The sequence below is a fragment of the Astatotilapia calliptera genome, chromosome 7, assembly GCF_964374335.1.
Source record: "Astatotilapia calliptera chromosome 7, fAstCal68.1, whole genome shotgun sequence".
Classification (NCBI taxonomy): domain Eukaryota; kingdom Metazoa; phylum Chordata; class Actinopteri; order Cichliformes; family Cichlidae; genus Astatotilapia; species Astatotilapia calliptera.
In genome coordinates, this window is record NC_137428.1 from 26,839,528 (window position 1) to 26,983,706 (window position 144,179).

At 40.1% G+C, this 144,179-nt stretch overlaps 6 protein-coding genes across 10 annotated transcripts; 3 read left to right on the top strand and 3 right to left on the bottom strand.

Annotated features, from left to right (window-relative positions):
• Positions 1-25,296: 25,296 nt before the first annotated feature.
• nnt (nicotinamide nucleotide transhydrogenase) lies at positions 25,297-61,837 on the bottom strand. The gene is made up of 22 exons (XM_026174011.2): positions 61,698-61,837; positions 59,542-59,761; positions 56,746-56,975; positions 55,634-55,851; positions 55,309-55,396; positions 55,069-55,157; positions 53,375-53,562; positions 52,873-53,006; positions 52,564-52,755; positions 51,401-51,554; positions 50,359-50,520; positions 46,328-46,438; positions 42,473-42,618; positions 42,003-42,198; positions 40,017-40,250; positions 37,892-38,052; positions 35,506-35,685; positions 35,111-35,270; positions 31,605-31,686; positions 29,865-29,983; positions 29,024-29,139; positions 25,297-27,637 (listed from the first exon to the last, which is right to left on the bottom strand). Exons 2-22 carry the CDS (start codon positions 59,693-59,695, stop codon positions 27,494-27,496), a joined length of 3,258 nt encoding a protein of 1,085 aa, XP_026029796.2. The 5' UTR covers positions 59,696-59,761; positions 61,698-61,837; the 3' UTR covers positions 25,297-27,493.
• A 3,307-nt stretch (positions 61,838-65,144) lies between these two features.
• ccdc80l2 (coiled-coil domain containing 80 like 2) lies at positions 65,145-75,324 on the top strand. 2 transcript variants are annotated; one of them, XM_026174012.2, is made up of 12 exons: positions 65,145-65,917; positions 65,989-66,077; positions 66,214-66,387; positions 66,543-66,694; positions 68,330-68,635; positions 68,820-69,060; positions 69,183-69,339; positions 71,983-72,119; positions 72,585-72,736; positions 73,186-73,289; positions 73,677-73,757; positions 74,785-75,324. In XM_026174012.2, exons 1-12 carry the CDS (start codon positions 65,638-65,640, stop codon positions 75,117-75,119), a joined length of 2,208 nt encoding a protein of 735 aa, XP_026029797.1. In that variant the 5' UTR covers positions 65,145-65,637; the 3' UTR covers positions 75,120-75,324. The 2 variants fall into 2 exon arrangements, with proteins under 2 accessions (XP_026029797.1, XP_080160454.1); XM_080304328.1 differs by lacking the exon at positions 65,145-65,917 and having other exon boundaries at positions 66,014-66,077; positions 66,218-66,387.
• A 3,063-nt stretch (positions 75,325-78,387) lies between these two features.
• Positions 78,388-96,258, top strand: fyb1b (FYN binding protein 1 b). 3 transcript variants are annotated; one of them, XM_026174013.2, is made up of 19 exons: positions 78,388-78,878; positions 83,092-84,091; positions 88,002-88,104; positions 88,240-88,313; positions 89,124-89,146; positions 89,512-89,573; positions 90,290-90,422; positions 90,535-90,694; positions 90,920-91,040; positions 92,653-92,672; positions 92,781-92,856; positions 92,974-93,057; positions 93,550-93,590; positions 94,017-94,098; positions 94,222-94,321; positions 94,434-94,596; positions 94,718-94,751; positions 94,840-94,871; positions 95,557-96,258. In XM_026174013.2, exons 1-19 carry the CDS (start codon positions 78,654-78,656, stop codon positions 95,577-95,579), a joined length of 2,556 nt encoding a protein of 851 aa, XP_026029798.2. In that variant the 5' UTR covers positions 78,388-78,653; the 3' UTR covers positions 95,580-96,258. The 3 variants fall into 3 exon arrangements, 2 of the variants coding, with proteins under 2 accessions (XP_026029798.2, XP_026029799.2); XM_026174014.2 differs by lacking the exon at positions 92,974-93,057; XR_013910416.1 differs by lacking the exons at positions 94,222-94,321; positions 94,434-94,596; positions 94,718-94,751; positions 94,840-94,871; positions 95,557-96,258 and having other exon boundaries at positions 92,974-93,074.
• A 3,590-nt stretch (positions 96,259-99,848) lies between these two features.
• Positions 99,849-111,291, bottom strand: pde6b (phosphodiesterase 6B, cGMP-specific, rod, beta). The gene is made up of 24 exons (XM_026174015.2): positions 111,107-111,291; positions 110,756-111,018; positions 110,369-110,680; positions 109,128-109,280; positions 108,646-108,735; positions 108,382-108,522; positions 108,223-108,297; positions 108,053-108,117; positions 107,898-107,964; positions 107,754-107,801; positions 106,999-107,148; positions 106,664-106,807; positions 106,310-106,375; positions 106,039-106,188; positions 105,824-105,931; positions 105,618-105,727; positions 104,650-104,737; positions 104,456-104,556; positions 104,212-104,319; positions 104,072-104,135; positions 103,890-103,964; positions 103,014-103,097; positions 102,612-102,765; positions 99,849-101,768 (listed from the first exon to the last, which is right to left on the bottom strand). The coding sequence occupies exons 2-24, from the start codon at positions 110,912-110,914 to the stop codon at positions 101,713-101,715; spliced, it is 2,568 nt and encodes an 855-aa protein (XP_026029800.2). The 5' UTR covers positions 110,915-111,018; positions 111,107-111,291; the 3' UTR covers positions 99,849-101,712.
• A 5,389-nt stretch (positions 111,292-116,680) lies between these two features.
• rbp4l (retinol binding protein 4, like) lies at positions 116,681-118,697 on the top strand. 2 transcript variants are annotated; one of them, XM_080304329.1, is made up of 5 exons: positions 116,681-116,823; positions 117,253-117,380; positions 117,473-117,609; positions 118,030-118,142; positions 118,225-118,697. In XM_080304329.1, exons 2-5 carry the CDS (start codon positions 117,264-117,266, stop codon positions 118,446-118,448), a joined length of 591 nt encoding a protein of 196 aa, XP_080160455.1. In that variant the 5' UTR covers positions 116,681-116,823; positions 117,253-117,263; the 3' UTR covers positions 118,449-118,697. The 2 variants fall into 2 exon arrangements, with proteins under 2 accessions (XP_080160455.1, XP_026032719.1); XM_026176934.2 differs by having other exon boundaries at positions 116,691-116,823; positions 117,263-117,380.
• A 9,261-nt stretch (positions 118,698-127,958) lies between these two features.
• Positions 127,959-137,176, bottom strand: LOC113027320 (keratin, type I cytoskeletal 18). The gene is made up of 10 exons (XM_026176935.2): positions 137,085-137,176; positions 134,333-134,605; positions 134,082-134,207; positions 133,562-133,644; positions 132,721-132,877; positions 131,367-131,531; positions 131,146-131,271; positions 129,878-130,095; positions 129,059-129,087; positions 127,959-128,548 (listed from the first exon to the last, which is right to left on the bottom strand). The coding sequence occupies exons 2-10, from the start codon at positions 134,594-134,596 to the stop codon at positions 128,433-128,435; spliced, it is 1,284 nt and encodes a 427-aa protein (XP_026032720.1). The 5' UTR covers positions 134,597-134,605; positions 137,085-137,176; the 3' UTR covers positions 127,959-128,432.
• Between the last annotated feature and the right edge of the window lie 7,003 nt (positions 137,177-144,179).

The window sequence follows — 144,179 nt, forward strand, 5'->3', positions numbered from 1 at the left end:
CTTGTTACACAAGTTCAAAACTGCTGTCTCAAAAATGTTTTCAACACAGTCATGCCTATCTCATTTCTAGTGCTTGGACAGGTTCGCTCATTTTCGCATATCTCGAAAGAATTGTCCAAAATTTAGCAATAACACATGCTGATTATGTCTATCCTCTTTATGCCTTCATAACAGTCTGCTTGAGCCAGCACCAGAACTTTTGAGATTTGATACTGAAAAAATTAGAATCGCCGTGCATCCATGTTCGGCCTTACAATGGCTGTGTTGCATCTGACCGAGTTTGCATGCACTGACTTCACTCCATTGCTGTGCATTGTTGGAGGTTTGGAAGAATACCGCATCTAAAGCAGGCTTGACGGTTTAATTCCTCTGACTCTAAAAGTGTTATTAAAAGACAAGTGTAACAATGTTGGTCAAGAATTATCTTAAGGCCAACAAGAATCGATTGTGGTCTTTGGGTTCAGCCTGTCACCAGAACACTGGAGACAAATCCGTCTCGATGCATATTTTATCAGGCAGCAAGACAAACCACACTCAAAATCAAAATCAAATGGACCACTTTCTGCTAGAACAATATTTCTCTTCTTGGGAAAGACTCCAAAGGCAGGAAAAAAAATATAAAGGTTTTCAGGCTTCTTAGCCTTGTAAGGTGCAGAGTTTAACTCGGTTCTATCAGGATATCTCAAAAAACAAATTAGACCTGCTGCAAGTAACACATCAAAGCTGGAACACCAGGGCTGCTGGTTAGGCTTGTATCTCTTTGTCTCTATCAGTGTCTATTTTTTGGACTCATTGTTTTTAACTGCTCAGACTGTTCCTCACCAGAGAAACAAACAGCTGAAGTGTGACATTAAAACACTCTGTGTGTATACATGATTCCCCCCCCCCCCCCCAACCTGCATTGATCAATTAAACAAGCTAAAGTCTGTTTGAGCTGATAGACAAGCTGTCAATCAGCGCTTTTAGGTGGAAAATGCTCCTTATTTGAGAATTTTAAAACTTCAATTTATACATGTGTGTGCCACAAAATATGTGTATGTTTATATCTTTATATGCACACATACTAAGTGAAAACATACAGATTAAGGGGCCTCGAGAGTAAACAGTAATGGGACACATATCAATAACAATAACCAGAGGACAGCAGGGAACAAACAGTTACAGATATCAAAGCAAGTAGGAGACTAATGGGATGGAGAGGCCAGAGAGTTAGGTTTTGAGCCTGGACTTAAAAGCAGAGATGGAGGGTGCTCTTTTTATGTGAAGCTATAACCGATTCCACAAACATGAAGCAACAACTGTCACCTTTCTGTTTGAGATGTGACCTTTTGAGAGTTTTGCCAGTAGGTCTAACAGCACAGGGAGCTGAATGTGAACAAATGGGATATGCTGGGACATACGTACTAAGAGCCTTGAAAAAAACTGACTAAAATCTTAAAGTGATACATATATTTTTAAAGAAAATGGAAAAAGGAGATTTTTGGTGCACCACCGTACACCTCTTTGGAACCAGTGACTGCCAACAACTACTCGCCAAATGCTTGGAGAATTAACATTTTTCCCTCTGGTTGCCACTGGATTACTGATCCCTCTTTAGGCCTCCATGACTCCATGGCTTTAACATCTGATTTCACCAAGCAACCACTTACCAGCCAGTAAAGCAATACACCGTTTCCTTAGCAAACAGTTGTTGTCTCTAGGCCTGTGTGCTTCACATTGTGTGCACTGTCGACAATCATTTTACCCAAAATGAGAGTTCTAACTACAGTCATTTTTTTTTTTTTTTTTTACCTGCTGGACTGAAATATAACTGATTAAACAGAAAACTGACCAAAAGAGAAAACTCAGCTGAACAGAACATAGTTGGGACCATAAGTAGGAAACAACTAAAGGATAAGTGTAATTAGGCATAGTAAAATAAACAAGCTCTATTCTTCTGTTCATTTGTACAGTTTAGCGCTGCTCTGCTGTTTCTCATGCACCCTGCAACAGCTGAGGAACATCTCATTCAGATGCTGTAACATTCACACACGCACACAAAATCCTAAGACACGCAAATGCATTTACACAAATACAATCCGGCACACACTTTCAAACATGCTCACATGCACGGACACACACAGTCAGGTCACGGCCTCTTATTAATATTTCCTATTCTGGAGTGTTTTTTTGGCAGACTGAGCTGCACTGCTGCAGTGTGTGGCCTGGCTGCACAAACACATCAGAGTTTCACAAAAAAAAGCTCACTAGATTAAGTTTTATTGCCATCCTGGGAGTTGACTCATTGCACTGTCACACTAATGAGGGGTTCCCCTACTTCAATACCATTTTTCTCCCTTTCTGTTTATTTATGCATGCCGGTGTGTCTGTTTTTGAGCCTTCCTTTACCCTAGTCATCATTATCATCATCAACATCTTCTTTGCCACACAGCGCAATGTGATAATTTGTTTCAAAAGCATGGTGCAACTGCAACAACAGCAGTTGCTAGGAAATACAACAACGTCAAAACAGCTGCAAAAGTTGGGGAGGTAGCTCAGCATGCAAAATTTCTGACTTCCTAGGAGACTTCAGACTCCCTGTCTGTTACATTTAGATTAATTTATGTGCAGACACATTCAACCAAACAGGCATAAAACTACAATTGCAAGTGCTGTAGACTACAAATGAGTATAAAAATGACAGAATATGACTAATATGTACATTAGTTCTTCACAGCTTCACGGGACGGCTAAATATAAATTGATAGGCATTGCTAATTTTACAGTAAAACCTCTATTTTTACTATCAGTAAAGGTACAGTGTTCACAAGGAGGGGCTAGCCGTGAGTTTTTAGGTATTCTAACATCACAGAAAAGACAGCGGTGTTGGCCTGTTAATCCACTACCTTAAAACTGAATTATCTCAAGATGAGACCAGATCCATTGATGACAGCTCTCTATGGAGCAAGGGATGAGCTAAATCCTCTTCTGACATGGTTCAGATTTACTGAAACATCTGCTGGTCTGAGAGAAATTGGCATCAGTGCATCCGTTCTCTACATGTACGCACAAATAATAAAAGCGGAGAGGATGAACGAAACGGCCCAACAGTGCTGGATCCTATGAACATTTTGGAAACATTTAACAGAGCACAGCATCTTTTTGTTTTGTTGTCTGGCACCATGTAACCGCTGCACTTTTTACTCGCAGTCTGTCATATATTACTCGTGTCTGCTTCGCTGACAGGGTGTTGATTGCTTTGTATTAATGCTGTCTGTTTGCAGTCAGTCTACACTGTCAAAGAAAACGTATGACCCACCGAGCAAATATCCTCTCTCTGTTGCCACCATGCAGAGCGAGAATTAATGTCACATCAAATGAAGGCTCATCTCTTCTCCCAATCAGCAGTCAAATGCAGAGCTGTTACATTATTGTTTCCAGTAGAAGGTATAATAAAATTGTTTTTTTAATACAATACAAATGGCTGTTAATCAAAACTTTGCAGGGAGAGTTCACCTACTAAACAACCTTCCTGCCAAAATAAAATCTCTTTAGTTTTTCTGGCATTGGGCTCATGGAGGCAATATTTGCTGTCAGCACTTTCTAAAATTCTCACTTCACGCGATTAATCCCAGATGATAATTATGTTTCAAATATGTGAAGGCATTTGTAGAATGGAAACAACTGAGACTTCTATAAACTGAGGCACTTGCTAATGCGCTAACCAGTGTTTTATTAAAACAATTACCTTCTGCATGTGATTACTTTACCAAAACAATAAAATCAGTAAAAATACACAGACAGGGGACAAAGGAGAGTGCAAGTGGTGTGTGCGTGTGCGTGTTAGAGAGTGCTAGTAATATTTTTTCTCAATTTTTTCCTAATTTCACTTAGAGAAACCTTTTAGTTGATAAAAAAAGCCTATTAAAGCAGATTTTACTAGTTTAAATAAAAATTTAACGTGCTGATAGTTACGTAGTACTTTTCTACTCCAAGTGTAACCCACATAAAAATAAAAAGAACTGAATCTATAACTAAATCGGAATCTTTTTTTTTGCCATCAGAATTGTTGTCTAAAGGCAAAGAAAGATGCCCAACGGATTTACTTTACCAAACTGACCATCCCAGCCTTGCCGTAATGGTCCATTTGATTCACCTTTTATTGTTTATGTTAATCCTCCAACGTTGCACTTCACTGTGGAAAAACAGAATCAATTTCCAGATTCATCTGACGGTGGGAGCCTAGGACCACTGATTTTGGATCCTTCAGTTGAAGTGGAAGTGCAAGGAGAACCAGCCTCTGTGTCTAGTGTTCTTCCTCCAGCAGTGGAGTCTGGTGGTGGGCAATCTGACTCTGATGTGGGAGACATCCTACTTGAACTTGTTGAAAGTCACCCTGAAAACAGAGATAGTTTACCTGAAAACTTACCTGGAAATGGAGACATACTTGTCAACATTCCTGTCGTTGCTGTTGAAGATTCTCCTGAAGAGTCTAGTGTTATTGAGCAGGACACTGACATAGGTGACGGGCTAAGACGTTCACAACGGCAAAGAGCACCACCTGATCGACTTCACTATTTCACTCGTGGTAATCCTCTGATTTCCGTTGTCCAAACGATGTTGCATAGTCTTTCCGATGCATTGGGCCATAATGCTAGCCGTCCTTCGTCTGTTCACGTTGTTTAGCATTTGACATGCGACGGGACGTGCATGGTTAAGGCGGGAAGGATGTAACCCACATAAAAATAAAAAGAACTGAATCTATAACTAAATCGGAATCTTAAATTCCAACCGGAGTGTGTCCATGAAGGCATCGCGACGCGTCATGACGCACGCCACGCCGCGAGGCTGCACGTGCCTGTTGTGACCAATCCTATTTGCGAGGCACTATTATATGCCTTCCGGGTTGTCGCCTCGAAAAGGACGCGGGGGAGAGGCGTTAGCGGATGGAAGCAACAGTACTTTGATACCGCCGTGGGTAGATGCGTGGGGGCTCGTATGTGACATCGCACGTAGTGAATGTGCAGGCTCGTGGTGCCCTGGAGAGACCACAGCGACACCACTACTTTGGATGGCTAGCTAGGCCCAACGAGCCAGAACCCCAGCTACAACTTCCTGCGGTCTGGTAGGAGGCTGCTGCGGCCTACACTCTCCCCTCTTGGTTTTCAGTCCCCTAAATCTCACCTCCGAGATTTCAGTCTTGGAATCTTAGTGCTGATCATCATACTTCCAATTTCAACCTGTCTAGACTGTCATACGCGTTGGACTTATATCAATCATGAAATAAACTTTATGGACATTGTTTGCCAGAGGTTGGACGAGGTTGCTGCACCGCTGTGCAGCGGATATTTTACAAGCTTGAATTATGTTTTATCTTTTCCTGTCTGCAGATTTTGTAAATGTTGGTATTTGGTAATTGCACTTTATTTTCACTATAAATAATAACTGTAATCACAATATCTGTGGTTGTATGTTTATTGTACTTCACTCACCTCCTAGAGCCGAATCTGATATCTTCTGAATTAGCCCAACTACTCATAACCAACTTAAATTATTTTAGCTTATGTACTTGCTACATAAGACAAATTAGTGGCGAGCCAGCCAGGAGGTTGTGTCAAGTATAATATTGTTGTGTACATTCAGTCTCACTATCTCACCATATTACTATGAACATGGACTTGTTGGAGTCATTAGGTGTTAAAATACCAAACGCGGTATTGGTCAGTGGCGTCCCCGCATATGAGGTTGAGGAGGTTGAAGATTTTCTTCTCCAGTATGGTGCTATTGAACGCTCCGTGCCAATAAACTCACCCGGTTCCGAGTTTAATCATATGCTCGTCGTTGAGTTTAAAACGGGGTCTGCTTTTGATTTATTGGGTCCGATTCTGCCGTATACATTTAAGCCCTTAAATAATGAATATCATATACAAAGCTTGTCTAAAATCTATGCGGCTACTGTCGGGTGCACAAAGACTAAGACTTATTTAGCTGACTTAAAACAAGTAGCAAAACTGTCTGGTCAGGATTTTGCTGAAGTTCTCCAAGAACTAATGACCCAAATAAATGGAGCTGTTTCAGAACTGCGCCCAGGAAAATCAGAACGGCTCAAGCAGGAATGCACTGCCGCATCTGAACACAAAACGGCTGCCACTCTGGATCAACAAACCCACAACATGGCTATTCCTGTCACTTCTTCAGCTGCCCTACATCCTACAACAACAGAAGGACATTCTATCAGTATGTCTGCAGCTGAGTTGAATCCACCTGAAGTACAGAGGTATGTTGTGGAGCATATAGTAAAGAGCGAAGATGTAAACACACGTTCATCCCATAGGCTGCGCATGTTTTCTGGGAGACTGCCACACCCACAGCATGAGATGGACTATGATACATGGCGCTCTGGAGTGGATCTCATCTTAAAGGATCCAGCCATTTCAGAACTGCGAAGATCCAGACACATCCTTGATAGTCTTTTACCACCTGCAGCGGACATAATCAAGCACCTTAACCCCGACCTACCAGCAGAGACTTATATTCAACATCTTGATTCTGCTTATGGAATTGTACAGGACGGGGAAGAACTTTATGCGAAGTTCATGGACACACTGCAAGACTCGGGTGAGAAACCATCCGGCTACCTACAGCGACTTCAGGTGGCCCTGAGTTTAGCTGTCAAGCGGGGAGGAGTCAAGCAGGGTGAAGTGAACAGGCACCTGCTCAGCCAATTCTGTAGGGGGTGTTGGGATAGTAACCTTATCTCTGAGCTCCAGCTGAAGCAGAGAAAATCCAACCCACCTTCTTTTGCAGAACTGTTACTCCTATTAAGAACTGAAGAAGACAGAGAAGCTAGCAAAACTCTGGGAACACCAAGACACAGAGTTGCAGCTCAAGCTCAGTTCGCAGTAGAAGAAGAAAAGGGGGTCTGTGCTGCGTTGTCCACTCTCACCCAGCAGATGGCGGAGATACAAAAGCAACTTGCCGCCTTAACTGCTTCCCAGTCTCATCAGTCCTGTACTCCTGTTCCAAAGCAGCACCAGAAGCAAAGAGCGGATACACAGGGAACTATATCACCTAACCCCAAGCCTGGTTTCTGTTTCAGGTGTGGGGAAGATGGACACATTAGACCACAGTGTGAGAACAGACCCAATTCTGCATTGGTCAATGCAAAACGCAAACAGTTCAGTGAAAGGAAACCAAAATGGCAGAAGCGGAATTCATCAACTGGACATTTAAACTAGATACAGTTCCCGTAATGGGACGTACAGGAACTGTGCAGGACCCACATTGTCCCGCAAAGGAGGAAAGGAACAAGGAGGAAATTGTTCACTGTGTAGACCTACACACTTGTCCGAAGGCAACAACAATGTTACCTCATGGGTTAGTTGGGTCAAGATGCACAACAGAGGTGACCCTAGCAGGCCATCCACAGAAATGCCTGCTTGATACAGGATCACAGGTTACTACAATACCTGTATCCTTTTACAACAATCATCTTCATGAACAACAAATTCAACCACTCCATGATCTTCTCCAGGTGGAAGGTGCTGCGGGTCAAACCATTCCATATCTTGGATACATTGAGATTTCCGTCAAGTTCCCCAGAGATTTTGTTGGTGAAGAATATGAAGTAACAACATTGGCTCTAGTTGTTCCGGACGTACACCCTGACGTCCCCGCCACTGTGCTAATTGGGATGAACACCCTGGAACCCCTGTATGAACAGCATCTTAACCAGCATCCGAGCTATCAGCCTAGCACTCATGGGTACAGAGCGGTGTTGAAAACACTACAGCTGTCACACAAGCAGAAGGAGAATGGCAGCATTGGGAATGTGAGGCTACTAAGCAAAGCTCCAGTGCGTGTTCCGGCCGGCCGCACTATTGTCATCCAGGGCTCTGCCAAAGTTTCCACCCCATTGTTTAGCCAGAGTGTTCTCCTACAGCATCCTGCTTCCACCTTACCTGGGGGTTTGTGCGTCAGCATTTGTCTCATCAACTTCCCAGTTCTTTCTCCATACAAGGTTCCTGTGGTTATTACGAATGAGTCGGAGCAAGATACCTTCATTCCACCTCACAGTGTCATTGCGGATTTGGAAACCTACCACTGCATCTTGTCTGAACATCGCGTGACCCATCTTCCAGTCAGGAACACTATCACCAGCCTGAATTTTGATTTTGGTGATTCCCCACTGTCACCTGAATGGAGGACGCGAGTCATAGGCAAGCTGAATGACATCTCGGAGGTCTTTTCGCATCATGACTTGGATTTTGGATGTACATCAGCTGTCAAACATCATATTCCACTCCATGACAATACACCGTTCAAGCAACGTGCCCGGCCAATCCATCCACAAGATTTCGAAGCTGTCTGCCGTCACCTGCGTGAGCTTCTGGAAGCCGGCATTATAAGGGAATCATCGTCTCCTTTTGCTTCGCCTATCGTGGTGGTCAGGAAGAAGAACGGTGAGGTCCGGCTGTGGATAGACTACCGGAAACTAAACCTTCAAACCATCAAGGATGCATACCCCTTACCTAATTTGGAGGAATCCTTTTCAGCACTCACTGGTTCTAAGTGGTTTTCAGTACTCGACCTGAAGTCCGGTTACTACCAGATCCAGATGGAGGAGGAAGACAAGGCAAAGACTGCTTTTGTGACTCCTCTTGGGTTCTGGGAGTTTAACCAAATGCCTCAAGGTGTTACCAACGCCCCAAGCACCTTTCAGCGCTTGATGGAGCGATGCATGGGGGACCTTCACCTAAAGGAAGTGCTCGTTTTCCTGGATGACTTAATCATCTATTCGGACACTCTTGAGGAACACGAACGAAGGCTGCTGAGAGTCCTGAACCGGTTGAAGGAATATGGGCTGAAACTGGCACCGGAGAAATGTCGATTCTTCCAAAAGTCTGTAAAGTACTTGGGTCATATTGTCTCTGAGGAAGGAGTTCAAACAGACCCCGAGAAGATAGAGACCATCAAGACATGGCCGGTTCCACAGACTTTGAAACAATTGAGGTCTTTTCTGGGTTTCGCTGGTTATTACCGCCGGTTTATAAAAGACTATTCCGTCATTGCCAAACCCCTCAATGACCTGACTCGTGGATATTCTCCAGTTCAAAGATCAAAGACCCTGAAAGCTCGCAAGATACCCACCTACAGGCCAAACCAACTCTTCGGGGAGAGGTGGGATACCAACTGTCAAGTTGCATTTGAAACCCTGATTGAGAAGCTTACAACTGCCCCGGTTCTTGGGTTTGCAGACCCGTCTCGTTCATACATTCTGCACACCGATGCGAGTGTGACCGGACTTGGAGCTGTGTTGTATCAAGAGCAAGAGGAGAAACTCCGGGTCATAGCTTATGCTAGCCGCGGATTGTCGCAGAGTGAGAGCCGTTATGCAGCCCACAAGTTGGAATTCCTCGCCCTTAAGTGGAGTGTGACAGAGAAATTCCAAGATTACCTGTACGGGGCAGATTTTACAGTGGTGACGGACAGTAATCCACTGACCTACGTTTTGACAACAGCTAAACTGGACGCTACTGGACACCGTTGGTTGGCTGCATTGTCAACGTACTCCTTTAAACTTCTGTACAGAGCTGGCAAACAGAATTGTGACGCTGATGCGCTCTCGCGACGACCTTACTCCTGCTCCAATGATGAAGTTTCTAATGACCATGAACTCATTCGTCAGTTCATTTCTCAACACACAGCTGATTCTGATGTCCTCCCAGAAGAGACTGTGAGAGCAATCTGCCAAAGTCATTTGGTCAGAGCCACACGGCCGGGTGACTGCGGTGAGGTTGGCTTCACACTTGTCGAGTCTTTGTCAGTTCAAATGGATACCATCCCTGACAGTTACTGTTCTGAGGACTGTCATCAGCTGCCTGTCGTTTCTACTCTTAACATCAAAGAGAAACAACACTCAGATCCCTGCATTCGAGAGCTTATTCACCAGCTTGAGACGGGGGAGAGGGTTCCACCAACAGCTAGAGTTGAGCTCCCTGAACTTCCGTTCCTGCTCAGAGAATGGTCCAGGTTGGAGCTGGTGGATGGAGTCCTGTACAGGAGGAGACGGGACAATGGAGACCTTTCATACCAGCTTGTCCTTCCAGAGGAGTTGCGACCATCAGTCCTGAAAAGCCTCCATGAGGATATGGGCCATATGGGGATTGAACGTACACTTGACCTTGTCCGTACGAGATTCTACTGGCCCAAAATGGCAAAGGATGTTGAGCAGAAGATCAAGACTTGTGGCCGCTGTGTGCGCCGAAAAGCCTTGCCAGAAAAAGCTGCTCCACTTGTCAGCATAAAAACATCGCGACCACTTGAGCTCTTGTGCATGGATTTTCTTGCTCTTGAGCCTGACACTAGTGGCACTCGTGATATCTTAGTCCTGACTGACCATTTCACTAAATTCGCTGTTGCCATTCCAACACCCAATCAAAAGGCAAGAACTGTGGCGAAGTGTCTATGGGAGAATTATATCATTTATTATGGCATTCCTGAGCGAATCCATACCGACCAAGGGCAAGATTTTGAGTCAAGACTACTAAAAGAATTGTGTGAGTTTGCAGGCATTCAGAAGAGCCGTACAACCCCTTACCATCCGAGGGGAAATCCAGTGGAGCGATTCAACAGGACGTTGCTGGCAATGTTGGGGACCTTGGAGACAAAACAAAAAACAAGGTGGAAAGAGCATGTGAAATCGCTGGTTCACGCCTATAATTGTACCAGGAACGAGGTTACAGGGTTTACTCCTTACGAACTCATGTTCGGTAGAACACCTCGTCTACCTGTGGACCTGGCGTTCAATCTGCCACTGCGGGAATCCAAGCAAAAGAGTCACTCACAGTACATTAAGTCACTCAAATCGAGATTGGAGGAAAGTTTCAGTATTGCCTCCAGTAACGCTACAAAGGCTGCCGACCGAAATAAGAAACGCTTTGATAACCGTGTGATACCATCAGCATTGGAACCAGGTGATCGTGTGCTTGTGAGGAATGTCCGCCTTCGAGGGAAGCATAAACTTTCAGATAAATGGGAGGAAGAAGTTTATGTGGTTGTCCATCGGGCTGGGGACCTCCCGGTCTATAAGGTAAAACCTGAGAACAGCGATGGACCTATGCGGACCCTTCACCGCGACCTCCTCCTTCCATGCGGCTTCCTCACGGACAGTGAGGTTAACTTGGAATCACCAGAGCAATCACTTCCTCACAGACCAAGAACTCGGCAGCAGAACCCAGATTTAAATTCACTCACAGAACCTCTGGTTGAGGATGAGGACACAGGAAGCTTGGTTTCATTGTATGTTAATCCTCCAACGTTGCACTTCACTGTGGAAAAACAGAATCAATTTCCAGATTCATCAGACGGTGGGAGCCTAGGACCACTGATTTTGGATCCTTCAGTTGAAGTGGAAGTGCAAGGAGAACCAGCCTCTGTGTCTAGTGTTCTTCCTCCAGCAGTGGAGTCTGGTGGTGGGCAATCTGACTCTGATGTGGGAGACATCCTACTTGAACTTGTTGAAAGTCACCCTGAAAACAGAGATAGTTTACCTGAAAACTTACCTGGAAATGGAGACATACTTGTCAACATTCCTGTCGTTGCTGTTGAAGATTCTCCTGAAGAGTCTAGTGTTATTGAGCAGGACACTGACATAGGTGACGGGCTAAGACGTTCACAATGGCAAAGAGCACCACCTGATCGACTTCACTATTTCACTCGTGGTAATCCTCTGATTTCCGTTGTCCAAACGATGTTGCATAGTCTTTCCGATGCATTGGGCCATAATGCTAGCCGTCCTTCGTCTGTTCACGTTGTTTAGCATTTGACATGCGACGGGACGTGCATGGTTAAGGCGGGGAGGATGTAACCCACATAAAAATAAAAAGAACTGAATCTATAACTAAATCGGAATCTTAAATTCCAACCGGAGTGTGTCCGTGAAGGCATCGCGACGCGTCATGACGCACGCCACGCTGCACGTGCCTGTTGTGACCAATCCTATTCGCGAGGCACTATTATATGCCTTCCGGGTTGTCGCCTCGAAAAGGACGCGGGGGAGAGGCGTTAGCGGATGGAAGCAACAGTACTTTGATACCGCCGTGGGTAGATGCGTGGGGGCTCGTATGTGACATCGCACGTAGTGAATGTGCAGGCTCGTGGTGCCCTGGAGAGACCACAGCGACACCACTACTTTGGATGGCTAGCTAGGCCCAACGAGCCAGAACCCCAGCTACAACTTCCTGCGGTCTGGTAGGAGGCTGCTGCGGCCTACACTCTCCCCTCTTGGTTTTCAGTCCCCTAAATCTCACCTCCGAGATTTCAGTCTTGGAATCTTAGTGCTGATCATCATACTTCCAATTTCAACCTGTCTAGACTGTCATACGCGTTGGACTTATATCAATCATGAAATAAACTTTATGGACATTGTTTGCCAGAGGTTGGACGAGGTTGCTGCACCGCTGTGCAGCGGATATTTTACAAGCTTGAATTATGTTTTATCTTTTCCTGTCTGCAGATTTTGTAAATGTTGGTATTTGGTAATTGCACTTTATTTTCACTATAAATAATAACTGTAATCACAATATCTGTGGTTGTATGTTTATTGTACTTCACTCACCTCCTAGAGCCGAATCTGATATCTTCTGAATTAGCCCAACTACTCATAACCAACTTAAATTATTTTAGCTTATGTACTTGCTACACAAGCACTCAAAGGATGTTTTACTACTAGTATTAAGAGGCAAGCAACAGTTGATTATATATAATTTAAGTTATCTTACATTCACTAATTACAGTAGGCTAAATCATTCATGTCAACCCTGTGCTTAGTAACCTATGGATATGAAAAGCCCACAAGCACCACGAGTAACCTTTTAACCTTTAAACAACCTTCTCAGAAGAGTGGAAGCTGTTATAGCAGCAAAGGGTGTGCCGACATCATATTAAACCCTTTGCATGCATATGAACTCGAGTTCATATGTGCATGAGGGCAGATGAGCAAATACTTTTGGCAATATCGTGCATTTTAAAAGTTTAGTTGCTGGTTTCAGTACTTCCTATATTGTTCCCCTAGAGGCAGGCTGCTCATATGCTGCAATATCATTCAGCTGCCCAGCTTTCTTGTTTGATGGTCTTACCAACTCGATAATATAGAAATTGACCTCAAAAGGTGAGGTAACTGAACTGAAATGCAGTTCCGATGTCCACCATCTTTTGTCAGCAGTTCTGCCCTCAAGTGATAATACTGCAGTTTTCACCAGAAGTGCAGGAAAATCAGTGTCAATATGAAGCAATAATAGCTCAAAACTAGTCAGAATAAGGTTTTTGGCAGTTTCCCAAGCCACATACTCAACTCTGCTACTCAACCTACAAATGCATTTTCATTACAAATGTGGCAGCATGCAAGTGTAAAATTAGAAGGCTTATAGTATAAGAGTTTAAGATTACCAGGATTGCCAAGAAGCATTGCTCCAACAAAACAATAATCAGCCAAATACATATTGTCTTGCTTTTTGTGCTGAACATTTAACAGAAGTTTTATCTTAAGATGATTTGGTCAGATAAAAAGAGGATGTTGTTGCATTTTAGTTGCCATTATTTGAAATTATGTGTAACACCAATATGAGCTAAAAATACCAGCAAGCCAACACACGGGGTCTCTTCCTTGCTAACATAGAGGTTTCATCAGATATCCACTCAGACTGGGATGATCAAACATTTCATGTGAGCCACTGATCACTGAATAGACCACCATACAGCTGGAGAGCATTCAAAGAGAGTCTGGAAGGTAGGCAAGTAAAGTATGCTGGCTGCTTCTGTTTCTCTCTCACCCAACTAACTGAGCAGACATGCAAATAAACCACATAGGGGACTCAGGTGTTTTTGGCTTTGTAGTCTTAAAAAGGAGACAGAAAGTGACTGCGAAAAAAACGAGACGGGGAGGGAAAAGATACAATGTTTTCCTTTTTCTGCCTCGGCTGTGAAACCCCATCTAGCTTTCGTTCCCTCTTCCATTGTGTCAGCCTCTCTTGTGTGCATTGCTGATGAGGCCCTTTGACACTGAAGAGGTTACCCGACTCCCATTGAAGAGGTTTTTCCTCTCAAACATGTGCACACTTACATGCACACATCCACAGTGTTCTTTTCTTTAGTCTTCCTCCACACAAGCCTTTGTCTCAACTTATTCCTTTATTCTTTGTTCCAAGTCTTTTAGTCACCTCTTTGCACTCACCAACAAAGCTAAGCTGAAGCCGATACCAAGAAGAAGTGTCAGAAGACACATCACTGTCAAGAGGGGGTAAAGGTGAGGAAGTAGAGGGGGTGTACAGAGGAAGATATCCTCTTTTTAGGTCCCAGTTATCTGTTCTTTTTCTCCAGTCTTACTTGTTGTATCTATCTCTCTAACAAACCACCAATGAAAGCTTGAGACCTCCCAAACACTCAACTTATTTTTTTCTTTCATTTCTTGGAACATCTCATAATGAAAACTCTAAAATTCCCCTTCTGGTGAAAGCCATCTTAGATGACAGACACCTTTTTGGAAAAAAAACATTAGTGACATGTTAAATCAATAACCACAATATACAACAAGACATTTAAGTGCACATAAGAATAAGAATGATCATGATAGTAATTCATGCATACATGGAATTCCTTACAACAAAATGATAAAAATCTTGCTTCAATTATGCCAGAAAGTGGAAAACATGAAAACCATGTTTTATATTATGAGATGGGACGGGATTGTTCAGAAACAGGCTTAAGGGCCTCATTATGACAGGAATTTCTGGAACAAGTATCTACAGAGGCTTTTAAGCCAATTACAGCTCAAACCTTGATTTGTATATTGTCTTTCTCCTGATGATTACACATCTGCCACTCTGATTTTTCTGCAGCTACAGCTACAACTGATTTTATTACCACTGTCTTATGACTCAGATCGCAGACAAACTGCTATACATCAAAGATGCATTAACAAAAGTGTTAGTAATAGAGCCAGTTTTAATAGTAGTACTACTAATTGTGGTAATAACCATTAACTTTCTGGAAGAACGATTCAAACAGTAACAATGGTTCAGACATTAATGATTGATTTTGTTTTAACAATTAAGCAATGCTTTATAATCAAGTTCTATGTTTGTTTCCAGAAAAGGTCTCAATTTTCATTGAAAATTGAGAAAGAGAGACTTAAAACCCCTTGAAAACTGAACTTCTGGGAACTATTTTACTTCAGGGTGCACTGTTCTGGATTGGTGAGGCAAATTTAAAAGATTTCTATTGCCAAATCCATGTACATTTGTATTATTGTAGTAAATAAAATTGAATAGATTAATAAAGCTGAAGATTTGAATTAATCAACAGGCAGCTAAAAGCCCCAAAATGACCTTGAAGCAGACATGAAGTAAACTGTCTTCTTCTTTGCCACACAGCGCAATGTGATAATGATGTCAAGTGTCAAAGAAAACATCTACAAGACACTTATATGTGAATAGTTTCTGTACACCTTCCTGTGCAGCTGGGGTGGGGAACTCTTGGCCTCGAGGGCCGGTGTCCTGCAGGTTTTAGATCTCACCCTGGGTCAACACACTTGAATCAAATGATTAGTTCATTAGCAGCCTCTGGAGAACTTCAAGACATGTTGAGGAGGTAATTTAGCCATTAAAATCAGCTGTGTTGGATCAAGGACACATCTAAAACCTGCAGGACACCGGCCCTCGAGGCCAAGAGTTCCCCACCCCAGCTGCACAGAAAGGTGTACAGAAACTATTCACATATAAGTGTCTTGTAGATGTCTTCTTTGACACTTTAAGAAGACAGTTTACTTCATGTCTGCTTCAAGGTCATTTTGGGGCTTTTTGCTGCCTGTAGATTAATCTGTAGATTACCCCTGCTGTACAGTCTGTTGCAAGATCAGAGGTGTATTGCAACTGATGGCTGGAACTCTAGTGTAAAGAAAATATTTTTATAAACAGGTATAAATCCTAGATCTGAGTGGTTGTGCTTTGCTTTGGTGTCAGATCAGTAAAAACTCAAAGACAGATGAGATGGGCTGTTTCAAAAATGAATAAAACAGAGAAGACTGACTAAAGCAGCATTCACTAAATCTCTCACACACAAGCCTCCACATACCTTCGCAGAGGCAGATCACCTCATTGCAATGCGATGTTTCCCCAGGACATCTTGGGTCCTAGCCTTGTTGTGGGCATCATCTTGACATGAACCACCCATGTGAATATTGCCACCAAGCAAGAGCAAGAGAGAGTTTGTGCTGGGTTGAGTCTTGTGTATGCAGAGTTGAAAAGAAAATTAAAAGTACCCCTATATTTTACGCTGTTGTGAAAACCTTCACATCACTCAAGCTTATTGTATTGAGTTAGCTAGCTAGCTAACCATGCAGTAAAGCCTGTGCAAAATTGTTGACTTGTTCTTCAACCCAAAATGTCAAATGACTGTGAGGCAGGATAGTTAAGTACAATAAATGCATAAGTAGATTTTAAAAATTGAAGAAAAGGAGGAATGTGCTAAATAAAATGTCGCTCAGCTAGGGCCTGTACTAGGATGCGTTTAGCATAAACATAACTTACTATTTTGCTCACGGTTTTTGCCAATCTAGCTTTGATCATATTTACATAAGTGGACATGGCAGCAGAGTGGTTGTCAGTATTTGTAGGACAAAAGGACCCAATTGAGGGGACACCAAAGCAGGCAAAATAACTCACAAGCTTGTTGGTAAAAAAAAAAAAAAAGGTTGAGTCCATGGGACACAACAACAAAGAAACGCCAACAATGACAAACGAGAGACAAAGGCAACCTGGGGCTCTATATACATACATGATGTAATCAAGGAAAATGGAAACATCAGTTTAACAAGATGCAGCTGAAACTAATTTAGACTAAAACAAAGGAAGTTGAACCAACAGCAAGACTCAAGAGACAAATTACAAACAAAATAAACAGGAAGTAACTAAATGGAGAATCAGTTAAAAAAGAATGGGGATGCAAGAATAAGCTGAAAATAATTAGTCAAATATTAAACCCCAACAACCGAATATAAAATCACAACTATATTTATTAGTACACTTTTTAGTAACAGTCTTATTATTCAGACAATGAAAAATATGACTTCAATCAATTATAAGTGCATTTTATTAACTTAGTGTGTTTCAGAGAGTCTATCATAATCCAGATGTTTTAGTCAAGCAAGAACTGTCACAACTGATAGCAACAAGTCATATTTGTTCCTGATGGGTGTTACACTCTGCCAGGGCTGCTCTTTGTCCCCAATTCTATTCATAATGTTTATGGACAGACTTTCTAGGTTCAGTCAAAACAATTAGTGTGTCAGTGATCTTAAGATTGTGTATCTGCTTTTTGTAGTTTATGTGGCTTCATTTAACGATGACCTCCGGGTTACACTGGGACAGTTTGTAGCCAAGTGTGAAGTAGCTGGAATGAGAATTAGCACCTCGAAGTCTGAGGCCATGGCTCTCTGCTGGAAAAGGGTGGAGTGACCACTCTGGGTTGGGAATGTGTTGTTGTTCCAAGGGGAAAAGTTCAAGTATCTCAGGGTCTTGTTCACAAGCGAGGGGAGAAGAGAACACATGATTGGCACATAGAGTACTCCTGTCGATTTAGCGGCTGATCTTTCCACCCTGACTTATGCTCTGGGTAATGACCAAAAGAATGAGATCGCAGACACAAACGCCAGAAAAAAGTTTTCTTTGAAGAGTGCCTGGGCTCTCCTTTAAAGATAGGTGAGGAGCTTGTAGCTTGGAGGGAATCAGAGTAGAGCCAGTACTTTTCCACATGAAAAGCAGACAATTGAGGTGGTTCAGAGATGTGATCAGGATGCCTTCTGGGTGAGGTGTTTCAGGCATGCTTAGAGAACAGGCCCCAAGGTAGACCCAGGACACATTGAAGAGATTATGTCTCTTGGTTGGTCTGCGAGCAGTTTAGTGTCCCCCCCGGAAGAACTGGAGTAGGTGGCAGAAGAGAGAAAAGTCTGCAGTAAAAAAAATGGATAGTTGGATAAATATCGTGGTGAAAAATACCAAAGTTGCATAGCAGACATACTTTCAAGGATTTCCAACTCAGTGAGGCTACCTCAGCAAAGCTTTTTTTTTCAGTAAATTCCTGCTTAATTTGCAAAGGTTGGGTTTCCTTCACCATTCACTGTAAATACAATTTGTTTCTTTTTGAATTTCTTTTTTGCTCCTGCAACTCTCCACTAGCCACAAGACCATAACAAACTGAAGCTAAGCGGTCTGGGAAGATGTTTCAATAAACAATTTGTTTCTCTGAACTCTGTGATGCTTTAATGGCTCATATGCACACACATACAGATGCACAGACCAGAGGTGGGACCAAGTCATTGTTTTGCAAGTCTCAAGTAAGTCTCAAGTCTTTATCCTCAAGTCTCAAGTCAAGTCTCAAGTAATGTCAGGCAAGTCAGAGTCGAGTCTCAAGTCACTGGTGTAAAAGTCCGAGTCAAGTCACAAGTCTGAAATTTTGAATTTCAAGTCCTTTCGAGTCTTTAAAAAAAAAAAACGAAAAAAGAATGTTGCAGTTATGCTAAATGTAAATATTAGACCATGTAATTTTAAAATCTGTGTTTTTCTCAACACATGACAAAATAGTGAACTTAGAAAATATACACAAATTGTGAAATTGCACCTCTTTAAAATGCAGCTCAATTAAACTTAGCTCCAAGAATAATTTTCACCGACAGTTCTGAGATAAGCTGCATGTTATTCTTGGATGCGGTTGTAGGACTGGCTTTAAAATCGCATGACAAAAATATCATATACATTAAAAAAAACTGCATCACCAACGTAGCCTGGAAAACATTTGCTAGTTAGATGAAGTCAGCTATCTCATCTTAGCATATTTATATGCATATTTATAATCATACGGTTCTTGGAGTGAGTGCATACACTCATGAAGTTTAGTAACTTCAGGTCACTGCAACAAGCCCAGGTACAGTTTACCGACGGATGGGTACAGGACCTTGAAATGCACCGTGTAGAACGAAAGACCATCGTACGTATCATAAGTTTACCAGTCTCACAAATTGTCGTCATAAATACACATTCATTAACCGTTTATTAATAGGACCTTTGAGCTCAACGGTAATTAATTAGTAGTGGAAATAATTTCTGGTAGCGTTACAGAAATGTAGCAGTGACAACAATATTGTATGCTGTAATCGTACTGGGCAATTAGTGATACAAAAAACCTGTTTTATCCTGTGAATAAAAGTATATGTTTTTGTCAATGTACCATAATAACAGAAGCGAAACGCAATATTGTGTCAGGACAATTTACTATTTATGCACAATAAACAAAGGAGCATAGCGCGACAATTTCTGTTCAGCGTCAGACTTGCTTGTAACCTATATCACCAATTACGTTAAGAAAATGACGCATTAACTACTAAAAAACACTGACCTTCGTGTAAATGCTTGGAGCAGACTAACCTGTGAGCTGGAGTGTTCTGGGACGTTATATTTGATCTTTGAATGGCTGCAATCCAGACCATCCGTCGCGTCTTTGTTACTTCGGAAACATGGCTTGAACAATTTCTCTTCAACGACGTAATCCGATAACAACCGATCTCTTTACCCGTCGGCTTCCCGTGGCTGTCATGCGACCGGCTATTGCAGTTAATAATACAACAGCTTCTTGACTTGACATTTTTGTGTTTCTTTTTATCGCTGTGTGACTGATTTTAATTGAAAGCCTGCGTGCGCTACTACCGCTTGCCACGAGTTCCCAGAATCCTTTGCGGTTCTACCCGTGAATGACGTCACATTTTCAATCTCTATATAATATGCATGTTAAATTTTATATTTTGGGTAAAATATCAAGTCTTTTCAAGTAAACCGGTTCAAGTCCAATTCAAGTCCCAAGTCATTGGTGTAAAAGTCCAAGTCAAGTCACAAGTCTTAGAACATTTTTTCAAGTCAAGTCTAAAGTCATAAAATTAATGACTCGAGTCTGACTCGAGTCCAAGTCATGTGACTCGAGTCCACACCTCTGGCACAGACACACACAAAGAGACACACACACACACCAATCTAAATGAATACTGTCGTACTTATGAGAAAATCCCCTCTTTCTTTGCCACTACAGTAACCAGTTCGAACCTCTTTTCACTCCCACCTTATTTTCCTCTTCTCTCATCCCTCCATCCCAACCTCTCAACAATTTACATCCAGAAGTTGAGAAGCAGCTGGACAATAAAAGCAGCTTAAAAGGACACACTCCCACAGTGTTTATGTTAACCAGCCCTGAACAGCAATCAAACTGAAGAGTAAAGAGGCCAGTTGTTTTGGTCGCTAGCCAGATTTGTGCGTGTAGATCCATCTCTGGCTGCCACAGTCAAAGCGACTTTAGGACATTCTGGGGCAGACACGGCGTATGTTTGTGTAAGTTCATGAGGCGATGTATCCAAGAGGCCTGGGTTTGGGGGCTTTTAAAACACAGCTCAATAGCGCAGTTTCTCCAAACAAGCTGTTAGGACGATCAGATTAGACATTAGAAGAGGGAACATGCCCAAGATCAAGGATGAAAGAGCTTCCTCTGGTACATCTTACCAGCAACTGATGACACGTTATCATTTCTATCTGTAAATATAAGAAGACTGGTGCTGCATAGTGTAGCATTGTGCACCTCCTTTTTGATTTAGCTTACAGCCTGTACTGGACAGATAGTGGCTTATCTCATTTGAAAATAAAAATAAAAGCTTCTGAAGAATATATTTTATGAAACCTTTTTTTAATTCTACAAGGACACCTTAGCGAGAGAGGGCCACTTAAAGTGTAAGGCGTGCTAAGATGGTAGATAACTTTGTCTTTCATCTACTATATCTACTGTTTTTGTTTTGTTTTGTCTGTTTGAATTTACAAGCAACCATTCACTTCACAATGCCTTGTTTTTGCTCTAACACACACACACACACACACACACACACACACACACACACACACACACACACACACACACACACACACACACACACACACACACACACACACACACGCTTTCTTTGGCTGCAAACTCTTCTTAGACCATCAAGACGTGGCCAACCAAATGTGTCACACAGGTACATCTTAGGCCCCTGAAGGTTCTTATCTAAATCAGACATTATGGGGTCAGCATGCCTAGCAACCACCTAGCAACGTGCTAAAATAACCTGATTTTAGCCTTTATGCACCTAAAACATGACAGCATCCTATTGTTTTAATTTAATGAAAAAGAACATCACATTTACAGACACAAACATTTGAAATTACATAATCTAAAAGGACTTGAGCATGGACATGTATGAGTAGCTTTAATTTAATGTTGGATTTTTCCCATTGACATTTTTAATTAGTTTGCTCTATTTTTGGAGTTTCTTTTTCGGTACATTTATTGCGGTGCTGTTGGAGTTTATTCATCTATAGGATAACAGTGGTAGAAACTACCACTTGAAGTGTTAATAAAAGCTTTAACACAATTAGCTTTGTGTCAAAGCTTTCAAAGGTAGTTGTATGTGAGCTCATTTTTTTCTCCTGTAGCAAAGCTGTAATATTAACGAGCCAGTTAGAACATATTGCTCTGATTTGGGATTCCAGTTAAAAATGTTTAATAATTCTGTCTGTGGTGAGCTTAGGGTGTGGACAAGTGACACATTTGTCCTTATTTGCACATCAGTAGATTACCACATTGCGAGACATGTCAAACACACTTTCTGGAAAGGTTTCATGACACAGCCCAACTTTATGCTGGAGGACCCATCCACATAACCCTTCAGTCACACAGTTACATTTACATGCCTTTCAACAAGATTGCCTCATTTACTCAAGAGAATATCTGTCTATTGCACAGAGGAAAGTAAACACACAGACACACACGCCAACTCAGATCTGTGTGCAGCATAAGCTTCCTTTTCACTGCGAGAACTTTTGTCGGGCATGAGGCAGTCTGCCTTTCGTTTCCATTGTGCAGTAAGATCAGCCAGATTCACCACGTGATATAATCAATTCACTTTGAATGTGATGCCAGAAGATTGTAAGTTATGTGACTATCGATATACCCCATGATTTAAAGAAGTTTTTGAAATAAAAACTAGACTTTATAAAAATGAGAACTAACTGAAACCATATTTTCCAGCTAGTTCAAATAAAGATAAACACGGGAGATGTTGTTAGTCGTAGTTTTTGTCACTTGGGTCAAACAACCTGCCTCAAGAGACATGGATATACTTATTTACAAGCATGTATACACAATCAGTCTAATCTATATGCATTCATAATTATATACAGACAATTCAGTACTTACACTACATTTGGCTCATGGAGCATCTTGTTTTCTTGAGACTCAGGATGTTTGACTGTGAGTCAGCCGCTTTCAAAAGTGCTATGTGATTGTGGTATCCATCTGAAATCATGCCTCTGATAAATATTCTTCATATTATAGCAATGAAAAAGGCTTAAACTGAAACTAATAAACATTAAACTGAAATACAAACAAAAGTACAAAGCTATAATTTTATTCATAAAATTGGGGGCAGAGGGGGCTGTGGCTCAGGAAGTAATCTCCAGTCTGCATGTTGAAGTATCCTTGGGCAACCCTGAGTTGCCCCTGATGTATCCATCAGAGTGTTAGATAAGGTGGAAACATGCGCTCGTATGAATACATATGTAATGAATGAGCGTTGGACTAAAAAAAACAAGATAAAACAATGAGTGTTGAGGGACAAGCTTTATGATGACTGCTTTTATCTAATTTTATTTTCATCTCAGCTGCATGCCATATTTTAAATGTTTTTGAGATTCACATTGTGATACTTCTACTTATCTGCGATTTCTCTCAGATAAAAGATTAAAAAGTATTCTCTCATCAAAACACACTCCTGTCATAAATAATTAAATACCTTCCACATCAAATCGCATGCAAGGCCAAGAAAAACAAATTAAGCAAATTGTCTGTGTGTGTGAGTGTTTTTTTCCAAGGAGAGCAGACTATCCCTGCTGGGAGGAAGGATGGAGGTTTATTGTGTCTGGAACATGCTGCGCTCTGAGTAAATACTGGCAGCGTGTCCCTACTTCAGCTGATGAGACTGTCACCTCTGCAGTGATCTTCCCTCTCTCACACACTCTCACACACGCACACCTTTACAATGACCTGAAGTCCTTCTGATGCGTGTTGCAGACATATGAAAAATACTTTCTATTTGCATTCAAGAAGAAAACAAACAAACAAACATAAACATGCAGGAATTCCCTGACAGTGATTTCCAAACCTGTTCTTTTATAATTATCACAGCAGTTAGCCTGTGCTCTGGGAGTGACAGCTCTCCTTAGATCTCCTCAAGCATGCAACCAGATAACAGCCTGTCTGAGTGGCACTTGTTACAGGATGAAACCACCCTCATCATGCACACATGCAATCCCCATGTCCATCTATCTACAGTTTAATCAACTCAATCTATGTGGGTACCACTCCCCTTCTAAGTGCCTCTAGTTTACTCTTTGCTGATGAATAGCAATCAAGTGCCGCTTGTAGGTGAAAATATCACACAGCCTGATATTTACATTTCAGTCATTGTAAAAACCCTCATCACAGACTCATGCAATCCCATTCTGCAAAAGAGGGACACCTTGAAGTTAGAGTTAAAGTGGCTTTCCTACCCATTGTGCTCATCTTCTACCCGCTGCCATTCAGAGAACCAGGACTGTTCTTTGTTTATACCTTAATTTTTAAAGGAAAACAACAATTTGAATCATGTTTGTGGCCGGAGTTACGTCACTTCCCAGCTGTATTTCAGTGTCTTATTTTTATGGCTGTCTTCCTTTTAGTATCATCACGAAATGTATCATATCTTATCGTGAACTCTACCATCTTATCATCTGAAGCGATCAGTGCGCTGCCTTAAGCATGTATTTGTCTTTATAGTTTCCTTTCATGCTTTAAAAATCAAAGCAAAAATGCTGCTAAATTTTTCATGCTGTTTTTATTATCTATAACACAAAAATGTTAGTCATGTTTTTCAGCAATACTTTATAAATAAATGAATAAATACAAAGGAAACCCTTTCACTGCTTTGAGCTGTTTGCTAATGTGCAGCATTCAGATGTGTGTTAACACAATGCTAAGTTGGAAAGATATCTTCAGTGATCTTAGAGAAGAAAATGCTGCTGCCCATCAATCTGGGAAGGTTTATAAGGCCAATCCCAAACAATTTGACAGCCATCAGTCTACGATGAGAAATATTATCCACAAACATTCAAGACAGCTGCTGATCTTCCCAGAAGACATCCGAACAGGATAAGACTTCTAAGTAAATGTCCAAACAAATTTGGACGGATGAGACCGAACTGAATACATTTGGTGAAAAACGAAGCATATCAGCACAAACATCTCATACAATCTGTGAAGCACAGGGGTGACGATTTGGGGACCCTGACACTTTGCTATCAATTGGGCAATTTGCAATTTGTTCACGCAGTCCTGCCACAGGATTCTAGAGTCAGATGTGAGGCCATCTGTCCAACAACCAAATCTTGGTCACACAGGGTCACACTACAGATTCCAAGCACAGCAGCAAATCTACAACAGAAAGGCTGAAAAACAAAAAAACAAGGTGTTACAAAAACCCAGTGAAGGTTGAAATGCTCTGATGGGGCCTTAAGAGAGTTGCACATTATTTAATGTTAATGCAAGAGTGATAAAAATCTCTCACATTGTTGATTACTTCAATTTTTATTCTAAAGGTGGTTCTAACAGCTACCGAATCATCACATGTACTTAGTTCTGCACAGGACTTTTATCTAGTCAAGAGAAAACAGATTAAAAAACAAAAAACAAGAGCATGCATTGAATAATATGTCACCCAACAGAAGTTTGAACTTTTCCAAGATGACATATTTGTTTACTCTAATTACACTCTGAGCTTCAAAATGCAGCGTTTCCTTGTTTTGTTCACAAATGGAATATCAAAGGCGATGTAATCTCATGAACATGTGCTGTAAGTGTAAAAGTGATAACAGCATGGTGAGCTGGAGTAACAGAATCTAAAACTAAATCTAAAACAATGGCTGTGTGTGGATAAAACTCCTTCCTCCAGCTTGTGATCCTTCATTTAGTTAATTGCTGCAAGTATTTTAGTTTTCAACTCTGCCATAGAAGATTGGGCTGGTACCATTAGCCTCACAGCTGTGGCGGACCTCAGGGAAATCCTTGCAGATCAGCATGTTTACTTTAAGGGAATTCAACTGCACCTTTCACCTTTAAGTGTACGTCAGGGAAGAAATTACGCTTTCAGGAAACTTGTGTAAATACAGATTTATTAGGGATGAAAATGTTCCATGACAAACAAAAGAGGGGAAAAAACAAGTTCACAGTACATTTCATCAGTTCGTCTCCATAACATGGTGCACTGAAACGTTGTACAACTTTAAAAGCTCATTGTTGCCCTGCCTCTTTACAAAAATACTTTCCTTAAAAAGAAGAAGAAACACAACAGGCATAAGGGGGGAGGGATACTAGCAGAATTATCAAGATTTTCCATCACTTTTAATTTGCTCGATATCAGACAAAGAATGCATTTCCTTGTGGAAGCTAAGACGTGAGAATGATAGGCCCTCATGAGCACTAGTGACATGTGCAGCTCTACACTTGCACAATGAAGCAAACATGCTGGCAGCAAACTGAGGTCAGGTGGTTAAAAAAAATGCAACATAAACACAAAACAGAAGGCTATTGGTCCTGTGTTTGGTTGGAATTTGTCTGTCCTGATCCTGTGCTTGATTATGTAATAGGTGACTGGTCAGGTGAAGGTCCCGTGGAAAGGTATTGGCCATTTCATGGAGAGGTAGGACAGTTGTCAACATATCAGGTCCCAGGATGATACTATAACAACTAATGCATACAGTACTTGTAGATTACAAAGTGATGAAGACTGCTCACATATTAGTTCAAATTACGCCACAATATACATTCTTGCCAATTGATCTGCTGCAGCAGTGCAACCGCAGCAGAAAATAAATGGAGCACATTCAAACGTGACTCAGTTGTGACACAATAGGTAGAAAGTGGAAGCTGCCATCTTTTTTCGGTCTGTGATCTACTCAAGTGTTTTTTCATAACGCAAATCTTTCCGAATTCGAGGGGCCATTTGGCACTTTTTTTGTGTTTTGGACTTTAATAAAAGAAAGGAAGAAATAAAGATTTTAGAAGTACTTCATGATAACGGACACCTCATATCTGCTGGATCGTGGCAACAATTTTAATTAAATAACTGCTTAGTTGCTTAGGCTCGACGCAACAAGGCCGACTGACATATGGCCCTACTTTACAAACCTTCATTTCACCGCAGAGCAATAATGAGGGCACGCATTGGAGTGGATGAGCCACATTCACTTAAAAGGAGAAAAACTAAACCTTCTTTACCATTAAGGCCAGCAGGATAGCATTTAGTGTACTGTAATATCTGAACCACACAGAAAGAAGAAACACATCTGGCTCAAACACATCATAAAAATCCAGTCGGCTATCAGAGTGTTTGTAAGAGTGAGACGGGCTTCACTAGCGTTCTGCACAGCTGTGGTGGCACACATAACGTTCAGATCCTTTTGGTTTATTGCATTGCTCATCTGACGGAAGAAGTCTGAATGGATTTTTTCTCAGCTGTTTTCTTGATGGAAGGTCACGAGATACACTCAAGTGAAAAGAGAAAAAGCAAAACAGCACTAAATACAGACATTTTCTAAAATAATTATTAGACCAAATACAAAAAAAATCTCCCAATACAGTATAAAACTGGAACTGAAATGTTGCACTATTCTGCCTTTTTCCCTTTTACTTGTACAGGGGAGAAAAAGAGCAGATCTATCAAAGGGAACACATGACTAAAACAAAACCAAATTGGGGGGAAAAAGGGGCGAGGAATCTTTACAGGGTGGTAAAATGTTAGCGCTTAAGTCTGTCATACCTCCTCTTGTGATTCACCATCATATTTTTTAAATTCCAATCAAAGTCTAATATTTCTTTTAGCTATTGGCTATTTTCTAAAACACCTTAACAGTGAAATGCATCATCTCTAACATCTTATCTACATTTGTGGCTGTTTTACATTAATATACGTCTCTGTAATGAAGATGACTCGCTGTCAGCTGCTCCCCTTATTAAACAGAAGACATGCAGAAAGTTGACAAACCCTTTCTTCAAGATCTAGAAATAAAAGAGTTGTGCATTACCTCATTAGGAAATGATAAATCTACATCATCTGCATTATTCAGCTCTGATTGCAAAAGCAAATTTGCTTTTATTTATAGATCACAGAAAGGGTTTGCAGAAAAGCTTTTACCCTATTAATCATCTTTGTTCACTTGGCTGCGTTACAAATTGGACAAAGATGAACTGAATGCTGGAATACTTTTGGAAAAACTAAGCCTTATTGTTGTCGTCCTTTCTCTCTCCATGTGTGTGCTCTCAGCGGAGGTGCCTGGTTGAGGCAGGGGGCACATTACTGGGACTCGCGGACCTTGGCTTGTAGGGCATCGCAAGTCTTCTTAGCATCGCCTAACAACATTGCAGTGTTGGGTTTGTAGAAGATGGGGTTGTCAACAGCTGCGTAACCCACACCCAGGGAGCGTTTCATCACAATCACCTATGGAAGGAGACAAATTCACACAGGCTGGTAAGCTTCTGATTGGACAACAAACAGATGACAAAACAGAAGAAAAAGTTTATAAGGACCATCTGCAAAAAGTGTTTTCCTCATCTTCTCCATTCAATCCCTCCATTAACAATGGTTGAGGCACTGCCGCACGACTTATAGCGCATAAATCTGCACCATGCCACGTGCATGGATCAAAATGGTAAAGGTTCAACTTGAATTTCTTGGAACGTCACAGTGAATCAAATCTGGCAACTAGGGAAGGAGGATCAAAAAACTTCTCATCTAACCATTAGAGATTAAAGTTGCTTTCTGTGTGATGCAATCTTTTTCAGGGTAAATCTACGGCACTATGGCTCTGGACTCAAAGGATTGTAGCTCCAATTAACACAGAATTATGGATGCTTGAATCTCTGAAATATTTGAATCCCCAATCTCTGACAGCAGATTTGGACGTCTGCAGAAAGCAAACTTTTGCAGGCAGGGGGATGATATTTTATTTACAGCCTCTCATATACAAGGAACATAATATCGTTTAAAACAGTCCAAATTAGGAGAATGGTTTGACAGATATTCAAGCTTATGGAAACAAAACAACAAACAAAACACATTTTCATTCAACTTCACTCTCATATTTCTCAGGTGTCAAATCCAAAATAATCTAAGGAAACTGAAATTTCTGTTGATACTGATATTTAAAAGTGGTGATGGTGTTCTCTCGTATTTTCCGACCACTATGGATTTTATGACAAAGAAAAAAATTGGAGGACTAAGCTGAAGTAGTTGTCTAGACAATGAAATTTCAAAATGGTCCATTAAACGAAATGTTCGTTGAAAAACGCTAAAAACACTCCAACTTTTACCCTTAGTTTCTTAGTAGGCAATTCCTAGTAAGAATGAGTCTCTGAGTCAAAGCCAAAGATTATTTAAATTATAAAAGTGGTGTGTGATGAAAGTGTAATTGAGCACTTAAAAAATAGTGATTTAAAATCTGTATGTGTGTCGCTGCATGTGCGGTTAGGTAGAATGTCCTGTTTTATTTCCTGTGTGGAAACTAGTGGGAGCACTGTATAAATCACAGATCTCTGATCAGTGCCAGTGGGATGCTCCAAATGTTGATATTCCACACGGACACAGTCTCAGTAATGAGATCAGGATGGGACTGCACCTGGAACTGCAACAGTCTGTAAGAGCCTGGGTTTATATGTCTATACATGTGTGTTTTTGTCTTCTTTAGGTTTGTGTGCGTCTTTAAATGAAGCAGGTCTGCAGGTGCAGACAGTCGAACTGTTGTAAACACTTCCATTTGTTCCTCTTCGTGTTTTTGTGCTTCAGGATAAATCTTATTATCACTCATGCATGCGCCAGATTTCTCACCTGCTTCGCCTTCCAGACTTCCAGCACGGGCATACCAGCGATGATGGAGTTGGGGTCTTCTTGGGCCGCTGAGTTAACTGTGTCATTGGCGCCAATCACCAGGACCAGGTCAGTTTCTGATAGGATGTACGAACACATCTCCATTATTTCACATCAATTTATTTATTTTTAGGTAAAATACCAAACACTTTACCCACTCATTTTTGTTTGTTCATTTAATACTGAAACATGGGACTATTATGCTCTGGGGATGCTTTAATGTGCCTGGAACTGTGAATCTCATCAGTGTGGAAGGAATCTGTGGGATAAACTGGAGGTCAAGACCCATTCCTGAAGATCATCACGTTTAAAGGCGTTTGAGAGAGTCACTAAATAAAAATGGGCTGGAATTGCTCAGAAGACATTTGTGAGACTTGTTAAAAATGAAAACAAGCGATTGCAGGCTGTTACCAGCCAAAAAGGACACACAGCTGACCAACAGCTAATAATACTTTTAGCCCTGGTAGTTTTTATGAAATAACTTTGTTTCTGTGTTCAAACTAAAACTAATGTAAGCATCCAAAATAAAACTGGGATGCTTAGAAAGCTGTGTTAAAAATTCCTTGCTCTGTTGTAACAGCACGTGGGCAATACTTTTGGTTTTCATGAGAGGGCCAATAATTCTGTTCTCACCTATGTAAGGCCTTTGAAGGTTTTCCAATAGAAGTCAAACTATCCTTTTAACCCTACATTCGTAAATATAAATGGGTCTGATTGTAAACTCTGTAAAAAGGCAGCAGCATTTATGGATGAATTAATGACAATGTACAGATTTTAAATGACAGAAATAACTAGTTCTCACCAGGGAAATCCTCATTGATCTCCTCCATTTCCAGGACAATGTCATACGGGACACCAGCTTCAGCCAACAGCACATTTAGCTGACCAGGCATGCGGCCAGCAACCGGGTGAATACCAAACCTGAGGGTGAAAAAAAATGCATTAAAATGAATACTTCAAATCAGTCCCACCTACTACAAACTTAGTTCGTAGTTCTTCTTGACTGCCATCAACTTCCTTAAATCAAAGAGAATTGGACAAATGGAGTTGATGAGTGTGATTACAGTCTGGTTCCACACAAACACACCTACTGCACTCCCCCACCAGTGTTATTTGTTGAGTGTGTTTCTGGGCATACACAGCTCTCAAACTCAATTAGCCATGTAATGTAATCATGGTAGGAAATTAGCACCAGCCACTGAATACTGGTGGCTGGTTCTCCTTTTCTGAAACCTTCCAATCACTTTGGCCACTATTTGGAGGTTTGATCTTTTATTTTTGTTTGATGAGCTTCGGCGGATACAGACAGCAGATGGCCCGCTGATTCTGGGGTGAATTAGCAAGTCAGTTTATGCCTTTTGTGTATTTCGATACGGTCTGCATGCACAGGACGACAGTGGGGAACACAGTAGTTTTGGTCTGGATGAGCAGAAGTTGTGGCCAAGTGTTATATTGCTAGTACCCTGTAAAAAGGAGGAGGCTGGATGAAAAAGACAAGCGGAAGAGGTGACAAAAGCAGGTACAAAGAGTAAGAAAATAAGTGACAAAAAAAGAGTTTTAATAATACAGAACAAAGTTTAAAAAAATGAAAGAAAGAGATCAGAGTGAAGGAGGTTTTTTCTGTTTTTCTCTGACCACCCACTTTCCTCTAATCAAGTACAAATGCTCTAAGCAATAGCAGCTGCAAGAGCCACGATCAAACGACAGAGGCAGGACAATTACACATGCTTCCACTGTACCTTGTCCTTCGCATCCTCTCTTTCGCATTTCCTTTTTTACCACACACACATGCCCACTACGTCTTGTTGCCCTTGTCAGTCTCCGCTTGTTGGTCATGTCCTTCGTAGTATAACTTTTACATTATGTATCGATATACCCAAACAGCTTCCAGTGCAGCTACCATTTTTAGATGGCTCATTTGAAGTCCAAATCTGACCACTTACACTCACCACCACACACGCACGCACTGCCCGTTATGTGATATCACCACAGACCTTAAACTTGTGCACAGCGAACATCGGCTTTAGCTCGAAACGGACCCAAATTTCCCGTAGAGGATCATCACTGGGACTGAGCCTCCAGCAGCTTTCGGTTAAAAAGTTCTTCGTTTCCAATGCCAAAGGCAGCACATCAGGTGAGGAGTTAGACCAGGTGGTGTCTGAAGAAACTGGACTGTGGTGTGTGTCATCATGTGGTGGCACAGAGTGCACTCAAAACAAAGGAGGGTTTTGCTACAAATATAATTTTCGCTCATTTGATTTGCCTCAATGGAACTTCCAAAAATGGAAATCACTTAGAAGGATGGGACATTTTGATTTTGATGCACTAAAGGAGGTTCGGTGCCTCTCACTGAGGCACAAGTGAAAAGTAGATCTAAAAGTAGCAGCCATGTTGAAAATGACCTAGAGATGCTCAAGATTTACAACCCATAAAAATCCTGTTCATAAACAAAATTGATGGTATATTTTGTTGTCGTTTGGCAGCAGTTTATTTTGACAAATTAAATCTACTTTTAAAAAAGTCAACTTTATCATTCCTTTACCTGACACTCTTGCCCGCCTCTTTGAGCATCTTCACCAAGTCCGCAATGGGGTACTGGGCCTTTGCAGCACAGAGACCGTAACCTGAAATAGATTTCAAAGCAGTAACAGACAACAAAAATTAGATGATTATATATACCCAGCACAAACAAACCCTTTACATTTAGCCAAAACATATTTGTGGTTACAGCTATATAGCTTACAGAAAGCACATGCAGGAAAGGAGCGTAGCTAGAGTGAGGCAGCCAACACAGCGCCTGAATGTTTATTTGTAAAATCCCTTTCATCTCACTCAGTCTCTGTGACTGAAACAATCTTCTAATCTTCAAATCTAATTTCTGCAGTCTAATTACGCTGCTTTAATGACTCACCAATAATATAAATATTTTGAAAATGAACTGAATGACCAAAGAGTAAAAACAGAGTATTTTTTAACCCACTTTATTTCCTTGTAATATCCTGCTTTTGTCATTTTAAGATTTCTTACATAAATTCATGTTGACATTTAATGTCAATGTAGCATAAAACTCAATACACAGAGTACTTCTGCCTCCCAGCCTTGGATTTATCTCATGTTTGATAATAATTCTGGAGTATGCTACTTGATTTTTTCTTTTCTTTTTCTTTTTTTAAACTCACGCTGTTGCTCACACACACAAACACATGTCAAACGGTCCGGTGATGTTTACTAACCTTGTCACAACAACCAGTCAAAAACTTTCATGTTACAGCACACCAATCAAAATGACAGTTCTACTGAAGACAAACAGAGACCCCACCCCCCAAAAAATCTCCAGAAAATTGGTTGACCCACTGCCACCCAGCTCAAAAATGAAAAATGTAGCGCTTTTCACTTCTCTGCCTCCCTCTGTCAAAATTACTGTATCCCTCTGCGCTTCCAAAATTCTCAGTGGAGCTTCTCGTATAAGAACAACAAGTGGACCCAGGCCATGAAGACACGAGCCGGATGAATGCCAAGAATGCACCGTGTTTATCGGGGCAGTGTCTTAATCATTTCCACAGATGTCAGGCAAACTGACTGTGACAGCTTCAATTTAGAGGGAATTGGTGAAATGAAAACAAGGGCACTGACTGAAAGAGAAACAACACCAAACTACTGCTGCCTCACACAGCTCAACAAACCATGCATTTGGCTGATGTGAGTTATGCAGGCATAGCCATAAAAAATATTACTTCTATACTCTGGCTATTGTCATGTTTTAGCAATTAAATTTCCGATTGTTCTGCACATTTTAATGTACTGGGTTCTGTACAGCGACATATGAAGCGTTGTCTCCAGTGGAAACAGTCTGGCTGTATAAGTTTTACATTTACCTGTCATCACAGGTGACAAATGGCACATGTGCAGTGAAAAGGCCTTAAAACTGTAAAACTACAGAGTTGAAAACAAATCTAAGATTAAGAATGTTTGAATGTTTAACACTAAGTGGAATTTTAGAAGCTTGCTGACATCCAGACTTTGCAACAAAGTCTGGATAGCTGATTGATGTTGTTTAAAACGGCCAATTATTCAACAGATTGTTTTATAATTTGTTTTAATGGATTTCAGTTCCCAGGACTGGGATCTTATTCACAAGTGATAGGAACATGGAGCACATGGAGTTGGACCGGCAGATCGGCGACAGTTTTAGCAGTAATTTCGGAGATGTAACAGAGTGTCACAGTGAAGAGAGAGTCAAGCCAAAAGGCAAAGCTTTCATTTAACAATCGATCTACGTCCCAACCCTCACCCATGATCATGAGATCTTTGTAATGACCAGAACACAAGCAGCCGAAATGCATTTCCCCCACTGGGTGGTTAGAATCAGCCTTAAAGAGAGAGTAAGGAGCCAAGACATCTGGATGTCACAGTGCCTCCAATTGGAGATTTTCTGGGCATGACAAACTTGAAGAAGATCCCAAAGTAGTACCAGAATTCACTGGTGAGATTATATTATCATATGGCCTGAGTAGAGTTTGAGATGGAGAACTGTGAGAGGGAGAAGAACATCTGGAATACCCTTGACTCACCTCGCCTGCTTTCAAGGTGAGTCAACTTCAGATAAGCGAACGATAATGATTTTAATCATCGTATTTGCGCTGGAATCTTTTCAAGTAGACTGATTCCTAATTATTCCTGATTGCTACTTATTAAAAGCTCATATTGTCCAGCATGTGTCTCTACTAGCTGGAAGCTGCCCAAAATGCCTGGTTTCAGCCAGTTTTTTCTACTCTTGAGTCTGTATGATGTCAAAGAGAGGAGATATCCTCCATATGATAATTTCAAGCACACATCTCTGGCCATTAACACAGAAGCCCCACCCACCTGTTGTTCAAACCTTCTGTTTCTGAGGGGAAGCCAATCAGAAGAAAGCTGGTTTAAACAAGACAGCAATGAATGACCCGAGAAGCTGGTCCAAGTACAAGATAAATGATTATTACTCTGAAATGTAAATCATTCAAAACCTTTCAAAATATGGAGCAGGAAATAAGTAATAACAGACCAACTGAAGACATGTCTGGTATTTTATTATTCATCCTGTCTTGGTGTTGATTTGTTTGTGAAACATTTTTGAGAAAAGGCTAAGAAAATATATCTGTTTTTGGGGGGCTGGTTTTGGTTTTAGCTGTCAGGCGTGTTCCTGTTCATCTGCCATTATTCCCAGAAAAGAAGCGGGGGTGGGATGGTTTAACCTAAATTGGATGCCACTCTCTCCATGGATCACCTCTTTTTCACTTGACCACGTGACCACTTTAATTTGCAATTCTTGTAAATTGCAGCGGTTTCCTCTGAAGACTTCATTTTTGTATACAGGCACTCAGCGCTGTGACTGGAATCACCAGTTTGCAGATTAGATGCCTTTGGTCTGTGTTTACATGTACCCACGTGAGCGAAACAACCCTTTGGAACTGCGAATGGTTAACAACAGTCTAGACGAGGGGACCGAAATGTCAGTGGGCCACACAATAATGAGTTTAGAGCAGCAGCTCCAAGGACAATCGTTATAGTCCAGGTGGGAGGTTCAGGCACATATCTAGACAAATATTGAAAACACGTGAAACAAAGAAAATCATATAGCTGGAACAAAGACTGGAACCCACTCTTTAACCCTGAAAAAGGAACTAGAAGCCAATTTGGAGTGTGGTATTTGAATTGTCAACAAAAAAACCAACATAGCCTCATTCCATCTAATTTCCCCCTTTGACCTTGCATACATAAGCTGCACTGCAGAATGTCTATTTACGAGCACTGACGACCACACAGAAACCTAACAGCGGGTTTACGTGTGTGTGCATGTGCTTTTGTGTGTGTTCGTGCACGTGCGCTCCACCAGCACTTGTCAATTAACCCAGCAAAATGATGTAACACGGGTTAACAAAAGGTTAAATAAACAGAACACACTGTGCTAATGATGGCAAAAAAGAGACTGGCAAAGTCAAAGTACTGTATTTTTCCACTCACATAAAATCCTCAGTGTGAGTATAGGGTTGTGTGTGTATGTCTTACCTGGAGTGATGATTATGTTTTGGGCCTCTTTAATCATCTCGACAGTCTGATCCACATTGACTTCTGTGTGTGTCCCTGTGATCTCCATGGGCTTTCCTGTGCCGGTGGAAGATGTGCCGTAGCCTCCCAAGATCACATTAGCCAGTGAGCGATTCATGGCCTAGAGGAGGGGGGGAAATTAAGATACTTTCTTTCATATTTACTTTACACTAAACGCTGTTGTCTAAAACAAAACATGGCAATGAATTTCACACATTTGTGACCGGAATATTTAGAAAAGCCACTCCACAGTCTTGCTATAATGGAAAAGTTAAGAGTCCCTCCTGGTGGACAGATAAGGAAAAACCACATTAAACTATCTGCTACATGAGATGCTGAGTCTGTGCTCCACTCACCACACACATAATATATGACAAAATGGCTCCAGATGACCCGATGAGAGCTCCGACGATGGTCAGCAGGTTGTTGTTGAGAAGGAAGCCCTCGGCACACAGGGCCCAGCCTGAGTAACTGTTGAGTACGGTGATTACCACCGGCATGTCAGCACCTCCAATAGCTGCTGTCAGTGTTACACCCTGGAAGAAAGGAGTAGGAAATGTGTGGTTAAACCCACTCCTGTGATCATCTTAAGTATTCGTTAGAGCAGCAAAATTGAGAGCAGCTATGAGCTCAACTGACAGACACGTTTGCTGACGTTGTCGAATGATATTGGCCGCGATTTTTGCATATATGTTGTCCAGTATGTGCCAATATTAGAACTTTGTGCTGCGAACATACAGCAGCGCAGCAGCGGAGTTCTTAAATCATCACTGCAAATTCCTCCAACACAATCAGGAGTTGAGTAGCTAAAACTGGCACAAAGGCCCCTGACGTTTCTTGTCTATATCAGATATTATGAAGCCAGTGCAGCAGCTCCATAATGTAGTGGTTTACACATTTACCTAACAAACAAAACATCTCGGGTTTGACTCTGGGAGGAGACACAAATCCCTTTGGGACTGCATTAAGAAGAGCATCTGGTATAAAAAACCAAAAAAAACCCAGAACAGATATGGACCCACCCACCGAGGTGACAAAGTAGCAGCTGAAAGTAGCTTTAATGCGTTGCTCAGCAACCACATACCAACAGGCTACAATGACCCATTTGTGGTGTGTATACACCTGTAACACCTTGAAAAAAAGCATTGTGTCATTTTAATTCCAGGGCAATGATATCTAATTTCTAACCACAAAACTTTCATTATGCATGACATATTATGACATCATAAGCCGCCACCGAACAACAGACCAAACAATCCTGTAGCGTGTGTGAGTGCCAAAACTTGGGCTCTGTCGTGTCAACTCTACACTTAGTCCTCACTCTGAGTGTATAGAGCCGAGCCCTGCACATTCCTGCTCCGTGATACTGCACATGAACTTGGTGCTTTATTGAAACAGAGCAGAGCAGGATCCAGTGTGACTTTTACAGTTTATACAGAGATTGGTACACAATGAAAACATCTCTGTCCTTCCTCAGCAGTGTGCACACAGAGCAAGACTAATGTTTCTTTCTTTTACTTCCCTTGGTAGGTGCTAATCCATAAAATCCGACTGTCAAAATACAACTAATAATTTGTTAGGTTAATGTCTGAATGTTACAATGTTAGGATTAAGGTTAAGTAATGTAATATATGCAATAGTCGCACTCTAGTGTTGAGACACTCACATTCAAACAAAACCTTACAAACTTTTAAATATACTAGAATGAAACTCCTGTCCACTTAGTGTTTTGTAATAATTAAATAAACAACATTTTATTTTCAAAGGATAAAAACATCATCCTAGTTTTAGACATATTTTTCACAATCAAATTTTTCTTGTCCTCCATTCCCGCTATCATCTGAACAGCTTTCGTTTAATAAGAGCCAACTGTAGTTACGAAAGCCTCAGCAGGATCCAGAAGTGTTAAGAAACGCACACATGTACAGTAGATGATGCATTATACTGTATTTGAACGACTGATTAGAGGACAGAAATATAAAACAGACTGTGAAATGATATCCATCAACCTTCTCCAGGGACATGCTAATGTTTTTAGGGGGATTGGCACGTGTAAAAACTGAAACTCCAACACGCGGCTGTGCATAAAATTTCTTCCGTTTTTAACATGTACTGCCTGGCTTCACTTAATGTATAAAGTACTCAGCATCAGTAAATGAAACTTTGAAGGCCTAAAGACTCTCTAAAGAGAACAATTATCACTTTCCTTTATTATTTACACTGTAAAACGCTTCTCTATAGATCCTAAGTCTAACTTCATAGAATATAACTATTGCTAATTGTAAATCTAAAGACTGTCAGTAAAAAATAGATTTAAAAGTAGGTGGGGTTGTTGTTTATTGTTATTGTTCACTGTCACATGCTTAACATTTGACACTGCTATGGAGAAATGCCTGCATTGAAGATGTCTGTCTCTGATTTCTACAGAATTTCAAACGTTAAGCTTAACGACAGTGGAGAATATTAACCCAGCAGTTTGGCCACTGCCAACTCTCTGCTCCATTCTGAATTTCTGGGCAGCTACTGTTTCCTGTGCAAAAAGCCTCCTGACATTTATGAGCAAATCCCTTCGTTTTGTCTCTTTTCTACACCTCTCTGGCATCATTTCTCTTGACTTCTTTATGCCCTTTCACCACTCGTGAAAATTTTTACCATCATGTCCAGTCTGTCGGTATGAAATAACTTCTCAATCTGTGATTTTTAAGAGCGAAAAAACAGACTTCATACATAAACACAGCATACCATGACAGCAGAGAGAGCAGACACTGATCCGAGACAGGTGATGCCTGTGGTGTAACTTGGATCCAGCATGTAGGGAATCATCCCACCGACACTTGCTGCCATAAGAGTGGCATTCAGGGCGTGACGACCGGGGAGCATCAGAGGAGCGCTGTTCAACATACCTGCATGTGGAGAAAAGTGGTGAGAACAAAAAAAAAAAATCTGTTAGGTGTACACTCAAACTCCTAGCAGTAGCTTTTTTTTGTATGTGTGACATTTATCATTTTAGATTTCTTCCTTCGCAACCACCACTTGAGACTTGTCATTAACTGAATGCCATGTAGATGCATAATTTGTCCTTATGAAACACTTTCAGTCAACATGGAAATTACAGTGTGATTACAAGGACTGGAGCCAGCACATGAACCTGATGAACTGGGCTTCTTTTTTAACGCTTCACAGCTAGCAGCGGTGACACGAAGCAGCAGACTTCCTTATGTGGATAAACACAGTATGATCAAGCTGGCAGCAAAGTGTGCATATGTGTGTCTGTGCATATAGTCGATGCAGGTTAGAGTTAAGTTTGTTAATCAATAAAGATAACATTTTTTTTCTTTGATCATTTTTCACCTCCAAATGTCAAAAAATAATTGCAGGTCAGTTAACTGGTCATGTTTAGGAAAAACAATCGCAAATAAAACTTTACCATACATATGAAATATAATAATAATAATAATAATAATAATAATAGATTGCATTTATATAGCACTTTTCGGGGCCCTCAAAGCGCTTTACAATTCCACTATTCATTCACTCTCACATTCACACACTGGTGGAGGCAGCTACAGTTGTAGCCACAGCTGCCCTGGGGCAGACTGACAGAAGCGAGGGAGGTAGGTGAAGTGTCTTGCCCAAGGACACAACGACCGAGACTGTCTGAGCCGGGGCTCAAACCGGCAACCTTCCGATTACAAGACGAACTGCCAACTCGATCGTGGCTCAATCATCTCAATTATAACAAAAACAAGAAGTGAGTTAAACGAATTGCAGTATTCAGACAGGAACTAGAAACTAAAGATGGATGGAGCTGCCGTGATGGCACCTGGTCTCAACAGTAACGCTTTGGACTTTTATAGTCAGAAGGTACCTGAAGAAAACAGTTCCAAGTTCTCTTATCTAGCAAGTATGGTTAGTAAGTTGCAATGCACACATGTCTGCTTATCTGAAACAACACAGCAATAACAAAATACAAGAATTCACTCACTGAAGCTAAAACACAAACTTCCTAGATGGTCTGTACCACACTGTAATCCACATCACTTGTTCCTACCAAACAGCAAAAGCATGGCTGAGAAGTCTAGTTCAGTAAATCTGAGTAGCAGGTGTGAAACCTAGCTTCAAGCTATCTGCATCTACACTCTGTGTTGGCACATCTGCCAAAGAAACCACATCCCTAACTTTTGGCCTTAACAGTATCTAAACGGATTCACTCAGTACAAAGTTGTTATGAAGCGGGAAACTATCCATAATGGACCAAACTGTTGTAAGCTGGGCATTTTAACATGGAAGTCTCTGGAGACTGAGGTGGTTTAGGAGCAGCCTCAAGTGGCCAGTAAGAGAACTGTACTTTTTGGCACTTCCATACCAGCTTCATTTTTCAGGCATTGAGGTTGCCACCCATAATTAAGACTTCTTATTAACTTAAACAAGGAGTTTACTTTTGCTTATATAGTGTTTATGCTAAGCAAACCTCAATGACTCCCAGCTCCAGTTGAAGAATTAATGCAGAGACTCGAGATTGGCAGTGATCTTCTAATCTGGCTCTTGGAAAGAAAGTAAAGAAAGAGCACATCTGAGCTTAAAAAATATTTTTCTAAAAAGAGCTTTGCAAAATTAACATTAACTGTAGCTTTACAGATCACAGCTGACCCAGATCCATGGTTTTCCTAATATGTATCGTGCACCTAAAAGTAGCATCTCATGATGGACTGTATCTGCCTCCTCTCTGGCAACCAGGATGATCAAAAGTGTAATAAATATGCTTTATAATAACATGTCAGCATTATTCCAAAGTGTGCCTGTACATCAGCAAGTGTAAATGTTTCTTTTCCATTCAATATTTAGTATATGCAACTGCAGCTCTCACCTTGCAGTTTGCCATATGCTACCAAAGAGCCGCTAAAAGTGACTCCACCGATGTAGGCTCCAAGATACGCAACTATCTTGGTGAGGTTGGCTGCAGGGTCTGTGGCGAAGTGTGGGTACTCAATCATGTATTCAGCCACACAGGTGAGCACAGCAGCCAAGCCAACCAAACTGTGGAAAGCAGCCACCAGCTGGGGCAAGTCACTGATCTGGATCTTCTTAGCAATGGCCAGGCCTAGAGAGAAGGAGAGATAAGAAGTAAATAAAGTTTAGTGGCCCTGAAAGACCCACACACAAATAACATGCAAATCACAAGCACATGCACATGCACTCAGGACTGCTGGGAAGTGGGCCCATCTAAAGAGCCAGGTGTTGCTGATGAGGCTTGCTTGGGGAAATTCCGTGTGTGTGAGTTGGTCTACACTTTCTGTACATGTGCGTGTGTGAAATACATTCCCGTATCTGGGGTTAAAAAGAAAAACAGCATTATTGTCTGTGTAGATAGTTTAGTCTGGGTTTCGGCTTTGTGGCTGGAACAATTAGCATTTAAATGATCAAACAATCCTCAAAGAGAGAGAAAGTGAGTAATGTGTGATGCTGACCATTCTGACAGATCTGCTTTGTCTGGCAGAGATTTAGTCATGATGTAAATATCACTGCTCTTAACACACCTGCTAACCTAATGTAGCCAAGGCCAGAATACATGCAAACAATGCAAAAGCCGCATTCAATATATTGGAGTCAAGAGACATTCCTACTTCTGTGTAGGGGAGAAGGACAAGTCGATCTTTTAAAATCTATGCACAGCTGCAAGAAGGGAGTTTGTGAATCATTTGGAGTTACGATGATTTCAATCAACTTGAATACAACCTGACTAAGCTAATTAACACACAAATAGTTGTGCTTTTCGTTGCTTAATTGAACACATTAAGTAGTTATGGTGGAAGCTGAAAAGAGTTAAACATTAACTCTTGAATTCAGTAACTTGTGGAACATCCTTTAACAATCGAGTATGTCCAGTAAGTGCTTTTGCAACATGCAGAATGCTGACGAGGAACAGTGGAGCCTTCCTTCATACAAAACTCCCGGGATGTCAAGATCAAAAAAATCCCTCTAAAGGTCATACCTCAGGATCTTAGCTGGATTAGAGTCAAACCTAATCAAAACCTGAATCTTGTTTCATTGTCTTCCAGCTCTTCTGGTGCTAATTAACTTGTGTGCTTGTTGCTTTGCATCAATACTGCTGCAACACCCAACCTCTCCCAATCTCAAGGTTATGGACTGCTGCCTTGACAAAGTTACTTCATACAATTTAGCTTCATTATTTCATTTAGATATATATCCATTATATTGTTGCAAGGTGTGTGTGTGTGTGTGTGTGTGTGTGTGTGTGTGTGTGTGTGTGTGTGTGTGTGTGTGTGTGTGTGTGTGTGTGTGTGTGTGTGTGTGTGTGTGAAGATGTCTGCAGGTGTTTTGCTGCTACCCTTGTGCTTACCTCTTTTTGCACTGAAACCTTGGGATGATCTTTGCAGTACGTCTAAAACAATTTGGCTCATTGTAGACTGATGAACATTCAGGTCCCTGTAGTTTTCTAGCCTTTCCCACTTCTTTTTACCTCAGTAATGCTTCTAAGATCTTGTGAAAGCTGTCGCAATCAAAGCATGTTAAATGCCAAGCAGGTTTTCCTTAAGAGGAGCAGACTTTGCATGCCTTTATTTACAGGAATGGCACCTCCTGCAGCCCACGCATCAAATCTCATGTCTTAAATCTGAACACCAGACATTAGTAGGTTTTAAGCTTGCAGTGTAATTTATTACTCACCATGTTAAATAAAGACAAATGTCTCTGTGTCATTGCTTTACTCAGACTGTTTTTATCTCCATTTGTGACTTAGATGAATATCAGACTGCATGTCATCAGTAATCAGTACTGAGATCCTGGTAATTTTAAAGTTTTTATTTGCAACTCTAAATGCAAACAGACTCACCAGCAGTGCCACCCACAGCCATGGCTGCACTCATTTGTGCCAGGAGCTCAGGACTTGGTTTGAGGGCACCCAGAGTGGCTGCAATCCCGCCTGCGACTCCCATCATACCTAAAGTGTTACCCAGACGGGCTGTGGTCTGGTTAGAAAGGCCAGCCAGGGCACCAACGCAGCACAAGCCTGAGCCTAAGTACATCATCTGGTCAGGGAAAGAGCGAGAATGGAAAAGAAGGGTGGACAAGGATTAAGGAACCACAGGATGAATAAGAAAAAAAAGAGAAAAGTCCAAGTGATTTTACTTAGAGTTCCTGCACAACATCTGTGGAATCAAAGAATACATTTTGGAGGTCTCAAGGACTTTTATATAGTCATGAGCTGTTTTGCATCAATGCACATGGATAAAGAAAATAGCTTCAGTGAGAAAACATGAAAACACTTTAACTAACGGACACAACTTAAATGTCCTCTTTCACCTGTTCAATGTTATATCCAGACTGCAGGGCAGCAGCGTAGCCTCCGACGAAGACACCACCAGGTAGCAAATAGAGGTAGTTGTACTCTGGGGGATCAGTGGGACGTTTGAACATGTCCAACATCTTCTTAGTCACCAGAAAACCACCTGATGAGGAAATGAAGACACTTATATTGACAACTGCTAAGTCAATTAAAATTAACAAAATAATCATTTATACAGAAAAACACAAAAAACTTTAACTAAAAACAAGAAGAAGAAGAAGAAAAAGAGTAAAAATAGTTGACGCACCTGAAAAACAGTTTCTACATTTTTAGACTAACAGGTGTTTTATAGGCCATAGCTAAAATTTGTTGCCAAGCCCAATAACCAATGTTAGGAATTTAATGAGTCTACTTTATGTCAGGGTAAATATTTCAAGTAGAAAACCTCAAAAGTGTCAAACCGGGAGCAGACAGTGTCTTACTGCTTTACAGGACAAGATCACATTACTGCATGTATGCCTCCCTTTTCCCCTCTGGCATGGCTGTAGCCACGTGCATGCACATGCACTAATACACAGAGGGGTGAATCGGAGGTTAGCATCTCTTTCTGTCCCGTACATGTAATTTTAGTCACATAATGTCCCATTTAAAACATGTACTAATAATCGACTATTATTCCAGACCAGACTGGGTCAATACAGTTACATATTTGGACAGAGACAACTTTCTTTTTTCTAATTTTGGGTTCTGTACGTTACCACAATGAATTTTAAATGAAACAACTCAGATGCAGTTTGAGTGTAGACTTTAAGCTTGAATTCAGTGGGTTGAACAAAAAGATTGCATAAAATGTGAGGAACTGAAGTATTTTTTAAGCCTAATCCCTTCATTTTAGGCGCTCAAATGCAATTGGACAAATTAAATAACTGAAAATAAAACGTTCGTTTCTAATACTTGGTTGAAAACCTTTTGCTGGCAATAACAGTCTGAAGTCTTGAACTCATGGACGTTTAGTCTTCAACAAGTGAAATGCACGCTCAACTGGGTTAAGATCACGTGACTGACTTGGTCAATCAAAAATATTCCACTTCTTGCTCAAATAAACTCTTGGATTGCTTTGGCTGTATGTTTTGGTCACTGTCCATCTGTATTATGGAACGCTGTTCAATCAATTTTAGTGCATTTAGCGGGATTTGAGCAGACAGTATGTCTCTGAACGCCTCAGAATTCATTCGGCTGCATCTGTCCTGTGTCACATCATCACTAAACACTAGTGTCCCAGTGCCACTGGCAGCCATGCACGCCCAAGCCATCACACTGCCTCTGCTGTGTTTTACAGACGATGTGGTTGCTTTGGATCATGAGCTGTTCCACGCCTTCTCCATACTTTCTTCTTGCCATTGTTCTGGTAGAGGTTGATCTTTGTTTCATCCTTCCAAAGAATGTTTTTCCAGAACTGCTGGGGATTTTTTTGTTTTGATTTTTTGCATCATCCAGTCAAACTTCTCTATTCTTGAGACTTGTGAGTGGCTTGCACCTTGCAGTGAACCCTCTGTATTTACTTTCATGCAGTCTTCTCTTTATTGTAGATTTAGATATCGATACGCCTACCTCCTGGAGAGTGTCGTTCATTTTTTGTCCTACACCTCTTGAACGTAGACACCCTCAAATGAAAACTGAGTGTACACATCATATCCATGTCCATTATATAACTATAATTGGAATATGTTTCAGTAAACAGGTTTTTAAAAAAAACAAAAACAAAAAACAACTTGTTTCAGTGCCCAAATATATATGGATCTAACTGTATATTAATATGGAGGAACGTCTGTGTATGGGCTGAGCCAGTATTGGTCTCTTTTTGGGGGTAATTCTTAACCAAAAATGGGGCTAGTGGCACTATATTTGGAAAGCTTGCAAGAAAAACAGCCTATAAACAAGATTAAGAGTTTACACTCATGCTGGAAGAGTTGTGCTTGAACTCATTCAGACAGCATAATATTGATTTACTGTGTCAGATTAAGCAATAACAGAGTTATGAAATTCTGATAAACACTGCTTATCTTACTTCATTTAGCACCTCACCATGATAACATCTGCTAAATACTGTGCTGGGAATGCTGCCGGTAACCAAAGAATGTACATACAACATTTTTAGCCTGTTATTTTCAGTAAAAGATGAGGTATTTCACAAGACCAGTAAAAACTTTGACCCGTTAATAAAGTTAAGAAAAAGGCAACTAGCTGTTAAAAAAGCTCATCGTGCTATCACGTGATAGCAAACAAATTAAATACTCAAAATGTTAAAACATCAATTATACAATCTTTAAAATGTCAAAATGCTTTTGCTTCGCTTACATGACTACATTTAATGGCCACTTTGTTAGGTACATCTTGCTAATACTTGGTTGGTCCTTAATTCCTTGGTCCACAGATTCAACAAGGTGCTGGAAAGATTCCTCAGAGATTCTAGTCCATGTTGACATGACATCATCACACAGTTGCTCACTATGGAGTACAGTGAACCAATTTTCTTGTTCAAGACACCAGTTTGAGCTTTTTTATACTCACTAGACCAGGCAACGTTTTTCCAATTGTCAGTTGTTCAATTTTGATTAGCCTGTGTTAAGTGTGGCCTCAGCTTCCTGTTTCTTAGCTGACAGGAGTGACACCTGGTATGATCTTCTGCAGCTAAAGCCCATATGTTTCAAGATATAACGTGCTGTTCATTCTTGATACTTTTCTGCGTACTTTGGTTGTAACAAGTAGTTATTTACTACTAATACTTACTTGCTACTTGCTTCTATTACTGTAATTTGCTTTTAGTGAGCAGTAAAACAGGTATACGTAATAAACTGGCCAATTAGTTGATATTAGCTTTAAAGAGGCATTTGAATATTTGACTTATCAGCAAGAAAGTGCCTGTTGAACATGCAGATATCAGAATCCCAGTTTTGCATGTTTTTGGTTTTATTTTTTCAGTTCAGTAGCTTAGAAAAACGTAGCTCTGGGTTTTTTACCCTTCTTGCAGTGCAACCACCACACTGGAGCTTTCAGGCATTTTTCAGATTTTTGCTAACAGATGGAATTGATAAGGCAGCATGTTCACATTTTACATAGACCTAATTGCGCTCTGTCTTTATTGTGTTTGTCCGTTTCCATGGCGTGTTAAGTTTGTTCCCATGGGGTTATGGTAATGTGGTATACTGCTATGAAATATGTCTGAGGAACCCAACTCAAAGGGAACATTAAAAAAATAACTGGTAGGTATGTCAATGAAGGCTGTGGTATTTCAGAAGAAAGAGCAAAGTTAAGTGAAAGCGCTAAAAAGTTGTTTGTACAGTGATGCATTTGGAAGCAATGATTGATCTGTGGTAAGATTCCACTTAATGCCCTCTGCATCTCTAACACTCAACTGACGCATCAGTATATTTTAACAAACAAACCAAATGTATCTGTTATGCAAATCAACTGTTTATTTGCTTGCATCAAAGTCTGTCCTGGTGTCTAGCAGTGAGCTAATAGGAGAAATTAAAACTAAATCATGGCTCAGCCCTGGAGGAACACTCTGTTTTTCCCAGGACTATTACAGAGCGATGAGTATTATAATGACTCCAGGAACAGTTTGTCATTATAATGGAAATTATTGAGGCTAATAGCAGGAATGGATGTGTGTGGTCCGAGCGAGAGCCACCGACTCTGGGCTGAGCAGGTGGGCAGAGAGGGCAGCTGCAAAACTTGGGTTTGAAATGATGTTATTGCACAATCAATATTAAACACCTCAATCTTCAGCCCAAGATGATATATTATTGGCTCTGGGTTGCTGTAACTGGCAGGGGTTACCGTGAGGTGTCTGTGTTAGGGTGACTCACCAGCAATGTTGACCGAAGAGATGAAGGCAGCGAGCACAGCCAGTGTCTCAGCAGTCGAAGTTGGGACGTAGCCCCCTCCCATCAGGGACAGACCACCCACAGCCGTCAGACCTGTAGACCACAGACATTTCAGTATTCATGAACCTACGCTTTCATAATACACATAATACAGTGGTGGGGGGGGGGGGGTTCAAAAATTTGGTGAAGATGTCACAAAAACAGCACAGAACTTCAAAACATGAATTCAGTTGTCGAAAAAATAAAAAGTTAATCTTGACACTTATTAGATTTGGTTTAATCAGACAGTTTCCTCGGAATACTGTTTGTTTTCCAGATAGGAAAAAGATACGGAGATAAAAAAATGGATGGAAAGGAAAAGAGTGTGTGCGTTTTTACCAAAAGAGACTCAGGAAACCTCGATAACATCAGTCCTGTAATGATTTACAGGCAGTAGGATGCAATGCACAACTACCATTGGAGCCTGCATTCACATGGGCTTGTGACTGTGTGCTATTTTGGTTGACTAACAGGTAGTGTGTGTGTTTGTGTGTTTGAAGTCAACAGTGTTAGATTGGACTTTCAAATGAGGAAAAAAGGAAGTCTGACCTCCTTTTTTCTCAGACAAAATGCAGCTTTATAAACACGCCTGTATGTCGGCTTCAACTTTTAAAGCTGCCAAACACTCTTTCGCCACTTGTATTTATGTAAATACAACCTCATTTTAAATTAGCTGTCGCAAATAGAAACCACTGTTGCAGGATAACCTGGAGCATTAATACTTTAAAGTTGGTTTTTAATCACCCCACAGAAACCAGCAAAAAATGAGTCAGGGTGCCACTAATCAATCTTCTTTTAATAATGATTAATGTTACACTCTCATGAACAAAGTGACCGTATGCACTCTGTATACATCTCACACAAACTGAATCCATGTTCTGTATTTACGTATGTAACCTAGTGATGATCCCTGTAACTGTCCACATTTTCCAACCACGCTGATCCAGTCAGTTTTCCATTAATTTGCTTACTACAGCATTCTGCAAACAGCCAGCCTCGACACTGGTCGTTGATAACAATCATCTGTCAAGTCAGCGGTCTTCTGCATGAATGTGGTTGCGTGTGCTGAACTAGACCGACAGATACTAATACAATGTAAGCAAGTCAAATTTGAATACTGAGGTTTTAACAAGCAACAGTTACATAATACATTGAAGTTGGTACTATTTAAATTTAACAACCAAATAGTTTTAAACTTTTTTATACCACATGCAAATTTCTTGAGATGCAAGTATATACGTCCAGTAGGTGTGTTACATTTTTCTTTGGCTTTCACCTCTTTTAACTAACAGCCTTTTTAAACTGTATTTTCTTTTTTTTAATATCTAAAAATGTCCTTAGAATTCCAACTTTGCTTTAAATTTGATAACAAACAAACTTTTAGCTTTTAAGTTGCAGCGTATTAAGCATGGCCTTGATTATTTCAAGCTTATTCTTCAAGTTTCCTTCCCTCTTTCTACTTTGTTTTTTAGGTCACATACTCATTTTAATGTTTATTGTCCTTTTGTTTGCCATATAGATGGGTATCTGTTATGGTTAAATGGTTAAATAAAATTACCAGGTGGGCCCACTTCCTAAACGTAATCTGAATGGGATTTTTTTTGCATTTTCTCAGGGGAGGTTTTTTGTGTGTGTTGTTTTTGTTTTACCTACAGCTAATGTCAACATATATATGTTGATGTTAGAAGCCTTGACGACTCAACAAAGAGTTACATTAGGGCACTACGGTCTTTACTTCTTTCTGCTCCTGATCAATGAATAATGTGTGCAAATGCAACCTGACTGAAAAAAACAAAACAAAAAAACAAACAAAAGCAATGTTGCCACTTGTCAACAGGAACTGAGCTGCACAATAAAAAAAAAAGTCCATGCTGTAATTAGTCATGGCAAGAATGTGCCCCTCCTTAAGACTCCAGTATACCCGCCATGTTGGTCGCCTTGTGTGCCACTGTTATGATAAAACCGACGTCTTTTTATGCTCGCCAATAACACACAAGCCGCTGCTGCAGTATTCACAGGAGAAACAAACAAGATGGGGTTAACAGCGAGGATAAAAGTGCCATTAGGCCTGTTTTGGTTGGAGATTTCCTATTAAAAGGGAGTTCTTCATTCCCACCATCTCCAAGGGCTTGTGCATGTGACTGCTGGGGTTTTCTCTCTAATATAGAAAGCACCTTGAGCTAATTGTTCTGAAATACTTCTAAATAAATAAAACTAAACTGGACCTACAGAATAAACTGATCAGTCACTAGGAGGACAGCAAATAACTAGTTAACTCCTTGCAACTAGTCACTAACAATGGAAAAAGGGGGGAAAATGAGAATTTGATTTTTTCTTTTTTAAAGAAAAGAAAACAGATGCAGTTACATCTTGTAGGTGGAGATCAAAGACATTCCTGTCCAACTTAATGAACGGATAAGCCCAAAAGCAAGCCAATAGGCATCAGTGGACACATGCAAACTGTAAGGTATCAACAGATGTCTGCACTGGGTGGCCTAACGCCCTGTGTGTGTGTCTATGTATCAAACATTAGGTTTCAGGCAGTAAATCAGGGCTCTCAAGTAGATTAAAGCCTTATTATAAGTCACCAGATATGAAGATACATTTCAATGAGCCACTGGATGTGAAACCAGTATCTGAAGAATCTAAGATGACCCACCAGTCGGAGTCACTACTGGCTGTAACACAATAATGTCCTGAAAAGAATAAAACTGTCCCTCATTGCAACCCTAAATTCCAACATGATTCCCTAATGTCTGTAAGTTATTGTGTGTGTGTGTGTCTTTATGATGCCTGGCACAACAACAACAATTCTGCAGGTTTCACTGTTTCCATAACCACAGTCAGTGACAGAGGTTTTTAAAAAAGCCAGTGAGTCCCTGCCAAATATGAGAGGAAAAAAATACCTGGACAAAGAGGAAGGTGAGAGGGGAAAGGAGGTGAAGGGAGCAGACAAGATGGAAAGAAAAACAAAAAAACGTGTCGGGAAATCTATCAAGTTCTACCAATATTAAGCGACGAACCCCATGTGCCTTTTCGAGCCATCTCATTTAAGACAGCACTGGACAAACTTCACAGAAGGGTAAATGATATATAGGTGTCGCTAATAAAATTTCAAAGAAAGTGAAAACTATCTCTTAGATATTACACTGCTTGGCTCTGCAGGCGAGCTCTGATGTCCGGCTGTGCACACGAGTAAACGAGCAAAAGACTTCCCTGACCCTCAGAGATCACCAACGGCGTGTTACTTCCTACCTCAGTGTGTAGCTGTGGAGTGATCAAAGCTGTGAGAACACACACGTACCATTTACCTCTCTAACCTCTTAACCCTTCTGTGTTAAGCAGCAGCCGCAATAAGAACTCGATCCTGAAAGTTTTAGAACGAAGGGCAAAAAGGCAACAGCAGGGTTACAGCAGCCAGCTGGGTGTGATCGATCAAAGATTAAGGTTAATGCTTTTATATATATATATATATATAATTTTTTTTTTTTTAATTAATGTATTGCTATTCTATATCTATATACCACGAGGTAGAGGATGTTGTGTTTCAGTAAATTCTACTCTGCTGGACAGTAAAGATGTACGGGTGTCAGTGGGGATTAATGACACTTGTGAGTACACATGATTAATAATTTTGGTTAAACAGCTTAAAGTCAAACTTTCAAAAAAGTTCTTTTTTTATTAGTTAAAACATCCAGCGTCCAGTCAAAAAGTGCATAAAATTACCGGTTCGTGTGATTCAGATTGAATAAGGAAACATCAATATTCATGTCTGTAATTACAATTATTCTTAGAAATGTAAACGTGATAAATGTGTATCACGCGGCTATAAATCAGGCACACTGTGGATCTGTGATTTGTGCTTACACAGATGGGGAGAAACGATGACTTCATTCATACTAGACAGAAAAATGACTTCCGTTATGGGAAGTTTAACTCACAAACTGTAATGAGACACATTGCAAATAACTGACCTGAGATGGCGTTGGTGACAGACATGAGAGGAGAGTGCAAAGCAGGAGTGACTCCCCACACTGTGTGGTATCCCACGATGCCAGCCAGACCAAAGGTGGTGACTATCTGAGTGAAGGCAGCGTTGGGAGCTGACAGGCCCAGACCAAGCAGGGTGGCGATGCCTGGCACAGAGAGAAGAGAAGTTAAGGAAATAAAAGAAGTAGAGTAGCTCTGACTGCACAGCTGAAGGACACATTAAGAGTGAAATGCAAAATGTATGCCTACTGAGAAGCTCCTATTTATTATTCACAGAATTAGGTGGAGAAAGTGTTTTAAATGTGCTGGCTCTTTTTCCTGGAATATTCTATAGAAGGAGCTGAAACTGTCAGGACTGGTTTATGTTGGAGCTGAAGTCTAAGAAAACAGTTCTGTCTTCATTTTAATCTCAAATATACGTAACTGGAAAAATAAAGGGCGCATATGTGGTGGGCACTTGACCACCCATGTTGTCCTAATTCCCTTCACTTTAGCAGACAAGTTTATTTTATTACTTTGGCGACTATTCTTTTACACACTGAATGCACATCCATGATGATCTAAATGGCTGCAGATAAATGGGTATTTACAGGCAGTCCACACTGATTAAGAGGAGCTAACATCAGTAGTTGTGTGTTGGTGTTAAGTAGGAAACTACTCAAGCACCTAAACAATGTGTGAACCGCATCCACTACATGTGCTGCACTGACACAGAGGCACCATAGGAACACCTCACCACAGCTCTACTTCAAACCAACACTCAGCGTGATGCTGTTTTTACAATGCACACTTCCTGACACTAACAGGGTGCCGGTGTGTGCATCTGTAACCTGCCTCTGTCACTTCTCGCCTCCTGTACACATTCCAACTGTTAACAAAAAGCTGAAAGACCTCGACCTCCCCTAAGACCCTTTGATGACAGTTAAAATATATGAGAGTAAACTGTGTTAAAGAACACTTTAGTTGAATTACTCCACCCTAAATCTAAATCTAATGGTACACCCACAGTTATCTGCAACAACCAACCTCCAGTGTAAACCCCAGCGCTGGTGAGTGTGGCCCTGAAAGGGGAAATCTGTGCAGCCTTCTCTGCCTCCAGTTCCTGGACGCTCTTCGTTTTAGGAGGCGCTGCGACGGGCACGTTGAGAGGCTGAGGAGCGGGGAACAGGTTCTTTCCTTTCTGGAGGTGACAAATAGAGAAACAAAAAGAGCAAACCATTTTTATGGCTCAGCTGGTGATGATCTTTGTCTGATTTAAAAAAAAAAAAAAAAACGGTGCAAAGTTATGAATTTAATATATGACACTTATCATGAAAGCAGTCCAAGCAAAGACCTCACTGATGGTGATAACAGGAGGCATCCCAGTAAGATGCCCAAGGCCAGCTTAACTGACTCCTTTCGATGTGGAGGGATAGCAGCTCTACCCTGACCCCCCTCACGAATGGTCAATCTTTACCCTTTTAACTGTTCAGATCAATGAGGCAAGCTAATGGGCAGGTACAATAAAAAATTGCTGTGTTTCAGCAGCATTTGTAAGACCATTACTATATGAGTTAATTCATCTCTGAAATCTGCTCTTTTGAAGAAGTGAATAAGATTACAGACTAATATAAGCAAAATAATCTCTTATCTCTCTTTTCCTGTGCTAAAAAACATGGATTGAAGAAATCTGCAGCAGCTGTAGTGTGGTTTGCATACGGACATCCATATTGTAGTCAATATTTCAGCTGATTATTGCATTAACTTTGCTTAACCTAAAATTCTTAGAAGAATTCCATAAACAGGAGGCGAAAAATAAACTTGATGGTAGCGTTGCTTGTAAATCATTAGACAAAGCAAAAATGAGAACCTCTGACTGCAATATTTAAATAACATAGAAATTAGAGTATATCATGTGGCATAAAGATTTAATTTGCCTTGGGGTTTGGTGTAATGAGAGGACACTGCTTCATTTGCAGCTCTATAGAGACTATGATGCAAGAAGAATGCATGCTAAGAGTGACATCTAGTGACTGAGACATGATCCTACAACATGTGCAGATGGATGGATGGATGGAAAGGACCAGTAAAGAACAGCTAGAAAATATTAGGTAAGGACAGCCAGAGAAAAGGCAGAAAATGTCCACCCAGCCAAAGATCACATTGGCGATACCAGCACGTTTGGCTTTGGACTGCACAAGACCTCATACCTCCATGACAACAGATCCTCTGACAACGTGATCCATGGTCCCATAGTCGAACTCGTCCTTGACATTAAAGTAAAAGTTCTCCTTGTCAGGGCTGATCGCCCGGATCAACTTGGTGATGTTGTTGGAATACAAAGTGCTGGACTGAGTTGGTAAACGGCTGGGTAGGTCTGTGTAGCCAACATGGGTCACGCCCTGTAACAAAAAAATTAATATTTAAAAAAATTAAACTAAGCCAATCAATTAAAGAAAACCAAACAAAAACTTCCTTTTGTTTAAGTGTGAGAACGTCTGAAGAGTGTATGCACTGACCTTGTATACAGACAGCTCTCCAGGTTCTGTGGTTTCAATGTTTCCACCTGCCTCGGCAGCCAGGTCCACCACCACCGAGCCATCTTTCATACTTTCTACCATTGGCTTGGTGATTAGGATGGGTGCCCGCCTACCTGCATTGTTAAAACAGAAAGACTAGGCTATTAATGCATCACTGGAAAGATGATTAAAATGTGCCCACATTTACAAAGTATCATATCACATCAGCCTCAATGGAACCTCAATCTCAAAGTATAACCCAGCAAGTAACTCATAGTCACTGCAGTTAAGCTTACTGTGCCCACACTACATTTAAAAATTGTTAAAACCAAAAGATTATTGGAGCTAATGGGCACTTTTCTAAGAGTTGAGACGAGAATACACATCTCAAATCCTATTTCAAATGGAGAGAAATCTCTTTATGCAACCTTGATGCTGAGGACAGGGCTCGTGGCCACAGCCAACATTCTTATTCTGCCTGACACTGCGCTTCTCTGCATACCAGGGATAAGAGCAGTGCTGATGACAATGTCCACGTCCTGACACTGCTTAGCAAACAGCTTCATCTCTGCCTCTATAAACTCCTTAGACATTTCCTTGGCGTAGCCTCCCTGGCCTTCTCCTGACTCCTTAATGTCCACCTCCAGTGGTTCTGCACCCAGAGATTTAAACTGCTCCAAAGCTGCAGCTCTAGGAGAGAGGAAAATGAGAGGTTACTAGTAATTTCGAAATCTCAGATGAGAGCACATTACACGTGTGATAAAAACTGCAAAGATTAATATATTATTTAATGGAAAACTATTTGGTAACCATTTACTGAAGGAAATACCATCCTTCCTGTGCTCTGTTAAAGGAAAAAGTCCCAAACATTTAGCAGTTCTGCCTTCTGAAATCAGAGAACTTTATTTTCCACTTTGTGCATGAAAATAAAGTAACTGTCACCCAAATCAAGATATCAAGTTGGGATATGAGAGATAACAAGCACTACATTCAATAAAGAAAAACAATAATCATGAAAATATCAGAAGAATAATCACTTCTAAAAATGATTATGTGGTACAATATGAGAAACACTGTATGTCCATAAAACTTGAAGAGAAACACACTGTGAATACTGTGTTACAGCAATAACATGTGTTAATGTCTCAGTCACACTAGAGTAAAAATAGGAAGCCAACCTTGTGACTAGGAAAAACAAAATTGGTGGTTGTCTAGTGATTGCACTGAATTTTGTGCAGTAGCTGTGGCGACAAGCTGGTCAACCAGACGTTAAGCATACAACACCCTTAATGAGCACAACTCAGCCATTCTCAGATGCAATCGTTGGCATGTTTTTGCAGTAGGGAACGTGACTCAGATGGTTACCAACTGCACCAACTACGTCCCCATTATTGATGAGGTTGTGACTGAATTTATCACAGCTAATCACTATATTATCACAAACAGAGTATGCCAGCTGGACCCCAATCAATCGCAGACAGATTGCAGACTGAATCTGGCTTAATAGTGGCTTTAATTTTGACTTTATCTGTTAGGTCTACAAAGTCTGCAAATAGTCAGAGATCTGTCTGTGATTGTTTTCAGTCATCCAGGTCATCGTAGTCTAAGGAGCTTGGAATGAAAAGCGTCTGGACTTCTTTCTCTTCAAGCAACTCAAAGAAGTCCAGACGCTTTTCTTTCCAAGCTCCTTAGACAAGTCCGAGATCTGGTTGCTGACTTTAACTGCTGTAAAATAAAATCTATAGGACAGCAAGTTCACTGCACACAGAAAATTAGCATGACTGTAGAATTAACTTTATAAAACTGAACGGTATAGTATATGAAGGGATGAAGGCCCTTACATTTACAAAGCCCTTGTTTTCTTTGAATTTTCCATGTATAGCAGGTATAAGGAACTCAAAGGAAAGAAGGCATGCGTCATAATTTTATCCCATTTTTTACATCATTACTGCACATTTCCTTCACTTTTCTCTTAGCTTTTTACTGCTGCTGCTTCAAAGTGTTCAACTGCCAAAGACAGCTTTTATTGTGAAAAAGCCAAAGGAGACACAACGCCTTTGTCGCTGTGATTAACTGCGATATTAGATGTTGCCATTGTAGCCGCTAGTTCTACACTAAATTAATAATACTGACTATATTAGCTGGTGAACAAAAAACAATAACAAATAATATTTTACAGTCAATAACTTTTCTAACCTCGTATCAAATCCTCTGACAATGGCTCCCATGGCTCTGGCGGTGCCCGCTGCTGCCAACCCAGCCACGCCACCTCCAATGATGAGCACCTATTAAAGAAGGCGTACAAATACTAGTTAAGGATGACCAGAGTTATGGCCCATGCTTAAAGTTAAAACTGGCAGAGTCACATTCACAGACGCATACCTTCTAAATAAAAGAAATGCTACCTCCAAAAGTACACGGACTCAGACTACACACCTTTGCAGGAGGCACTTTCCCGGCTGCTGTAATTTGTCCAGTGAAAAACCGTCCAAAGCTGTTAGCTGCCAGCACCACTGCCTTGTACCTGAAAAGACAGGGAATTCATAACAAAGAAAACAATGAATATAGATGTGCTACATGCAAAAAAGAAAGAAAAATTGAGCAGTTGCTAAAACATCTGAAGAAATGTTTTCCTTTTTCTGGTCTGGGTCTGTAATTCAACATTTTGTTTATAAGACAAGAGTACAGGAAGACAGGAGCAGATCATTCAACTGGACGCAAGCAGTCAACAATACATGCCTTGAAGGCACCGTGAACATACCCTGCGATGTTTGCCATGGAGCTCAGTGCATCGTAACCCTGGGCAATGGTGACTCTGGGCACCTGGTCCATAGCCAGGACAGTTGCTTTCTTCTTGGACAGCATGTCCATCAGCTCAGGGTTCTGAGCTGGATAGATGAAGCTGATCAAAGTAGATGCATCCTTCATCATATCCACCTCATGCACACCCAGAGCAGGGTTGAAAATAGGAGCACGGACCTGGAAGCAGACAAAGCTCACATAGTTCAAAACGAACGTAGTGTGACCAGAAATAACTGATCAGATCTTATCGAGATCAGTTTATCCCAGAGTATATATCAAAGCTACTATAGAGTACTGCAAGTGTTTCCTATATTTTTATAGATATGTATATTTCTACCTTTTCTTCGACATCAGCCAACTACAGTGCAGTGTTTTAGTTTTAGTGTTTTTTAGTTCTGACTTTTTTTATGCTATGAAGTTAACACCATCAGTTCCAGTCCAGACTCACCCACTGGTTTCATCAGTAGTATATTACAGTTACCAAGGCTCTTTCATGAGTGACCAATGTACTAAAACTCAGGTCCATACTGGTACGTATAGTATCCAAGGAAGTAAGGATCCAGTAGGTTGTGTTTAAAGTAAGTCATCCACAGCAACCTTCACTTCTCTCTGACATTTTTCCACTTTCATATTAGTTTAGATTATAAAATAACAAACCTTTAATTATAAATGATTATCAAATAAGAACCTGTAAAAGCATGAAGCTGCTTCTCATTTTCTTAGAATCGCTGCCTTTTTCTCATCCTCAACCACCATGTCTGACGTGAAGACAGACAGTTTAATTGTTTTGGGATAGTGACATGTTTTTTTTCCCTGCATTCACATACTCTGTCATCCCTCCACATCCTCCTACACTTACACCACAAGACACACATCACGCCAAAAGCTGCTGTCATCATCAAAACTATGACTTCCTTCCTTTCCCCCACTTCCTTCTATTATCCTTCATTACCTCTTCTTAACCAGTCAGTCAGATAGTGATACATTTCTGGCACAGGTTTCATTCAACCGCCTTTTGTGGCCTCCTCTTCCCTCTCTACACAACACACCCTCTCTTTATTTAAGACTTACCTTAACCACCACATCAGAGGCTAAGACATCTTTGAGGTCTTTAATTGTTGCTCCAGCCTGGGCGTACTGTTCATCACCGAACTTGGAAGACTCTCCAGCTCCGGACTCCACAACAACATTGAAACCCTGTTTAATGAGTGCCTGGACGCCGGCAGGCGATAGCGCCACTCTGCGTTCATTCTGGAAAATTTCTTTGGGAACGCCGACTGTGAGTTGTTTGTATGGAATACCTAGAGAGGGGAAAATGATCTGGTGAAACTCACAAACTGAAGGAAATTTTTTAATGAGCTACAAAAGCTAAGGTGAAATAAATAAATATTGAATCCTTAATGAAGAAAGATGGTAGAAATGTGCAGTGTGTTTCTGGGTTTGTACGACTGAAGATGCCATGTTCCAAAACAGCAGAAAGATATAGTGACAATAAACAAGCCACAACATTTTGCTTATGCTATGGATCTTTGCTACTACTACATGAAAGGACAACTTAGCTGAGTTTACCATAAACATATAAATAACGGCCTTTGTTTGCATTCCTGATAAGATTTTTCTCTTCATGTGACATTTGCAAATTAGCAGTAAACACAAACTACAGCTTGGACTGCTGGTAAATTCATCAGTTTTGCAGGTATTTTGAGTCTCTCATTTACTAATCAAATCATTTACTGATTCAAATGGTGACATAAAAAGGGGAGTATGATATGAGAGAATAACAAGGGATAAATTAGTAGCAAAAGAGAAACTGAAAAGAAAACAACAGAAAGAACAAACTGAAAACGTCAGAGTCTTTTTATAATACTTTCTTTTTCAAGTGACAGGCAGGCGCATGCTTTATTGGCTCCTATGGGAAATTCCACTGCAGTTCCTTCCTGCTGCCTCCTCAACCCATACACATGAACCTTTACTCTTTTTTGCTCCTGCTGCTGCAGTGACCCATCCTATGGCCACTTTTACAGGAAGCGTTGCAGCACAAGACGGCTCAGAATTTATTTTTCTGAGCCAACCATGTGAATATGGTCTATAAATCAAAGGTCAGTACTGATATAAGAACCCTATCTACCAAAATAAAATGCTCTGAATAAGCACGCTGAGTAGACAAAAGCAGATAAATCCATTCACTAAAAGCAGTGACCAAGGGCTGTTGATTACCTTTGCTAAAGACCTAATCAATTACCGCATATGTAACGTGACATTTTCAACAAACTAAACTAATGTAGTCCGATTGCAAACATACGGATAGATCGATGATGATGATCAAAGTGATCCGTGTTAATCCCTTCACATATCAACAACACTTGCAACATAGACGTGCTCGGAAGACCCGGTGCAGACACAAGAGACAAGACAAGTGAAGATAGTCTTATGAGTTGAAGATAACTTATTACGTTACTGTGAGAGCAATGAAAGCTTCCACGACTGAAACCCTGAGCCTGCAGCCTCGACACCTTCCCCTATGAATGAAACATTGAAAAGGGCAGACCCTCAGAGGCACGTGATTGTTGTTTTTAAATAAACATGTTTACACTGTGCCGATTTTCTTGGAAATGAGGACAAGAGGAAATGCTGAGAGGCTGACAGACCTGGGTTGTTTCAAAGGAGGGGATGCTTAGACGTACGGCAAACCAGCCTTTTATTATACAGGGACATTATAATCATTGATTGGGCTGAGATAAAAACTTACAAATAAGATTACGGTGATTTTTATTTTTTTAGATTAGTGCTGAAGCAGTTCTCTGACAATTTTACAAAAGAAGTCAGAAGCATCATGCTGTGCTCATTTGCTAACTCTAATCCCACAGTCAGTTATGTCTGTAAGCTTGCTTGCAAGTTATGCCAGCACCATACACAACATGCAGCAAAGTCTGATCTTGTCCACTTTAAAGAACAAAACCCGTCTCACGTAAACACATGCTTTCAGGTTATGCTGTGAGTATATAGGTTCTCTGGAGGTCAAAGCATAATCACACGTAAGCATGTGTGCCCCTCCTACATGAGATCATAATCTGACACTTGTGTGTCCAGAATAAACGCTGCCAGCTGTTACTGGAGCGAGCTGAACTGTAGAAAATCAACCCATGTCACCATGAAGCAAAGGAAACCAGCACACACAGACATAAAGCTCCTCTAACCAGCTGGTACTGGCTTCACAGTCATCACACCTGCTGCCTCAGAGCCTTCAAACTGAGAATGTCCCTGAAACTGGGTTATGCACTATATGATATTTAAACAGTATGCAACACCGACTCTAAAGCAAAACTCCAAACTGAAAAACTGCTGGATGAGACTGAAGTTTGTCCTCTGGATTAACTATTTCATAACGCTGACCTTCAAAACAAGCATGCAAGAATGAATGAATAGAATGCTACAACAGTGATTAAGGTGAACTGAATAACCCTCTATCTGTTTTATATAATGCGTAGCAGACACCTGTAACACTCATGCTGTACACCTGACACTGAGAAAAGACATGGATGCTACAGGTGGTGTTGCTCCTGTGGCTATCAGCGGTTAAATATCTACCTATATCTCAAAGACATGTCTCAATGAAACAGCAGAAAAACCCAGCCTGCTATTAAAGAATGACCAATCATACATAATTGTGAATTTCATGGCATTATTCTTATATAGGAACACTAGGTCACAAAAGCTTACACCTAGCAATAAAACACTGTTCCAGGCCTGGGTCACCTTGCCCATTTTATGGATTACGAAGACAGTCAATAAAACAAAGAGTCACACCACACTGATTATAGCATTAATGATTCTTTAACTTACGCTCCTCACTGTGCAGTGCCTTACCTGGACTAGCACATCGCCCGAGGGCTTGATGGGTCCTAAAAAAACGCAGACATGTTGACTTGATGGTACGGCCACTCTGCAGCTTTACAGCAGAAACCCCGCTGAACACAGGCGCTGAGCAGCTGGCTGCCACAACTCGGAGGAGGCTAGCCATGGTGCACGCACACACACCTGACACTCACACTGCAGGAGGAGCTATAGAGGACAGACAACAGCCCTCCTGGGAGGAGACATGAAAAGAGAGAGAGGGGAGGGTGGTTAGAGGTTAAGAAGAACTGCAGGATGAAACTATGTTGAAGTGAGAGGAAAAAATAAGCATGTTGAATATTTTTCTCGATCCCAGAACTAGAATCCAACTACACACATGCCAAATCCTTTCACAGAAAACTGTCCTTCCCTTGCACATCAAGGACATGCAAGTGACCGCTGTTTATGCAACAGGTCACATAGCTGCACTAAAATTCAGCACCTTATTATGAGTGCGTTGTTTGATCGCATATCAACCTAACTGTGCACTAATAAAGCCACAGAGAACTACAATCACTTATTTTAATTGCAACAAACCAAATGATTCAAAGGCAGTAAACAGCATATGTGGCGTAGTATGTTTGCTTTAAAAGAAGATAATATGACTGGGATAAACTAGGAGAGGAGGCTGGTGCAGAAGGGTTCAAACTAGACCGCACTGGCTACAAGCTCTACTGTGCCACTTTTTATGTCTTGAGTAAAGGTTAAAAACATGCACCAATCATTAGTGCAGAGAGTGGCGTTCAAGGGACTCAATGAACTGAGGAATCCTCAATATTTCAAGTAATTTGTCAAGCAAAAAAATCATATTATTTGCTGCTACACCTTTGTGAGTGGAAAATATAGTTACTGTGTAAACTGCAATCAATGCTATTAATTGAGCTGTTCGTAATTTTTTTGTAAAAAGTTTAAAGAGCTAATAACAATGTCTTAGTACACAAAAAACACAAGTGATAAATTATAAACAGCAATCAATACATCATTAAATCTAAATACAGTCATACAATCATAGCATAGGCACATTAATGAGTATGCCTGCAAACATTTTAAATTAAGTTATTTATTGTTATTTCATTATTGAATTAAGCTCTCAATCTAGAGTTAAACAGTAGTGAAAATGTAACAGGCCACATATGACCAACAATATTCAAAAACTACCCAAGAAAACCAAACTGTACAACTTCATAAACAAAAAACAGTCATTTGATGTTTACTGATAATTAAGAAGCTCATTAACAATGGGATCTCTCAGTGTACAGCCTTGGATGTGCATACACTGTTTGGATATTCATGCTAGACATTTTTAGTAGTATTATTATCATCATTATTATTGATTTTTCAGGCATTCAGTTGGAGCACAAAAGCTGAGCAGTCCTCAGTAAACCAAGGCTGAAGTTAAACAGGCCTGAATGAAACGTGGCAACATAAACGCAAACTGAACTACGTGTATGAATTAATAAATAAATAACAACACGAATAAAGGTCGATAAAAGTTAATTGTGGATCATTTAAAGGCAGTAGTTGAGGGTTTGTTTGTTTTTTTTAACCTGTAACTACCACGTCATTGAGTTTCAGCTAACAGTTAGCTAAAGATACATAAAAATAACCACCAACATCATCATCAAGCTGCTTGGGTCTGCTGCTTTGTGTTCTATGCTTAACCCGCTCTGAGCACCGTTAACCTTTCCACCACCTCGTGAGTCACCAGTAAAACAAAACCACATATCAATGGCTTCCTTACAATAACAACAACACAGCGGTGTCATTCAAAGAATCTGGAGCATAAAAGCTGGTGCATTAAACGCATTTCAGGCGGGCCAGCTCTCACACAGCTTCCCCTGCGACTCAAGAGACAACACGCTCACAATCCAGGCGGGCTGCTCGCTTCTTTTTGTCTATACCCGTGACAAAATATATAACGGGGGGGAGGGGGGGGGGGGGGTAAGGAAGCTAACCCGAGCTAACATAAAGCGCGCTAGCTTGCATACAAAGTCATATGGTTCTGATTCATACATGTAGGCGACGTGTGAGTCAAAAAGGCCCCTCGCACACTCGCAGAAATGCAAACCGAAACAAATGTATGGTGGAAAGCGAGAGTGGAGAGGTTAACGATTGATAACTCGACTGACCTTTGAAGACAGTCCCCGGCTCTGTGCAGCACAGGCGAACTTTGCGACGACCCGGAAGGAGTGAGGAGAAGCGGCCGGCACAGAGACGTGATTGGACCACGGGAGATGCGTCAGAGGATATCAGGCGGCGCATGTTGCGCTGTTACTGTCAGTGCCGTTTCTCTGTCTTGTCAACGTTTCCTTTTATGCTTTATGATAACTTTTCCACATATTATAGGTCATCAGATTTACAGCCTTAACAGCCTTAAATCAGACGAAAAGTTATGGTGAAGCCTTTCCATGTGCTGGAAAAGACTAATGAGCACATTTCTGTAATGTACCTGAAAAATGCATAAAAAAAACGTTGAAGGTGCAACTCTGCATGGCCCCACTGAGGCGCGCTCTACTACAGTTTACTAAATATGAGGCTCCGCTTGATTCATAGAGTTTACTGTACAGCTTTTGTGTTGCTATTCGCATTTGCTTTCATTTCGTGGATAAAGCAGCCCGCAGCCAATACTCTCATTCTTTTTGTTCCTGCACAGAGGAATTCTTGGTCTCCCCAAAGTAGCACTGAGCCAAAAAAATAGGCTATTGCCAGCTGTGTTTCATTAATGCATGCTCAGTGCTGTGAAAAAGTATATACCCCTTCCTTTCTGCAAATAAAAAGCAGGAAGAGGTCGGATATTTTTTCAAAGCACTGAAAAATGCAATGTATGAGGACCCACATGTGCTTATATCTCAGGTTACCCCAGAAAGATTCATTCTGAGCTATGAGAAGCCCCATCTACATTTGGAGTAAACATTACAAAATTCACTTTTGCATGGGTCTACAGATGCTTACTTGGGGACCTGGATTAAAAAATATATACTTAGGGCCAACTTTCAGGGCTGAGACTTGCACTGAGGTTGATTTAATTGTGTGCGATTCATGTGCATTAATTTGTGCACATGTAACAGTCTCACATAGTCACAAAGTCAGCTGTGCACTTTGCATACTTGGCATGCCCACTGTTAATAACTAGGATGTCCTTGCTTTAAGGTGACCCTCTCTGTGGCTCTACTAGGCATCATATAAGCAAAACAAAAAATTCATGATGTCACAAAGGTAGACACAGAGGTCCAATTCATAGGATTTGGTCAATATTAGTGAGGGGCTTTTTTAAGGTGTTTACCTTGAGTTGTTTATCTTTTCAGTAAACCTAGCTGACAATGTTTTTCACAATCCAGACTCCAAAATACTCTTCTATTCAGATTAGAACAAGTTTTTTGTGGTCACCAGAAGGTTGGGGGTCCCTGGAGTTTTTTTGTTCATCGTGGCAGGTCAGTTATCTCAATTTACTATGCATACAAATATATTTGTACAAATTTAAATCTTTTGTCTGTGTTTATGATTTGGAGACTGATGTTATACGTGTCCTCCCCCTTGTGATGTCATCATGTGCGACCTCATACTGACCTGAGGCTGTTGTGCATTTGATTATGTTAGCATGTCATTGTAATCTTACATATAAAACGCTAAACTCAACACCTGGGCTTCATTTGGTATGTTGGAGACTGCACAGCTGTATGAAATTCAGCGTTCTCGTGCAAAGTGTAATATGAATGGTGCTGTGAAGTCAGCGGAAGGAGGCTTTCACTCTGTTATTCTTGGTCTTAACCCAAAGATCTCTCATCATGGTAAATGTAAGCTGGTACACTGTCTGAAATGAAATCTGACATCATGATTGTCTCTTAAATGATGTATTTGCTATGAAAAATCACATTGTTGTGCTAACGGGGAGGTGAATTCTTACTGTTTTTACCTTTTAACTGTGTATCATTATTACAAAAACTGATACACGACCTGTTTTGACACTTAAACAACAAGATAGCAGCTTCTTTATGTGTCTTTGTTTATGCTATTCTTAGCTTCTTTTCTCTCACATTCATTCACTTAAAGCACAGCACATGTAAACAGAACAAATCCTCTATTTCTCATACACAGTGATCATCTGGTTCTCTTTATCAGGACCACAGAGCGGGATGCATTGTGGCTGCACCTGGTTCTCATTGTATTTCATTTCACCCTACAGACAGCTCTTCTAATTGCACTGACAGCCTGCATTCTTCCATTGTCTTTATTTTGTCCCTATTCTCACTAAATTCCATTTTTGAGGCAAAGAAACTTGTGCAAGAATATTTAAAAAGTCATAACTCTTCAAAGCATGTGTTTTTCAGTCCATCTGACAAAAAATTCTACCTGTTGCACTTCCTCGCTATGTGCAGTAGATCCACTAATGATTTGTTACAAATGAAATTACATATAAAATACTAACAATGTGCAGTTTTCATACTTATGTGGATACTTTATTTATATAATATAAAAAATTGCATTTGATTTATCGTACAAAACATGAAATATTTGCTTGTTTTATAGAATAAGGGCAATAATTCTAGAGTAAGCCATTTATAGTCACTTTTATTAGGGAAACCTGTTCAACCTCTTTTAATGCAAATATCTAATCAGCCAGTCACATCACATGGTTATCACTGTATTTAGGCAACAGAAGACTGGAAAGACTACCTGTTCTGATGAGGCTCCATTTCTACTGGAACATTCATATGGTAGGATCTGAATCTGGCATAAACAGCCTGAAAAGCATGGATCCACCCTGTCAGTTTAAGCTGTTGGCCATGTAATAGCATGCCAGTCATGTCAATGTGGACCAAAAAAACTCCAACGCCTTGTTGAATCTACACCACAAAGAATTAAAAGGTGTTCAACCCAGTAGTAGCAATGTTTACCTAATAAAAACTGCCCAGTTAGTGAACATAACAATAATTACTAAGATCACTACTAAGAATGCTCTAAATATTCTGCAAAACAGAATTTCTGTCACCATTTCAGTGATTATGTTTGCATTTGAAGAGATCTGGGGGTTTATAGGTTCAAATTGCAGCTATTTCAAGTCAGATTTGGAGGTTTTAATGAGAGGAAGGTGGTTGTAAGCTATCTAGCTTTGTTGTTTTTAAGCTTTGTGAGGTTGGAGAAAGATGAGTGCCTTTACCTGACAGAAGGCTCTTGCCCTGTGAGGACATTTGTCTCAGATTGACAATTTTGAACTGGTGTGACCTTTTCTAGACATCGGCATCTGCAGTGTGGTCTTGGTTATTTATGGTAATTGCCATTTCCCATCACTTAAAAGCTTTGACTCTCCTGAACAAATGGCTTTGGTCTGAACTGCCTGAACTTCCCAAAGTTTATGACCTTCACTGTCTTTGCCCTTTTCCTGGGAAAACCCCAGGAAATCACCTCTCACAAATCATGTGTGCGGTAACAAAGTTTGTGATTAAAGTTCATCCTTTTGTCTGACAGATAGTGACATATGTGTAAATCAAACATGCTGAATACAATGAAATTTCATCTGGTGAAGAGATTCAAACCAAAGACAATGTGTGGCGCCAATTATGCAACAATGACTATTTTTTGTGGGGTGTGTGTGTAATAGTATGGTAGTGTGTGGGACAGAGAGGGAGAGAGAGTTTTCTGGGAGAAAATGCTTTGAAGTTGCAGAAAATTCCAGGAGTTTCCTGTTAAAGGGTCTGGGGTTTAATTCGATCCAGGAGTGTGTGTCTGTGTGTAAGGAGAGGAGTGTCTCTCGAGTCAGTTTCTCTGCTGCAGAGAGACGTTAACACCACGATAGTCTTTGCTTTTCCCTTTCCTTTACAGATTCCAGGTTGGATCCACCTGTTTTTCACCATAAAGCCTTCAGTGGAGCGTTGAACTGGGATTCAGGCTATTGTTTTATTAACTGGATACTTTTTTTCCCCCTTTTTTAAAATAACTGCACATCACTTCTAAACAAGCGGTGGTGAAAGCAACACTGCACATATGTATTTTTACTTCAGATGAGGATTTATGAGCTGCTAAGCAGTTCCAGCTGATCGCCAGACCAATTTATTTGCAACATCAGTGAAGATGCCTCAGTTTTTTACCTCACACTATCTGTTGCTGATTGCAGCTTTGTGGAGCCTCAACAACCTGGGTTTGCTGGCTGCATGGCAGGGCTTCGGTGACGGTAAGCCAAAGGAACTGTTGGACCCAAATGTACGAGACTGGGGAGACTACTCAGACCTTCCTCCTGGAATTGAACATGGATTAGGGCTGGAAGAAAGCAGAGAAGATGGATATAACAGAAAAGTTGGAGAGTCATCATCAAGCTTGGCTCCAGAGATGGATTTCCTGGCTGACTTTGCAGGTAAGAGGAATTAATTGACCAGCAGATGTTCCTGTTCTTATGTCCCTACAGTCACCGATTTTCCCTTGCAGGTAAAAAGCGTCTGTGGGTGATAACAGCTCCATCCCACAGTGACCAATATCTTCGTATGATGGAGAAACAGCTAGAAGAAATGGAGCAAGTACTTCTCTGCAATTTATTCTGATACATACACATTATTTACTCTTTTTTCAGATTTAAAAAAAAATTTAAACTAGCTGCTTATCCATCAATTTTTACTTGTTTTATTTGATTGTTTCTTTCTCTGCCTTACTCAGAAAGGCCTGAACTGCCATTTAGCAGAAAGAGATACGTACATTGTAACTATCATTCAGAATGCTATGATGGAGGGACGGATCCAGAAAACAACTTTTCAAGGAGATGCCACAGTCGAGAACCTGGACCCCGACACGGTTACCAAACTGCTGCACTACCTGGAGCTTACCAGCCAAGTAACCAGTGTGCCATAAACTGTGTGATTCATTTCAAACTCTTGGCAACATATAAAAAAGTTATTGCCTTTTTAATTCTTTTTTAAACTGAAATGCTTCTTGGTGGTTTACTAGTTGATGTGTTTCTGATTTGTGTTGAACACCAATCATGTCAGGAGCAAAAGTTCACCATGCTGGTTATAAAGAAGAACCTACGGGTCAGCGAGCGCTTCCCTTATCCGGTGCGTGTCGAGGCCGTTTTGGAGGTCATCGATCAGTTCCCCATGAGGAAGCTGGAGAAGATGACCAGAAAAGGATCTCACCTCAGGTTTCACTACCTTACTTTTATTTTTATGTGATGACTAATTTTAAAGGTCCTATATATGATGATCATGCTTCCTTTTCAGCTGTACACCGTGAAATGTTTGTCCTGTTTAGCATCAATAATTCATTTTCTTCCACTTACACAGTTCAGGGTCATAGAGGTCTGGAGCCTATCCCAGCGGTCATGGAGTGACAGCCAGGATATACCCTGGACATGTTGCCAGTATATTGCAGGGCTAGCAGAGAGAGTCAGACAACAATTTACTCTGACATGCACATCTATGGTCAAGTCAACATCACAAATTAAATTAATGTAATATTTCTGAGCTTTGAGAGGAACGTGTCAGGAAGTTTGCCAAACAGTCCTAGACAGGCTCCTGCAGTGAATTCAGAAACAATAAGTACAGAAGAGTCACAAAATGTGCAAGGATATTTGTACCCAGTGCAAAACAATTATATACAAGAGTTTCAGAGATCTTTAGACCATTATATGGCGTACGCACACAAATAAGACTAGCAGTTACAGAGACTGAGTAACGGTTGTCCTCCTTCCACCTGGAGGCTGCTGAGTAGTTGATGCAGGTAAAGAAAAGTCTCATTAGTTTATCCGGTCACTTAAGTGTATGACCGCCTTGCATTCACCGTCTGATGATGAAATTGACGTCACTCAGATCAGAGTAGTCTCTAGCAGACTCAAGAACACAGAAACTATAACTCACCTATAAGCAGTTGGGCACTAGCTTAAGTCAAACTCACTTCTGAGAGACTGAATTAATTACCAATGGGAAAGAAGGATACTATGGACTAATAAGGTTGGAAAATATGCAAGACTAATCTACACAACCAGAATATTGAATATCAAATGCAGCAACTGACAAAGCGATGGGGAACAAGCGAAGCGATTCATTGGTGAACTGTCACGGTCTGGGTCAGCAGCCGTGTGAAGAGTGGAAGGAGGACTCAAACGCAGCACTATTTGAGACGTGAAGGGTGATTTATTGACAATACCAAACATAAAAGGGAGATGGCAAAACTGAACTAAGGACGAACTAAACTGGGAGAAACTACACAAAGGAGTGGCAAACCTGAACATGAAGGGAGAACAGCAGGGAGAGCACGCAGAGGATTTCACAGGGTATGAACACAGACGACGCGACGAGGAGCAGAGGAAATCACACACTATAAGTACACAGAGAGACACTGGGAAATCACACACAGGTGGGGGGAAACAGCTGGACCTGATTAACCTGACGAGACAGGGGAACACTAACACCAGGGACCAATAGAGGGAGCACAAACCCAGAACCCAGTATCTAAAATCCCAAAACACAAACCATCCCAAAACAGCCCATGAATAATAAAGAGAATAATAACAATAAAGAACACAAACACAAAGTCACTGAGTCATGGTCGCAGGACCATGACATGAACAGGACGTTATTCCATGGGCAGTATCTGCTCACCAGACTTCCTGCTAAACAACTCCCCCTCATTTTATTTTATTGTTTTTTTTTTTTTACAATCCCTGACACTTACGTTCATCAGTTTAAAAAAAATGATGATTAAAAACAGATAAAGATTTCATAGTTTTCCAAGTGAACACACATGTGAATTTTTTGTTTTCTATGCCATGTTTTAGATGTAAAACCACCAAAAAGAAGATTGTGAAAAAAAGAAAAAAGATGACACTTAGTCCTCAGAGGAGAGGAAATGTGACTTCTGTGGTGCCATTACAAAGAAGACCACCTTTGGACAAAAAAGCTGCTCTGAGGAGTAAGATCCAGGATATACTGAGTGGTCGGTCGAGGTTTGTAATTCGTAAGCCGTCTACAATGAGAAAGCCTTCGAGCAACAATGATCCCATCAATTCTAAAGTACAGGAGAAAACAAGGGTGAGCAGTCTTCCATCTGTTTCAAGGAGCAATGAGGAAGTAAAGAAAAACAGGTAATGTCTTTTTAAGTTAGTATGTTTTGTTAGACTTTGAAACAGAGTGAAGAGTATGCCTTTGAATGTTTTGATTTGTGTTCACATCTGGTATTTCTTGCCTCCTCTTCTGCTTACAGCACATAAATACTGTTTTTAGTGCTGGATGGACATCAAAGTGACTTTTTTATATATTGTATTGCAGCACTCATCCATCTGTGGAAGAAGGAAAGAAAAGAAATGTAGAGAAAAATAATGGAAATAAAACTGGTCAGAGTGGAAAGGGGAACAAAAAGGAAAAACAGAGGTCTAAGAAAATAGGCAAAGGGAAAAAAGGAAAGAAAAGAAAAGGAAGGGGGAAAAAGTCCAACAGAGAGGCAAGTGAGAAGGATAAAACAGCGCTGAAGGAGTTTTTGGACAGTTTAAAGGGGACAAGAAGGTTGATGGTAAGACCTTTTGTCTAATCGTTGCACTTCTCTTTGCCTCCAGATTGTTAATGAATTTAAATCATGTGTTTTCACGGCTGTACCTGAACCAATTTTCATGTTTTTGTTTTGCCTCATACAAGGTGATCTCAACACCCAACAGAGAGGCAACACTGTATATCCAGCAGACTGAGGAGAATGAGAAGTATCGCTGTGAACTCGCTATAAGGAAGATCACAGTGGCAACCATTACTGGACAGGGAAGTGATGGCACACTTATAATTCAGCACTACCACCTAGGTAGGAAGGGTTTTTACCTTTTGTTGCCAGTTATGTATTTGCATTTCAACATTTGTTTAGGTTCTCTTCATGAATGCTTTTAAAACTACAAATCCTCTCAGGGTTCACTGAACCAACACTTATTTGGTTTTGTTTTGTTTTTTACTAACATGCAACCAAAGGCAAATATAGTGCTTCCTAGAAACTGAACAGTAACAAAATTGTCCGTGGGTGTTGACCTATTGCCAGCTATTTTAGCATGCTAACAATAGCTAACGGTAAAATACACAGACTGTTTATAAGCCTTAAGGTTGTTAGTAAAGAGATAGCCATCTTGGTATACGCCTTATGCGTGTACAGACATGGATTATTAATAAATTAATTTTAACCTTTGGTCTGAAGTCTGTTTTTAGACACACTAACCCTGCGCATGAATGTCATAGTCATTCTGATATTTCAGTTTTTTGTTTTTTTGTTTTTGTTTTCTATGGGGCTTGCTCTTCAAACAGCACAGCACAGACACTCATGAGTACAAAGTGAGGAATGGCCTGGAATAACCTGGTGTTGGTCTGCTTCTTTCTGGTTTGTCTCGTCCCCATTTCTCAACGTGGATTACGTGTAAATAAAAACATTTATCATGTGATAAAGGCAGCACGGTGGCACGGTGGTTAGCACTGTTGCCGGACAGCAAGAAGGTCCTGAGTTCAATTCCACCATCAGGCCGGGGTCTTTCTGTGTGGAGTTTGCATGTTCTCCCCGTGTTTGCGTGGGTTCTCTCCGGGTACTCCGGCTTCCTCCCACCGTCCAAAGACATGCAACTTGTGGGGATAGGTTAATTGGATAATCCAAATTGCCATTGTGTGAATGTGCGAGTGAATGTGAGTGCGAATGGTTGTCTGTGCCTATGTGTTAGCCCTGCGACAGACTGGCGACCTGTCCAGGATGTACCCTGCCTCTCGCCCTATGACAGCTGGGATAGGCTCCAGCGCCCCCCGCGACCCTGAAAAGGATAAGCGGAAGCGAATGGATGGATGGATGTTTTCAGTTATTGAGGGTGACAGTTTGGGTCTTCTTCCACATAGTGATGGCACATACTTACAGTCATTTAAGTTAATTATCTTGGAATCTGCAGTTGTTTAGAAATGGCTTCAAAAGGTTTTAATTTAAGTCTCCTATTGTCTTTCTTTAATCTTGACTGAGTTCGTTGGACTTTCTCATTGTTCTGAATATTGGTCAATCCAATTAATGGCATCAAACAAATTCTTTTTATTCTGGAAAAGAGAAACTACTAGTTGTAGTCAATCAAGAACCTAATAGGTCTTGGCCTTGTCAAGTTAAGACAATGTAGAACCTTCAGCACCAGTTACGCTGAAAAGCCCTCAACTGCCATGACATTCATGGCCATGATGAATGTATGTAAACTTTTGAACACAATTGTTTGTGGACTTGTTTTTGAAGAACTGTTGTTTTGAGCCTTCGATTAATATTTTAGCCTAACTCCCATATGTCACCATATCAGTATATCATTTATTAATAACATATGGTTGAAGGTAAAGTAAGGCAGTTCAACTTCAGAGGGACATAAATTATCTCTCAGTCACATAGGCCTAGAGACGTGGCATAGCAACCTCCCGTCCTCCGGGAAAAATGTGTATTCCATGATTGGGTCGAGAGTGGTTGCTAGAAGTTGTACAGAAGGTGCTGAAACTAAAACCTCCTTGTGATCACTGTGGTTGGTAGTAGAGTTGCTGCAATGACAACATCTTCAATGCAAACTGTTATCAACCAAAGAAATCATAAGGAGAGTTTTGGTGCAGCACCATATTCCTCTTTGCCACCAATGTCACCAAGCGATTGCAACCACTTGCCAACCAGTCAGGGAATATATATTTTCCCCAGGAAAAATATATATGCCAGAGGGTCACCGTCAATCTATAGACCTGCAGGACTGAATATTTAAACATGCATTAAGTGATTAGAGAATGCACATTTTTATCTGGAGGCTGATCTGTAGACCTGTGTGAGCGGGCGCCTTACTGAACCAAATTTAATGCTAGCCTAATCCAGTCAATGTGCGTTGAGACATTTAACTCAAAACTACAAAGTTCAGCCTCAGTATGACGCTGAATACAAAATCAAGAGCACAACAAAGTCAGTGGAATTCATCATCAGGGAACTAACCCATACAATACACAGTTCCCATCAGCCATAAAAAAGCAGATAGTATCTAATAAAGCATATAGCAATACACAATAATAAAGTGAAGTGGTTTAGTCAGAATAACATAAACAGCTCAGGTTTACTGCTAAGCAAAATGTAATAGTTCTCTGAGCTTGTGTACCAGGAAGTAACAGTTTAATTTTGCACTGCGGAATGTAGTAAATGTTTAGTTTAACCTTTACACTGTGATACTTCAGTAGTTACATTTTAACAGTTAACACAGTAGTCCCTTTCCACAAGAGGACTTGGTGAATATACACAGCCAAACAAAAGCCCTGTGTACTCACTGTCTTCAAGTTCACACATCGTTCAGAGACACTGATTTGGGATATAGTGGTTATAATTACTGTTTTTGTTGCATGCACTGTAACGTGTACTTGGTATTTTCTCTAACATCTGTGTGTGCACACATTGATTTATATCCTTTGTATGTGTGTTCTCCAGATTCAGAGCCTCCACTCAGTGGCCAAGCAGAGCACTTCTTGGATTTAGGGGCCATCTCTCTGCTGAGGGCAGAGCTCGGCCTGTCGTCGCCCGACCTCTTTTCAATGACTGTCACAGATTATGACATCAAGGCCAGTGTAAGAAAATCTCACCTGAGCTTTCCAAGTTTGGCCTTTTCTTGCTTATTTGGCTTTCTGATAGCAGATAAGTTTAGCGATTAAAAGGACAACACACTCATATTTCAAAACCATTGCAATATTTGAACTTAAAGTAACCCATCGAGGAACCCATTATTTAACCAGGTAAAGATGGGACTTTGATGTTCATAGCAACAAATATTTCTGGCACAACTTCACCTACTTCCAGGGTGCATGGAGAAGACAAAGTTCTGATGACTCCAGCAACACTTAAAGTAATCGGGAACAACTTTATTATGTGACCAAGTGTTGGTCACTTAATAACTTTGACATTCACCAAAAAAGAAAAAAATTGTAAATAATACAGTTGTATCGCAATACATTTTCCTTGTTGTTTAGTTGCTTATGTATGCCCATAAAGACTAAAGATCTAATCCCTCACCTGCTCTTATCCTTCCCCCCCAGAGAGTCTTTGAGGCTCCACCATCAAGCCAGGCTTTGTTTGACTACATTGACAACTTTCCCTCGAGGAACCGAGAAAAAGAGAAGGAAAGAAAGAATCCACCAGCGTGCTCTAAAGACATGGGACAGCCTGTAGTAGAAAACCCACTGCTCAGGTAATATAACTAATCTGTTTTTATTGCAGTGAGCACCATCCACTAAGAACAAAACAAGCTCAAAATAAATTTGAAGATTGCTGTAAACAGGGTCAGCATATTTTAACCTCTCCGTCACCTTAAATTATCAACAGTGAAAAAACCCATGTGGTTAATGCGACCTTTTTTTAGTGGAGCGTGGATCTCTGAAGCTTTCACAGTCCAATCTCCTATCTTTATCTTAAATCGTGTAATTATTCTTCATATTCGTCTTTATTGATTCCTGTGTAAGTTTATGTTTGTTTCTATTTTATTAACACAAATCATGATATAAAGTGTAGCATAATTCAAATTTGAAAACTGAGTAAAAGTATGATTGAATCTATGGTCTTCCATTTTATAGAAGGTGGTCTAATGACTGAATGAAACTGACAGGTATCCAAGTTTAAATCTATATTTTTCATTTCTAGGTTCATTTCTAAAAGGAGACTGCTGCTCATCTCTGCTCCCTCTGAGGATGACTATTTGTTTCAGCAGCAGCTCTCTGCTGTCAGAGGACAGGAATGTCCCCTGGGTACGTGTTTTAAAAGACCCGCGGTAACAAGGAAGTGTTACAAGGAAGCCAGAAGTCAGACATGGGTAGATTTGTCATGGTTGTGAAATTCGGACCTGAAAAAGCATACCATTAAACAAAACTGTACGGATCATGACAGAATCAAACAATGAATATTATAATATGAATATTAGTGTATTAAAAATGTTATGCATTTATAAAATTGTGTGGTACAAGAGCCATATTATTTGAAATATATAACCATAGCTAGACAGGCACTTAGCTAAATAGGTTCATCGACACAAAAATCATTTCTTTGTCTTTATAAAAAAGGATCGTTTTGATTATCTGTGCTGAATGTGTCCCTTTTAATGAGTCTAAATGTACCTTCTCTTGTGTTTTTCTCAGGTATTCGTCACTTTGCCATGCTAAAGCTGATAGGAACAGAAGAAAAAGCATCAGGAACTGTTGAGTTATTTCCCTTAAATGGTACGTCATGGTAATGTGGGGCATTCCAGGTGTATGAGACGTAATGGAGCATACACGTTTGAAATCATTAGTAATATTGTATATTTTAAGGTAGGTAGTTTAATAAACATTTTGGTTTAAGAGCATTCTTTGTTTAAAAAAAAAAGAAAAAAGATTGATGTGGCTTGCATGATCTCACAGGTTTTGTGGACTGCAAAAGGCTACATCTGTCAACCAAAGGAAGCCTGTAGCTGAGGAAGACACACTCAGTATTTATATTCTATCATGCTGTCACTACTGCTAACCTTTTGCCACATGTAGATATGTGGTTTGGCCTGCACAGAGATGGAGATGCAGTTGGCAGGTGTAGTCTACATCAGTGGTAGGGAACTCTAGGCCTGAAGTGCCAGTGTCCTGCAGGTTTTAGATCTCACCCTGGGTCAACACACTTGAATCAAATGATTGGTTAGTTACCAGGCCTCTGGAGAACTTCAAGCCATGTTAAGGAAGAAATTTAGCCATTTTAATCAGCTGTGTTGGATCAAGGACACATCTAAAACCTGCAGGACACTGGCCCTTGATGCCTGGAGTTCCCCCTTCATTATAGCAAAGAGATCTATACAGCTGACCAAAAATGATCCCAATGGATAAATAGCAATACATGCTGCACAAAAACAAAAACGCGCTTTTGATTAATTTTTTGACTCCTTTTTGTATGTTTCCTTTAAAAATGCAAAAATAAAATCAATGTCAGCACAGATGACACAAAGGGGAAATTTAGCTGCAGAGGATGAAAAAGTTTCTGTTCCAGGTAGTAAAAGTTTATTTTTGCTGTAAAGTCGAGCATTTCAACATAGAAGTATATGGGACTCTCTCCCTTTTGGAGCCTAGAGGAAATGCTTTCGAAAGTTTTGTTTTGACTGTGGTTTTAAGGTTGAGCTGTCATAATATTTTATCTAATCTGAAAGTATCTGGGTTATCCTAGTTTTCGTTTCTTTCGCTTTTCACTGTTTTGTGTAATTTAAATGACTTCCATTCCTTCCCCCAGGTCGCAGTCAGACTGAGGTTGAGTCATTGACGCCTGACTTGGTCAACAATATGAGGGAACAGCTAAAGATCGATAAGGACTATTTCAGCATGGTGGTTGTGGGGAAGGATGGTGACCCCAAAACATGGTTTCCATCACCTATGTGGTCCCTGGATAACATCTACGACCTGGTGGACTCTATGGAGCTCCGCCTCCAGGAGGCGAAGCTGCAGAAGAGGCTGGGGATTCACTGCCAGGAGGACAGAGGAAGAGGAGGCAATGAGCAGGAACACTCCCACGGATACAATGAAGAGAGGGCAGAGATGATGCACTTCTACAGCCAATCCGAGGAATAATGACAAAAAGAGGAAGAAGCGATTATCTACCTAAATTTTTTAATATGAAACAAAAAGTATCAACATGTGGATTTGACTTGAGCCAATGAGACCTCAAAACTGGACTCATAAGAATCGATAAAGTCGATGTATAGATGATGATCTGCTGGATCGTACAATAATAAGCTGGATATTTTACAAGAAATAAATACATTTGAAAAGATAAGCAGACGACAATGGCGTGGTCTTATTCAAGCATTTCAACTGCCCTTTAAAAAAGCAATTTTCTCTTTGACTTCATATGTAAAAAGGGAAGAAAGTAATTTCAAGACAGAGCAGACGGTGCTTTTTACTAATATGTCTGTGTAGACCTTTCAAACACATCCACTGTGCAAGTACAAAAAAGGAAAGGTTCTCTACTGAAATATGCTGATACTAAAACGAACAAAGTATTGAAATAGAAGAGAAGTTCTTTTATTTAAGCCATGACTTTTTAAAGAGCCGCATAAACCTCGTGGTCAGTAATACAGATGTTAACAAAAGTTTTACATGAGTTCTTCACTTGCCTGCATGGACTGATTTCTTGAATTCAGAAGTCCTAACACTGAAAGTTTAACATCGAGTTGTGACCAGAACATGATATGACTCATTCATCCAAATACTAACAAACAAAGCCATCGGTCTTAACCAAACCGGGATCCAGCAAGGGGAATAGCAAATGTTTACAATGAAACTCATGTCAGATATATCCTGAAGCAATGTTTAGTAAAATCAACACAAGAAGAAGATATGCAGGCTTAGCTCAGAGCAAATGCAAGTGTCCAAAATAGCAAACACCTCACATGCAATAATATGGCTCTGCAATATTGACTCTGCAAGTGCAAAAAGAGTGAATTAAACCTTTAACATAGAGGTTATACATCACAAAAGAAAATAGAAAAGAAAGTAAAAGCATTTTTACTTTAAAAATGAGGGTTGATGCTAAAGGTAGTCCCACATAATATAACAGATGTGAAGAATAGTTGTAACATAACTATGATGTGTAACAGAAAGTGAATGTACAATAAGTTGAACAATAAGTCTAATCAAAACATGGTACAATATAACAAAGCAAAAAAAGTGAAAAGAAAAACACATCCATCACACAACTGGCTCTAAATTCAGCTCTGGCCTTCACCTCAAAATGTGAATTATAAGTAAGAAGAAGAAGAATGAAGGTTGAAGTAAGACAGAAAGTCACTTTAAACTGTCTCTGTGTCAAATTTGCATGCTGACATTATGTGCCTCACAAATTCCAAGGAAAAGGAAGCCAGGTCGATTAGAGACCTTGGAGAGAAATCCAAATAGTCCCTTTGAGCTTCCACTGACAGTGGCGTAACAGACTTTTACCAGGAGTGACCCCTCCTGACCCCACTGACCACCAACCGGACTAGTTGGTGCGAAAAGAAACAACAGACAAACACAGCAGGTTGGTCAGGCCTGTAACCACAAATACAGAGAATGTCAAACACAATGGAGGAAGGGGGACAGATAAGAAAAGGAACAAGCAAATTACAAAACATGAAAGGATGCAACAAGATATGTGTAGCCATCATTAAAAATACTGTCTGTCCAGATTTTACAGCTTGTTCTGATTCCGGGTACAAATTCTATGTTGCTTGTTACTACAAAATAAGATAGAAAATGCCATACTGGTGTCCACTAGGGGGCTGCTTAGCTCTCTTTAGGGTTAATGAGCCTCAACTGGTGGAGTTACTCAACTTTCACATAGAAAGCCTGTGTTGACACTTGTATTTTCTGCTCTTTATACAGAGTGTGTTCTCAGTTCTAAATTGAGCTTATTAGCTGTTAGCATGCTGAAACTGAAACTTCTCTACAAATTTTACTTATCACTACGTCTTCTCATTAAATTTCGGTCCACCCAGCTGTAGCTGTCGCCTGCAGTTACATATGAGACACTGGATATGCAGAGTAATAACCTAGCTAATAAAGACTGGCAAAAAAAGAAGAATGCTAATGCTGAAGGCAGACAATTCATGAAGTGGCAGACTACATAAATTACTTCTTCACCCTTGTCATGGTTGGCTGTGTGGCAGGCAAGCAGAAGTGGTGGACCCAAAATTGCAGGACTCTTGGAGATGGGAATAAACTGAAAACGCAGCTTTATTGCTGGAGGAATGATTCACGAAATAAAACTTACAAAAACAAAACTCTAAACCGAGGTGCTGTAGGACAGGACATTACAAACACACAGCAAGTTGAGGGTACGATGCGACACTGACACAGAGAAACACAGGGCTTAAATACACAGATGGCAGTAATCAAGGGATGAGAGACAGGAGGGGAACACACCGGGGAGAAATCACAGCTGACGAGACAGGGGAAACGTAAACAGAGCACACTCACATACGACACAGACCTTCACAATAAAACAGGAAACTCAGACACATGGAACCAGACAAGACATTGAACTAAACAGACAGATTCACAAACAGACGGGGTGACACCATAGACAGACAGAGATACAGACGCAGACTCAGAGGCAGACCGAATATAACACGTAGAACTCAAACAATAATAATAATCATGATAATAAATTGGAAAATGATAATAATAAACTTAAAGCGCTGGGTCACCGACCCAGGACCATGACAACCCTTGTGCATTTCCTACAAGATTATTTGTAATCATCATTGCCATTTTTGATCTACACACCCACAACAAAACTTAAGCCATGAAGCGTTAACAGAGGTTTTCTAAATGAAGCCTAGTACTATAAGTATTCTTTTAGTGAAGCTGTAAAGCTCACTTTCTCACAACAGAAAAACTGTGCGCATTTGCAATTCTTAAATCCTAACATGCAGCCAATTTTCATGTCAGAAGGCTGAATAGTGCATGTAAATAACACCATTTTCTTCCATAAAACCACTGACTTATCATTTGAAAACATGATAAGATAAACCTAAAGTGTTCTCACATATTTAAAGATAAGTGTGTGAGAACACAATTGCATAAAGTACATGAGGCCATGTGATAAATTCAATATATAAGCTTGGCCCTTTATGTGATTGTCATTTACCAGTTTGCCCCTCTGTGAAATGAACTGTGGCACCTCTGCTTTAGCTCAAAGCACTTCTAAGGCTTCAAAGAGCCACTAGCATGGACGTACGCTGGTCTTATACGCTTGTCTTGTCTTTGCGCCGCTCATATGACCACAATGTTTCCTGTGCTGTCTTCTAATGTTGTTCATTGGCTATGGCTTGTTGTCTTCCCGCACTGCTGACCAAAAACCTTTTCATCATACAAGCTATAACACCTCTTTAACACAGTTGCCATGAAACAGTTTTGACTGTGGCTGTTTTGGTTTGTTTTTTCATTTTGACCTGCCTCTGACTGAGTGAACATCATTTGTTAAGGACAGTGGGAAACTGCAGGGAATTTGCCAGGGATAGGCAAATCAATGAGATCAAAACACGGAGATAACAGGAGTTGTGACACCCACAGTCACACAAAACACACATACTACTAAGAGAGGAAGTAGTCAGTTGTAGACAGATGCTTATGTCACTGAAAGAACGGGAGTATACATCCCCCCCTCAGACATACATGCTCAATGCTCAGCCACACTCTTTGTCATTCACTATCAACACTCACTATCTCAGTGCCTTTCTCTCTGTGACAGAAACAGAAACTCGCACAGAGGCACTGAACAAACACTCTCCTTTATCCACCAGCCAGTCGTTGACCAGCTCTCTGCCTGGGAAAGTCTTCCTCAAGATGGTGAGTAAAACTTAAGACACTTAAATAATTAATCATCACATTTTAAATGATTGAAATACTCTAAGTGGGTACTGTGGGTTTAACAGAAGGAACTTGCTCTTGAAACTGCAGAATGGTTGTTATGTGTGTTATAGACGGCTTATCGTGACAGGATAGCATGAGCTTTTGTATCTTTTAGAAGTCAGCCATACTTGATTATTATTACAAACTGGTACATTTTAATTTGCTTGAGCGAGTTAATGTGTACACACTGACAAAAGCAGAGTTGTCATATTTGTATTCTGAGCAGTCAACATAAGCTTTCATTCATTTCAGTGATCGTTAAAGTTAAGTAAAGTAAAATGCTGAATTAAAACCACGTGTTTAAACTCGTTAAAAATAGTTTGATATTTAAAGCATTTTTCTCCCAATTTTCTTTTCACGTACTGTGTAAAAAATGAAAAGTTCAACCTCACAGTTGGGGTTGGTGGTTCTGGGTTTTGTGTCAGTTCGATTAAGCAAGGCACCTTTGCTCTGCACTTTTCATCACACTGTAAATAGAAATCGTGGTTCCTCTTCCTCTGTCGTTTCTCAGCTGGTCACTTTTCACAAGGCTTCTGTGAAAGAACAAACATTAAAAGAGAAAATGTGTTTGGAGTAACTGGTTTAGCATCCAAGACTCTGTGCTTATTATGTTATTTGTGCATTGACCCTGCACCATAACAATGGATTATTTACATATAATTATTTTCATAGCTAGAATTACATTAAACAGCTTTGCATTAAATTTATGGTTCAAACCTTTGAACCATCTCAGAGAAGTATATAGGTGCCACACAAACTATGGCAGCTTTGTGTTGAGCTGTAGTGCAATAAATGGCTATCCTATCAAGAGGTGTTTCTGGTATGTGACAAAATTTGCAGGTCCTTTACAAAATTGCAACTGCAGTGCACCCGTATCTCGAGAAGAAGCAACTGCAATAATCCTGTACATAACATATTGTGCAATTTATAGCTTACCGCGGTTAAAAAACAGAAGTATTATGAGGGAACTTTCCTCTTTTTCTTTCTACCGATTTAATATTCAACCGCATTTCAGGCTCAGCGTTAACATATTTAACGCTTGATGTTACTGGCACCACTGCAGTGAAGTTCCACCCACTGTCTCTCTCAGTTTACTGAGAGATTGGCTGTTAAAGAGCATATGCTGACATTTCTCTCTTCAACACTGAAGCCATGTTGTTGACAGTGGATGTGCATTCATTGATAACAGTGAATGCACATTTCAGAATAAAATGTGTCCAAATGTATCAAATAAAACACCATCCACTTCTCCACTGCTGATTCAGTTCTTTAGACAGTGTAGCTTTTAAAGACTCGAAATTCCCTACATGGTCTGGTCCATGGTCACTGGTGGTGACTAAAGTCATCATCTTAAAGACTGAGACTGGTACTTTTTGTCACTCCCTTACTTTCCAGAGAGAGGGTCGCCAGAGTAGATAGATCCATGTACAGTACTGGGGCATTATGTCATCAGTAAAATATACTGGAAGTGTATTTCTCAGACGCTACAGTATGACATGTCTGGAAAGGCTGAAAGAAAAAGCTTCTTCTTTCTAAAAAGAGCAGAGCCGCACAACTTAGGTTACAAAGTTGCATCTGAAAAAATCACAAGACTCCTGGAACAGTGCCTTTTGGACAGATGAGACCAAAGAGCAAATGTTTGGCAATAATAATACACTGTACCATGCTTGGGGAAAACTAAACAGCATGTTGATACAAGCGGCTCACACTAGCTTTCAAGCTTATTGATGGATGATGCTGATGATTTGGGTTTGCTTTGCAGCCACAGGACATGTGCACCTTGCAGTCACTGAGTCAACCATGAAGTCCTCTGTATACCAAAGTGTTCTAGAATTAAATGTGCAGTTTCAGCTAAATCTTGGTTGAAATTGGGTCACGAAACAGATCAATGATGCCAAGCACAGCAGTAAACCACATATAATGACTAAAATAGAAAAAGAAAAAACACAAGGGACTGCAATGCTCTAGTCAGAGTCCAGACCTCAACCTCGCTGTGGTGGGACCTTAAGAGAGCTGTGCATCCAAAACCAATACAAATGCAAAAATGCCCACAAATTTCAATGAACAGAAGCAGTGTTTTAAAATTCCTCTATAACGTTGCAACGTAATACAGAAGAGAACTATTTTTAGTTATTGTTACTAAGGGTGTTTCTACAAGCTACTGAACCATGGGGTGATATTCCTTTTTCACAGGACTGTATGCTGATTATGAAACTCACTGAGCCATCATATGCAATATCACATTATTACAATGAGAAGTCAGCAAGAGAAATCAGCTTCCACTTCACTCTGTGTTTTTGTGTCTAAGTCTCAGCACATAAGTGCACGTTAACACTGTGTGCTAAGTGTTTCTGTTTATAGCGGTGCGCATTTGCACTTTCCATTGCATTGTGTTCCCTTGCTTTTATTGCTCCATAGGAATAGCTGCAGCTGTGTGTCCTCATGCTCTTATCTCTACTTCCTGCTCAAGCCAGCTTCATTAGAATAGGTGTGGCTCCTAGTTGGTCACGAGCCAAATATATGACACTTTGTTAAACTGACGCTGGATGAAAGTGTGGTTAATAATGTACCTCAGGTTAGTAATGCAGCTTATTCCTGCCTCACACTTTTACATACTCACAGACCGACTGTTCCAGTTCACATATTTGAACTCCTCATTCATTCAAAGCCACTCTAAAAACACAGACCATCTAAATTATTTCCAGTGTAAACACCATTTTGCAGCTACCTTGAAACAGGTATATTACAAAGGTCCATGTAATAAATGCTTTTAAACTGGGGCCATTTGAAACTTGTGTTTATGACAGTGACAAACCAGGAAGTTGGTACAGAGTGTGGTTTGAGAGAAGGGTTTTTTTTTAGTCGGAAGTTTTTAGTTATTGTGTGTTTTTTAAATGATGAAACCTGGAGTGAAGACAATAACTGGGCAGTAGTTGATGTTAAGACTTCCACATTATTGTGTGGGATTGTAAGACAAGTATATTAAACATCTGAAGAAAAGAAAAATCACTCAATCCTTCGATTGATTATCTTTTCTTTTATTAATCTTAACCTATAGGATGCTTTTGTTGTACAGACATATGTAGCACATTTACTCTGACATCATGTGAGAGTAGGGATAACTCGCCAGTTTATCACAGGGCAACATAAGAGTGTACCTACAACAACTTTACAACCACCAGTTAGCCAAATATCCATGTCTTTAGACTGTGAAATTATGCTAGAGCACCTGGAGAAAACCTACACAGGCAGAACATGCACATACAAAGCCTGACCACAAGGGTCAGAACTCATACCAGGTATGAGTCAACAATACTAACCACTGCACCATGCTGCCAAATGCAACAGACTCAGAAACAGATGTGTTTTGAATGCTGGCAATTCTCAAGGTAAAATACTGTAAGACAGAAAATAGTCTCTTTTTTTCCAAATATTGCTTAAGAGTGCCAAACATAGAAAAATAATGACATGAGTCATCTGCAAAGTTCCTGTATTACACAATCCTGTAAATGCTGAGAATACTTATAGTCAAGGAACATAAAATCCCTTATTTTCATGACAGAGGATATTTTGTTATAAACATTAAATCTTTAACAGAGAGACACTAACAAACAGGGTCACTTTTGCAAATCCGTAGCTGCAATCAAGGTGCTGGCCTAACCACTACTACACTTTGAGATGTAGTGTCATTTGAACATGTTTGAACCACAAAGCCTGTGATTAACCTTTTGAGACAAAGCTCTGTGCATTAAGTTTCTATGTGTGCATAGAAAAAAATAGTGTGAGAGGGATCTTGGGTAAATTACTGGGGAGAAAAAAAGACCGTTTAATTGAGCAGTGAAAGAGAAACTGAAGAGAAAGCACAAATTCTACTGACTGGACAATGAAAGGAAATGAGAGGAAATGAAACTTTCTGTTCCTATTTGAACTTTCATGGCAGCTCAGTGTGAGCAACTCATTTTTTTAAATTCCCTTTTTGCTCTGTCTGGATTTTATTTTCTGCTGAAGCCATTTATGTTCTAGCAAGCACGGTCTTATTTTCCTTTAGCTTAGATTCTTCTTTAAGTAAACATCTGTTTGATCCTTACTGTGGTGTTGGATTCTTATTAACTCACTTTCTGAACCCCTTATGTCTTTTTTTTCCCTTCAGGACAATAAGTCAGATGTAAAGGCCATCATGGCTCGCTTCCAAGCAGGTGGGGGAAGCACTGACGAGACTTCTTCTGCGCCCCCTGGACGTATCAAACAACCCTTGCACCCGACCCTCTCCTCTGGCCCACCTATACAGAAGAAACCAGTCTTGGAAAGCCTCTCTGGCAGTGCAGTAAATACGGCTCCAAAACCAAGTTTCCTAAAAAACACAGTATCTACTAAAAGTGACACAGAGGTACAAGAGCCAAATAAAGCTAAAGCCTTGGCAAGCAGATTTGCCAACATCCAGGATGATAGCAACACGAACAGCAAACCCTTTACTGTTAATAAACAGCAGACACCCTTGAAATCACCCTTATCACAGGCTCCTGAAGTTAAAAGCCTGGCACAGAAGCCTCCATTCAACAAACCTCCTCTTACCTCCACCGTGTCTGAGTCCAAACCTGCCTTTCCTAAACCTTCACCAGCAATCAGCAACAAGCCCAGCTGGGTTAAAGACGAAAACAATGCAGCACCAAACAGCAGTCCTGCGCCACTTAAATTGCCTGGTGTGCAACAAAAACCGATTGGCGGCATTGTAAAATTACGGCAGCAAGCTGAGGAACAGGCAGGAGGGAACAAAGACAATGTGATCAAACCTTCATCGCTGGCCAACTCTTCTTCTAAGCCCACTTCAAACTTCAGGACTGCTCAGAATCTGTTCAACAAGGAGGAAAAGACTGAGCAGACAGAGAGTGGTGGGACCAGCAAACCTGGCCTTACAGCTACTAACTCCATTCCTCCTCCAAAACCTCCAGCCAGTAAGAAGCCCAGTTTTAAGAAGCCAGTCAAGCCCTCTCCTCTGGCCAGCGGTGGTGTTAACGGAAATAATTCATCAGGCCCAAAGCGTAACCCTCTCCCCAACAGCTTGGCTCTGGGTCCTCCTCCTGCTAAACCTAACCGACCTCCGAAAGTCAACCTGGAGAACATTAAAAGAGGCTCAGAGGCCTCTGACGAGGGTAAGTTGGATTTGTCCGTGTAACCGCAAAGCCACACTATCATTTTGGTCAGTGGCATGCTGACTTTTTGCCATACATACAGCCAAGAGGCGTAACAGTTTGGTTGGATGCTAAATTGTCTGCTGACACTAGCAATCTCGGATAGTACACTCTGGATCTGTACACTGCACAGACGCATATACTTGAAAAGTAGTACTATGCAGGGATAACATAAAAATAAAATACTATAATTTCGCTCAACCAAAACCGTTGCACAGGCAGGCTATTAATATAATTAACCACAAATAACCACAAAGCTGAGAGATTTTGTACTTGTTATAAATATGCCCCAAAAGACCCCAATGACACACAAGCTATAGATAAGTCCAGGTTATTGACTTGAATTAGCAACACTGAGACCCACCTTTAGTTGTGATATGTGGCCCAGCCCTGAGCTAAATGTCATGAGCCATGCTCGATATGGGTTATGGCAAGCATGTACATGATGTGACCCAAATGTTATAACACATCTGACATCTGGCCTATAATTGGTAGACCTGTGGCTGACATGTGGTGTTTGTACTCATCCTGAGTCAACTCCCAAAGAAAAGTAAAGAGATGGGCCACGTTTCAGCCAAAGGTCATTGCCTTTTGGATTGTGGCTTCATCTGGCTCAGGGTGTCAAAAGGAAGGAAGCCACGTAGAAGCCAAATATATATTTTGAGAAAACTTGGCCTGCTTCAATAGAGTGGTGGATCTGAACCAAGACCGTTTGTTGGCCTGTGTGTAAGGGTCTGATAAGGTTATTGAGGCAAGTTATAAACTAATGGAACTTATTGCAGGTCCAAATGACCAAAAGTCTTTTAATCTGACAGTGTAATCAAAAGAAGCACCACGAGCATGTAAAATGTTTGAGATGCTGTTTTTCACAAATATGAACACAAGTGTGCCTTGAAACTTTGGTTTGTTTAGGGTGTCGTGAGCATAAATTGACTGAATTACTGAGTTAGGCGGATAGCAGACAGGTTGCTGACATCCACCTGTATAGCAAGCCACGATAAAGTTGTCACATTCACAAGATTTTGAGGAAACTTATCCTCTGACCCCTGACCCCTGACCTTGAGGCCGAGGTCACTGAGATTTAAACAACTCCTAATAGTTTTAGTAGATACAATTGTATCAATTTGGCACTCCTATGTTGCTTTGTTCTCGAGTTATCGCATTCAGAAACCTGCTGACAGCCTTCCATATTTGTAAAAGTTAAATGTAATCATCTACTGAATCATTCAATTCAGTTTCATTTATATGGTACCACTTATGGTGGCTGTGGCTCAGCAGGTCAAGCAGGTTTTCTACTAAGTTGAAGGTCAGTGGTTTGATCCCACCTCCAGTCTGCATGACACAGGATCTTAGGGCAAGATACTAAACCTAAATGAAAAGCAGTCTGGTGTTTTCTACACAAGTATGCAGTGGAGGCATGCTTTCACAGTTTAACGTTGTCCCAGACACGTGTGATCACACCTTCATGAAGCTAAAGTTAACCCAGCACGTTAGCTACTTCCTTTATTCAGAATCGAAGGAGAGTTCAGAATTTTACTTTAAAAAATATACATAGATGTAAATATATTTGTTGTTTATTTTAATTACCTGTTATCACCCATTACTGTAAGATGACAGCAGAAGTGTTGCAAGACTAGAATGTGTACTTTTCAATACAGAACAAGAAACCTTACTATTTGAAAGTAAATAAATACACTTGTACTAGAAAAAAAACTTATTTTATTTGATAGATGAACAGTTCGGTGTTTCTAGTTTAAAGAAATGCTGAATATCCAAAGAGTACACTAAGAAATACTAGAAAACAGCATTTAAACCCAAACTTAGGTCTTGGATTTGTTTTTTATTAATAAAAAATGGATGACCGCTGTGGTTGCTGACAAATCTTGATGAGATCATGTGTATCTCTATCAAAAGAGAACTCTAAAAAAATGCTTAACAAACTCACAAAATAGGCTTTTCAAAATGAGATGAAAATGAACATTTTATTGCTTTGCAGTATGGCCTAACGTACAAGAAAGTAGAAAATATGCTCTACATATGTGAGACAGGGAGTTCAGCTTCAGGCAGTAAACTTTTGCCAGCCAGCAGGGATGCACATGTGCGCCCCCCCCACCCCCCCAGTCAGAAATACTTCAGCTTTTTGTTTGATTTTACATCCTTTGTTTTCAGTTTGGTCTCATGGGTGTTTGGTTCTCTAATCTCAATCTGTATACAACACATATGGCAAATTAAACACAGCAGAATTTGCAGGAAAACAAGCCCCAGCAACATTTTATGTAATGGACTCTCTATAGAAGCAGAGTCAGTCTCCCCACCCCCGTGAAAAGGGTTAAATGTGTAAGAGTTAATGTGGGGCACTCAAGAGCATGCAGCTCTCGTGACTGTCTAAAGAAGGTGTTCCTCTTATTTTATTGGTTGAAGTGCATTTCCTCTATATCGCCCGCAATGCTACTTTGGACAGGATCTGTTAACGCATTTCTGAAGTGTGAAATAGAAGTTGCTTCACAAGTCAGTGTGGTTTCAGTGACGTGGGCAGTGTTTGGCCAGCAGTTATTGAGCATACTTTAGCTTATAAGACCTAAAAGAAATACACAAAGTATGCTTGTGCATGAAATATTGCACTGCATGAGATACTCTGTGTATTTTCAGTGTGTTTACACAAATGCTGCAGTTCTTCCGAGCTTCACATAAGAGACTAAAGTGACACTAGGTTCCTCTATTTGCAAGTTCCCTGTCCAGTTTCTCTTTTCTACCCCCACTTCACTCGCCACTCTGACAGCCGAGTTTGTTTCACCACATGGGGAAGTAAGTTCCAGCAAGCCAGCGAGCCTTTTTAAAGACAGGCTCTGTCTATAGAAACATACGTGAATATATTCCAGTCAGAGGTCGGGTCGGCTGTCTTGGCTGGAATTCTAAAGGCCAAGAGAGCAATGTTCTGATCACAGTTTTGCAGTTTTGTGAGATTCATTCCACCAAACCACATTGCCTAGCGTCCACTAGTAATAACTCTGGATAATAACACTGTACTCTCACTTTCTTTCCTTTATTTCTTATGGCTTTTGTGATCCTATATTGATCTTGAGTAAAGTTATAAAGATTTACATAATTCGCATCGCCTACATTACTGGAGTTTGTTTTTAGGTGCATCATTCAAATTTAGTGGCCAAAGAAACACATTTACCGACATTACAGACACACCATTTTGAAGCACTTACTGTTAATTACTTCCTGGTTGTTGTGCATTACACATTATACACCTGAATACATTTCATGGCAAAAAAGACTCCATAAAGACGTAGCCATTTTCACTTTTACTTTCAGTACTCTCAAAACTCCGTGAGTCACATTTTAAAGTTCCTGGGACATTTTTTTATGTGGACAGTGAACGAAGATTGGTCATTGTTCTCGAAATCTTGTGAGACAAGGGTTACTTAAGCAGGAAAAACACTAGGAGATTCAAATGCCTCGTTGCAGAAATTTTTTATATATTATTCTTGATCATAGTCAGAGTCCTATTAACACATACCGTCAACAGTCTCTGAAGGTTATGTACAGAGGACCATCTTTGCGCCAGTTTCGATGTGTCTAGATGAGACTGATGTGACTCTTTGACATATATAATCATCACAGAAATTAGAGAGACCTATTTCAAAGAAAAATGGAAGTTTTTCACATTTAGAAACATAGATACCCATCTATTTATGTACACGTCTTGTGTGGTCATCAGAGATGGTGTCAGACAGTGTTGGTGAAATTCATTTGCATTGGTCTAAAAAGTGCTAAATTTACACTGGAAGCAAGTAAAGTACAGCAAAACCACCTAAAGAGTAATCGGCTAACACAGCGTCAACACTGCATGTTTCTGCTGCAGGTCCCAGTTTTAAGAAACCCATTGCTGCGAGCAACCATGTGGCCCAGAATCAAGCCCCACCACCTGCACTGCCAAATCTGCCCCCACGACATCCTGGAGCCATGTGAGTGACACATTAAACACACTTTTTCATTTTCCTGTTTGAACAGAAACACGGTGATAAATGTTGGACATGCTGTGTATTATCTGGATAATGCTACTCGAATTAATAACAGCTAAATCCTAACCTGCTGTTTAGGAACCAGCAAGAAGACACTTACGACGATGTCGATCACGTGACCAATTCTCCTCCGCCTCTACCACCATCTGCAGGTCCAGTAAAAGTCTCTAAGTCTCTAAAACTAGTGTTGCACAACTTTTTTTTAACATCACAGGAAAACAGAAGAAGCTGAACTTTGTGCTAGGAGACAGTGGTAATTTCTAAATACGTAAAATGCATTTTATTGGCATTGAAAATGTGTGGAGTTGTATGAAAGGAAGAAAAGAATATTTTTAGAACTCAAAATGTTATGGCTTCAACTATTCCTAAGTATAAAGTATACTATTTTAAATGCTTCATTTTGGAGTAATCCCAAAGTATTTTTTTAATCCAGTGGATTCTAGTGCAACCTCACCATCACTGTTTACCTACCTTTACCTACATTAGTTAGCATAAGGATAAGATGCAGGGAGCAGAAGCAGTGAACATGAATACTTTACCGTACAAAGCAACAGACCCGCACAAGAGAGGTGAAGAAGAGAGTGCAGGCAGGGTGGAGCCGATGGAGACAAGTGATTTTTGACAGAAGGATAGCAGCTAGACTGAAAGAGAAAGTTTACAAGATGGTGAGGAAGATGCTAGGGATATGGTGAGATGGACCCAGATGATCTGCTGTGGCGACCCTTGAAGGCAGCAGCTGAAAGATGAAAAAGTTAGCATGAAGCTAAAGAGATTTAGTTTTCTAAATATTATGTATTTTCATATCACACTTAAAAAAAGACTAATTCTTAAAATGTTTTTGGTACAGTTGACAGTCAGCATTGAGCACGTTAAACTTCACAGTATGAACATGAATTCAGATAGTGATATCTGCTTCAAAAGGGTCTCATTGTAACGCTGCTTTATTGTTTCTCTTTTTGCAGCCCACCCAAGCCAGAGAGGAAAGGTGAGACATGCTGAATTACTTTCACTCATATAAATACAGATTGCCATGCAGGTGAAAGTGCAGAATAAACCACATCACCACCAGTGGTACCACAGAAGGAAACGGCAACAGAATAGTGACTAAATAACACGAGCCCTGGAAGTAATTATAAATGAACGTAGGGGTAAAAAAACATGACTTTTGACAGATTGTAGGTCTGCTTCAAAGAGGCTTTTGTAGTCCAAGCAGAACTTCTGGAGGTTAAATATCTTTAACGAATTCAAATAATTAAGTTGAAAAGTTTATACTCTAAAATTAAACGTGTCTTAACTTGACTAAGGTTATAGCCTTATATATTTCTGTTGCTTTATGTCCTCTCCTCCCAGGAGGAAATTAATGACGACGATGATGATGATGGAGAGATGTATGAAGATCTTGATGAACGATGGTGAGAGATTGTCACACCTCCATTGGCTTATCCCACACCTCACTCGTGATGTCTAGGTTTTAAAGTGTGAAAGAATAACTGGCCTTTTTATACACAATGTTTGAGGACTGCGTATGAAATAAGTCTGCTTAGACCCAAAGTTCAAAATGTCTGCGGTAAATGTTCAGCTGTGTCCACGTCACACCTTATTAACACTACCATCTAGTGGTTGTTTTGCATCACTATGAGATGTTGTTGCTTTTCGGTCTGTGGCACTTTAACCGATTAAAACAAGGGAGCAGACAAACTTAGAGTAAATTAAATCTCCTTTCTAACTTCACTTTTTAAGGGACATCAGAAGTCTTGGAATATTTTGGGTAATGATATCAAATAAAGCTCTTGTTTTTATAGAACCTAAGAATATCTTACATAAACATAAAATATATACATTTATAAACCAGGTTTATTTTGACTAAATTGGTACAATCAATCCCTGTTACTCCCAGTGAGAATCTGAGCATCTTCAGCATTGATGTGTGGCTCATTAAACTATACATCGCTACCATCTTGTAATCTGTTCCCTTCAAGGCTTCCTGTTAGCTTTCTGTCACAAACTCCACCCAGTCTGAAAGCTCTTCTTCACCTTTCTTACCCAATAAAACTGAATCTTAAACCTATTTATCCATCCATCTATCAAAACTTTTGTTTTTAAATGCTCTGTACTTTTGGTGTTAAAGGGAAGCAGCGGAACAAAAGCAAGAGAAGAAGAAAGAGAAAGAGGACAAAGAGGAGAAAAAACGTCAGGAGGCTGAGAAGAAGGAGCAGAAGGAACGCGAGAAGAAGGAACAAGAGGCCCGGAAAAGATTCAAAGTGAGTGAACGTCTCAGGTAGAATCAATAAGACTGTCACACCTCAGTCATCAAAACCAAGTTATTTGTCATGTGCACATTTGAATTCATGTGCATGCGTGGTTGTGTGTTAGTTGGTTGGTCCCCTGGAGGTCCTTCAGAAAGGAAAGGCATCCACAGATTGTCGAAGCAGCAAGACTGACCTTGGTCTGAAGCAGGGAGACCCCGTGGACATCATTCGAGTCCAGGGAAACCCCGAGGGTAAATGGTTGGGAAGAGCACAGGATGGATCCAGTAGGTTCACAATCTACCCCTCAATTTTCTCAGTTTCTCGTCACCTTCCACTCTAACTCTTTGCTGACAGGATAAATTGTCACTTGTATCAGCAAATACAGGATCAGCTATCTCTCTATGCACCATCTATGGTCTTTTTTTCCATTTTTAGTCAATATTTTAGCTTCAAAGCTGACTGTAGGAGCAACACTAACATCTCGTCAATGCTTCATTTTGCTCTCACAGTTGGCTACGTGAAGACGACTTCAGTAGAAATTGACTTTAACTCCTTGAAGAATCAAGGAGCCTCACTTCAGCAGGCGTACGAACCCGAAGTCTACGATGACATCGATGTAGTTGATAACAGGTACGGGATTGCAACTGTAAATGATGAGTCCTTAATGTGGCCCCAACACTTCTTCACAGAATCAGAATCAGAATCAGAAACTTTATTGTCATTGTCATGAGAACAACGAAATGAAGAATGGTCCCCGATCATTGCATCATCCCTAGCAATATCAAAATATAAATAAAACAATAAAATTCAATAAATAAAATAGATAGAATACTTAAAATACTAATAAGATATAACAGTAAAACATTCACATACATTCCCACACACATGCTTCAGACCGTGCATAGATTAACACAAGAGTGGCGTGATGGACATTTTTTTGTAGTATTCAGATGTGTTATTGCAGTTGGATAACAGCTGTGTTTGAGTCTATTAGTCCTTGCTCTGATTGCCCTGTACCGTCTGCCTGAGGGCAACAGTTCAAACAGGGAGTGGCCAGGATGTGAGGTGTCTTTTATGATGTTTTGGGCCTTTTTAAAACAGTGGGCGTTGTGTAGAACTTCCAGTGTGGGGAGAGGGCAGCCAGTGATCTTTTGGGCGGTGTTAATGATCCCTTGGAGTGCTTTCCTCTGAGCCCCTGTGCAGCTAGTGTACCAGATGCATATGCAGTAAGTTAGAACACTCTCAATGGTGGCTCTGTAGAAGGACACCAGCAGTCTCTGTGTGATGTTATTCCTCCTGAGAATTCTCAGGAAGTACAGTCTCTGTTGGGCCTTTTTCAGCAGCTCGGAGGTGTTCACACTCCAGGAAAGGTTCTCCTCTATATTGACTCCCAGGAAGCGGAAGCTTGCCACCCTTTCTACACAGTCCCCATTTATGAATAGTGGTTGGATCTCTGCCTTTTTCCTTCTGAAGTCTATTATGAGTTCTTTGGTTTTTGAAGTGTTGAGGAGGAGGTTATTGGCCTTACACCATGATGTCAGCTGCTCCACCTCGTCTCTGTACGTAGACTCGTCTCCCTTGGAAATGAGCCCCACCACTGTGGTGTCATCTGCAAATTTCACAAAGATGTTGCTGTGGTGGCGAGGAGTGCAGTCGTGTGTGTAGAGAGAGTAGAGCAGTGGACTGAGCACACAGCCCTGGGGTGAGCCAGTGCTGAGACTCAGGGCTGAGGATGTGTGATGGCCAACTCTGACTCTCTGTCTACGGCCCGAGAGGAAGCTATTGATCCACATGCAGGTGCTGTATGGAAGCCCCAGGTCTTGTAGCTTGGCCACCAGTTTGTGTGGAAGGATGGTGTTAAAAGCTGAGCAGTAATCCACGAAGAGCATCCGCACATAGCTACCATGCTCTTCCAGGTGAGTTAATGCAGCATGGAGTGCTGTGGCTACAGCGTCTTCCGTGGATCGGTTTGCTCTGTAGGCAAACTGGTGTGGATCCAGGCTGCGGGGCAGGGCTGCTGTGATGTGTCTGCGGACCAGCTTCTCAAAGCATTTCACAGACACAGACGTAGATAATACGTTTGAAAATGCTAGTCAGTCAGGGTTATGAAACGCTAATGGCAACTCCAGTGTTACTGTCTTGCTGTTACCCCATGAAGCACTTCTCCAATTTACTGTGAAAAAACAAAGTTAGCCAAGTTGGCCTGCTTCTCATTTAATATCTCTCTTTTTTTTCTCTACAGCACTAAAAAAGGACCAGGAGGTACATTTTACAATACTGTGTTTCATTTTATTATTATATATTATTATATTAATAATATTGTTGCTCACACAATGAAATCTTGCTGATTACATCTCTTATGCCTTGTAGTTGTCCTACCACCTCTACCAGGAGGAGAAGAAGGAGAAATATATGATGATGTTGTCGATCCAAACTTAGAAGTCAGGTGAGAACTGGTTTTGTTATTTAAAAAAACGGGTAAATGCAAACGTAAAGACACTCTGGAAAGATTCAGAAAACATGACAGAAGAGCAGATCATTACATCCTTGGTTGGCTTTCCAGTCCCTTCGATCCCAGGTCTTCTTTGAAGCCCCGCAGCTTCCTGCGGATGTTTGACCGAAACAGACGCCCTGCCAGCTCTAAAGTGTAAAATACACTCAGTAGTAAGACTGACCACAGATCTACTGTCCACTGTTGTTAATCCTTAATCTTTCAGCCGTCACTCCTCTTTTATCAGTGACGCCGCATTTCAGTTTTGATTTCTCCCGACATCGGCATCAGAAAAAACACTTCACCTCTGTCTGAATAACACTGAAACGTCCTAATTTGCAGTTTAACTTCCGCAGTCTGAGAAGCTGGAGTCTAACGGTCACGTTTACATGTTTGTGTCTGATCACTGACTACCTGTGATTTTACTAATCTTTGGGAGTAATTTGCATGTGCGCGACTGCTGTACAACTCAATCAGAAAAATCAATGGATTAACAGCTAACACTGTCAAAAGCATGTTTTAACCAGAGTTGAATATGATTGTTAATCAGGGCTGCTTTAAGTCACATTAACACACTTTTAACTGATGATACTGTAGCAATATAAAGGATATAATATTTTTTAACTATCTTTTCCTCTGTTGTCCCAGAGTGCCTCCACCCAGCCAATTTACAGCAGATGGGAATTCAGGTATAACTCATTTGACTCATTTGACCACTTTACTGTCCATTTCAAAATAACACAACTTGGCACGGTTTCTCTAACATAACAAGACGTTAATGCACACATAAGTTTTTCTGGTACAGGTTGGTTTGTCTTTTAGGACCCAAAGGCTTATTGAGGCTAATCGGTTCTAAGATCGTTCAACTTTATATTGATACTATTGTGTCGTTGCCATTTCTGTCCCACTTTCTTGACTTTAACTTGTAGTATTTTTCCACTGTAACACTATAGTGATGGTCTGTGAGTTATACTTGTTATATTTACTCTTTTGTAACATTTATTATAATGTCTACGGTGTTCCTTTAAGAAAGGTTTGCAAACTAAAGCTTCATTCAGGCTTAGTGAAAACTATCCAATCCAATACTCACCGACCATTTCCTTGTGTTAACACAGATAAGCCGGGTCAAGCAATTGATGAGGAAATATATGATGACGTCGACTCTCAAAATGCACCTATCCCACCTCCCATCAGCAGGTAGATCAACCTCACAACAAAAGACTGTATTTAAGATCAACTCCAACCTGTTTAGATCCATGAACTGAAATGTCTTAATACAGCTGTTATTTCTTTCCAATTTCTGTTTGTTTTCCCATCAAGTATTCCACCTGGGAAAATCAAAACCAAAGTTGACGAAATGGACCCTAAGAAGCAGAAAAAGTTTGAGAAGGAGGAGAAGGAATTCAGGAAGAAGTTTAAGGTTTGTCACTCTAACATGTTTCAACCACACTTACAATATCTTTTATCTTATTTCGCATGTTTTTATATATACACACACATATATAGATATATAAATTTTAAATCTGTTTCAGTATGACGGAGAAATACAGGTGCTGTACCAGGTGAATGTCATCCACAATCTTACAAATAAAAAATGGAGTGGCAAAGAGCTGCCAGTAAAAGCAGGAGAGGCCCTTGATGTGATTGCTAAAGCTGTGGATAACAAACTGATCTGTCGAAATGAAGACGGCAAGTGTGAGTATCTATTTACTCAATTATATTGATTAATTGATAGATATATTTAAGATCTCCATTTACCCAATTAACAAATCCTAGCACTATTTACCATTAAACCCTTAAAATGTGCATTTTACAGTTGGTTATGTCTCGACCAGCCACATTGCTATGGAGTAAGTACTACAGACATTCACACATTTATGCTAAGCTAGAAACTAAACAACATACTGGCAGTACTGATGTTTTTGTTTTTGTTTACAGCGATGGAGATATCTATGATGATATTGGAGACGGTACGTTCTGAATACATTGCTGTGCAGCTGAACTTTTAGGAGTATAACTGCTGACAGAGCAGTCTTTAAAAAGTGGATTTTATTTTAACCCTCCCACAAACCTCAGTACATTGAGGTTTGCAGGTATGGCTCTTTATGCACAGCTCTCTTGAGGTCCCACCACAGACTTTCTATATGGTTGAGTTCTGGAATTTGACAGTGTTTGACACACCCTCATATTTAACTCCACAATACTTTGGGAGTTCATGGTTGACTCAACGACTGCACAGTGCCCAGGTCCTCTGACTGCAAAACAAGTGCAGTACTATTAATGGTTAAGATGGTTGGTTAAGATTGTGTATTCCCTCCTCTTTCACAAAAGTGGGAAGGACCTGAGCAGCAGACACATGACTCAAAACACTGAGAAAAAGAAATTCATTCAACTTATCAATTGTAAACTATGTAAACGAAATCCATTTGTCATCATGTCGAATACTTTGCGGTGTCAGTGTATTAAAACAAAATAACCAAAACAGCTAAACCAAACAAATGTGAAACCAGTAGAAGAGTGTGAAACCAAAAAAGCTGTACTTCTGATTTGTGTGTTGAGTGTGGGTTAATATTAAAAAAATTATTTTATTTGTCTGGCTGTGGATACGACCCTCACAGGAAATACATTTTAACTATTGTTTTGCTTTCATTTCAGAGTGCATCTACGACAACGATTAAAAAACATCCTGCACCAGCTTTTTTGTTTTATATTGCTTATTTGCATCTTTTGTTATTTATTATGTTTACTGTTGCTATACACTGGGAGTTGGTATAAAATGGCCATTTGGTGTCAATCTATTTTTTTTCTTTATATCATCGAAATTAGACAGAAAAAAATGTGTGGTTGGTGGCTCCAACTGCTGGAGCCAGGCTAGCCACATACAATCTCATACTTTAACCCCCACCCCCCAAAAAAGCTCTAAATCAAACTATGTGTCAAATATTTGTTCAAACAACAGTATTTTAATATATTTCTCTGTCTGTTTTCTTCATTTCTTCCTCGTTTGGGCTTTAATTTATGAATTTGCTTCAAAGATTTTGCAAAAATTTAAGAATATTTGCAGTATACAGCTAATAAAAAGATTGTACTTTTGTTGTCTTTTCGGCGGATGATGTACTGTTTGTATATTCCTTTCTATAAGGCCAATTCAAACATTTATCTTTTTCTAACTAAAGATTTAGACAAACGTAATTCTGTGCCAAAGTACTTTTCATGCACTGTATAGAAAGTTAAGAAGAACTTCCTGTTTTGTTTTGTTTTTTTGATTTATTTGGATTTTTTTCTCAACACATTATATTTTGTCCTGTTGTTGCAATAAGACAATACCTGAGAAAGATAATAAAGACCCCAAATTAATATGCACTGCATCTTTCGATATGTACCTCTGAACTTAAATAATGTAAGTTTGGCTGGTTAATGGATGGTGGTGAGTCAACAAAGGATTGTTTATTTATTTGTTTTTTAGGAGAAGGGGATTAGTAGCCTCTAGTGGCAGCTATTAGAAACTACAGCGAATTCAAACTTCAATGAGACACAAATCACAAAAACAAATAAAAACCTGGCAGTACTGACACATGACTACGTACATAACACCTAAACCACGTGATTCAATTGAAACACTTACGAATGAAACACTAAATTGTGAACAATTTAAGTGTTTTCATTGTAAAACTCTTTAAAAACTTTAAAAACAAAGATGCTTTTATCATCAGAAATGTTAGTTTTACTCACGTATAATGCACTTTTGTTTATCAGATACTCTGGATTTTCCTGTTATTTCTGACTATCAGGCCTTCATTCTGAGCCAAGCTTACCACTGAATAACTGTTCATATGCTGAAGAAAGCACACTAATCTGACATATTTCTGTCCATGTCTGGATATATTGGTATATTGCTATGGTATGTTCTATATGGTATATTCTAAGATTCATAAATACTGACTTTTACAAATATTGCCCAAAACAAAAATAAAATGAACATTTAAATAAAGTAAATCCTAACTAAATAAAAACGTGTAAACTAAATGAAACTAAACAGAACTGAAATAAACACTAAAACGGACCAAATCAGTATCTCTTACACATTTTTGGAAACGTCCTCTGAAAATACATAATGCAAGTTCTGAGATTTATCAAACAAACACTGCCCCATTAATAAAAGGTTAGATATAAATGGAAGAAAAACTTGAATTAAACCGTGTTGTCTAACGAAATATTGTTTGCAACAGATATTCAACAAATAATTATTTATTTCTAACTTGTTAAAGCACTCTACCTTGTCCGTGTGGTAAGTTGGCACGACATTGCAGCTTTATATCTGTTGTGTTAGCCCACTGTTTGCATTGACGTATGATGATGATGATGATGATAATTATCATTATTATTATTATTATCATTATTATTATTATTATTATTATTATTTCATGTTCCGCTAAAAGTCCAATTTTGCACTGCTTCAAGGGAAAAAAAACTATTTCCGCTTCGACCGGAAGTCACATCCTAGCTTCAACATGGTTCCCCCCGTTGCAGTGTCGCCGCTCATCAAGGTAAAACATTAATTTTGTAGCTTGTATAGCTTTTATTACTGTAAATGTAAATGGACAAATATGTCTAAGCCACAGTCTGTCCCTAATACACGCAGACTCGCGTTAATGGAAGTTAATGTATTAGCATCTTAGCTAGTGTTTGCTAGCAGTGACATTGAGAGGTGAATGCTTCCTCGCAAACGGTTGCTTTCTGCGGCATCTTTCACATCTGACAGAGGCAGGTATTATGACTAGTAATACCCATGCCATGTTGTTAGGCTGAGTAATAGTTAATAGTGTTGTGGTTGTTGTTCACTACGTATGCTGAAAGGTCAGAGAAAAACTGGACTTCGTCCCTTGTCACGGCTCATTTGGCGCACTTCGTTTAGGTTTTTGTACGGTATCGTGACCACACACGATGTTTTTAAATATGAAATTACAGAATTAAGCATAAAATGGTAGTTATATATCAGCGATTGACAGTAACGACAGAACAGGCTGTGGAAATTAAGTTAATCTTGTTCATATGATATGAACAAGATGATAAGATGAACAAGATAACCGTGCGTGAGCTGCGACATATGAATCACGCATGGTTAGCTGGTTATTCACACATGTTTCGCTTGATAACATGTTTGTTAACACCATATGTTTTCCATTTCAGACGGCCAGATGGTCTGCCCTGCTACTCGGCGTGATCTACGGCAAACAGCGATTTGGTAAGTCCATGTGTGCGCATGCGTTAACTGGTTTGTGTCAGTGCGTAAAAGGAAAAACTTGGAACAGAAAGTCAGGAATGTACATTGTTTGTGACAGATGCAAGGGTTTTATTTTATTTTTTACTGTACCACATATCACAGCATTTATACCCTAAACAGGAGATGCACCAATTGCAGTTTTCGTGGTTGATTCTGATTTCTAGGATCTTCTCTTACTGAAACAACTGATTAGGTGTTGCTCAAAAGCAGGTGCAACAGATTTGTTTTTCTCTGTTTCATAGCTGCTCATAGCTCATAGCTGCTTTGAGCTCCTTTGCTAACACCGAGACTTCATGCTTGTAGTTTAGCCACTTTGCTTTTGTTAGCTAAAATTTCCAGGGTCTTTTAAAACACATACATTTTCTTTAAAGTAAAGTTTTCATAGAAAGCTTTCTTTTTATTCTAAGATAATTTTATCTGCTTTAGTCATTTAACTCTTTATCTTTTGAAAGTCATAAAGCTTCAGGACGTTGCCGCCTTAATTCTTGAATTACTAAAATTATATTAAGAATGAAGCATGTAAGAAGGCACACATAATTAGACACAGACTAGTATGACAGAAGGAAAAACAGTTGCGAAAACTACTACTAACTCCAGGAGTTGCTTATTAATAAATTTATGTCACAGAGGAAGGGATATGTGCTTGCAAGGATTATTTGTACTTTAGGGCACCCTTAATTTCCATGAAGATGTCTTTAGCACATGGGGAGGGGGAACTAAAGGATGGATTTATGAAGTCACAAAAGTCTTAGAAAATGAGGGCTATCTATGCTCAGATACACTTATGTAATGTGTCTTAAGAATACCACTGTGATTTCTAAGAATGCTTAGTGATGGGCTCTGTAATTTTTGTTAAGATTACCTGAAGCCCATTGCTGAGGAGGAGAGGAGGGTTGAGGAAGCGGAGAAGAAGGCCAGAGAGGAGCAGGAACGCATCTACAAACAACTCTCTGAAGGTAACGCAGAATCACACACAGCCTTTGTTTGTCTGTCACATGAAATTAGGTTTGTTTGTTTTAATGCCAACATATTCATGTTTCCTCATTCTTTTTCTGTCTCTGCAGCAAATTCTGACACCATCCTCAAATGAACCGTTTCCTGACTTATGTTGCTGAACAATAAATATTTCCAATGTAATCAATAAAGTGTCCTTTACTTTTTTTTCTTTTTTTGAATTTGCCTCGTATTAGTCGTCACTTCTTATTTTGAACTAAGCCTTTTGAACCTTCTAGTTGCGTTTGACAAACACACATGCACATTTCGTGACTCGAGCTAGTCTGTGTTTGTGTGTACACCTGTCCTTCAGTGGGAATTGAGTCTGGAGGAGGAGCGTGGTTGTAATCCTGGCCTAGTTTAGCAGCAATCCTAGGATTGGGGTCAGGGACCAGTAGTAGAAAGTGCAGTGTGGACAGAAGCGATCCCTCAATACTCTTGTGGGTTGTGTAATATTGTAACCTTCATAATGAACTCCATATTGCATTATAGCATTATATAGAACATGTTCTTGCATTATAATCATAATGGCTGGGGGTCAGTTAAGGCCAGGACGCGCCTTAACTGACCCCTGCATTCAGGATGAGGGGAAGATGAATAAATGACCAGATTCCAACAATAATGTTGGCTCTTGGTACGTTTCACCATCACAGGAAATAAATCCACTCGGTTAAAAATACACTTGCTTTTATTGGGGTCATCATTGTACATTTGGAGCACATGAGGAGGCAAGCTTTGAAATGCTGACCAAAAAGTAATTTAAGTCTATTAAAAAAACATCCACGGTACATCCAAAGCACATTTAAATTGATTTGGGACCTAATGTTATCACACAGGCATTTTTATCATAGCAGTGCCATATCTGGAACACTTTAAATATTTGTAAATTGAAGCTAGCACAATGCATTTGTTATTCAGCTTTATGACTCTTTTTCTAGTGCTTTATAAATAATAAGGTAAGGCCCTCTAGCATCAAACTAGAAAAATATTTGCATCTTTATATTTACAGGAAGGGCGATGGTATGTACAAGTCTATACACAAAGCTCAGTTGCTTCTTCATGCTGTCTCAAACAGCTCTGTGTCCTTGTTGCCTTCGAGGCCTGCACTCAGGGATTGTTATAAGAATAGCCTGATGGCTCAGCGATTAGTGCTGCTGCCTCGCAGCACAACAGTCCTGGGTTTGGGTCTCGAAACCTGACCAGTCGTGTGGCGTTTGCTTGTTCTTGCTTTTCCTTTTGTATCCTTTCACATAAGCCACATGGTTGTTTGTCATTATGGTTACTCTTCCTGATGGTGAGCTCTGACTGACTCCTCGTCCTATTTGGGAGGAGTCCAGTGCAGGGAGAAGCTTTCAATCAGGGATTGATGTAGTACAACTCCCTCTAAAGCAGTTTGAGTAAACTTTCTGATCCCAGTATTTGATTGTGCTCATGTTGTAGCAGATATGAACAGAGCAAAATTTATTAAATCTCAGACAAAATCAACCAAATAAATCAGTTTTATGTGTGACCACCTGATTTCCCGCTCTTATTTAATAAGACATTTATAATTCTATATTTGGAAAATACATATCCGAGGCTACCGTCTCACACTCATAGACCACATACTGTATATTTACAATATAAAGGCATCATGAATAAGCATCTACAGACTTTTGCTGACTGTGAACTCATAAGTGTTCACTGTAAAACTCTTTTTAAAAGCTGTTCCTGTAGCACGACCGAACATTTACCTTTGGCTCTCTGCAGACAAAGTAAACAGACTCTCATTTGTAAATAGTGACTGGAAGTAGTCAACAGTGGATTACTTTTGAATATGATTAAACAATAACTCTATGTTCTGTGAAAACTAAAGTACTATAATAGTAAATATATGGAAAATTAAAAGCCCAAACATTTTAAATAATCTAAAGAGGCCCGAGCATTTAAAAAAAAGCACTGCACTCCCTTTCTGTACAGGATTATTGTTTACTACACAGATGTAGGCTGTGTCCTCCTGAGATGTTTGCCATGTAAATAAATACTTGGAAGAATTGGGGAAAAAATAAAAAAGTTGTACATATGAGAAACACACAACAAGCACACACACATTCACACATTGTCACTAACACAAATCCTTTAAAGATAAGCAAACTTTTTTAAGATCAGAGGAACACGAGATGCAAAAATCATCTTCAGTCTTGATTCATAAAAGTACAATTATTTTAAGACAGGAAGCAGCAATTTTGCCTCAAATGTAATCGCAGGATTTTTTTCCTTTTTTCAAAATGTGGTCAGTCTTTCCTTGATCCGAATTAATTTTTGGCTCACCTGGCCTCTTAAAAATAAAGCTTTGCTCTTCTTGGTGGAGATCTCGCCGTGTTCAGGTTTTTCCTTTTCCGACTGGACCCCCTTTTCTGAAGAGTTACTACAGGGCTGTGCATTCATATATCCGTCTCCCTGACTTTTTCTTTTGTTTGTTTCTGCTGGGGTGAGACTCAGTCTGTCATGAGTGTCTTCGTAGACCCCAGGAATGTCAGCAGTTCTTTGGCTGATTAGCACACAGAGCAGGTCTTGGAGCCAGACCCACCACTGGGGTTGTTTGCAGCCGCTGTTAAACAATTAAATATTCAACAAAAGGGTAAGTATACAATTAAAGCACTAGAAACCAAATGATCACTTGTGTTGTGGCTAATTTTAATATATGAACCCATTCTACAATCCAAACGAGATATTTAACTAAAAATAGACACAACACCGTTCAAAAATATTGGTGTTAGACCAAAGAAAGGCTGAAAACCTGGTGGAAAGTTTCATGACAAGTCAATGACATAGTTAGGTAGAAAAAGAGACCTCAGAGAGGTTTGGTGTTTCAGATGTGAAGCAAATTAAAAGCACTATCACCTCCTCTGGGCCTGAACCCATTCAAGATGAACTGAGGTGGAAAAAAAGTAGAAAACTGACATTATTTCTTGTTTTTTTTTTTTTGTTTTTTTAATGTTGAATCCTCCACACTAAAGACGGAGGATTCAACCTGGCTTACTATCAGCATGCAGCTCAACGGTGTAGAGATGGATTAGTGCACATGATGTGAGTAACTTGCCCTTCTATGAAGGCCCCATTAATGCTGAATGATATTTGAAGGTTTGGGCACAGCATATTCAGCTATCCATTGAATTCTGCATGTATTAAACAGTCCAGACACCAAACTGGGCTAATTGGTATCGATTTAAAAGTGGGGTTTTTTGTTGTTGTTGTTTGTTTTTTTAGCACTGTGAAAGGTTGTCTCTGTGCTACCTTCAGATTACTTAATAACTTTCAAATCATTGCATTTCTTTTATTTTTGCACTTTACATTGTTCCACCTGTTTGGGTTCAGTGCTCTGCCTCTCTGAGTCAACAACCTTTTTAACAGTTCCTTGTAGGGTTCTGATTATTGTAAAGACACACCCTACCTTTGCTGGCTGCCGCTGCCTCTTTAGCAGCTTTTTCTTCTTCGATGGCTTTGAGCTTAGCCTCGTACTCTTCCTTTTTGGCATTCCACTCCTTCCTGTTGTTTAAGATGCCATCCAGCATGGGCTGGATTTGTGGGTGGAAGCGAGAAAACTCCTTAAAGATAAGATGCAAAGAAGAAATGAAAAATTAGCATGGAGCAGCACAGAAGAGGGGAGCTGTACAGGAGATGGTGATGCTCCATTGAAAACACAAATACATAATAAAAAAAAAATAACAATAAGAAGAAGAATTGACCCAGTGGTTTAAATGTGTTCAGACTAACCTAGTTTTTGCACAGAAACAGTGACAGGAGCCATGCAGTGCACATATTCGGTGAGCAAGAATGTAATAATCATTATTACCTTGTAGACAAACGTGCAGACAAAGTCAATGAAACCACACTGAAGCTTTGGAAGCTCAGCTGACTTGTTCCTGTCCATCATGGGCTGGTGGGAGGGACAAACATTTAGCGCAGTCAGAACTGTCATATAATTAATGAAATCAGTGCAAGTCTGTAGCTAATCACACACACTTCCACACATGGTTACATTTTTACTTTAAAATAGTAAAAACGGCCTGTATTTGTATAGCGCTTTACTTAGTCCCTAAAGACCCCAAAGCGCTTTACACATTCAGTCAACCACCCAGTCACACACATTCACACACTGGTGATGGAAAGCTACATTGTAGCCACAGCCACCCTGGGGCGCACTGACAGAGGCGAGGCTGCCGGACACTGGCACCACCGGGCCCTCTGACCACCACCAGTAGGCAACGGGTGAAGTGTCTTGCCCAAGGACACAACGATGGAGACTGTCAGAGCCGGGGCTCGAGCTGGCAACCTTCCGATTAGAAGACGAACTGCCAACTCTTGAGCCACGATCGCCCCCAGTCACTTCACTTTGTCTGAAAAAGCTTTATTTTTTTACTTGAAACTTGTCTTATGACGTCCTTTGCCTCTGTACGAGTAGTTCACCTTTCCTCAGGTGGGTTTCTGCTCAGCTACATAATGAGTGCGATCCCTAAAGTGACGTGTGTGGGCTGCTGAAGAGACACTACAACTTTATTCTGCCCTTTACACATCTGTAATAAGCTAGGAAATATAGTGCTGGACATTGTATCTAGCTGGCAGTATCATGAAAAAAAACAACAACAAATGAATAATTATACATTTAAATGTGAAACAAATAAGTCTATTTTTATGAGCACAAATACACTCCAGCAGTAAATAAACTCACAATGGGTTGCTGCTCCAGTACAGTCCTCTCCAAGTCACCCTGTTCCCAAAACTCTGCTGCCACAGACAAGGCGACCTGGAAGACATACAAACGTGGTTATGCTCTTAAATAATGCAAAAATCATTATTTACTCATTTGTGACTCAGCTTACTATCAACACCAATAATTTCTGTGCTTCTCACCTTGCTCTGAACTTCCCAAGGCTTTGTGATTGCGGACAGGTCACATGCGGTCATCATCATGGCCCTGAAACAGAAAACAGTTTGCAGCCTCAGAGAAATGTGCAGGAGCAAGTAACACTGTGCATGTTAGCTGCACTCACATGACAATCTCTTTTCTGGTTGTTTCTAGTGACATGAAGTCGACCCATTTCTTTTCATCCTCATACGTATGTGAGAGGTCCACAATCTTTTGGAACATGGTTCTCTTCCTAGAAAGGTGCAAGGAGAAGAATCATTTACTTACTGTTTGTCTACTTTTTAATGTAGTTTGACAGTAAAAACATTAGAAAAATAAGACATTTATCGTCAGGGAGCAAGGGCAGGCAAATGAAAAGTAGTACTGACTTGAAATAAAGAGCCAGGTCAGTGGCGATGATGGCGATGTCCATGAGATGGATCACGTGGTCAACCTGTCGCCTGTTAAGGTTCTGATAGATATTCAGTGTCTGCATAGGAGAGGAGCAAAGAAATGTCATTAGTGACCGAATAAAGAATACAAGTAACCTAAGCTAATCTCTCGTTAGCGTCTTGTTACTCACCTCGTCAGCCAAGAGGAACTTTCCAAACTCTAGATGGTGCCGTTCCAAAATGGAAGAGCCGTGTAACTTGGCCAGAGGATTACCAGATCTGTTGAATGAAAATAAAAATCCTCAGATACCAGCAAGATTTCAAATGGGACTGAAGTCGGTTATCATAATAGTTACTATATATGAAAGATTTTAAAAGAATTTACAGGCTTTTTAAAACATCATTCAGTTTATTACCACATTTTTCCCCATTTGTTTTCAAAAGATCTCCTGAAAGGTTAAAATGTGCAGGTGAACTTTTAAGATGATCTAATGCTCATTCTGAACTACAAGCGAATGCATAATCACTGTAGTAATGACTGTGGATCACTATATCCTGTGTGTGTATATGTGTAGCTATGGTTCATCAAATGAACAGAACAATGACGACTCACTGTTTCTGTTTACAAGCTGATTGCTTGGCATAATTCAGAAATCGTGTAATTACTTGATTTGTGCCTTAGATTTCACCATTTGCAGCCATTTCAGTGACATCTGCAGCACATGCAGCAGAGTAGCATCGAAGCTAAACGGCCAGTAGTTTTTTTCCTTTTTAGGGCATGTTGCTAATTACTTTATAGAACACGTTGCTGGAAAGTAAATGAGAATTTACCTCATCATTTCCCCCTTTCAAAATAAACCTAATATAGTGACTACGTCAAAAATTCCTTCCTTAACTTTTCTTTTTATCATCGACCTGCCAGCAGGCCCACTTTACAAGCACTCTTTAAATGACCATAACTCTGTAATTGTTTGTGTTAGAGACAAAATTCAAACTGTTTCAGAAAGAGGAGAATCTCTTTACTCGGATTACAAGGTATTGTAATTATATTGCACAAGGTACTGTACAATATATTGCTAAATGCTATATAATGCTGCAAACCTTAAGCAGTTTTCTTTATTTTGTTGTGAGAAATCAAAAAGTTCCCATAAGCACTTACTTGACCTGGTACAAGTTATTTGTCCCTCTGTGATCAATATCGTGAAGGAATCCTGCGGTTATCATCGCCATTACCTCCAAGTCAGTGTAGTATCGCTTCAGCATTCCTGTCTGAGCACACAGAGACACACAAGATATTGCCCTGCTGTGTATAAAGATATACATTTAAGCTGAGGTAAATGGAGGTTAATAAAATTAAAGAAATACCGTCAGTAGCGTAAACATCGTCTGTCCAACATTAAAGCCGTGACGCCAGTTGTGGTAGGTGATCCTTCTGTACCCTTTGCTGACTGAATACATGAATCGAACCAGCACCTGAGAGGAGAGCAGCAAATCATTAAATCTATTTAAAAACGACACAGCTCCAAAAGGCTGTTCACAAACTGAAGATAAAGATGCACACTTGTGTTTATCTGCATTACCTCTTGTGGAATCTGGAACTTCTTGACCACACCGACTTCATAGTACATCTGGATCCCGCACTTCACCAACTCCATCTCTGTGCAATTAAAATCTGAAAAGCGGAACTCATAGATCTCAAACTTCTTAATTAGTGGAGGAAGGTCTTTTTTCTGTGAGGGAAATGAATGAAAAAGAGACATATGTGGAAAATGTCAAACTTTTCTGGTAACATATGCCAAATTGAGGGACAAATTCATGTGCTGGACATCAGAATACGCATGTTGGACATACCAGGATAGCTAGGAGCTCGTCCTCTTCACAGTCTCTGGGTTCACAGTCATAGAGCTCTCTGGTGTACTGGGAGAAATTACAAAAACCATTGATGTTATAGGTTTAAACTGAGGCAACAACGCCAAGTACAAAGATGGCAAGTGTTAGTTTGGTCTCCTACAAAGAGAAAAATTAGTGAATCTTGTCAAAAAAGAAAAGCTTTTTTTGGTTCTTTTTGGATGGTTTGCAATGTCTTTTGGTGAGGTGGGAGTTCAAATGAGGCTGGAAACCTTTTCTATTGTCATTCATCTAAATACTCTAATGTTTACAGTCAGTTAACAGCTGGGAGAGAAAACACATTTAAACAGGACAAACCAGGATGTTCTGAATCTCATCATCTCGACATTTGACGTGGTAGAGCACCATGTCCTGAGCGATGTCTTTGCGGTTCTCAAGCTTATTCATCTTGTCGTAGGTGTCTGTGTTCAACGCTGACCATCCCAGGAACTGAGTCAAAGCCTGAGAAACAGGAAAATCATCAGAAGATGGCCATCTATGTTACACGTACAGCCTTCACCACAAACAGTGTCGGCAGTGGACTCCACACATAAACATAAAACAGATATAGACACTTTATCTTCCCAGATTACATTGGTGGGACTGTATTTGTCTTTATTTGCACTAAATGATTTTGTGAAGATTACTGTTACCTCCATGAGCTGCTCATCCTGATCATCAAAAGGCTTTCCATCTTTTCTGTTGTAAAACGTGGCTACGCCAACTATCTCTTCCTTTTTGTTGACGATTGGCAGCGAGAGAACATTTTTTATTGTCCAGCCACTGCTGTCCAATGGCTCTTTCTGCAACACACAAGAAACAAGCAGACCTCATAACATATGTCTACATGCAAAAGGTTCTTTAGCTTTTTTTACAAGCAGAACATCTTGCGTGGCCTGTTTAAGCTTAGAACTGTAACTACAATCTAAAACATTGTAGCCCAAATACTTCAGGGGGTCTTAATAATAATGAAGAAACAGGTTTCATTTTAATCATGTTAATTTTCCAGTAAATCATTCTGTCTGGTTTAATGATGCATTTTGGTGTTTTCAAAAAAATTCAAGCTTAGTATGATTGTCTGCATATTTTCTCTGTTTAACCAGTTTGTTCCTGGAATAACTTAAAGATGATAACTGATTCAGATATCCCTCTTGCCCACTAGTCACCTGGATAATAAACCAGGAAGAAGCAGCACAGGTTTGATAAACCCCGACTGAAGTTTTAGATATTAACGTTTTAAAATTACGACAAACCTTGGCTATGGGTCACAGACCCCTGGGCGTTCCCGGATACCACTGTGACTGCCACTGCTCTGAAAGTACTCTGCACTGTTTTTTGCTTGTTTTTTGTTTGTTTATTTTTAATAAAGTAGCGTCCTCTCTACACAGTGACGTCTACAATATCTTACCTGAAAATTGAACGTCTCATCAGCGCCTGCATTCATAATGTTACAAATCTACGAGAGGGAAGAGAACAACCTGATCAGTTTGGAAATATTTATTAGGTTAAACTGGTTTGACAGCTTTCTGCAAGTAATTAAAAAGAAACTTACAAAGCCGCTCTCAGCAACATAAGTGGGAAGGCCACTACTCAAAGCCCAGTGATCTGCGGGAGGATTGCTATAAGACACACAGGCAGTAAATCAACAGATGTTATCTCTCACTAAAACTTTATTAATCTCTTTTATTTTTTCATCTAACCACTTACGGTATTACTTTGATGTCTTCCTTTCCGTGTAAAATATAATCAATCACTTTGTAGAAGATTACCTCCTAAAATCAAAATAAAACAGGAAGAAAGAGGAAGCAGTGTGTAGACATTTACTAGCAAAGGCAGTGCTGGTAATAATGTTAGATAAATAAAATAAAAGAACATACCCTGCCATCAGGGGTTACAGGGCCAGAGTAAGGTGCCTGCTCTCCCATCAAAACTGGCCAGATGTCAAAGAACTCCTGGAAGCAGAGAACGAGTCAGTAACTTCACGGTGGTACAAAAATACGGCTTAACACACACAAAGATACAGAAAGAAGCCACACCTTTTCCTTCGTCATGTCTAGTAAACCAACAGAGTAGCGGTCACAGTTGAGGTAGGCTCGGACTGTGTACAAGGCTTTGTGAAACTGTCGCTCGATGTCTGTCAGCTCTTCGAATACCTTGTTGGCTGACCATAGCAGCAGCTACAAAACATGCAAAATATACATTAAAGAAGGGTGAAAATTAGGTTAATACATGGTGCAAGTGTAACACTGCAGTAATATTTCTGTATCTACATCAAAGACAGCACATTAAAATTGCTGTACCTGTCCTTTACGCGTCTCACAGCTGTGGAGGTAACTCAGGTGGTAGATCTTCAAGTTCAAAGTGGCAACTCTCATATACTTCAAAAAAAGCTGTGAGGATGGAGGAAACGGGGTCAAAATAACATAAAAAATAAGTGGCAGAATTAAATTTGTGGTACAAAAAAATGCTGTAAATGAAGGTCGAGGGGTGATGAAGATAATGTACTATAAATATAATCAGCAACATCACATTATTATTATTATTATATTTATTATTGTGCCTTTTTTTAAACAGAGAACATACTGACCTTGCCCATATTTCATGCAATACTTATCAGTTGTAATAAGAAACTAATTGTCTTTAATTACAATCTTAAGGCTGACTGACTGTCTAAAGCTGATTGTCTTTACCTTAAAGCAGAAAAACATTGTTTACAGAATTGTGCACATTAGTTTCAACTGTGAGTGGTTCAAGCACGTGTGCTTTTGTGGTTTGGACTCACATCTTCATCTTCAGCAGTGAAATGTGGTCCTGTGGTCTTGTTCACAGCCATGACCACTGCCACCATGTCTTTGCCGTTGAGGATGGGTGTAGCCAGAATATTCCTGGTCTCGTAGTCTGTGAGCTCGTCAACAAATGAGCTGAAGTGCTGGTTCTAAAATGCAGGAAAGATGCCTTCAGAGCACATAGACATGTAATTGCTCATCCAGAAAACATTATTAATATAACACCGCAAAGGCTTTCATAAGGCCTTACTGAAAGCCGAATACATCGCTAGAAAAATTCATTTAAGGTTATTGTTTTGAAGACAGAAGACTTTTACAATGTACTACAGTTAATGTGTGTACACTTATAGTAAATACTCCAACTTAACACGGTGACATAGAGACAATGAACAACTTTTATACAGCAGAGTTCTGCAGGAGCCAAGAGTAGATTTATTAGAGAATAAATAGAGTCTATAATAAGAGGTAAGTGTGTAGGTAAGAACGCATGATATGGCCCACAAATCCCACATTTTTATTAGTTTGTCAACTCAATTTAATTATGAAACTACAAAACGTATGATGCACGCTACTGTTCCTTTAAAATATAACAGTGTAAATAACAATATAAGGTTTATACAGGGATATAAAAGTAAGCTATCAAAGTGAAATGATCTGTTTTAGATTCCTGCTGACTAAATGCCAGAGGTGTCTAATCCACAGCTAGAGCAGAGCCTCATGGGATCTGAAAATAAATGGATTATGTCTGACAAGGGGATTTACACCTTCAGGTGGTCAAGTGTAGTGTGTGACTAGCTTTTCTTTTACTCGCCCTATAACCATGAGGCTTTAGGGTATGATATCTAATATATGTGAATATTTACGAAAGCAAACGTGCAAAAATGTTACTTTGTTGTTACTCTGTGAGGAAAAGAGCAGCGGCAGCTCCTGCTGTTTGATTTTAAAGAGGCTGATTTTAAAGAGACTGTAACAAATCTTGACATTCTTGCCTCTTTCATGTGCAACCAATGAGATTATCCAACAGAACTGAACAGATCATGGGTAACTTGCCACCACCTTTACCTTCCATTGGAGAGAATAAATGAGAATATAAATCAAAACTGTTATTGTGATATATTTATAACTGATTTAATTCTTAATTCTAGCCACTGTGTGTCACCTGGTGGTGATCTAATATGAATCACACCTTCATCATCTAAGCTTTCCCTCTAATTAATTAGCCCTCCCTCCTCCTTACCTCCTTGACGTTTTTCACATTAACTGACTTCTTGGTCAGAGCCACATTGCCAACTATTCCCATGTCCAGCGGATACACGATCTCAGAGTCTGGTGGCACAATGCAATCGTCAAACTCGGAGTCTTTGCTCACGTTGAAGAGTCGTGTGGCGAGCTCTCCCACGCCATTGCGCTGGCGGTACATGAACAAGCTGCAGCGGTCGGCGTGCAAGAGTGCGCTGACTCTTCTCAGGATCTTGAAAACCACCTTTTCCATGTTGATGTTCTCTTGCATGTCTTTGATCAGGTCATACATGATTTTGCTTTCCTCGATCTTGAAAAGGACAGAAAAATCACTAAAGATCAAAAATAATATTAATAATAAACAAAAAATAAAACTGTAACTTACCTGACTGAGCTCTTGAAACTGGCTGAAGTCGATCTGTTTCTCTGGGAGTCCTGAAACCTTCGATATGGTGGAGGTGTTCATCTTCTTGGCAAAGTACTTCTTAGCAAAATCAGGATTCCCGTTCAGGAACTTTTCCACGTCTTCCTTTTGTACACCCATGATTGCTTCTTCCTTGTCCTCTTCCAAGTGTCCCTGTCTTCTCCCTCTTCAGCTCAGTGATCGAGCTCCCACTACGTCCAACACTGCTCCTCCAACTTCCCCACCTAGAAATCGAAGACAAAATAAGAAAGGAAACACTTGCATAGTGACAACTTTCTAAACTTTACCCCCCAAGAAAGAAAGAAATCTTACCCAAATACTACACACAAAGGTGGGAAACAGAAGTGGACACATTCAAATGCAGGTATAAAAAAATAAAAAAAATAATCCCCTCTTGTTAGTGGGATAAGCAGACTGAGAAAGGGAGATCCCTGAGGAGAAGGCAGCGGGCTGAATCCAACAATCCCTCTGTCATCAGCAGATAGTGCTGAAGGTTAGTGGGGATCTGCCTACACTAAACTCATCAGCTGATCATGTAGTAAGGGATATGTAGGCCAAAGGATCCAGACACCATTGTGCTTTTGTCCAAAACAAAAGTAAAATATATACTGTCAGGTCCCTAAAGGAATAATTATTTTTTAGGTTTTCTGCTGGCATTGCACTACAAATTCAACTTGGCTCATTTTTTGCTGTTAATTACTGATTTTGTTGATGTACGCATTTAAGCATCGTGGCACAATAACTTAATACTCAATAACTATAACTTTTCTTTAAAATTCTGAGGGGAGAATATAATAAAAAGCTTAAAAACCAATGAAAAAACAGCGAGTCTTCTTCGTTGGTCTCAGACTGTTTTTTTTATTGAGGTGTTTTAAACATTTAAACATTTGTTTAAATATATAAGCATTATAGATATACAGATATAGGTTTAAAGGCTCTGAAACCAATAAATAGAAATGATGGTCCTGTTTTTAAATTTCTGGGTCAATACAGATGTTTAAAATAGCAATTTTATTATTTTATTAACATTTTTTAAATTCTCCACTAATAATCATTAGTATAAATATATTTTCTATCTCTTTTGTGCTAGTCCAAAATATAAATAATAACAATAATACAATTTTACTCAATTTTACTAGGAATATTTAGCTAATACAAAATTGATGTGCACCACTGATAAACACAATTTGTAAATGTGTAAATTTACTTGTAAATGCTGATATAGCAATGGATCCACAGTAAAAATGACTAGTAAGAAAAACAAATATGAAAAAAACAAATTAATTAGCTGACTGATTACTGAAAACTTTAATGAAACATAAAATCAGTAAATAAAATATTATTTGTCTCCATATTTCTGCACTGCTGTGAATGAAAAATTTGTTGCATTATTAAATCTAAATGATTATAAAATCTACAAAATTATAAGATATATATTTGTATTACATACACACCCTTTGCTTTTCATGTCTACTGTATATGTTATATTTTTCAGTTACAGTATGCCAGTTCTGCCTCTCTCTCCCTCTCTCTGTCTCTCTCTCCTAGGTCTACCTGTGAAAGCTCTTTAGTTCCTCATTAATCTCGACCTCCTCTTTATAAGCTCTGTTTAGTTAAAACGCTGCCTGATGAGGTCAGCACCCAAACTCTGGCTTTCTCCTCATGTAGTCTTTAAACCTGTAATGCACATATAGACAGTGGAAAATGAGACGCTGTGTGCTTCTGTGGGAAAATTAATCCTTTGATTCAGTGCACTGAGGTCCTGTCTATAATAAGGTTTCATAAACATCTTAAACAAAAGGTCAAATACATAATCTCCTTCCACTACAATAGATTACTGGTACTGTGTGTGTCTGTGTGAGTGCGTATCTGTGCACATTCATGATAGGGTCAGGAGGTGTTTATTGATTTAGTTTGATAAGGATGTGTATGATGTGCACCGGTTGTGTTACTCCATGTATCATCTACACAGGAATCATGTACGCACTCACCTGAGCCTCACTATGCATGCTCACTTGTGCACCAGCATATTTCCTCTTCTTAGTGCTTTAGTTTACCTAATATGAATGAATGCTTAAATCTTACACAGTGACCAGCAAACTAAAGCGTCCCACCATCACCATGTTAGCAGCTCTGTGAAGTACTGAGACGGCCACATTATCAGCCACACAACTATAGTGTATAATAGTATAGTATAAGTCACCTAAAAACACTTGAACACGCATTTGAATCATCTTAGTTTTTAGTCTGGCTAAATTACACATATATAATTTTGTTTTCTGGCTCTGTTAATGCTTCTGGTGGTATATTCTGAATGAAGTGGATGGAGCTCCTATAAATACAGGAAGTGGTAATTGGAATATACCAAGTGTTGCCACATCACAGGGGTGGAATGGAATTGTTTTGTCAAAATACCTTGATTTAATTCATTGGTTTTGATGTTCTGTATGTGGTTGGTTTGGATTTGATTAATGTTAAGTTAAAAGTAACTGTTACACTAACTGTTTTTTTGTTGTTCTTGTTTGTCGTTTCCCATGATTCTTTGTTTAGTTTTGGTCAAGTATTTTTTAGACATTAGCTAGCAGTGTTATTTTTAGGTATGTCCCAATTTACTTCAGATAAATCCTGAATTTAGTTCTTTTTAGCTGACCTCTTGTAAAAGCCCAAAGTTTATTCTTAACTTTTTTAGGTCAGATAAACTTGTTTCCTTGTGCCTAATCAGTGGTCTCTAATACGGTACTTGAGCAAACACTTAAAGCTAACAGCTGCAATCAGCATGCTACAGCACTAATCATAGCAAGTAAAACAGCTTATAATGTAAAGTTCCTTGAAATAAATCTAATTGTTAATTTGAATAGAGACAAATTGAACTGAATCAATGACATTGTTCAACATGCTAATGAATAGTAATGTCTACTGTTTTCACCTTCTGTTAGCATGTGAACATTTTTTCATTAGCACTGTTAGCAAAACAAAGCACATATAAAGCCGATGTCAGTGTCATTTGTTTTGCATGTGTTGATCATGAACCAAGTAATAGAAAATGTTACCTAATTATGGGTCTGGATGAAAAGCCATATGGTCATTAATGTTACTACTATTTCAGTATTTGTCGAGCTATTCAATTCAGTTCAATTCAATAGTATTTATGTAGCACCAAATCACAACAAGAGTCATCTCAAAGTGCTTTATATTGTGACCTAAAGACTCTACAATAACAGAGATGAAACCAAAGATGTAGACTTTTAGTTTAGTACATGAAAAAATGAAAATAAACTGAAAGATTTACTCACATATTAGCTTTCTTATATTGCAATCCTGCCATGCACCACACGATGGCAACAGACGCAGGCTAGAAAGATGTTGAGTGATCCATGATCTGCAAGTCTCCTATTTTTCCTTCTGTGTGGGCACATGCAGTGGTTATCTAAGCATATGTTACAAAGTATGTGCTGCCGAAAAGGATTAACAGACTTCCCCATACTTTTCACTTTGTTCTTTATTTTGGGGGGTTTCCTTTTTTTTTTATTAGTCTTTATTAAGCATACATATTGGGGCACATCAGTCAATACAACTCTGCCTCAATGAATTATGAATCTGGATTGTTCATAATGAGTTCACTGAAAAAAAGAAGTGTATTTTCTCGTAAAGATTTCTCCTCTTGGGCTAAAAGTGAACTTTCCACTACATACTGTAGATATCATTGACAGCATCCATCCATTGTTTGAGGCTTGGTGATTTGGGTTCATTCCACTTTTTTGCATTTTTATTTTTTATTTGTATTTTTTTGCAGGGTACTGAAAGTATTTTTACAAAGCTGCCAGTACTTTAAAAAAAATTTACTTTTTTTTTTTTACATTTTGGGGCTTTCGCCTTTGATACATATCGTAGCAAATTAGCAAAATGACCGATACCAGATTGCCACCATGTTGTTTCCATTTACGGTCACATCAAAACATTTTGTTCAAACAAGGAACCTCAGATTTATACAAAGAACATCTTGCATTAAGGATAGAAAACATATTTTTAGTTAGAGCTCTTAAAGCCTAAGACCTACACACTCTAAAGAAAGGCTCACAGACCAAAACGCCAGAAGTGTAAAAAAAAAATTACCTGAAGATCATTCTTGAGATTTAAAGTAGTTGAAGGTCAAACAATGACACCAGTTTTTTTTTTAACTGTTAGTAATTACTGTGGCCAGTTTCATAACCTTTACATACACATATACCACGCTTAGATTTTTTCAAGGTTAAATGAAAATACAACAGTATTATAAGGGAACTAACTGTATTTCTTCACATAGGAATTTAACGATGGTGTAGAGTACGTATTTTTATCAGGGATCTATTTCTGTTCTTACAAGCAGGATTAAACTGTATTCCTCCAGTCAGTGGAGAAAATAGAGCTGCTGTCTTGACTGACTTGTCTGTGTGTGTCCTCACTGAAGACGCTGTTTACTTTCGGAGCTGCACTAGTTTACACCGATTGCTTAATTTTTCACCGGATATCGGATTAAACAGGATTTGTAACAGTAGTAAGTCGAATATAAACAAACAGACACTAAGGTAAATTTTAAAACAGACACCTGTGGATATTATTACATGATGTAAAATGCCAGCAGTAATCTCAGGTGACCAAGGTCAATCCAGGAAAGTAGAAATCACAAACAGGGGTCTGTGTGTAAGTTTATGAATAACAATGCGATGTCCGGTATGTTCTTGTGGGCTTAGTTTGTACTCTTGTGAGGCCAATTCTCTGAAATTACCAAAATTCTTTAAAATATATATATTTTTTAACAGGTGGGGCACATTTTCTTATTTTACTCATCTATCAGTATTTTTGGACTTTTTAAAGAGCATTACACCTTGATTGTTCAGCCAAAACAAGATGACATAACTAGATTGTCTACTTTTATTCACCCTCTCCTGCCTGGTGGCCTGAGCTAGTGTCCATTAAATTGTGCTTATCAATGAAGTGCATCTCAGTTGTTTACAACACTTTCCAGACTTGCCAAAGTATCAAAGCAAAACAGAATACAGCTCACATCTCAAATCAGTGTTTTCTGACCACGTTTTTACTGATAAAAACATAGGTTTTTTGGTGGTTTGAGCTCCAAGTTGTTCTTTTTCTCTCACTTCACACACAAATGTTGCATGTGGGATCTAAGATAGAGCTTATTTCCTTACTGCATGGCTGTTTTTCAAGAAATGCATGTCGGAAAAGGGAGCATGTACTCATTCTTTCCTGTTTGTTTTCTCATCCTAAACAGACACGGAAGTTTCTCAGGTGAATTTGTACTATGCTAACACAGCACTTTTCCATTGCTGAAATTGACTTTTGACCTCTTGACCCTTTTTTGACCCCAAACTCTTTTGTTTTTGCCATTATTTTATCTACTAAAAAGAAAAGACTAACCTGCTTCCTCATAAAATACCTTTTTGGGTTTATCAAAATCCAGTAAATTTTGGAATTTTCAATTTTTCAATGTGGTGTCACACAGTGATTTTAGTCTCCCTCTGTCTTCATTGTGTAGCCTGGCGTTTTGTCCTTTAATTAAACTCCCAATAAAGATTCCTGGTTTTAATAAAATGGACAAAACAATCCAAACAATTGACCTCATTGTTTGGATTTCAGACATGCATTTTCATTACTATTATCAAATCTCTAAGTTTAAAAATCAACCACTGCTTGTATTTTGCACACAGTCAGACACATTTCACTTGCCATCTGTTGGCAGCATGTGTCTTGTTTTACAGCTCTTCCAGTCACTTACATAATGGTCTAATTGTTTTTATAGTAAGTCTTGGGCAGGTTTGAAGGTAAAAGCCAGATTACGTTAAGGATTTCAGACGAACAGGATTAGCTCTAGATTTAAGCACCTTATTTAGTCCCAGGCAATGAAAATCAGCCATAAGCTTGTCTGTGGTGCATGTATATAAAGGCAGCTTCTGACACAAGACCCAGCCTGGTGGATAACTGCACACAGAAAACTTATTTTTAACTCCTATTGCTAATTTAACCCAAAACAGGTATGACATTGAAATATTTATTTGAAAAGAATATCCTTTCAGCTACTTTTCGGGAATTTCTTTTAATTCTGTCAGTCGTGATGATCAGAAATTGTGTGATTTATGTTCCTTCAGCTCCCGTTAGGTTTAATTATTGAGAGTGGTGAGCTGGACATATATAGCTGTGAATTAGTCATTTTCCTATAGTCTTACATGATATCATTAATGATAGACTGGAACATAGTGCTCGAGTGTAAAATGAGATCTGACTGACTGTATCTCCGATTTTAGTATACAGACTCCAGGCGTTGTCGTGAACTTTCCAGAAATGTTTTTCTTTCATCGGTGGAACTTATTCATTCAAATTTGTATTTAACAGCCTATTACAATGAATACTGCGGGCTCTCTTGTACTGAACCTTTGATTACTCTGAAAACACTGATATATAAGTTCATTACAGAATGGGATCCTCTAAGCTTGCCCTGCTGTTGGTCTTGGTGTCCTGCGTGGAACGCTGTCTGTCTGCCTCCTGCGTTGTTGATAGCTTCTCTGTGAAAGAGGACTTTGACCCCAAGAGGGTGAGTGAATTTAAAATACACAGACAGCAACAATGATGAACAACAAAAGGATAATTTCTGACTTTGCTTTTCTCGTTTCATTTTCACTGAAGTATGCAGGGAAGTGGTATGCACTGCAGAAGAAGGACCCCGAAGGCCTGTTCCTGCAGGACAACATCTCAGCAGAGTACACCATCGATGACGATGGCTCCATGACCGCCTCCTCCAAGGGACGCGTCACTCTGTTTGGGTAAGTTAAAAGGTCGGGTGCAGATTTTTTGCCCTCACAGTTGATGTATGCATCCATATTGCTGTATTACACTCATTATCTCATTATCTGCTCATTATCTGTAAGACCTGATGAGGTGAAGGTAACTTGAACCTTCAGTTTATCAGGTCAGCGGTTAAGAAAAGCTTACACGTGGTGCTTGAGTTCCAGTAAAGCTTTAAGACATAAACACATACACTTTTTAGAAGAACATTCTGGACAGCATTAGCTGCAGGCTTGGCTTTCTCAGGATTAGGAAGGATTAGGAAGAAACACAGTTTAGAGAGAGGGTTTTTATACAGGAATGTAAGCTTAGATAAGCATGCAATGAGCTAGGCTTTGTTTAGAGAAAGTGTAAAATATAGTATTAGACATATTTGTGTTTGTATCACTGTTTCGCAGCTTCTGGGTTGTGTGTGCTGACATGGCTGCACAGTACTCTGTACCTGACCCTTCCACACCCGGCAAGATGTTCATGAACTACCAAGGACTGGCCAGCTACCTGTCCAGTGGAGGTTGGTTCTGCACACTTGAACCCTCCCGTATATTTCTTTTATCCCCTCATTCCTCCTCACACTCCTCCTTTCTATAACTCAGGCGACAACTACTGGGTGATTGACACAGACTACGACAACTACGCCATCACCTACGCCTGCCGTACCCTGAAAGAAGACGGCAGCTGTGAGGACGGCTACGCCCTTGTCTTTTCCAGGAACCCCCGTGGCCTTCCTCCCGCCATCCAGCGTGTCGTCCGCCAAAAGCAGGACGATATCTGCATGGCTGGAGAGTTCCAACCTGTCCTGCAGTCTGGAGCCTGCTGAATCGAAAGGGATTAAGAGAAAGAGTGAGGAGCAGAAGAGTGTGCCAGCTAGCTGCAGTCTAGGTGGTTTGACACCAAGAAGTGGGAGAATGTGAGAGTGAATGTGCATGAGGAACACATGAAAGTAGAGGAATATCTGAGATCTTCCACTGTTTCTCAAATCCATCTACTGTCTGTTAAAGGAAAACATCAGTCTTCCAGAGTCTCGTGTGAATGTGAAAGCTAAAATAAATGTTTTTTCTAAACAAAATATGCCTGAAAAACATCCTTCTTTATGCTGCTCAAAAATCTGGCCCATAAAGAAGAAAATTCAACCTAAACGGACTAAGATAAGATGTTAAGTAGCACACCGAACCACAGAAACATAGGGAATGTTTGTCAGTGCTCCAGTTTTGAAAACACAGCCATGTAAAGTAAGTGGGTAATCCTCTCTGAGCCCACGAAAATGCAGCCAAAACCACGCAATACACTCGAGCAGTAATGAGCTTACTAATGTTTTGCGATCTTAGTCCTGTTATACTAACTCAGCTGAGGGTACTCTAGGGTCATGGATCAAATTAGGAGTGTTCTTGTCTGGACTGTTTGTGTCAGCAGGTTAGGCCTCACAACCACAAAGATCAACTGACCCTGTGTGCCCTTCTTTTTTTGTAAAGTTACAATACAAGTTAGATCAAATGCTGCAAGAGAAAGAGGAAAGACATCTGTCAACATAATAATACGTCTTTAATTTCAAGAATGACAGAGACAGAAATGCTTTCTATAGCTGGTGAGTGATTGTGTTGGTGTTCTACAATAAGCTGGAAAGTAATGTATTTACTCAGATAGAACCAGGGAGTTTTAGGGACTCTAATATTTTGTTGTTGGGTCTTTCTTGCTCAGAGATTCGGGGGATCGTGGATATTAGTAAGAGGAATGTTTGGCAGGGCAGTCTGGACAGTGTTAGTTAGAAATAGTCGGTTAGGCAGCAGGCTTAACTCTGATAGGATTGTTTAACGCCAATAACACCATCTCCTAGTTTCCATCAGATCTGCTAAGTCCCAGCAGCGCTTTATGCTTCTGTGTGACAAAAGTCTGCAATCCCAGTTTATTATTATCATTATTAGACCTTCCTCATAAACTCTTTCCCCCCACTCACCAGCCACTTCCTTGGGTACACCTTGCTGGTCCCACATTGGGTCCCTTTTGGGAGTTGTGTGAATTCTTCATGGTGGAGATTCAACATATTGCTGAAAACATTTCTGAGATTTTGGTCCATACTGGCATATACCTAAATGCACTGGATGGATGTTTTCTTTACAAATTAATCACCACAATAAAATCTGTCCAGCAGAGGGCAGCTAAATAACGTTAAACGTTAAACCCCAGGCTTGAAAAATACTACACAACCTTGACAATTTCATGAAGCATTTCATTCACTATTATCTCCCTTGATAAATTACTGGATGATTGGAGTGACCAACACGGTAACAGTAAAACATAAACTTTTATACTCCTTATGTGTGCAATCTTTGGTGATTTCAAATATTTAAACAGTTGCTTATTATATCTAATGCATTTCTTTTGTTGCCTTGTCTGCAGATGACAGATGTCATCACAAAATCCAAAGAAAAGCAAGCAGAAGTTTCCAACATGACTGCTCACAGCCTCTGTGGCTAAACAATTCTGCAGAAAAAACAAACTATATCAGAGACCAAGGCATGAAAAATAGAAAATAAATTATTAGAGAATGGCCTTGAAACGTTTTCCCATAGCACAATAACAGAAGGATAAACTTGAGCATGAAATATAATGGATTTAATTTACGGCAATATTTTGCTGAGATGAAATCTTTCAAATGCTGTCCAACCATCGTCTGTACTCAGAGAAAACTTGCAGTGCTTGTTTTTGAAACACCACGAGACTGCTTAATCCACAGATCTGCTTGTCTCCTCGTCTTTACAGTCATCTACTCGCACATTCTCTGTGATTCTCTCTACACTAAAGAAGTAATGTAACTGCTCTGCACTTCAGTGGACACAACAAAGGATGAACATCTACAAGCAGGTTGAGCTCCATAAATCTGCTACACTATACTGCCAAAAGTGTTTACTCGGCCCATGATGTCATTTATTTCAGACCTCCAATCTGGCCTACAGATTAAGAACAGCAGTCATGGAATTGGTTTTCATGGCCGAGTAGCTACATCCAAGCCTTAAATTATGAAATCCAATGCAAAGCATCAGCACGCAGTGTCGTGAAGCACACTGCCATTGGACTCTGGAGCAGCGGAGACTTGTTCTCTGGAATGATAAATCACACATCTCCATCTGGCAATGTGACGGATGAGTCTGGGTTTGGCGGTTGCCAGGAGATTATGGTGTGGGATTGTTTTTCAGGAGTTGGGATCAAGCTTAATTCCAGGGAAAGGAACTATTAGAGCTTCAGCATAAAGAGACATTTTGAATAACTTCATGCTCCCAATTTTGTGGGAAAGGTTTGGAATTGTCCCTTCCTATTAAAACAGGATTGCACACAGCAAGGTCCATAAAGAAATGGACGAGCAAGTTTGATGTGGAAGAATTTGACTGGCCTGCACAGAACTGAATTAGAACGGAGATTATGAGGGTCATCACAACTGGCCTGTCTGCAGTCCAGTCACCTACTGAAAACATCTGGCAGGTTATGAAGTTGGAAATATTACAGTAGAGGCCCCAAACTGTCCAACATCTGAAAGCCTTGTTTTCAAATTGACAGCAATTGGTCTGTACAAAGAAGATTTTCATTTTCTGAATCCATGAATCTAGAAATTATTTCAGGCATATTAATAATTAATCTCGCTGCTTCTTGCCATGTGACCATGTGGCACTAGTGTGAGGCAGTTCTCAGAGTTTGTTTGTCCTAAAGTTTATCAGACTTTCTGTGTCAATTGCTTTATAACACTGTGAGCTGGCCGACAATGCATCAGCCTTGGTCTTTACAAACTCAGTGCTCTGTGAACAGGACTTGCATGTATCTGTCTTATTTATTCAGAGTAACGGGAAAAGGCGTTGAGTCAGTGGTGTTTCAGTTTTCTATACACGAAAATCTGATTAAATAAAACAAAACTTTGTTTTGTGGCCTTTTAAAACCACAGATTTCTATAAACACTCACAGAAAATGTATATTTGTAACATGATCTCAGGAAGCCTGTTGATGTCTTATTATGTTTTTTGTTGGTCTGCTCCTTTTTATCATGCTCCTTTCCACAAAAACAAAATGTTTGACCGCTAAAAAAGTCTTCCCGTTTGAACCCGTGTAAAAGTGGCTCCTGCGATTGTTGTTACACATGGATGATACATTTTTTTATAAACAAGTTGACAGTGTTGTCATAACTGGTACCTGCTTTTGTCCTGATTTATCTTTATTTATTTTTTTGTTTGGGTTTGTTGTGACGGTTTGGTTGTAGAATCATGAAAGTGTGCATTCATATAATAGCATGAGCTTTTAAAGGATTATCATGCCAGAGGAAAAAACCCTAAATGTCACTCATAAAGATTATACAACCAAACTAATTACTAAGTCTGTGTGAACTATAGAGCTGTCAGTCATTCTAGATAATGTGCTTCATATAAATCAGACAGGAAAGACTTACAAGTACATCACCCGTCACTATAGGACCCTGTTATTTTCAGCCTATTTTTTTCTATATTTGCCTCGGCATTAGAGGAGCTACCTCAAAAATGTCTTTAGTGAAAGAACTGCAGTATGTTTTCAGTGCTTTTGAGATATTACTCAACACTTTACCTCAGTGACAACAAACATGCCCTCCCACATAATGACTTTGGGTTTCACATGTTTGCAGCTGAACCGCAGGCGTAATAACTCTGTGATAGGCCCCGGGGCAGATATTTCTTTGGGCTCTTACCACCACACTGTACCAGAGCAAACACAACTTCTCATACTCAGACTCTTTGCGCAGCAAAGTCATTGACAGAACTGCTCAAATCCAAAGTGCAATGTCCTCATCCTGCACTCTCCTCTTCTTCTTTTAAGCACCACTTTTTTCTTTTTTTTAGTTTTTGCTTTGCTTGCTGCACATAATTTAAAAGGCTGCTGCGCTGAGACACTCTCTGGAGTTTGTTGTTTGTTTGCATAGTTTGTGTTCTTGGGCATTTTGCACAAATGGCAGGGAGCAACATCATCTTCTGACTTTAAAACTTTTGAGAAAAGGTGGCAGTTTTTATCAGTGGAGTACAAAATGACTGAGTAACTACACTGAACAAAAATATAAACGCAACACTTTTGTTTTTGCTCCCATTCCCCATGGGATGGACGTAGAGACCTAAAATTCATTCCAGATACACAATATAACCATCCCTCCCAAACAGTGGTCACAAATCAGTCCAAATGTGTGGTAGTGGGCACATCTGCCATATTGAGATAATCCATCCCACCTCACAGGTGTGCCACATCAGGATGCTGATCTGACATCATGAGTAGTGCACAGGTGTACCTCAGACTGCCCACAACAAAAGGCCACCCTGGAATGTGCAGTTTTTTGCGCTATTGGGGGTCTGGGGACCCAGAACCGGTCAGTATCTGGTGTGACCACCATTTGCCTCATGCAGTGCAACACATCGTCGCATGGAGTCTATCAGATTGTCAATTGTGGCCTGTGGAATGTTGGTCCACTCCACTTCAATGGCTGTGCGAGGTTGTTGGATATTCGTGGGAACTGGTACACGCTGTCGTATACGCCGGTCAAGCACATCCCGAACATGCTCAATGGGTGACATGTCCGGTGAGTATGCTGGCCATGCAAGAACTGGGACATTCTCAGCTGCCATCTGCCCTGAACAATGTGAACCATGATTCATCCGTGAAGCGCACACCTCTCCAACGTGCCAGACGCCATCGAATGTGAGCATTTGCCCACACAAGTCTGTTACGGCGACGAGCTGGAGTCAGGTCAAGACCCCGATGAGGACGACGGGCATGCAGTTGAGCGTCCCTGAGACGGTTTCTGACAGTTTGTGCAGAAATTGTTTGGTTGTGCAAACCAATTGTTCCAGCAGCTGTCTGGGTGGCTGGTCTCAGACGATCTTGGAGGTGAACCTGCTGGATGTGGAGGTCCTGGGCTGGTGTGGTTACACGAGGTCTGCGGTTGTGAGGCCGGTTGGATGTGCTGCCATATTCTCTGAAACGCCTGTGGAGACGGCTTATGGTTGAGAAATGAACATTCAATGCACGGGCGACAGATCTGGTTGACATTCCTGCTGTCAGCATGCCAATTGCACGCTCCCTCATTGCTTGTGGCATCTGTGGCATTTTGCTGTGAGACAAAACTGCACATTCCAGGGTGGCCTTTTGTTGTGGGCAGTCTGAGGTACACCTGTGCACTACTCATGATGTCAGATCAGCATCCTGATGTGGCACACCTGTGAGGTGGGATGGATTATCTCAATATAGCAGATGTGCCCACTACCACACATTTGGACTGATTTGTGACCACTGTTTGGGAGGGATGGTTATATTGTGTATCTGGAATGAATTTTAGGTCTCTACGTCCATCCCATGGGGAATGGGAGCAAAAACAAAAGTGTTGCGTTTATATTTTTGTTCAGTGTATTTGCAACTAAAATGTAATTGACAAGAAAAATGTATAAAGCATAAATAAAGTCAGGTTTTGGTTCAGAAACATGACTGTAATTATCCTTTTTACAATACACTGAGAACAAAAGACAGTGATGTAATCTGAACGGGATTCCCCTTGATAGTTACTCCAGGTGGGCTCCTTGTACTTTCCTGTTCTCTGCGTTATCTCAGCGATCCTGTTGGACATTGAACCTTTGAATTAAACTAACTGTTACAATCCATTTAATACTCATTTCATTCTGATTTTTTTCTTTTCATTTTCTTAGAGTGAAATTGTTTTCCCAACAATGTTTTAATGGAGGAACATGTTTGGAAATTTACTTTGGCCTTCTTTAAATAAACATTTATTGCAGAAAATTAACAACAATCAATTATTAAACAACAAAAGCATTATTCACAAATCCTGCTTTCTAATCAGTGTGTTTTGATTGGATTTTGAGCCCAATTTAATATAGTTTTCTGTTTATGAATAGCTCGGGCTGTAGGCCGTGGTTTCATTGCCTGAAAAGGAGCAACTGTGACGACACCAGCAGAGAAAATTTGACTTTTGACTGAGCCCATCATTTTCAGATATTAAGATAGTTCTGGGGATGGATTTTAGGTTAACCATTAACCCAAACATTAATAAAAATAAATAAAAAGACTGTACAGCATATACATTGTGCTCATATATGTCAAGTTAGTGAGACCATCCCTCCAGGTCTGTCTATCATCATTCTTTACTTTTAATGAGTCACAGAAATTGTGGTTCGATACAAAATTTGTGTTAAAATTTAACTGCACACCCCTAAAAATGATTAGTATTATTTTCTTCTTCATCTTCTTTTTTTTTGCTGCTCCCTTTATGGGTTGCCACAGCAAATCATTTACTTCCATCTCACCCTATCCATCACATCATCTTCTGTCACACCAGCCCCCTGCAGCACACCGTGAGTTGATGTACCCATGATGCTCTAATCTTGTCTGTTCTGGTCATTCCCAACGAAAATCATGTGGTGGCGTGAAGGAGGGATAACCAGTGAAGGTGACTATGAGATGCTGACAACGCCACCTGGAGAGGGAGTTACACCCCAGGACAGATTTCTATAGCCAATGTAAATGTTACACTAGCTACCAAGCTCAGAAGAGGTGAGGCAGATCAATTCCACAAATCAAAATGTATTAAGAAAAACTACTAAAAGCATAGAACTGTAAAATCAGAAAAGTTCTTAAGGTAGCAGGGCTGAGACTGCAAGACAGTTAATTAAAATGCCTTTTTAGCAAACAATGATTAAAATGACCAGGCTGCTGCCACGATGCTACCCTAGAACAATCACGGCTCAATAAAAATACCTAAACAAAATGGTGGAGACCGGCCACTTGAGGAGGCAACCCTACAGAGAGCAGTGCCCAAGGGTGCCCCCAATTACTCACCCGTGTAGTTCCACTGCAAACCTCACTGTCACTCACACTGAAATCTAAATGGTGCAATCTACCATCTGTATGTGTACAATCTCATACATTGGGAAGGGGATTCCACCTCACGTGCCTAGCCCCTCAACAATCGGCCGCACCTCCAGTAAAGCAACAAAACAAAGCATAAAACGTTAAACAAATTAGTAAAAGAGATATAAATAAAACAAATACAGCCTAAGATACAGTTTTTTATAAAAGCAAGATTAAAAGATATCAAACAATTCCAAGTAAAAGACCATAAAACCGGGAGTCAGTCATGGCCAGTCCATAGACGCTTGTAAGATAACAACAACAAGACACAACAAGACAGCAGCAGTATGGCACAATCCTGTAACAAAAGAGGGAAACAGTCATCAAGGCCCACCCTACTATATGCCACATTATTGTTGTTTTGTGCCACCGTATCCAAACCATGAATCACAGAAGGTCTCACTGACATCTTGTAAACCTTCCCTTTCACTCTTGCTGCCATCTATTTGTCACAAATAACCCCTGACACTCATCTCCACCCGCCTGCACTCTCTTCCGCATTTCTCGTGTGCACTGTTACTTTGGATGATTCCTACTACTTCTGGTATCGCCATACTTTTTGTCTGGTACCACAAGTAAATGGCCTGTATTTGTATAGTGCTTTACTAGTCCCTAAGGACCCCAAAGCGCTTTACACATCCAGTTCGCTTTACATCATCCACACCTACGACTGCACAGCCACTAACAACTCCAACATCATTGTGAAGTTTGCGGACGACACTACAGTGGTGGGTCTTATCACCAATGGTGATGAGACGGCTTACAGGGAGGAGGTCAGCGCCCTGACCCACTGGTGTCAAGACAACCATCTCACCCTCAACGTCGCAAAGACAAAGGAGTTGATAGTGGACTTCCGGAGGTGCAGAGAAGTACACACCCCTATCACCATCAGCGGCGCTGCTGTGGAGAGAGTGAGCAGCTTCCGGTTCCTTGGTGTACACCTGGCTGAGGAGCTTACGTGGTCAGTACACACAAACAAAACAGTGAAGAAGGCGCAGCAGCGCCTCTTCTTTCTCAGGAGACTGAAAAGATTCGGCATGAGCCCCCGCATCCTCAGGACCTTCTATCGCTGTGCCATTGAGAGCATCCTCACTGGATGCATCACCACCTGGTATGGAAACAGCACCGCCTACAACTGCAAAGCTCTCCAGCGAGTAGTGCGGTGCTCTGAACGGATAATTGGAGGTGAGCTTCCCTCCCTCCAAGACATCTACAGGAAGCGGTGCCTGAGGAAAGCGGGGAGGATCATCAAGGACTCCAGTCACCCCAGCCATAAACTGTTCAGACTACTTCCATCAGGAAGGAGGTTCTGCAGCATCCGGTCCCGTACCAGCAGACTGAGAGACAGCTTTTTCCATCAGGCCATCAGACTGCTGAACACGTCATAGACACCTCAGCTTCACTACTGGAACTTCAACATTATGCACTCCATACTGTACAGTAATGCCACTGTTTTGCACATGTCTCAACTCTGTATATTTTTATATATTTTATTTATTGTTTACTCTATTTAATTTGTAAAATATGTGTATACACACACACACACACACACACACACACACACACACACACACACACACGCGCGTAGAAAAATATTTAGTATACACATCCAGAAATGCATATACTATTATATATTGTACATATATTTATTAGTTTCAGATGTAGCCATTCTTGTATTTTGCTTGTTTACATTATTGTATTTTGCACAACTCTGTTGCTTGTGAAGCTCGCACACAAGAATTTCACTCACATGTGCTGTACCAATGTACCTGCACATGTGATGTGACAATAAAAGTGATTTGATTTGACATTCACACACTGGTGATGGCAAGCTACATTGTAGCCACAGCCACCCTGGGACGCACTGACAGAGGCGAGGCTGCCGGACACTGGCGCCACCGGGCCCCCTGACCACCACCAGTAGGCAACGGGTGAAGTGTCTCGCCCAAGGACACAACGACCGAGACTGTCCAAGCCGGGGCTCGAACCGGCAACATTCCAATTACAAGGCGAACTCCCAACTCTTGAGCCACGATCGCCCTAGGTTGTACTTTTCATGACTGTTTATATATTGTCCCTTTAAACCTGGCTGCACTTTATGCTTAACTTCAGTAAACTTGTTTAATTAAATAAAATCTTTTAAACATGGCCTAAGGAGCTGGGAAAGAAAAGCTATCGGATGAGAGGTGAAATGTCTTCAAACAACTTAAAGAAGTCCAGGCGCTTTTCTTTCCAATCTTCTTAGACTAAGATGACCTGGTTGAATGAGAACCTTCACAGACGTTTAACATGGCAAAGCACTTCTGTGCTGAAGAATAGCCTCATGAAGCCTTTAGGCTGACTCTAAGTTGCTCAATTCAGACTCAAAAAATCCCAAAATCTAGGCCATTATCAAAGGTGATGTAAGAATAGAGAAGGTGGACACATTGTGGATTTATTCTGTCTTTGTATTCAGAATGCAAACAGTAAACAGCAGACATGAAATTGTTGTAAAAGGAACAGAGGTTCATTTAGTAAAATGAATGTTATCGCACTAGGAATTAAACATCATTTGACTACAAAACCCTTTATTAGTAAAACAGAGTTTAGCAGTGATCAGTCAGTTTTCACACATTTCTATCTAAAAGTCAATGAACTCATGCAAAGCATAGCTTGTTTGTAGTGACGTCTGAATCACGTTTCATGTGAGATGATAGGAAACACAGGACATTCATAGTCAGTCATTACTGTACCTCCAACAATGCTCTCAGCTTCATTTTCACAATTCATGAGTAATAGGGCGGACTCTTAATTTTTCTTGTTTTTCCTTTTCTCCTTTTTTTTGAAAAAAGTTCTAACTTCTACTTATTTTGTTTATTTTAAAATTTCAGCTGGCTCTTTGCTTGTTCTATTTCTTCGACTCCTCAATCTGCTCCACTTCGCTGGACTCGTCCACCACCTTGCCGTTGACCACGGTCTGAGTCACCACCTTCACGATCTTTCTGGTGCGGACTTCGGGCTCCTCTGTGTTTAAAAGACATGAGAAGAGAATGTGAGGCTGACTAAACTAGTTTTTTACGCATATAAATACATTAAAAAAATGTAAAATCTCAGTAGTTTCACATATAGGATGATATGTGACTGCTACTAAAGCACAGAGTTTGTAAAAGTTGTGTTACCTATTCATCTCACATCACATCACACTCCAGTTTCTTAATCCAGCAGTGCAAGTCAGAGAGATTAGGACACACAACACGGGGGAAATGTTTTCAGACCCACATTAGTTGCTATAGGAGCTGAGCTGTAAGTGGTTTGTGCATTGTTTGGATATTTACATAACTATAATTATTTGTGGGCCTCCTGGGTGTGGTAAAAGATAGATATACCCTTCTGTCTGTCTGTCTGTCTGTCTGTCTGTCTGTCTACTACAATGCTGGCTCAGATCCACATTCCCTTTTTTGCTTGACTTATCTTTCTCATAACTTCACTTTTGGTCATTCTTTCCTTCCATAAAGTTTTCAATAACTCACTCACTTTTTGGTGGAGGAGGGACTTCTTTGACTCTGAAGGGCAGAAAGAAAACCTGTTAGAATTACCTTTCAATTAAAGCAAGACTAACACAATCAAAGCAATCATTTAAAGGGAACTTATATATATTTTATAATAGCTGGTTTCATGCAGCTTTATTTCAGTTTTTAGCTCTTTTTGATGTCAGTGAGAGCAGATATCCTTAATATAGTCACCTCAGGCACACAGATCTGGCTGTGAGTGCAAAAGCCCCACCCATTTGTTGTTCAAACCTTCGGTTTGTTAGGGGCAGCCAATCAGAAAAACACTGCCCTAAAAGGACTCTTAGCATGAAACACGCCCGGACACTGACAGCAAGCTTCAGTTTCTTACAACTTGCTTATCATTATATTTTTTTGTGATTAGGTTTTATAAACAACGCAGTACAGTTTACACTCTCGTCAGTTTTCCTGTCTGTTGAGAACATTGCCACAGTAACAGTGTTCTCACCAAAGCTGACATCTGAGAACGGCTACACCCAACAATGCCAGGCGGCAGGCTAAGAAACGCTTGATGTAAGATGATCATACAGGTATTGTGATCAAGGCAACAGTGTAGCCAAATTATCCCCATTCTGACTGAACATCAAACTACAAGGATGCACCATAATCTCTGAGTATATCAGGTGTGTTATTGTCCTTCTCTAACTTCTTCACTAAAGTTTCTGTGTTACCTGCTGGCCAAAGCTAACATACAGATTTATTTTAAAGGGCTGGGTAAAGCATACTTAATTATAATTTCCCTTTGAGACATGCGCTACATCTTTATTAGTATTGCTATACTTACGAGTCCTCTCCCTCCAGCAGGCGTCTGTAGGTGGCGATCTCCATCTCCAGGTTTTGCTTGATGCGAAGAAGCTGCTCGTAGTCGGTCTTGGTGCGCTGCATGTCCAGCCTGAGCTGAGAGAGGTCCTCCTCCAGCTGGTTCAGGGTGACCTGCAGCCGCTCCATCTCAGCAGAATACTTTTGACCCGTCTCACCGAGGTTTCCCTCCAGAGCTGCTATCTGAGGAGCAAAAGGGAACAAAACAAAGCAATCTATATCCGGAATTGCCGTGAATATTCCTCATAGTCGTGATATCAGTATCAAGTTAAAAAACACCGGCATGTCCACCGGACATGATAACCCTATGATTCTCCTCATAACAGTGACTCTGCTGTGTTGTGTTGTAACCAGCGATCAGTAATATGATGACATAGTAGGTCGCCTGATTCTGAAATTGCTTCCCAAGCCCATATCAACAAACTCCTGTGAATGGACAAGTCCTTGGCACCTAAAGCAAACATTTGCTGCTCAGACACAATTAACCCACCTCGCCACTGAACCTCACCCCATACTATTTTGCAACTGAATGTGATATGTCCCTGCACGGTAAAACATGTTTACTGTCAACACAGGATTAAACGAAAGAAAAACAAAATGATTTTTTCCCAGAATATAAGATGCAGTGGTCTGGAAATGTACAAAGAATGTACACGAAACTTATCTGGACATCTGTAAGGATTTTCTGTTGCTGTTGGACAAATCTCTTTCTTTAATACAACACCATATTTCAGTGCGGCTTTTTGAAAAGTTAATACTCGTAACCATAAATTTAGAATCACGCCTGAGGTGTGTTTGCACTGCTCTTGCGGGTATTAGGCTATGTTTGCACAACTCAAAATGGTTTTTTTTAACTGAAACACAGACACGTCACTCTTCTGCCTGCAGAAAGGAAAAACAGCAGTGAAGTAAGACCACACCCTCACCTACACCACAACCTTTCCTAGGGATGGGCGACTTTTCTTGCTGTAGTCACTGTGTAGACATTCTCTGTCTACACAGTGACTTTTTCAATTCGATTTTACATACAGTCAAATGACAGTAAGGTGCTTTGTATTTAAAGGTAAATACACTAACTGGGAAAATTCCAACAATTAGACAACCCCTATGAGCAAGCACAAGACAGTCGGAAGGAAAAACCATCTAACATGACCAGTTGGTGATGAGTGGAAGCTAAAGGAATTTACAGTATGTCCGTGCGCTGTTTCATCTTGCTGTTGCATCCCAGCTCACCTGTTTGTGCAGACTCTCCAGCTCCACCTCCAGGGTCTGCAGGAAGCGCTGCCTCTCGGTCAGCTCTCCCTGAGCTCCCCTCAGAGCCTCGTTGCTCTCCTTCACCTCATTCTGCATCGTCTCCAGCTGGCAAAGAAGTGTTTTCTGTGACCTTTTGTGTAACTTTGCGAGGACCATTCAACATTATTACAGTGATTCACACTAGATATTACTCCCCACACCTTCTTGCGATACCACTGCTCCGCCTGTTCCTTGTTCCTCTTCACAATGCCCTCATATTGGGAACGCAGCTCGGACAGAATGGTGCCCAGCTCGGGCCCGGTGGCAGAGTCCACCTCCACGTTCACCTCATCTCTGGCAATACGAGACTTCATCTGCTCGAGTTCCTGTAGGCACACAGGAGATTGTTTTTATTACATTGCTCACATTGTCATTTTTAAACCAAATTATTTTAGTTGCACTGTGTATTAAATGTCACTTCTAATTAAATGTAACCAACACTGGTTTCCACAGTCAGCATATGAAGAAGGCGTGGAAGAGATCGCTGAACCCTACACCGCAGAGTGACAGAGAGGATGTGATGGCACTTTAATTATTTAGATGTTTCTCATAAATACTGAATGGGAAGGAGCTCAGCTTACCCCTGGCCTTTCAACTTGCACACAAATAATCCTGCTCAAGCATGCTTGGTGGATTTCTTTCACTCTCTCTTCTTTGTTACATTGTTCTCTGTCACTAGTCTGTTTTATTCTAAAGTAGTGTATTACTAAAGCTCTTGATATATGTTTATACACATTTTTCTAAACTTTATTGGGCAACAAACTTGAATTATAGTTTATATATTTCATGCTTAGTCACTGAATTCTTGCTTAGGGTCTATCTAATGTCCCAATGCTCCCCAAAGAGACACTGCTTATCTAAATGAGTTGCCATATATTCAACAAAAAGGCATAGATTCCAGAGATTCACATTCACAAAGCAAGCACCACATGGGTAAAATACATAAAAATTAAGAATATGTGATCTGTTCTAATAATCTACTCTTATTTGGTTAAATTCATGCTGAATATTTGCAGCAGTTCATTGTTTCATTGTGAAAATGAGGTTTTAAAAACCTCCAGTCTCGGACATATTGCTTCTTTCTTTGCATCACATTATTCTAGTGGCCTCTAAGTGGCACTAAATAGGATCTACACAGTCTTGTTTCAGTAAAAGGGAGATCAGTTCCTCCTTTGGTGTGAGGGGGTAAGTTTATCTTTGCCTTGGAGAACACCTCGGATCAGCTGACTGGACAGAGAGAGCAGGTGTGAGCAACCAGATCTACCTGCTGCTTTTGTCCACAGTAACCAGAGGACCACCTATCGCTGCGCTCTCCTCAACCACACATCGTTTTCTGTCTATGTTGGCGCTAAAAAAGCCCACTGAGTCCACCAAAGTGGGTCAAGCGTGTTTCAAGCAAGTGTTTGTGAGGGCAGGCTGGGGAAGGGAGAGGGCCAAAATGAAAATGAGACTACACAAATGTCAAGTAGTGAGAAGAGAAAACGAGAACATGGGGATGGTGGCAAACACACTAACCTCTTCATGGTTTTTCTTGAGGAAGTAAAGTTCCTCTTTCAGGCTGTCCAAATCTCCCCTCAAAGAGGCGATGATCTGCTCGTGATCGGTCTTGGCCTTTTTCAGGGCAATACAGTCTCGCTCCACAGACTGACACATCACCATTTCAGTCTCCCATCTAGTAGTTTGGAAAGACGAGCAGCATCGTATATTACAGTAAACTTTTATTCATTACCTCCACAGATAAACTGCTTCCCCCCCCCCCCCTTGTTTTTACTGCGGTAGAAACTGCCTATGGATATGATTGGATATGACATGTTTGCAGGAAAAAGTACTTTAATGTTTTGTTTTTTCATAATTAAAGTTAAACATTTGCATTTGTGTTGCTGTACTTCTGCTTCTGACTACCCTTTGCATAATATTTATTAGTCAAAGTAGTAAGAAATGCCTATGCAGTCAGGAAGTCTTACAAAAGTAGCCTGAAATTAATTAATACAGCAATAAAAACTCAAAGAACACAAACATTTTCTAATAATAAGAAAAACTTTGTATTAAATATACATTTACTGATATATACTGATAAATATTTGGCTGTATGTAATGAAAACTGTATGTTAGCTGACATACTATCCTTTTTATGCTTTTTAGTGTTCCTACAGTAATCTTTTAATTTAATAATCAGTACTTAAATAACTTTTTCCAAAGAACGCTGTGTTAATGTGCAAACATTTTTTTGTTGATTGAGCAAATGTTTGACCAAAACATGACAGAGGCGTCAATGACATTATTAACAGAAACATCTCTTTGTATCATTCTGCGAAAACAGCTTTATATCACCATGGTGCAATCATTAATCACTCACTTGATTCTGAAGTCATCGGCAGCCAGTTTAGCATTATCGATCTCTAGCATGAGACGAGCATTTTCCAAGGTCTTCTTCCTCACCTGATAAATATTAACATAGGTCAATAATAGCATTAAATCCTGGACTAAAGCTTATATAATATAATTTAACTTTAGTGTATGTTCATGTTACCTTTGTGTGTTACACTAATAGCAACAAGGTTTCTAAATGATACATTAAGAGTTGGATTTGTTCGAGCTTCATTGAACTGTGACTAATTCTGTTTTAAAAAGCACAAAACAATCATTAACTCTGGCCTGGCTTCTTTTACTACTTGTTAACTAGAAGTATGAGCTGATTCTGCCTGTGATGACTCTCCTAGTGCACTTCCTGCTAAAATAGATCTGATATTTGCATGAATGTTTTGTCTATGTAAAGTGATCAGTCATTATAACCTTGAGCCTTGTTTGCCCCTTCTAAACTCAGATCTTATGCTGACCTGACATTTTCCCCTGCCTGCCTGCCACTCGATGCCTACCTCTTGCTCAACAGCATGAGCTTGGGCCATCATGGAATCGAGGTCATGACCTTTGGGAATGCGTTCGAGCATCAGCTGCTTAATTTTCATTTCCAGATCAGCGTTGGAGCGCTCCAGTGAACGCACCTGGAGGATACAAAGAGCCACAGAGAAGGGAGGACACAGGTTAATGATCAAAGTCTTTCAGCTTACTGCTTGTGTTATTTCCTGGGCTGATAACGTAACAGTGGAGTGCTGTGTTATTGTCAGACCTTGTCCAGGTAGTTGGCCAGACGGTTGTTGAGACTCTGCATAGCTTCCTTCTCATTGGTGCTGTTGCCATGCAGTCCGTTAATTTGAAGGCTTGCTGGCCCGTTGAGATCCTGGCTGATGGAAGCTGAACGGGTGAGCGGGCTCGCTACAGCGAAAGACACAGAAGCCCGAGAGCGAGCACGGCCGGTGTCCATCAGCGAACGGCTGGAAAAGGAGGGCTGACGGCCAATAGAGTAGCTTTTCATTGAAATACTGGAGGCCATGATTGGCGGCTGTGAAGGCGTAAAGAACAAAGCAAAAAGGTTCGGGGGTTAAACAATGTTGTGTTTCAAGCCAGTGGTTCCCAACCTTTCTGATATGCCTCACGGCCCCTTTATCAACTCAATTTAAACTGGATCTGGACAGCTTTTACCTTACAATATCAAAGTTTTGCAGTCATGTGACCACTAACCGCATGGCGTTAACTTGTCTAGCATTTTTTGTAAATGTGACAAATGTCAGGTCAGTTGAACAAGACGCCAATTACACAGCCCTGGACACCATTGGTCGCAAGGGCAAAATGTGTATTCCCCAACCTGATGGTTGCCCCGTCAGCCAGCGACAGATCTTGCCAGATACCCGACCATTTGGCAAAAAGCTTGATTTTGTTGGTTGGTAGTTTCCGTGGAGCATGTGCTCTTGAGTGCAAAGATTCACTAACTACTCTCTGAGCGCCTTCAGAGTAAAAGCTGCACCTTTTGAAACGTGTTGGTTGGGGCAACGAAGTACAAATTTTACTTTAAAGATGAACATTCTTCGTTTAAGGTTTGCCTCAAACTTTTAAAACTTCTACTACTGCTCGGCAAGTATTTTGTGACTATTTGCAGACAACTGGCACCTTCCAAGCAAACTACAGGCAACTGTGGCAATCTGCATTAAACATTAAAAAGGTAGCCTCCTCTTTGCAGCTGATTTCATACCGACAGCCAGCGACTTCCAGCAAACACTCGCCAACCAGTTGGTAAATAGATATTTTTTTCCTCAAGACTGACTAGAATAACTTTAATGACAACTTTTAAATGTGTTTTATTTATTTATTTATCCATCCTATAAGTTAACAAGTGAGCAGCTTAAACTTGATTTTAGTAGTTCTGTGCTATTAGCTGACAGTTAGCTATAATGTTAGCTACTAATCTCAGCCAGTTGTTTGTATTTAAAGCATATGTACATTTATTTTGGTTGTGTATTTCCATTGCTAGCCATTACTTTTAGTTGTCTTTAATGCTGAAACCTGCTCTCATCTTACATTAAATGGTTAATTTCTGTTATTACATATTAGCTAAGTTTGGCTATGTAGCATGACTTACCCTTGGGGTACTTATACGTTTATTTTTAACTACGAAGACAAGACGGAGGAAATGCATAAACTTGAGAAACAGAACCAGAGCACAATCACAGAGGTTTAGTCTCTTACAGGTTCATATCTTCGAAGAGAGCAGATGAATGTTTAAATTACACACATCATAACTTCAAAAGCCAGTCTGTTTGACCTTTGGCAGTCATTTAAATGTAGTGTTGCATGAGATCCGGTTGTAGAAAAGCTCTTTTGTGATCCTTGAGCAAATGTGCTTTATTCTAGCATTTCAGCAGACTTTGATGGAAATACAAGTAGGGTCTTATATTCAAGACCACTGATCGCCCACTGAAAATGATGAAAGGAGTCTTTCAATGAGCGTATGCACGGCTGCCTCGTGGCTGTTCATCCTAAGGATCTGCATCAAGAGATGACTGACTTCGTGGCCGGAGACTCTTCAGTCTGTCAGTCTCAGCTCTGTGCAGACATAATTCAACTCAAGTCAGCATAAAATCTAAATGCAAATGACCACAGCTCGGCTATGGGCTGAAGAAGAGCCTCTCACTGAGACTGTGGGACTCTCACATATTCTTTTACGTCTGATAATAAGATGTGTTTTATATTCAAGAAGAGACTGATAGAGGATTTCTAAAAGAACAGAAGCAAACAGAGAAGGATACAGGTGTCTATGCGCCTTCAAATGGCACGTCTTTGTAATCGGTTTTTAATGATCAATGATGTTACTGTCAGTAATATTAGTACCAACGCAACAACGCAACAGGTGTTCATGGTATTTCCTTGACTTTACAAAAGGTTAACTGTTTTTTGGATGTCAAACGTAGTGAAGGACAGGGTGGCTTTGTGTGTGTGTGTGTGTGTGTGTGTGTGTGTGTGTGTGTGTGTGTGTGTGTGTGTGTGTGTGTGTGTACGCTCGCAAAGTTTCAGTAGCAGATTAGCGGTCAAGGGAACCTCTCTGTCTCTCTGTCACTTGATCCTCACAACACCGTTCCCACAACACTACAAAGGACCCAGCAGGAGACAGACAGTCCTTGTTCAGATGAGAGATAGAGCTTGGGAAAATGATCTAGAAAATATTCAGAGTGAATTCCAGCAACACAACGGGACACGCTGTACAGCAGGAAATGGGCATTTTATAATGTGGGATCATCATCACGCTATCAACTGACTAATATGTGTGCTGACCATTTGAATGAAACTGAGCAAGAAGTTTAGAAGTTTTATTTGGATTCATGTCAGTGCATTATTATAATTATTCCATGATAACAACCTTATTACTAATTAAATGTATTAAACAAGCAAGCAAAACCACTAATTAATATTTACCTGTTTCATTTAAGTCTGATTCCTAAAAATAAAGAATAAAAGAATAAAACCAACAAGATATATATTCTCCTTACCAGGACTTTGTTCAGGTAGAGTCAGTCTACGATCCAGAAGAATGTAGTAGGCTCTGTTTGCTGCTGATGCTACAGGTGTGCTTATATGCAGGTGAGCGGGAGTGGGAGGATCTAACTCTCAAGTAGAGGTGTGTTTAATGCACCTGAAGGTCTTGAGAAAGGTAGGGTGCTCTTCCCACTCATGCCTGCTCACTTTATGTCTTTGTCATTGTTATTTGCGTTTAAACTCCGATGAAAAGTGAACAGGTAAACTAAACGCAAGACATAATGAAAAAACCAGGTGCTACATTTTTGGGAGGTGATGGTAGGGATAGGAGCTTTAGATCTCCTCATAAACCCGATAATATGTTCTATAGATTTCTGCAGACACTCATGGAGTCATCGGGTTTCACAGCATCAGGCACACATTTAAAACCACTATCAGGCAGAGTGAGTAGCACTGTTTATCTCAGGAAAATGACACCTGTAAACATTACTAGCAACATGCAGGCAGTTCTTAAAATTGCTGCATTGAAGCAGGAAAAACGGGCAGCATAGTTGTTGATGGCTGAAACTGCAAGACTCTTGGTCAGATCATCTCCAGAATGGCAGGTACTACTAAAAGGATATAATAGAAAGAAAGCAGAACGCATTGCAACATACCAAAAGTTCTTATGCTAACCTCTTTCCTAAGCGCCTATAATTGGCATGTGTGCTCAACTTACCACCGATCAATGAAATAGTATGAGTTGGTCTGAGGAATTACATTTTGTTTTAATTCATGCGACTGACAACAAACGCATGTGTGTCATTTATTGAGAGAAGAGGTGACAATGTGATGCAGTACAGGAAGAAGCCAGGTTGACAGGTGCTGCTAGGAAACCTGGCATTCATGTGGCCGTTACAGTGACTTGTGCTCATAACTGAAACAACAGAAGTCCTTGAATGTTCATAAATGGTTTGCAGAACATAGTAAAGAGTTGAAATTGCCTCAAAATTCCCAAGACCTCAATCTGAACAAGCATTTACGAGATGTGTTTGGAAAAAAGTAGTATAAAATCATGGAGGCCTCACCTTTAAAGTCACAGGATCTACAGCTAATTCCACTTGTCTGATACCACTAGACACCTTCAGCAGTCTTGTGGATTTCATCGTTTGTTGGTTTAGCATAGGGAAGAAGTTGACCGAGACCTTTCTGTGGCTCTGATCTGTATAGTTTGAGAGGGACACGCACAATATTCAGCAGAAATGATTTTCATTTTGTGGCTAAGTGGTGGACTTCTATTTTGGTCTTTTTGGGAGTAATACGAGTCTCACTGGCAGCTAAATGATCCACTGTGGTCATTCTTTTGCCGATGACTTTGCATTTGTTTGTATCACCTCACTGATTGCAGTCAGTTATTGTCATTCCCAGACATATCAACACTATCTGGCCTGTTCCACAAACTAAGTTCATGTCACCTCATTTAGGTGTGTTAGTCCTGTGTTACTGAAACGACGTTCAGGCCCAGTGTTTCCGCTTTATAAGCACAATAAAATTTTGCATTAAGAGAATCAGTGATGTTCACTGAAGAGACTTGAGTTTCATATGTCTTTTGTTTTAGGTTTTGGGTTTTTTGCTGTTTGGTCAGGCGTAAACACCAAAACTACTTGGTTGTAACTAGGGAAAGCCAGGGTTTGGGTAAAAACAGACTTCCACCATATAGAAAGCCCCAAAAGCCTCCAAGCATGAAATTTTACAAGTAAGCCTACATATTCTCACGGCTACAAGAGCTGCCCTGCATGATCACCTACTGAATGACGCTAACAGATGATAACAGTCATTCCGTGGGCTGATAACCTGTCTGCTGGGTAGCAATGGCTTGTTGTGGTTGAAAGTAGTGAGTAAAAGAGCTGCGGTGTAAAACCATAAAGCAGTGAGCACAAAGATGCTCGCAAGGCATTACAATAATTTTTTATTAGTGATATAAAGACATTGATTAGAGTAACTTTCTGAGTAACTAATACTCCTTAACCAGCATATCCTCAAAACGTAGCTACTGTGCTGTTCAGTTTCCACCTCTCATCACAATAATGTGTGTGCTCTCATGTGTCTGTGCTATTGAATATCTAATTAGCCCCACCAGCCTTTTACCGCTAGCACGTATGTGTGCGAGGCTCCACCTGTGGATCTCTGCAACCCTCCTGCCCTGCAGTCACTCATCCTGCTGTAACTCAACCCTCCTTCTCCACGCTGGAGATGAAATATTCAAAAAGTCACTCAGAGAAGGAAAAGCTGCTGGTGGAAGCACTTATACACAAATTTGGTAGAGGATGAGAAAATTAGCCAAACGATCAGTGCTTTCTGTAATTGGTGCACTGAGGAACAAGACAGAAAAATGTTTCAGTGTACTTAAAATTTTAACCTCTAAACTAATTGTGTATGCGTTCTTTACTATGGAAGCTCCTTTTCATGCTTATACCCTCAAATTCCCACAGAGGAAGAAAGACCAGGGACTCCATTTACTCTGGTCTTGTGAATTTTGTCTATGCAAAGTCTCAGAGAAATAGTGGTGCTGCTGATATTAAAATGCAGGTAAAGCATGTGATTCCAGCCTGTATTATCATATTCAAATTGAAGTCTGATGAAAATAACGCGTGCGTCTCACAGCATAGCAAATATCTTTATTTGCATCTCATTCTTAGACTTTCAGAATTCTTCAGTCCTGCATGCGATAAAATGAAAACACATTTGTTTATAACTTTTACATTTTGTGTCTTGTGCAAACTAGTAAATCAACACTCAAGATTCCTCCTTAAAGAAAGGAGGAAAAAAATAGATTTTATAAACACCAAGCACTCTTGTGATTGGCTAAATACCATATCATCAGAAAGATGACATCAGTCCTGTGATGAATGTAACTGTACACGCCCTGCTTTTTTAGGCCCCATTTGCCTATTTGTACACACATTCATCCAGAGCCTCATCCGCCATACGCACTGTTTGCTGGTGGATGTATTCAGGCCAGGTTCAGAGCTGGGCATCGAACCTCCGACATCAGTGGACGACCTGTTCAGCTGTAGTCATTACACAAGATCTATAACCAATGCAATAATTATTATTATTATTATAAACAGGAAACAAATGGGTAAACTTTAGTTTTAAGAACTGATCATTAAAATAATAAAGTGCAGAAATTTATGTAGGAAGACTTTGCAGTAAGATAACCAAAAACCAAAGTGGACATACTTATGTGAGTGGTTGAAAGAGGTGTTTAAATACTGAAATAATAGTCCATCATGCGTCTCCACTGTGTGGCAAAGGCTTGTAAATACAAGCGAAGTTTAATCTAAAAGTAGCACCAGAACTTTCCAAAAGAGGGCAGCAGCAAGCTTTGCTCCTGCACTTCCCTTACAGTCCAGCTGAAAGGCTGTATTCCTTTTTGAATGTAGTAAGGGCAAAATTCACAATAACTGAGCTCATGACTGATATTAAAAACAAAAAAGTATTATTTTAACCCTCTCACATATAGTTTTGCAGTTTAATTAATATAGTTTTTTTCTGTTATTTGGGTGAAACGTTAATTCAGATGAAAATAATTTACAGGTAGATGAATCGGGCATCATTTTATGCACACGATGCTTAATTTTTTTTTTATTTCCTCCCAAATTTCTTTTTCACATCTTTATGAACTTTTGGATCTGTATTTTTGCAATCTATAAAATGAATAACAAGCTGGACAAACAGTTGGATATGAGATATGCACGCCAACACCAGCCACGGAGCTCTGAACCTTAATCAACCCCTCCTGCTACTTTCACTTTCTCGCTCTCTGCTTTAGTCGGTGTCGATCAGAGTTTGGCTGTTAAATAAATAAACAGGTGATTAGACTGCCAGGATGTCAGGATACTACTCATGACCCCACTTGACCCACATGACCCCTGTCACAAATGATCATATGGCCATATCAGCCAAATTGCACACCAGTAAAAGAAAGTAGAGCTGTGATACTGTGGTACTGAGGATGTCCAGGTAAGATCATCACTTTTAAAGCAATATGCAACAAATTACACTTGTAAAAGTCTTTCGATGGTTCATCTTGATTCTGAAATATTACAATGAAATGTTGAATTTACGCCGAAATCAGTGTGAAAAAACACCACTTATGATTTATACTTTTTGTGAATATAACCGTTTAATTTCAGGGAACATATTGTGTTGTAAGTTGATGACCACATGCAGACTAAAGTCATAAGAAATACACAAATGTGACAGCCATCACTTATACACAACCACAGAAGTGCTTTCTTTGGCTTGTGGAGCAGGTCACCATCATGAAACTAACTTCAGATGACTTGGAGCTGTGCATCATCCTCGCTTCTTCTCTCGTGAAAAGTCACCTCCCAATAATAATTCTGCTCCTGAAGTGATATTGCTTCCTGTTACAGCTCTGCTGCTCCCCTCACAAGCTTTCATGTTGCTTGGCTGACAGGCAAACAAATACAGACACACAGACAAATTTAGCTCCACGAGCTTTGGAGCCTTCCTGCCATAATAATTCAGTCCAGAAAAAAAATGTAAGACTGAAAAATATCTCAGCTTTTGTGTGTGCGTGCGTGTGTGTGTGTGTGTGTGTGCTCAGAAAAATGCAGGGTTTCGTTTCTCAAGCTGATCAAACCAAAAACGTGGGATGATTGAAAACTAGTAGTAATTCAAGTCCAAGTTTAAAGTTCACTCACTGATTGATCCAAGTGAAGTGCTCCTCTCTCTTGTGAAAACCATGTAATGAGTTTTCTTCTTTGAGAAATCAAGCTACATATAAAGGTTTCCTTTCTTTAGGGGGGCAAGTCTGTAAAAATTAAGGAAAAACCTTTTTTAAGCAGGTAGTCTGTGTGAAGACGTGCTTCAATGCTTCAGTTCACTGCTTGGCAAAACGTTTCGGCATTATTTTCTTCCGAACATTTTCCTGTGCCTGGAATCACTCTTGCACATGCTTTTCATAACTGGGGAAATGTCTAATGTATCTCTGCGCATCATCTGTGAGTCTGTCTATCCTTAACTTTATATACAAATATTATACTATGTGCATTTTTTGTACACAGATGCCTCTTTAAAAAAATATGAGACCTTTTAAAATAATGGATTTCATGCCCAATAAGACTAGCAAACATTTTATGCTCGTCTTCTGTGTTTAGTCATGTCTCAGATTAACTTTTTAACATCCGCCAGACCACGATGACCGATTCAGGCTTCATGTTAGGAAGTGTTTTAGCCACAAGCTTTAGAAGCACAAGCTTTTTCTTATTGAACAAAGCCCATTGCTTGAAGTTTGGCCAAATAATTATTCAGTCCTACACCATAACATACCTCCGGAGACGTGGTAGATGTTAAAAGATGTTAAAAGTTTAATGACAGACAATATCATAATTTGTCTAATAACACTTTTTCCAACTTTATTATTCAGCAGCTACTGTGTTAGCGACACAGAGGCTTTCCTTTTTTGTTCATATCATAAAGCCTTTCATTTGGACATATCTGTCCTCCTTCAAATGAGGTATGATGGGAGAAGGAGAGCATAAAGGGAGGTTTCTTAAATGTAACAAACTCCTGAGAGCCATCTCTCTTTGCCTGAATTATGCATAAAGCAATGTGTTGATTACCATAACACACTGTGACTACCTTACTCATAACACCTTACTGTAATACAAACAAGCCTGCAGGCTTTTCTCAAGCTCTGTTTCTTCCAGTTCCTCATCAAATGTTTAAATCTAAGGTAACCAGTGGAAGTGAATTCATTATTCCCGTGGTTTAAGGAACTCCAAACCCTGATGTAATTTGGGCCCCAAGTCAGCGTTTGATAGGCGGACCTCAGTTCACCAGCCGTTCTCTGATAAGGAGATAGCAATCTGCAGTGGAGAAATTACACACAGATAACAACATATGTGAGCAACTCTGGAGGTCAGCACCTGCACTTGCTCTTTCTTTTCTTCTTCTGTTACTATCAGGTCCCCCCCTCCTCATTTGGGCTTTCCTTTCCCCCACCGCCGCCTAAGTGCAGGTTGCTTTTGTCTGACGGAAACACGTCAGACCTCTGTGTGTGTGTGTAGATTCTTATCAAAAGGGGTTTGGCAATATTTAAGATACAGATCTATATGCGTTGCTGGTGACTGTATGAAAAGTTGAAAGGAAAGAGGTCTGTGTGTGTGTGTGTGTGTGTGTGTGTGTGTGTGTGTGTGTGTGTTTAAACCACGGGGAAACTTGGCTAAGAACTGTTTTATCCTGTACATGACCTGGGGAAGTAGCAACAGAAGGAGGCAGGGCGGCACCTTCGGGAGCCGCTTAGCGATACAAACCTATCTTGCCGACAGCTGAACCACTGTATTGAGTTTGGTGCTGTGCTCTGTGGCGCTCTGGCAGCTGTAATATTTCCCACAAACACTCAGAGTGAGGGTTTGAACCGCACAGGCTCTGATTTCAAGCTCACCTGCCAAGGCAGCAGTACCAGCTGAATGGGCATAGCAGGCAACTGTCCCACCACAAAACTACCTATTTAACCGTGCGTCTGTCAGTTATGTAAATCTGATGAATATGGAATATGTTTGGGCATTTTTCCCAGTGAAGTACAACCAACTGATGCAGGTTTTGCATTACAGGGGAGTTTTTTTTGTTTACCGCTAAGTTTTAAATGCTCTGAAAACTATTTTCTCAGTTTGAATGTGTGGGATTGTTTTAATCCATTGCGTGGTTTTTACATATTTTGCATACAATTAAACGTGTTTATCTCATACTGGGCATGACCTCAACTTTTATCTAAATTTGTATATAGTACTCTGTTCACATATTTGAAAGACAACCATCGGACCATTGCTTCTTCTTGATATGAAGTGTTTCTATAATAACAGTATTTAGATTTGATGCTTTACATCTACATCCTGTCTTACATGATTCCCACAACAGCTTTTTTCTGTAAGTGTTGCTGCAGCAGTTCTTCTTCTTTCACATGATGATTCATTTATAGGAAGTTACAGAACAGGAGCTGTTACATGTTGCTGCACACCCCACATAATTAAATGATATTTGTATTAAATTGTGATGACAGTTTTGGAAACACTGCCAGCACTCTCAGTCTGACCAAT

Coding starts and splice junctions, on each gene's coding strand:
- LOC113027320 (XM_026176935.2), bottom strand. CDS start 134,596: ATGGCCTCCAGTATTTCAATGAAAAGCTACTCTATTGGCCGTCAGCCC. Junction 131,532..132,720: donor TCAAGAAAAACCATGAAGAG/GTTAGTGTGTTT, acceptor GTGTGCCTACAG/GAACTCGAGCAGATGAAGTC. Junction 131,272..131,366: donor AGCAGTGGTATCGCAAGAAG/GTGTGGGGAGTA, acceptor CTTCTTTGCCAG/CTGGAGACGATGCAGAATGA.
- fyb1b (XM_026174013.2), top strand. CDS start 78,654: ATGCTTATGTCACTGAAAGAACGGGAGTATACATCCCCCCCTCAGACA. Junction 90,695..90,919: donor AAGAGCACAGGATGGATCCA/GTAGGTTCACAA, acceptor TTGCTCTCACAG/TTGGCTACGTGAAGACGACT. Junction 94,597..94,717: donor TCGAAATGAAGACGGCAAGT/GTGAGTATCTAT, acceptor TGCATTTTACAG/TTGGTTATGTCTCGACCAGC.
- rbp4l (XM_080304329.1), top strand. CDS start 117,264: ATGGGATCCTCTAAGCTTGCCCTGCTGTTGGTCTTGGTGTCCTGCGTG. Junction 117,381..117,472: donor AGGACTTTGACCCCAAGAGG/GTGAGTGAATTT, acceptor TTTTCACTGAAG/TATGCAGGGAAGTGGTATGC. Junction 118,143..118,224: donor CAGCTACCTGTCCAGTGGAG/GTTGGTTCTGCA, acceptor TCTATAACTCAG/GCGACAACTACTGGGTGATT.
- ccdc80l2 (XM_026174012.2), top strand. CDS start 65,638: ATGCCTCAGTTTTTTACCTCACACTATCTGTTGCTGATTGCAGCTTTG. Junction 65,918..65,988: donor TTTCCTGGCTGACTTTGCAG/GTAAGAGGAATT, acceptor TTTCCCTTGCAG/GTAAAAAGCGTCTGTGGGTG. Junction 69,061..69,182: donor AGGGGACAAGAAGGTTGATG/GTAAGACCTTTT, acceptor GCCTCATACAAG/GTGATCTCAACACCCAACAG.
- nnt (XM_026174011.2), bottom strand. CDS start 59,695: ATGGCTAGCCTCCTCCGAGTTGTGGCAGCCAGCTGCTCAGCGCCTGTG. Junction 55,397..55,633: donor TCCATGGCAAACATCGCAGG/GTATGTTCACGG, acceptor CTGTCTTTTCAG/GTACAAGGCAGTGGTGCTGG. Junction 53,007..53,374: donor CAGCACTGCTCTTATCCCTG/GTATGCAGAGAA, acceptor TTAACAATGCAG/GTAGGCGGGCACCCATCCTA.
- pde6b (XM_026174015.2), bottom strand. CDS start 110,914: ATGGGTGTACAAAAGGAAGACGTGGAAAAGTTCCTGAACGGGAATCCT. Junction 108,118..108,222: donor CTGTAACCCCTGATGGCAGG/GTATGTTCTTTT, acceptor TTTTGATTTTAG/GAGGTAATCTTCTACAAAGT. Junction 107,802..107,897: donor ATGTTGCTGAGAGCGGCTTT/GTAAGTTTCTTT, acceptor TCCCTCTCGTAG/ATTTGTAACATTATGAATGC.